This window comes from Hesperophylax consimilis, chromosome 26, assembly GCF_061612785.1.
Source record: "Hesperophylax consimilis isolate HC1 chromosome 26, BYU_Hcon_1.0, whole genome shotgun sequence".
Classification (NCBI taxonomy): Eukaryota; Metazoa; Arthropoda; class Insecta; order Trichoptera; family Limnephilidae; genus Hesperophylax; species Hesperophylax consimilis.
Window position 1 is genome coordinate 1,853,689 of NC_142861.1, and position 103,545 is coordinate 1,957,233.

The following is a 103,545-nucleotide window of genomic DNA, read 5'->3' on the forward strand; positions in this document are numbered from 1 at the left end:
GGATTAGTTTGTGTATTTAGGAAGTATGTTTACGAGAGATGGGAAGCCTGACAGAGATATTGAAAAAAGGGTAAATGCAGGTAATTCCGTTAATGGAGGACTGAACGCAGTTGGCAACAAAAAATTGTCCAAAGAAGCGAAGTGAGCAGTCCACAATGGAGTTCTGGTACCTACTCTGATGTACGGAAGTGAAGTATGGAACTGGCAGAGAAAAGATGAAAGTAGACTGAATGCTGTTGAAATGAGATCCATGACGCGTATGTGTGGTAAAACCATGTATGACCGTGTGAGAAATGTGGAGATCTGCAAAGAGTGCAAGGCTGATGTAAGCGTAATGCGTAATGATCAAGAAAGAAAGCGAAGAAAAGAGTTCTTTGGCGGTCCGTCCTCTCTGCCTACCCCTGCGGAGAAACGGTGTGTTGGTTAGTTAGTTGGTATGTTTTATCTTTGTAAACACAATTGTTTACGGTTAACATTCGTTACGCGAGAACGGTTAGTTTCTACTACTCGTTCTTGAGTATTAAGGTAGTAAAGAGATATAAGGTTACACGTGGGACAAACACACGTAGGTACACACCACTGCGTGCTAAAATCCGTAACATGCGAAAAAGGTCCAACTTTCTTGCGAAGCAATTAATAAACCTGGCAAGTCTTCCCGATGGTAAGTTAGTTCTGCACCTGGGAAGAATCAGAAATTATCCGGGACAGCATCCTATTTTAACCAGAACGTCTGGCATTGATAGTAAATCATTCAAAAGTTCATAAGCCATTAGCAATTGACCAATTCAGCATTCAGTTCCTTCTTCCATTCTTGTAGTACATGTGTATCTCTTGTTTATATTGTAAGCCTCAATTCAAAAGCTATAATGTTGAATTCGATTTAACAACTCTTGTCAACGGAAACTGTCAGATACGTATCTTTAATAATTTAGTCATTACCTTTCCATTGTTAATAAAGACCTTCCCAAATTAGCCTGACCTCTTGGACCATGAAGGATTTTATCGACATGATGAGAAATTCCATTGAAAGATATTTGACTGTATTTAGAATATCTAACCAACTCCGTTTCAACTCATTGTCTCATTCACATTCATACATACTCTTCTGTTATTCTGATTCACGACTTTACTACAGTATTGGTTTACTTGATCGTTCCATGTCTTCCTTGGACGTTCCTGACTTCTTCTATCGTTAAAGTTTGCGTCATATATTTTATTTAAACTTCTTTCTTTGTTCGTTCGCTCTACAAGTCCAAACCATGGATGGTTTTACTACACATGCGCCTAAAGGATATCATTGCTACAGCATTTAGTCAACTTTCATTCTTCCTCTGCGAGTTCCAGTTTCTCTGCTACTTCAGTCAATTGGCCGTCAAATGCATTTTGCATATAGTTTTGTATTAGTGATCAACGAACCGGTGGATGCAATCTGTTAGCCTAAAGTTGATAATGGTTTGCCCAGTCTATAGTTAGTATTGTAGAATTATATTGAAGTAATTGTTCACAAACGACGCTATGCAAATCATCAAAATATTATTATTATCGTTATTTGAAATTCTTGTGTGGTGTCGTATAAAAAAATAACAAAAATAAAAATAAAGTTGGTTGTTTCAGGTGAAAAAAAATGTAACAAGCAGTAATTGTTGAATGAAACACTAGTATATATTGAATTATTTCGCGCATAAGAGATAAGACGCCATAGCTCAGTGGTCAGAACTGTCGACCGGAAATTGAAAGGACACGGGTTCAAGTCCCGTTGGCGTCATGTATATTTTATCAGGAGATTTTTCAATGTGGATGAGTGTTTTAGGCTAATAATTATTGTTTATGCGATTTTAGTCCTAGATGTGACCGTATCCTTTTCTGATTTTTCTGTTTCAGATTTTCGTTTAGAAATCACTAATATTGTCTTCAATATTTAAATTTTGATAATTATTGCTTATAAAATAAAAAAATAACAATTTACTTTTTGTACTAAAAATAAAACAAATTTTTAAATATAAAACAGATTTTTATTGCAAAATAATAGAAACTAGATATAAGGGTAAGATTTTTGAATATATATACATATTTATTCCTCGTTGTTTGAGATTAGTCTATAGGAATAGTTTAAAAAATGACCTCTAGTCATCCCATTTAACATTGATGAATTGTTTCGGACCCATCGCTGTTATGATGTTTATAGAATTATTGTGATTAGATCTTAGATCAGTTGGGATTGAAATCATTATTTCGATAGCTGAGGCATAACGTCTAGTAATATTTGTTGTAGTAGTGAGGAGAAGAGTGTACAGTTGGTCCAATCTTCTTGACTTGAGCCTGGAAACCATGGACATCATCAGCTTTGTAGTCTACCACACGTATTGAACCGTCGGGTTCCACTAACGAGTATTGGCCTGGAAAAAAGACGTAAAATGTAGTTAGTTATATATAAAACAAACATAATTTAGGATAGGCCCTGAATCTGTTCCTTGGGGTACACCCGAGTTTAAGATAAAATTTCAGTCAATTGAAATAATATAATAATTTAGGCACGTTGAACTGAAAATGGGAGAAAATGAAAATGCGAAGTAATGCAAAATCATGTTCCCACTTTTCTTTTCTTCTTCCCACCAAGAAAATGAAAATGAATTTTAAAAAGGAGAGAGGGAATAAAAAATGTTTAATTCCTGTTCGAATAAATCATTCTATGCCAACATGTCCAGAAATCCAAACTAGGTTCACATTGTTTCCAGAGCTTTGAATAAAGGCTATCAGGACTCTAATTAAACATACAAAGAGTTACGATAGAGTGTAAAGTTAGAACTGTGCCATCAAAGATTTAATGGTGATAATTTAAAAGTTGTATCGATTCTTAAATTTATCAACAAATGGGTCAGTCTATAAAGACCAACTTGTGTGAACGGAGTGATTTATTATATTTTTGGTGTGAAGGGTTGATTATTGTTACCTTTGACAACATCCCCATCTCTGACTTCGTGTTGGGACTTGATGTCTCCAGTGTGGGGGTCGTTCACTCCGTAATCGAAGGCGTATTTAGGGTATGTCTGTAATTATATGAAACAAAAATTAGTTGTTTTGGTTGAGTCCAGTCGGACTCTGTCAACCTTGCACCGCAGTGGGTGGCATGGATTCATTTGTCTATCACTCCTGAAGATACTGACCTCCAGTTTCCTACGCAGCACTCACACCCTTTTCATTAGCAGAACCTCACCTCCTTCATTTCCTTAAAAAAAACTTTCACTCCCCACCCCCAAAGATGATGGAGAAGGCTGTGAGAGAAATTATTTATTTTCTATTTAGGCACAGAGTCTGGGACAAAGCTATTCAATTATTGTTGTACCACGGTTCTCTTCTGGTCCTGTCGGCTGGATTAAGTTACTTAGTCCCCAGGATTCTTTAGAAGTCTCTTATCCACCGTCCCACTGTCTTCATAGGGGTCTCGTGAAGGGTTCGTAGGACCACCTACCCAACTGCTCACTGTCTCTCGTCGGGAATGCATGTGGTGCGTCAGAACCTAAGGGTGTTATTGTGTTGCTTGCTTCCATGGGAACGTGTTTAAATTTGCTATTCCTGTATTTTTCCTATGTATGTTGTTCTTTATAAATGTTATCTCTCAACTAGCTTGAGAACACTTGAACGTAGATTCGTTTAAAAACAAAAGTATGGTCTAGACGTGAGAACCGATAAATGGAACCATCTGGTTCTTAAAACAGTTCGGAAAAGTGGTAGGTGCCCTCGACTGTACGAAGTTATTGGATCATATCATCATTCAATTGTTGAATCATATCATCATTCAATCATTGAATCATATCGTCATTCAATTATTGAATCATATCGTCATTCAATTATTGAATCATTTCAACATTCAATTATTGAATCAATCGTCATTCAATTATTGAATCATGTGAATCATCGTGAATTGTCATCCTTCGGTCCAAAAGTGACAAAATGGTTGTTGGATCTAGGCAGGACTGATTCCGAAATGATACTAAAAAATGTAATTTGAAATCACGATCGCCTCTATGTATCTTTATGTATCTTTTTTATGTATCTTTTTATGTATCTTCGTTTTAACATACTTATTTTAGCTAGTCTTAAATCCTGTATTCGTCTAGGATAACTTGAAACGTGTAAATTTGACTGTCCTGAAACGGGAATCCTTCCTAGTTGGACAGTCAAAATCATAAAATGTAATCAATATTATATTATAAAAAATAAATAAATGTCATCACTCAATTATTGAATAAAATCATCATTCAATTATTGAATCATTATTGTTCTACCCACACACATAAAATCATAGATTTCCTTCACTGGACTAATATTTTGTGTATTTTAAATTTCGACAAAATCATCACAATATAAGTAAACATTGTTCAATAAAAATTTAATTAAAATATCAATTACATTACAAAATTGTAACTTACATGACTGTCTCCTCCATAAGCGCCGTGTTTATCATATCCGCCATATCCGTGACCGCCATATCCCGCGCTGTTATATCCAAGTCCGCCATATCCCGCGCTGTTATATCCAAGTCCGCCATGCCCCGCGTTGCTATAGCCCAATCCCGCGCTGCCGTATCCAAATCCCGCGCCGCCATATCCCAGGCCGACATTGGTATATGCTTTGCCATATCCCAGACCGCCATATCTCGTGCTGCTATATCCGGGATATCCCTGACCGTAATATCCGTAGTCACCCAATGTCTGAACTATGTTGCTGTGAGATATAGCCGGATGGGCTACGCATGCTGATGCCAGGGCGAGAAACAACGAAATCTGCAAAAACAACCAATCAATCAACCTAACCTAACATAACTTAATACTTTTGAAATTACATTTTTTAATATTTTTATCGACAGCACACAAAAGTGTAGCATTATTCGTATGCAGTGGGACTATGTAACCCCTAAATAAATTCGGTTTTAATTTTTTTTTATCTATAAATAAAAATGTAAATGTTCGTTTGTTGAAAAATCTTAAATATCCGAAAGTTCTTCAATTATTGCTTTGAAATTTTGGCAGAACGTTGCATTCGAATACGCATGTGTTTTTATATACCTCACAACTGCTCCCGTCTGGAGCCAATGAGACTATGGCATCCCCAATTGGGGGATGTTGTGAGGCTGAAGGTAAGTGGGGAAGGGAAAGAGGAAGGTGGGGAAGTACCTGGCTATTCAGATCTAGTCACTAAACACGGCTAAAGCCATTTGGAGCAACGTTTCAATTCTGAATGGTGGTCTTACACCATGGCGATACTGGTAGTATCTTCCACTCTGGAACGTGCCGCAAATTTACTATATATTATTTTAATTAATTAATTGTGAAATAACACAAATCAATCTAATAAAATAAAATTAATAATAAAATTAATAAAATTAAAATAAAATAGATGTCACCTGTGACAGGTAAAAACATGTTTTTTTAAACAGCGCCATCTGTTGGACGTAAAATTAACACGCGCTATTGTTTCTCTATCTGCACAGACAGTCTCAGGCATAGCAATGCGTGGCGAGGTAAACCTAGTTATTATTAAATCACAAATATTTAACTACTGTATTGCTTATTTATTTATTTATTTATTTAATATCAACGGTATAAATATACCATAAACAATGATAACATGTCACAGTTAAAATATTTAAAAAAAAGAATTACAAATATATGTGGCATTTGATTGTGAAATGACATTAGAGAGTAAGTAGGTAAGTAAGTAAACAAGAGATACAAGTACATAAGTTTGTATAGTGCAAATAAGGTAGAATTAGATTAAATTAATAGCGATTGAAAAGATTTGATAGCATAGCCCTCTTGTACCTACCTTGCGTGCAGTTAAATAGATCTGCCACATCTGCGTATCTATTACTAACTTCATGCAACCTAGGTACAAGCGAGTGTTTGGAATACTCAGTCCTGATATTGTTGCATTTAAACAAAATTTAAAAAAAAAGGGTATATGAAATTCAATGAGGTTAATTAAATCAGGACTGTCTATACTACCATTTACAATTTTGAACATAAATATTAAGTCGGATATAATTCTTCGATCTGAGAGTTTTAATAAATTTAGATTTTTCATCAAGTAATTATAATTTATATTTTCAATGGGAATACCGAGTTTAAAATTAATGTGTCTTAGGAATAAACACGCTTAGATAAACACGCGTACATGAAGGAATCTAACTATATAATACATAAGTACATAATATATTAAAAAAGAGTTTCCTGGTGTGGGTTTGCTTTCTACACAACAGTTTTATTTTGAGATTTATGATATTTCGCACACTTGAAATTTAAAATAGAAGGATGGTCACTGTTTAGCTGAGATTTTGAAAAACCATACCAAACATCTTTTTCAACCTCAAAGAAAATTTTTGTTACTTTTTGGTGAAATTTCGCGCACTTGACTGTCAATATCTGATTTCGAAAAACTCAGTGTAAATCCCTATATAATATCTCAAAAGATTTATTTTGGTAGTATTATCCCGTGTAGCGCTACTACCTTCTTTAACCAATGGTTTGGACAGCATTACAGTGTCATCATCACACTTCGCTACAACCTTTACACATTTGCCCTGAAGATGGACACTGTAATGCTGTCCGGAACATTGGCTAAATGAGGAGGTAACGCATCGCGGCATAATACCCCAAGTATAAATAACTTTAATCTCAATGGCTGATTGCATTCACAATATTTCAGATGGCGAGTAAACGTCAGGGTAAATTAGTAAACTGAGAACTGGAATTAACGTTAAAATTAAATCCGAAACAGTTAATCGAAAGATGTATTAAATAAATTTACTTTGTTTAAAACCACTTTATTGAATTATATAGGTTGACCGGCATTAAACCACCTTATTTAACTCAATAAAGTGGTTTAAAACAAAATTATAAAAATTTTGTGTATATAATGTAAAGTCACAAAGTGATTGCTTTCTTCAAAAAGATGTATTAAAACCAAATTAAAATCACGATACTTTTTTGTACCAGTATAAAAATATGTATTATAAATACCGAAACATCTTATTTCGGTAAGTTGAGTTACGTTAGATATGTTAGGGGTGTTTTTCTTGCTTTTCACTTGGTTTATGGTTTACATTGAGCACTTATTTTTATATTCACTATAATTTTTGATCTTTCCATTTTGAATAGCAAGATTTATCTCACCTTAAAGAATGCCATTTTGATGTTTACAATCCCAATTGCACTTCCCGATGAGATGCGATCACTGACTGACTTCATCTCGCAGTTTTCCGTCCTTATATACAACTAAACACGCGTTGTCTTCAATCAGATTTATGTGCGTATTAAAATATCGTCCAAATTTGCAATATTTCTCGCTTTATTTAGTCATTTTAGTCGTTAAGATCAGCCAGGCGTTTCAGATATTCCAAGGTAACATAATTCTATGTTCTATTATTTAATTCATTCATTTTTTTCGTTTCGCTTTCGTTTATCGGCTGCCAAATACATAATAAAGTTATGTGTTATCGAAGTATTGTGTAAGGGGTTTCTAAAGAACGTTCTCACGTTGTCTTCTGGATGTCATGGTGCTTGCTTTGTAGGCTTTTGTGTCAAGTGTTAGCGGTCAATCGACCGATATTATTTTTGGGTAACTATGCAGTGTGTGCTTTTGTTCTTATTTGGTAGTCTGGGTTTCGTTTTGTTTCAAATATAAGATTAAAGGAGCAGAGAAAGGAGTTATAGGAGTTTAGAAGTATTGTAAATGACACTATCTCAAGGTGTTACCTTATATGATTGCGCCTTGCGTATAGGCAACTTTGATAGCATATTAGGTGTCACCATTAGCACAAAGGATAACAAAATTATTATAAGCAATAATTAGTCGCTTTAAATATCCATACAAATTTAAAATATCTCTTGAGTAAAACTAAATGCCGCCGACGGGAATTGAACCCGCGCCTTCTGATGTCCGGTCAGGTGCTCTGAGACCACTGAGCTACGTCGGCTGAGCTACTTAAGCTACTTGAGCTACGTGAGCTGGTCCCAGAGCGTCTGACCGGACAGCAGAAGGAGCGGGTTCAATTCCCGTTAGCGGCATTTATTTTTACTTGGGAGATATTTTCAATTTGTATGGATATTTCAAGCGACTAATTATTGCTTATAAAAATTGGTTATCCTTTGTGATACGCATAAAAAACCTTGTCTTATAAACATTTGCTTATCATTAAAAAAATTATTACACCATTGAGAGATGAGTCGTTCATGAACGAGCTGCAAAATTGATCTAGATCTTTCGTTCGTTCATTCGTTCCCGGTAAACTGGGTCAACTCTTTGAGCCGTACAAAAATATTCAGCTGGTACCGTGGCTCCCGCTCTAAAATTAGCCATAACACCATCGACATTCAAAGACAAAATTTTACAGCCTTACTAATAAAAAAGCAATTCCCAACCGTAAACGGTGTTTTAGTACAACAATGAATAAAGACTACAATTTTCGTTTCGAATTATTAGTAATAAATAATGTCTCTAACTGGTAGCGAAAGAACTGGCAACGCCGCATTTTGGTAGAATGACACATGGGGTTCCTTTTTTGAAAAGTTTGGTTATTTGACGGTTGGGAGCAGCTGGAACCATAAAAATATTATTTTTGAAGGGGGTGGCAGAATACTTATTTGGGGAGGGGAGGAGGGGTGTGGTCAAATATAATTATAAGTTCAATCACAGGTACCCTCGTATTTTTAAACATACTTGAATTTTAATTTTTGTTTTATTGAATGAATGTAAACCTTGGATGTGCGAATTAACCCACTTCCCGACATCCAATCGAGCTGAAACTCGGCAGACACGTTGTCGATGACAATGCATTCAGGTACACTCACGCGGATATTTACACATTTCTCCTAAATTCTATGACATTACAACAGCTCACATATGCAACAAATGTCGGTCTTATCAGGATTTGGCTTGATTGGTAGAGTTGTTAACCCTAGTTCCTGGGTAGGAAGTTTCAATCCTCATTCAAACCATTTTTTTGTTTTTAAATTTTAAAAGACATTTTTAATTATGGGATACGGTTGATGTAAGGTTCGTGTGAGCACTTAGTCCATAGGCCCATTGGGCTATCTCCCATTTTACCTTATTCTTTCAACAGTAAACCGGTCCCTTTTATAAAGTTCACCAGGGTTGTCATTGGATATGTGGCTATGTCTTCTGGTTCTACAATGTGTCTTCTCAGGTATCTGAGCCTTGTTCCCAGCAGAGCGGAACATTAGAACCAAAGATGAATTGGAGTCTCTTCATCCTCTTCACATTTCTTGCATCTGTTGGTATTTTCCACTCCCAACAACTGCATGTGTCTCCTGAGATGGCAGTGTCCCGTTAGTAGTGCTACCAGTTCTCTCAGTGAGTTTCTGTCCATATCGAGTAGTTGTCTGGTTTGCCTTGGATCTGGTCCATTTATGAGTACTTTGGATTGCCTCATTCCGGGTGCCCTCTCCCATTCCTCCAGTGCCGGGATTTAACCCACCTTCCCAAATGTAATTTGGTGTAGCAAGCTGCTATTCCTACAGCTGGCATGGATCACGCAAGTGGTGCTTTCGCCCCTTTCCTTGCTAGTCCATCAGCCCGCTCATTGTCCGCAATTCCTTTATGTTCTGGTACCCAGATCAGGGTTATTTTATTGATGGTAGCAAGTTCTTCATTCCACCACCTTTCACTTATGTGCCATTAAGACTACCTGGCTATCATAGCATATGCCTATGTCTTATTCCTGTACCTGATACGTATGTTAACTATAGCTTAAAGGTAAGATGGCCTCCATCTCAGCTTGAAATACTATGCAATGTATTCCTAGAGATAAACTAGGTTCCCTCTTGGAACCTTGTAAACAGACCCCGGCCCCTGTTCCAAAATAGATGTACAGGGTTTTCCAATAAGAGGTGTTATTTTGATATTCAATCGTAAAAGATCAATTGTTTCGTTGCTTGTGTGGCACATAGCGCCATTTTGTTGAAATTAAACGTTGTCCAGATCAATACCTTCCAATTCCAGCCATAAAAAATATTAATCATCTCTCGATAGCGCAATCCATTCACCGTAACTGTTGCTCCAGCCTCATTTTCGAAAAAGTAAGGTCCAATGACTCCGTCGGACCATAAACCGCATCACAAAGTAACATGTTAAAGATAGAGAGGCTTTTCAACAATAACTCTTGGGTTTTCCGAGCCCCAGATGCGACAATTTTGCTTGTTGACGAAGCCACCGAGGTGGAAATGGGCCTCATCACTCAAGTTGATTTGCATTTGATTCACTCAAGTGAATTTATAAAATTTCAATGCATTGTCGAAGCGTGTATTGTTCCATTTTCATTAATGACGTAGTTTCTACTTGTCAAATGTTAAAAAATGACAGCTTCAAAAGTAACATCTACCGAAATAGCGGGCTTTTCAAAATAACACCTCTTATTGGAAAACCCTGTATTATGGTAAAAAAAATCTTACTTTTTATAGGATGGTTTTTTTAACAGCCATTATTCCAGATATGCTAATAATGTTGGTATTGTCTTTTGGTTCAGCGATCACATTATTTGTCAGTTTCGAGTTCATGGTCTCACAGCAGACATGCATTACTAAGTAGGCATTAAAACTTTTTATTAAACATGCGCCAGTTACAGAAAGCAACTGACGCGTGAAGCCAATGACAAAATTGTGAAACTTTGCACAAAAAACCTCGCTGGTTTTTGATAACGATCGTGCGTCTCATTTCGTAACTTTGCCTATTCGTCACACTAGATTTAACAAAGGTTTTGTATTGAATTAATGAGATTTTAAGGTTTCAAATATAGATAATTAAAGACTGTTGTTTTGGAAATAAACTAGCCCATGAAAAATCAAGTGATATTATGTTACCGCGCGATTAGATGGCAATAATTAATAAAATTAATTTGTAAAATGCTAACTAATATTCTGTAAAGATAAGGTTTTTAATAATAATAAGAATTTATTCCGGAATGTATGTAGGGGTAGTGCAATGCAATACATTCCATATTTTGAAGTAATTTACATAATTAGAGTAAGAAAAATAATACATACATACATAGGCGATTCCGATATGCACAAATAAAACGGAATTTAAGTGAAAAAATATAAACACAAAAATGAGTGTAAGCAGCCGTTTACGGAGGATATTTGGACATCTTCCGTTTCCAGAAGGCCATCAGGGGGGATTCCATCCAGGCAACCATGGCAGTGATGATTTTGTTACTTGATTGGCCATAAGCTTCCCATGTGATGGCGGAGAAACGCTCTGAAAGAGTGTACGCGTCCTTCCAGGAACATTTCCGTGGCGCTGCAGTATCTCGGTAGGCGGAATAATTATGCTTTTAAGATTTAGATTCATAAAATTGCATCCTAAATCAAACTGTTCGCCAAAAATAGGGCTTAAAATTGCCTTATCAAAGCCCGTGAAAGTGAAGAATCCGATTATGTTTTTCGTTTACTCATCGTCTAAGGATAAAGACTCCAGCTGTTTAAAATTAATGCTGGCGAAATCGAGGGGATCAATCGGTCACCAGCCAAAAGGAATGGAAGGAATGAATCCTGCTTCGATTTGAACTTGACAGGTTTTGTGATTCGATCGCAGGTGTGGCAATCGATTTCTCCCAAAAAAAAAACAGGATTGGCAATATAACCAATGCACAATGGTTAATGCGTGAACTTTATATCCTTCCTAAGACTCGTATTAATTTTATAGTTATGAATGCCACAGTTATTTGCTATTTTATTAATTGTAGTAATTTGATTATGCTTGCATACTGTGACATGCAATTACTGTGCATGGTATATTTATTCCGTGTATATTAAATAAATAAATTCTTAAAAAATTATAATTGATAACTGATGCAAAGTTTTTTTTTCATTTAATCTTTTCTATTGCCTCCTTTAATATTTGGCATCAAGTTCATATCGGCTCATGCTTCAGTGCTCAGTCACGTTTGAGTGTTTTCAGAGATTATTAATTCATAACGCAGATTTCCTACGGAAAAAAACTACCTAGGTAATTATTAAACTACCTAATAAAGTATATTATTTTTAATCATTGTGTTAACCAATTGTTTAAACTATTTTCACTTCACATCTTATGAAATTCGTATTATTAAAATCGTATTTAAATTATGCCATTCTCACGTAATTCATAAAATTGTGTAAAAAGATTATTCTAAATTCTCATATATTTCACTGCGGTCAGCATCTCTATAGGTAGAGATGTAGACAGGTCCATCTCGGTCCCAGGGTGGGATTTGATCTTCTCCCATAGACATTCAAATTAATAGACTGCTCTAACATGAAATCTGGGTATCATAGTTTTGGCACCAGGAAGGTATATGAATGCTTTAAATAAACTATGACATCAGTTGTACTTTGACAACGAAAGAGTAGAGTAAGGCAAAGGATTGCAGCGCTGTCCATTGTGGCACTTTTATGTGCAGGAACTGAATATTAGAATCGCCTGGAATTGAGTGATGTGGGTAAATTATAACACATTTGTAAAAGTGACTAACTAAATAGTATAACAAAATATTCAATTTTGGAACCAAGCTTTTGTTAACCCGATTTGGAATATGTAGTTAGGTTTTTATGCAGCCAGCAATTTGCTTGTAAGAAGAATTTATGTTCGACGACCAAATGGTGATATTACAAAGTGAGTTGCCTGTATACTGATTCATTTATCGACAAATCACCGCAAGTGGGAATGTCATGCCGGATCTTTATTTTACTTCCTTTCCCTGATTGGCTCTTATATTAATTTGAGAATGTATATCCCTTCTCCTATGCAATATGCTGTATCTCCCAAAAGCTAGTTTTGAGATAAATTACTGTAAAACATTTTAAACATTTTGTTTCTTTCCACGCAAACCAAGAGCAGTAACAATTTCATATTTGGGGAAAGGTTAAATTGAATCTTCATTAAAATTGTAGTTAAATAAAATATACCAATATATCATGACCCAGGCGTAGTGTGTTCAATTCCTCGACTGGCTAAGTCCTCCATCACAACCCAAGCAACATTTTCCGATTACTGTTGTGGTAGTAGGAGATTTTAAAATATTGTCAAGTTATTCCTAACCCGGGAACGTTTGTATTTCTTTAAAAAATATTAAATAAAATAAAATATTTTAATGTTTATAAAATATTTTAATGTTTTTTCTTTCTTTTCAACATTGGTTTGCGAGGGAAATAACAAAATGTCCATAAAAATTAAAGTCGTTCATCTCAAAATAGCTTTGCGGAGATATAGCATATTGACACATCACGCGATGTGCACGGATAGCTAAAAATACGTGAGGCCCAGAACCGGCCCTATACAGGCGCAATTGGAGCAGTCAAATTGCCAAGGCGCCATGGCGCTGATATTACCTAACACCTAAAAACAGCGCTACACAAAAATACAAATCATCCGAATATTATTGATTACAGTTATCACCTATTTAGGAGTCGACTGGTTTTGAAAAGAGACAGGGTCGGCCCTTGTGATGCCAATACGCTGTAACTCAAAAATCTTGTCTACTGCATGGCAACGGCTTTGTAATGGCAAAATAGCGTATTTGTGAGGTTGTTATGTCAGAATGTTGTATTTTAAGTTGCAATGTTCTGCCATCAATCAACTTTTTTGCAGTGATCATGGTTCCATTGTCAATTCCTTGAGAAATAACCACAATAAAATAAAATAAAATTAAACTAAAATGATGTAACTCGACAAATGGAATTGATTGAGCCCTGTAAAATCAAAATGCTGCATATGCAGATACTCTCCCGGCCTCTTTCATACAAAACTCAAATTTGAATTAGAGGCTAACATGAAAAATTGGTAGAAGAGATCAATATTTTATCAGCGAATACGATATGGTCACAATCAGAGATGTGCTTTATTTCAAATAAATCCATTTCAAATGGAAATGCAAAATGCAAAATGGGTATTTTCCATTTTGCATTTTAAATGCTTTTCTAAAAACCATTTTCCATTTTAATTGCTTTTTTGCAACATTCTTCCTACTATCTCCACTCATCTTTTTTTCATAAGCCCCAAATATCAGTCGGTCCTCAACCTCGCTATGAGAGATAATTAACATATATGTCAAGTTGCTCCCTGGTAGGAGCCCTGGTAATTGAGTGATACCATTACAAAAAATACTGAACATGTGGCCATGACGCTGTAATATTAAATGTTAGATAGCAGTTTCTATGTTTCTACGTTGGCAACATTAGTCCCGCGAAATTTTTTTGTGGTTTCATAATCTGTAATCGTGGTGTTTTTGGATTTGCCATCATGTAATATGTTTGTTCTACATTGATGTCCATTATTAAATAACAAAATTGTTTAAAAATTCTATAATTATTTTAATTGTTTGACCTGATAAACCATTTTGCATTTTGAAAATAGGTATTTTGCATTTTGCATTTGAAATGCTTTTCTAAAAACCATTTTGCATTTTCAAATGGAAAAGTTTTGACCCATTTCCATTTTGCATTTCAAATGGTTTTGGGTACCCATTTTGCACATCTCTGGTCACAATCCATAGTATATTATTTACGGCACATTCCAGTTGTAGAGTGGAAGATGTTATCAGTATGGCTCTATGAAAGAAACGTTGCTTAAAATAGATTTACATGCTTTTGGCGACCAGTTCTGACTAGCCAGGTACTTCCAAACATTCCTCTTTCCCACTTTCTTCAGCCTCACAAAGTACCCAAAATTGGCATTAAAAACTTTAATTCACATCTTACCATAAAAATTAAAAAAATATTTTTTCATTCATTGTTTATAACTCCTTATGTAAAAAATGTTAACAGATAAAAAACTGCTTTTTAAAAACAGCAACATCTGTAGGACTTAAAAGTTTCTCTATCGGCACAGACAAACTGAACCACAGCAAAGCGTGGCGGGATACAGCTAGTAATTTATAAAAAAATAATAAATTTTTCTCAAATCGGGGTCGGAATATTCGGCTTCTTAGAGGTGAACATTTTGATTCTAGTGTAGTCAACTTCTAGATTTGAATATAAAGTGTAGTGTTTTCTCTTTCAAACACCGCTTAGATCATATTTCTCTTTGATAGTTGAAGGTCTTGTGGAAGTGTGTGTTGAAGGTCTTGTGTGAAGATGATGTTGAAATCAGCGAGGCTCAGCGCCGATAAGCACTGAAGGATATCGAAGCTAATGATCCGGAATTTACCAATGACCAACTATGTACCAATCAATAGTGTCCTAATAGATCATTGATTTATAAGCGTGGAAATATTAATCCCAGTGTCTACCTGTACGTTTATATTTTTATATTCACTCCACATTCCTCTGAGGAAAATATTTTCCCTCAGGGCCTATATCATCTCTAGGGATGCTGTATTTATGGTATTTTTAAGGAGAGGAAGGTTGATCTGTACTAGAGGTCTTGAAGCGACCTATGTTATAGGAGGGAGGAAACACAAAGGCCGGAAAATCGTCCCACAGCTAAGCTGTTGAACTCAAGAACGATTTGTAGAAGTGTCCCATTCTCATGTGACAATTGACAACCGTGTTGATATGTTTAGCGTATTACCCGACTATACACCGGTGCCGAAGGAAACAAACACGCTAGTTCCTCGGAGCATCTTCCATTGTAATACCGGTAGAATAAGGACAGCATACATACCTGACGCCTTTGCTCTAAGGATTGTAATCCTTTTGATTGAGATGAGGGAATCTATCAAATGGACCGCCCGTTTCTGCACAGAGTCAAGGATTTGTTTCATGTAGTTTGGATCTTCAGACCGGAGGTGGCTGCCACATTCAACAGTGGGGCGCACTTGCGAGATATACAGGGTCAGCAGTTATGTACTATTAAAGTGTCTTCGGGCCCTTTACAGTACGCCCAGTTACTGAGAGGATAACTTAACAATATAGACGAGTCATTTATTTAATTTAATTCCTTTTTCATTAGTATATTGATCATTTAAATTTATAAGGTTTTACAGTGTTATTGGAATGGCAGAATAATACTCAATTATTCTCCCTCAGGTCCTATATCATCTCTAGGGATGCTGTATTTATGGCATTTTGAGACGAGATATGATTATATTGGATCACATTTCTGAAACGTTAGACATATTTAGTTATTCTTAATATACATTTTTTAACATTAAATCCACTCAGGAGGCCCTGAAAAAATTCCCCTCAGGGCCTATATCATCTTTGGAGATGCTCTGTCTTTATAGGAAAGGAATGACAGGAAGTTCTGGGAAGGAAAAAGGAATGAAAGGTGAGTAGGAATCTAGGAGTTGGTGCGTCCCGAACAAAACTTACCCCACGAACCCGGGCAAAGTGAACCACTCGGGGTTATCCAATAAATGGTACCCAAACCTGCCCAAAATTAAATGTTAAGTACATCATTTACAGAAAATGTCTTACAAAGCATACAGTAATCATTTCACATATTATGTATAAGATCTACCATCATAATAAAGATTTGTGTGTATGGGGGATGTGTTATTATGTTCGTTATTTGTTATTTATGTGATGAAGTGTCTATGAAGTTTATATTTAAGTGGGTTTTTAAGATGAAATTTTCATTTTATGTAATCTTTTCTGTTTCCAAAATCCTAGGGCTAGAAAGAGACGATTACTCATACGATGAACTGGAAGTAAAAATAAAACTTTCTTATTTAGATAAACGAAGGAAAGAAATATTTTTTTCAATTATTTCGATGACAGTTCTTCATAATTTCATGAATCCTTTTTTTCGTTATTTCTAACATCTTCAGAACAGTTTGTTTTCAGCGGTTAGTTCGTCATAATTTCTCGAATATATTTTTTTATTATTTCTAACATCGTCAAAACAGTTTGTTTTCAGCGGTTACTTCATCATAATTTCATAAATCTTTCTTCATTATATCTAACATCGCCAAAACAGTTTGTTTTCAGCCGTTAGTAAGTCATTATTGCATGAATCCTTTTTTTCGTTATTTCTAACATCTTCAGAACAGATTGTTTTCAGCGGTTAGTTCGTCATAACTTCGTGAATCCTTTTTTTAATTATTTCAAACATCGTCAGGATAGATTGTTTTCAGCGGTTAGTTTGTCATAACTTCATGAATCTCTTTTCATTATTTCAAACATCGTCAGGACAGATTGTTTTCAGCGGTTAGTTTGTCATAACTTCATGAATCTCTTTTCATTATTTCAAACATCGTCAGGACAGATTGTTTTCAGCGGTTAGTTTGTCATAACTTCATGAATCCTTTTTATTTATTTCAAACATCGTCAGGACAGTTTGTTTTCAGCGGTTAGTTCGTCATAATTTCATCTGTTAATCTGTTTTCATTATTTCTAACATCGTCAGGACAGATTGTTTTCAGCGGTTAGTTCGTCATAATTTCATCTGTTAATCTGTTTTCATTATTTCTAACATCGTCAGGACAGTTTGTTTTCAGCGGTTAGTTCGTCATAATTTCATATTTTAATCTGTTTTCATTATTTTTAACATCGTTAGGACAGTTTGTTTTCAGCGGTTAGTTCGTCATAATTTCATCTGTTAATCTATTTTCATTATTTCTAACATCGTCAGGACAGTTTGTTTTCAGCGGTTAGTTCGTCATAATTTCATCTGTTAATCCCTTTTTTCATTATTTCTAACATCATGAGGACATTTTGTTTTCGGGAGTTAAATAATTAAATTAACGCTATTTATGAACGCGAAGACCAAAACGTATGTTTCATTTATTCTTAATATTTCGCCTCTGCACGTGTCTTAGGTTTGGCAACGTTTATTTGTGAGTGGGATTTTAATTAATCTCAGGTGGTGATTGTTTATGATTTCCTCGAAAACTGCGTTATTATTGAAAAAAACAGTATAATTATAATAGCACACGGATATCTTCAGAACCTTCCTTATAAACGAAAATGTCTAACTTCATTTGGTTTATTACACAAACCTATAATTATATTCCATAAATTAAATCAGGCCCTAATTAAATTTAATGGGAAATTCCGTGGTTCTCAGGTAAAGAGGTATATATTAAATTTTTGCTGTCACGTATACAGGTATACAGATCGAAAGCTGTAGTTATTAAAGCTATATAAAGGGGAATATCGAAATTACTTTTTACAATCAGAATGCAGATTGAGAAAAGGCAGTTAGAAAGAAAACTGTGAGTAAAGTGAAATACAGGGTTTTCCAATAAGAGTTGTTATTGTGAATAGCCCGCTATTTCGGTAGATGTTACTTTTGAAGCTGTCATTTTTTGACATTTGACAAGTAGATAATACGCCATTAATAAAAATGGAACGATAGACGCTTCAACAACGCAATGAAATTATCAAAATTCACTTGAGTGAATCAAATGCAAATCATCTTGAGTGATGAGGCCCATTTCCACCTCGGTGGCTTCGTCAACAAGCGAAATTGTCGCATCTGGGGCTTGGAAAACCCAATAGTTATTGTTGAAAAGCCTCTCTATTCTCAACGTGTGACTGTTTGGTGCGGTTTATGGTCCAGCGGAGTCATTGGACCTTACTTATACGAAAATGAGGCTGGAGCAATAGTTACGGTGAATGGATTGCGCTATCGAGAGATGATTAATGATTTTTTATGGCTGAAATTGGGTGGTATTGATCTGGACAACGTTTACTTTCAACAAGACGGCGCTACGTGCCACACAAGCAACAAAACCATTGATCTTTTACGATTGAATATCAAAATAACACCGCTTATTGGAAAACCCTGTATATCAAGAGGTGATTTTCTCATGAAAACGGCGCTATTCAAATAATTCAACCCAACTATAAATGTTTTTCAAGATTTCCCGGTTCCCCCACTTACAAAAATTTATGACAAAATTGCACTTCTACAAATACATAAAGATTTTTTTAGTAAATATAATTTACCACAATTGAATATTAGCAAAAGAATAATATCTGTTGGAGGACTAACCGTGCCACTAGCACGAACCACAACAGCACAGCATCACTATATATTCAAGGGTGTAAAATTATTTAATAAATTACCCCTTGATATACGATCGGAAGAAAACTACGAAAAATATATAAAAAAAAATTAAATTAAAATACTCTTGTACCACCTCATAACTTTACTTATTGTTTAGAAATATGTTTTTGCCCTTTCAATCCTTTGAATCATTTATTAACTAACCTATATTTTTATTACTTTTATTGTTATTTTTTGTTAAATTACTAATATTTTTTGTTTAATTTAAACAAATGTAAAAATATTTTGTTGTCCTCTCCTAAACACAAGCAGCTGCTTTATTAGGAGAGTGATTGAAATATTGGTGTTTATATTGTTATAATATTGTAACCTTGTTTATGTTTCAATAAAAAATAAATAAAAATAAAATCAATTATTATTATCATTATAATTCTTTTTACGCAAATCAACAGCCGCCGTGGTCCAGGGGTAAGGCTCTCGACTAGCAATCTGAAGGTCGGGGGTTCAAATCCCGGCGTGCACAAGTAAATTTCATTTGATTGATTTGTTTTATTTCACAATGTATTAATTTCAAATAATAAACAGCATATTTGGGCACGTTCCAGAGTTAAAGGTATTTAGTATTGCCCTGGTGTAAGAGCACAATTAAGAATTGATATTTTGTTTGAAATCGTTTCCCGATCTCCCTCTTCCCCATCTCATTCCCCTCTTCACTACCTTTAGCCATGTTGAGATACAATGGTCTCACTGGCTAACACTGCAGAGCTCATTTATAAACCTATAGTTGCTCCACATTTAGATTATTGCTCTACTATGTTATATTTGGCCAATGAAGGAAATTTGAACAAATTAGATGTTATACAGAATAGAGCTATGAGATGTATACTGGGAAAAGGCAAATACGCAAGCATTAATCAAATGAGAGAGCAGCTAAATTGGATTCCAATAAAAAAGAGACTGTTATTTAATGTGTTAATTTTTGTGCATAAAGTCATGAACAACCAAATAAAAAAATATTTTAAGGACGAAATTGTTTTTAATAGAGATGTTCATAATTACGAAACCAGAAATGCAAATAGAATTAGATTGCCACATATGAAGAAATCAAAATCACAGAACTGCCTAATGTACAACGGACTAAAGATATATGAAGAAATGCCTGAAAGTCTGAAGAATGAATGTATCTAAAAAGAAATGTTATGTTTATTGTAAAAATATTTCAAATTACAAAATGAAATATTAAATTGGTTTATATTCAAATGTTGTATAAACTAGCTCAATAAATAATAAAAAATAAATTAAAAAAAGACTGGGTGCATTTGGAACTCTTTGGGAAAAAGAACGATAAAGAAAATAGCCTATCAGCAACAGCATATTGATTATAGAAGTTTTAATTTTACATCCAAAGTAGCAATGTAAGTAGTATTGTGGTTCAACATTTGGTGAATGACTGCCCTAAACACAACTGACTGCCCTAAGGAAGATTTTTTTTATAATTTTCTATAACATCCAACACACTTGCAATATGCATTATCAGAAAGGTGATTCCTTCGATGTACATTAGTCGTTAACGTGGATAGAAACGTTTTTCTCAGAAAAATATCACACTTTGTTTTGTTGTTTTCTGAACAATTCACTTTTACTGACATATACCCTTTTATCCGAGAGCCACACAACTTATCTCGGCTCTTCAATGATAACTCTATTTTGGAGGAATTAACTTAATACTAATCACAACAATCTTTGTTTTATTTGTTTTGTACGGTAAAGTGGTTTTGAGGTTATGTCAAAAGTCAAATCTTTATGTTTATAATACAATCCATTGTTTTTTTTTATCTAACTATCGAGTCATTTCTCAGTAATGGTAGGCCAAGAGTGTGTACTCTGTCTTTGCACTATGCATATTGTTTCTTCTGGCGACAATCGCAATAATTCATCATCATCTACATATTATACAGTAACGTAAATAAACTGCCGCTCCGGGAACCATCTATTGGATAACCAACACTTCTCCCATGGGTATTGCTTTCGGTAGTTTGAATTAATTAAAATCACTTTCTCTTATTGTTATTATTGAAACGAGTATTTATGTTCAAATGTAAACCCAGTAGGTATAATAGTATTTCATAATTAAAATAAATATTTTTAATATTATTATCATTTCTTATTCTTCATTATGAATTTTTATTATTATTATTATTATTCTTCATTTAGTTAAGTTAATAAAGCACCCGCTAAACTGCCAAAGCAGTTAGTAGGGGGAACAATTCCACAATATTGATTATAACACTAAAGCACACTTATAACGAGAAACCATAATATAGAAAACAGATATGGAAAAATAACATTAAAACTGACTAGGTACAACACAGAGCCATAAAATATATAAATTGGTAGATATAATCTGGATACAATACTCGGCTCAAGTATTTGATGCATTTCTGCGGTGACACCATTTGTCTTCTTCCATTTAGCGTGTTATCAACATGCTAAAACATATGTAAAGGTAATAATATTATCCCCATAATATTCAAAGGGCCCAATGGATCCATTAGCTTAACCAAAAGTATACGCAAACAAGACAAAAGGCTGTTTATAAGTGACGTTTGGCAAGCCGTAAGGACATCAATGTTGGAAGTTTTAGACCAGCTTGCTAGTCGAGAGCCTTACGAACAGTGGCGGCGTAAAGGGGGGGCGGTCCGCCCCGGGTACCAAGGACCAAGGGGTGACAACGACAACACACTTGTGCAGCCAAATAAGACCTGCGTCACACACAGCTATAAAAGCGCAAGCAGATATCTTTTGAACCGCGAGCGCTTATCTTTTCTACCGTCACACGACGCTATAAAATATTTCTTCCTATGGTAGGGGAAGGAGTCAGACGAATTAGAGAGCTGCCACGAAATTCCATTTCTTTGTACTGAATTGACAGCTGTCATCCGCCCGTTTAGGCAGCTCCATAATTAAAATGCTCCGTAATATTCCTGGCACGCCAAAATCTATCTTTTAGAGGGCATAGAGGGGGAGTTACATCAGATAATAGAGGAAATTTCTTAGAAATAGTTAATCTACTGTCGAAATATGACCCAGTCCTAAAAGAACACATGCTGAGAATTGAACAATGAACATGCCACCTGTATAAACCGGAAACGGGTAGATTCATATTTGTCCAAAGACATTCAAAATGAGTTCATAAACCTTTTGGGGAAGGAGGTGAAAGATAACATTGTGAACGACATAAAAAAAGCCAAATATTTTGGAATTATTTTTGACAGCACTCCAGATATATCACATGTTGATCAGATGAGTTACGTGATCAGATATGTTCATATTCAAGGCGATCAAGTTGAAGTGAAGGAATCATTTCTAGGTTTTTTCCCTATAGCTGGAAAGACTGCAGTTGATCTTGCTGAAAATATCCTTACACAGCTGGGGAGTGATAATTTAGACATACATCTATGTCGAGCCCAAGGATATGATAATGCTGCAACCATGGCAGGAATTCATGGCGGTGTACAAGCAAAAATCAAAGAACGCAATCCGAAAGCGTTGTTTTCGCCTTGTGCAAATCATTCGCTTAATTTATGTGGAGTGCACTCGTTTGGTAGCGTTTCTTCAAGTTTAACGTTTTTCGGAACTGTAGAAAGAGTTTACACGTTCTTTTCATCATCCACACATCGGTGGGAAATATTAATGAAAAATGTAGGCGTGTCCGTTAAACAGCTATCAGAGACAAGATGGAGTGCTCATCACGACGCTGTTAAACCATTGAAGAATAATTTTGAGAAGCTTGTATCAACACTCGAAGATATGTGTGATCCCAACACCAGTAAAGAAAACGTTGAGACAAGGGAAGTAGCATCAACACTCATACCAGCTTTGTGTGACTTCAGTTTTCTATGCTATCTTTCCTTTTAGTGTGAAGTACTAGAAGAAGTTAATCAGATGCAAAAGTATATTCAAACAAAAGTGTGTAGTAAAGATTAAGGCCCTTCAAATTTTTCTTCAAAGTCAACGCAATCAAATAGTGGAAAAGGCTATTTGCTACGCAACAAAAATATGTGAGGACTTTGACATTCCGATTGAAGGAAAAAGAGGAAGGAGGAGATTTCGTAAACGTATGCCCGGAGAAATGGCCCGAGATGCTGGTCTTACATTACCAGACGAGCTGCAGAGAGCAATGTTAGAATGTCACGATAGATTTTACAAAGAATCTAGTTCTTTGTAAAATCTAACGATGGTCTACCATCGTTACAGGGCAATGGATTTTATTCTGGTTACATTTAGTGCTGTTCAGACAAAAACGTTGGTAACATCACCAGAAGGAGATCTTCGTGGAATGGTTCCAAATTTATAAAAAATTTACGATGAATTTTCAGCAGAGGATATTGTGTTGGAGATATTACGATTGAGGCGCCATTTAGAAGCCGCCAACATTTCTGCCCACGAAGCAGTTCAATGGACTACATTGGAGCTCCTCAGATTAATTGTAAATGGGGCTATTCTGAGTCAGTTCCAAGTTTAGCGCTGTGTCTAAGATTTTTTTTGACAATCTGTGTTTCGGTGGCTTCATGTGAAAGAAGCTTTTCAAAGTTAAAATTAATAAAATCTTATTTAAGATCCACAATGAGCCAAGAGCGACTAACCAATCTTTCGATTTTATCAATTGAAAGAGACAGGAAAATAAATTTTGATAATGTCATCGAATATTTCAGTAAAATAAAGTCTCGTAAGCATGTTTAGTATTCGGTGTTTTATTAGGGTGTTTAAGTTGGGGTGCTCAATACAAAACCGCCCCGGGTGCCAATCTACCCTACGCCGCCACTGCTTACGAAGTCCTTCTATGACACATACAACAATACTATTTTGACAGTACAAACATATTTTGATCTACTACTGTCAAAATTAAACATTTAAACTAATTACAGTGAATTATTACACATAAATATTATCGAATATTAACAAGCAGCACTTATTTACTAATATAGCAGTATTTAGCATTGGAAGAACTTGTGTACTGTGTTAACAAAAGCAAAAATAAATCATCGACTCCCAACAGTGATAAGCAGTGAATAGTGAATTTTTAAACGTTTCACAATGGATGTGCAAAATTTCATCTCCAAAGCAGAAATAGCTGTCAATGCCTTAAATAAAGTACTTTTTGATCCGGCCAACAAATTTAACAAGGATCAAATCTCTAAAATTTCTCCAATTGCATGTGAAATTTGAAGTGCCATAAGTACCATGTCTTCAGCTGTAGCATCCAAAACTGCTAATTTAGAAGGTGAACTGCGCATACAAGGATATTAGAGCAAATCCAAGCAAAACAACTTTAATATTTGCGAGGCAATTTCGGAAATGAATGAACAACAAGTGCGATCTAAAAATATTATTATTTGCAATGTGCCCGAAAGCATTAAAGCGACAGAAGCTGGCAGGATCTCGGATGACCAGGCAGCTGTCACCAGTATAATCGGTGTAATCGACAATTCAGCAAATGAAAATATTTCTAAATTTTATAGGGTTGGAAAATTATTAAATGACAAGCCTAGACAAATAAAAATAGAACTACAAAATTCAACACAATCCAGAAATATTCTAAGCAAACGAAGTCTTCTCAAGAACAATGTCAGAATTTACCCCGACTCAACACCGGCGCAACAAAAATTTCTGAGCGATCTGAGGGTTCAGCTGGAAAAAAGGAAAGAAAATGGTGAAGATGTCACCATAAAATACATTAACTCCACCCCCCGAATCGTGCCGAATCGACCAAAAAACTAGGAAGTTACAAAAATATTCAAGAAATCCCACCTAACCGAACCAGAACCATAAAAATCTATTATCAAAACATCCGCGGACTGCGATCAAAACTCGATGACCTACAAGCAGCTCTACCTTCTCATCATCATGACATCATCATACTTACGGAAACCTGGCTAAACTCGGAAATCAAATCGACTGAACTCGGTCTTACTAACTACAAAGTATTTCGTTGCGACAGAAACGTCAGATCAAGTTCCAAGTCAAGAGGTGGAGGAGTTTTAATTGCAATAAAACAGAAGTTGTCAGCAAGAAAATTAACCACGAAACACAATAACATCGAACATATTTTTGTGCAAATAACGACTCCTCTCGAGAAAATTATATTTGGAACGGCCTATCTACCACCACTTTCTGACCCTCAGTCATATAGAAACCACTGTCAAGACATCGAAACAATTTCATCAAAATATCCTCACTCGAAAATTGTTATTCTTGGGGATTATAACTTACCAAACTTAATATGGAAAGCAAATAACTGTGGTCTCATCATTAACGAAAGTGAAAACGATCGTGCACGTGAAATTTTGGACATGGTAAACTTTCTAAACTTTCATCAACATAATTTTGTATATAACAGTAACAATCGCTTATTAGACTTAGCTTTATCAAACTATCCTAAAATGTCTGTTGAACTCTCAAATGATCCACTTCTACCTATAGATAATCATCATCCTCCCCTATACATTAAATTAAATATGACATGTGATAATGAAAGGAAACCTTCACAAAGCGTCCTAAACTTTAAACGAGCCGACTTCGACTCAATTAACTCCCATTTCTCAAATACAGACTGGTCTTTTTTATCCGATGAAAGCGTTGATGAATCGTTAGATAAACTTTATTTATATTTTTCTAATACTATTGAATCCTATGTACCTTTTTACACACCAAGAAGCTATACCTACCCGGTTTGGTTTTCATCAGAGCTTACAGCCTCTCTTCAGCAAAAAAAGAGTCAACACAAAAAATTCAAACAAAGTAAATCCATAAATGATTATATAATCTTTAGCGAAATTAGGAAAAAATGTAAAGATCTTTCCAAACAATGTTACAAAATGTACATAACCTCTGTCGAGGACACTGTCTTTAAATCCAAAAACCTTTGGAAATTTCTTAAAAAAATGAACAATGAAAACACAGACTACCCGCCAATAATGCAAATGAATGGAATCAGTGCAAACAATACACAGGATATTGTAAACCTTTTTTCGGACTTCTTCAAAAATGTATATGATGAAGACACTCCAGATGATAAAATACCCGAATACAAATTTAATATGACCACAAACTTAACAAACTGCCAAATCACACAAAAGTGTTGCGAACAAAAATTACTTTCCTTAGACACTGACAAATCCGCTGGCCCAGACAACGTTCCACCAATATTCCTCAAAACATGCTCTAATACATTATCTAAACCACTTACATTACTATTTAACCGTCTCTTGTCCCTTGGACATTTTCCAGACTGCTGGAAATCTAGCTTCATTACACCGATCTACAAAAAAAGAGACGATACTGACATAGCTAATTATCGCCCCATTTGTATACAGTCAGTACTGCCAAAGCTTTTTGAAGCATTGGTCCTTGATGAAATCTATCCCAAATTAATAAAATTAATTAATCAAAAACAGCACGGTTTTATCAAAGGAAGATCCACCGCAACTAACTTAACGGTATTTCAAAACTTCATTATACAATCATTTGCAGAAAATAAACAAGTCGACTGTATATATACAGACTTTTCGAAGGCATTCGACAAAGTATCCCATAAACTACTAATCCAAAAACTATTTGCTCTAGGAATAAGGGATAACATGCTAAAATGGTTTAGTAGCTATTTGTCAAATCGTAAACTGTTCGTTAAAATAAAATCTTTGATGTCGAAAGCTTTCCGGGCTACCAGTGGCCTACCGCAAGGTAGTCACCTTGGCCTGGTTTTGTTCCTCATTTTCATCAATGATATAACCAATTGCTTCAACGATGTCGAGGTATTGCTCTTTGCAGATGACGTCAAACTATACAAGAAAATAACTGATATAAATCATTGCCATATACTACAGTCAAATATTAGTAAGTTTAGAGATTGGTGCGTTCAAAATAATTTATTTTTAAATGTAGTAAAGTGCAAAACCTTGACTTTCTTCAGAAACAAAAATCCTGTTTTATTCGAATATTCCATCAATAACATAGCTTTAGAAAGAGTCACGGAAATGAGAGATCTTGGAATTATTTTGGACGAAAAACTAAGGACGGGTTGTTTCGGAGAATCTGAACAATTCATCAAATTTCAACGTTCATTTTCAAGTTCTGTGAAAGATTTTTTCATGTTCTGTTTTTATTTCAGTTTTGTCAAGCAACTAACCCACAATGATATAAAAACAGAACTTGAATAAGTCTTTCACAGAACTTGAAAATGAACGTTGAAATTTGATAAATTGTTCAAATTCTCCGAAACAACCCGTCCTAAGTTTCACCAATCATATCCATCAAATTGTGAACAAAGGTATGAAAACACTAGGCTTCGTATTAAGAACAACTAAAAACTTTAATTCTTTACAAGCCATTAAACTATTATACGTATCTCTAGTAAGAAGTCTAATTGAATATAACTCAGTAGTTTGGTCTCCATCTTATAAAATTCACATTAACAACATTGAGCGAATACAAAAAAAAATTCTACGTTTTATAAATTTTAAATTAAATATCCCTGTCGAAGACTTAAAATACAATTTCTTATTAAATACTCTAAAAATACATACATTAGAAGATAGACGTAAAATAAACGATTTAACGTTCTCATTCAAAATACTTAACTCTAAATTCGACTGTTGTGAACTCCTGCAACTTATAAACATACATACACCCACAGTAACAACACGACAAAATACAATATTCTACAGCAGCACACATAAGCGTAACTACATTGCCCACTCTCCGATACAACGACTTCACACCATGGGAAATCATTACTTGGGTGAGGTTGACATATTCAATACCAACTTGGCAAGTTTTGTGGATCATTTAAAACATTTATTTCAACAATACTCCTAAACACATCATGTAAACCAACAAATAGCTGTAATTTTCTGTTTTTGTTTCTTGTGTTTGTATGACTTGTTGCATAGCTTTTATCAAATGTAATTTTATTCTTATTTTATATGTTTGAAAGTATTTGTCAAATTAAAATTATACTACCAACCATGTAAAAGCCCTCTGGGCGTTAAATAAAAAAATAAAAAATAAATGACACAACTATTAACAAAAATATATCTACGTAAATATGCACAATATGTTTTCATCAAAAAAACACATTTAAATTAGCCCGCCCAAAGCCTTCTCTTTTTCCCGCCAAATGATTATGTTATTATTATTGTAGATGCAGCACTACCTTTTGTCTATGGCCACTTTTTCTTCTTACCAGAGATATATTGTTGTTGATTTCCAACTGACAGTTCTATTTTCAATCGCAAAATGTCAAAACCCGAGGCTAAACCTGAACCCCCAAAAGCGCCTTCAAACCCCGGAGATGGCATCAGATCGATCAGGAGTACAAATGTTTTTAGGGTTATCAACTTTGAGCTATATGCCAAACCAGTAAGACAAGATTTTATTCATATTTTAGTTTTACATAACCTATAATTTTTTTTCGATGTTTTATCTAGAACTAGGGTTTTTACCATATTTTTTAAAGTTGTATTTAACTGAGAGCATAATTTTTTGTTGTAATATTTTTAAAAATTAACTGCTTCCTTGAGGCACATCTGTGCTGAACCAAGTGACTCCAACAAGTGCTTGGAACTCGGGGTGATACTACTCGGAATACAGGGGTATTCCGAGAAGATGGACTGCAGCCCAACTCTGTCTTGGCACACACTCCTAGCTTCATTCATATCCACACATGGTCTCTACATGATCTTCTGTTATTCTGACTCTTCACATAACCCGACCCATGACTTTGATTCACTCTATTTGCTTTTGCGTCAACTGTTCTACTTACACTCTTCTCTTCGTTCATTCGCTCTACACTTCCTAATCATCCAATCATTCTTTTGCTAATCTCTTTCATCATGCTTACATCCGACATTCATTTTTTCTGGATATCTTTTATTTGTAAAGCATTTAAAAACATGTCAACATTTAAAAATCTTACATTTTTCTTTAGTTCGAAGTCAAATCTAATATAATTCTTCTATCTGGTCCCTCACTTAAAATCCACTCCGATTCTATTGAAAAAGTTAGCCGGCCTCTCCCTCCTACAACATAGGTCTCTTTAAGACCAATTTTCACTCCTTCCTCTCCTCGAAAAGACTCTCCACAAACCATCCCCAAAGATGACATAGGCCCTGAGAGAAATTATTTTCCTCTGGGCCTCCTGTGTGGAGTTAATGTTAAAAAAAAAAAAACAGAGACTGAAGGTCTTCCATACTGTTAGAAATTAACCTGTTAACCTGATTACTGACCCATTTTCCAATCAGTCAAAAAGATAATTTTGCTGTAATTATTATTGTTTTTTTTTTCCAGAACATAGCAATAATGACGTTTGGCCTAACGTGCTTTGGCCTATGCTTAGGCTATATCGCCTACATGCGGTCCAAGTACGATTCCATGGGCTATTATCCAGCCATCAGTGAAGATGGTACAGAAGTCTTTGAGAAGAGGAAATCCAAGTGGGATTAACACTGGCCATCTCTTGACATATTTATTCATAAGTGTATATACAATGTTATTAATAAAGTAATAAATAATGTTATTTAAATGTAGGAATTTTGGGGTTTTATTTTACAAAGTAATAGCTGACGTGTACTTTCTTCGTATTTTATCACAAATAATTGTATGATTCATGTTTTCTGCGGGCGTCCAAGACTTTTTATACCTTTCACTTGATTAAGAATCATGAAATCAACATTGTTACTGATAAAAAATCGACTTTAATTCCACTAAGAAAATAATAATATTCGAAATGAGATCCTTGAGGCGTATGTGTGATAAACTATGTATGATCATGTGAGAAATGTTGAGATCCGCAAATAGTGGAAGGCTTATGTAAGCGTAATGAGTAATATCAAGAAAGGGATGCTTAGATGGTTTGGACATGTAGAGTGAATGAGCGAAGAGAGGATTGTGAATGGTAGCAGAAGTCGGGGACCCAAGATTGATTTCCCAAGAAAGATATGGCACGACCAAGTGAATCAGATACTTGAGTCGGGCCATGTCAAGAGTCAGAATAATAGAAGAGTATGAGTGAATGTGAATGAGGCAAGGAGTGTGTGCCAAGACCGAGTTGTTTGGTGGTGCGTCCGTCGTCCTACCCCTGCGGGGAAACGGCGTGATGGTTAGTTAGTTAGTAATTCCACTACGTATCTCAGCCCAGTGCAGAAATAATATATTAAGTCTTTCTCGGACGTCCACGACTTATTTTATCATTCAAACCACTCTCTAAGCACTCGTGGCAATAATAAAAACAAACTTTTAAATTTTGATCTCAATCGGATGAAAGGAATGCGTACGGGACAAATAAAAAAACATTAATTTTGATTAATATGGCTGAGTTGACATCGCGTTTGGGTCCCACCCAGGCGTAGTTTGTTCAATTCCTCGGCTGGCTAAGTCCTCCATCAAAACACGGAGGTAGGAGATAAGTAGGAGATTTTCAAGTATTGTCAGGTTATTCGTAACCAGGGAATGTTTCTTACTTTAAAAAAAAAATTACGCAATCAGCAATAGTAAAGTTCTTTCGAGCACCTTCCATTGAAATACTGGTAGGAGAGACACATTATTTCCACCTAACTTCCATGTTCTAAAGATTGTACTCCATCCTTTAAGACAGGAAAACTATCAAATGAATTGCCTGTTTTTGCACAGATTCATGTTTTTTTCATGTATCAAGGAGCTCCAGACCAGAGGTGGCTGCCAAACTGAACAGTAGATCTCACTTACGGTTATCAGTAACAGTCGTATAAATACTGTTTTAGTATCTACAAACTCGATACAATCTTCAATAGGTAGGTACACTAATTTCTGTAAGTAATAATCAGTGATATTTTTTTACCTTATAAATATTATCAAAAACAAACAATTATTGAACTTATTCAAGGTCAATCAGCTTTGTCCTAATTCCTAATACAATTAAATTATATGTTTCTTGAGTGGGAACAAGGAAGTGGGATTTCAGTAATGTGTGAAAAAAACTAATTTACCGTTTTTTACTGAAATGAACAGAGGCTAGTCTGGAAGAGGCTAGCAAGTAAGAATGATTTTAATAAAATCGTCATTTTATTTGTTAGGTTTATATTTAAAAAGCATCATTTTCCAATTAGCTTTCTACCTTAACCATAATTTTATCAGCCAATTATAGTTTTCTTGATGTGTTAATCCGGTACTCGTGCAATCTCAAAGGCGATTAGTGAATTTAATGTATTCTTAAAAAGTGCACACTGTTAAAGGCGAACTTCTGAAGGAAAAATGTTTTTTTTGTTGAAGTGCCATGTTACTAATCCATGGCCTGGCGGTCAAAGTACGAAGCTGTGGGACTATGAATACTATGGATAATACTGAGATTCGAAAGGTATGAAAATAGTATAGAAAGAAAAATATTTTTTACAATTATTATTTTAGAATATATATGTACACTCACTCAGATGAAGTTCTCGCATACAGCATATTTGGAAACTTGTTATTTGCAGTGGCGGTCCGTGACTTTTCAGTGAGTCAGTGTGGTAAGATTTAAAAACACGATTTTGTTATTTATAAAATATACCTATGTTGTTCTTGTAACTGAAATTTTTATTTTCAATATTGAAAATTAAAAAAAAATGTTACAACACCATCAATAATGTCGTATTTTTCAATTTTAACACTCTAGCTCACAATAAATCTAGAACCGCCCCTTCAGTAGCACTATTTGGGGGATATGTTCAAAGTGTATGGGTTCAATGTGTACCATTTTGGCTCTAGAAAATGTTTTTGAATATTTGTCAAAAAAGGTCCCCGGTTGGGGCACATTTATAGTGTAAGGATTTGTTTATTGCTTGAAAAAAAGAAGCAATTTAGTTATCTATATTGCTATCCAAAGTATACAGTGACAGTTTCAGTTTTCAGGAACAGTGAAAAACAGTGACATCTGCAGTCATCTCCGCCAACTAATATTTATTTTAGGATTACTTCCCACTTGTATTTTCTGGGAAAAAAGGTATACTTTTTTATTTAAAAATACAGCATACACTAATCTGCCGAGTGAATTGTCAGTATTGTCACAAGGGTCCTTTATCTCTTTATTTTCGGCTGCAGTTTCGCGCTCGTAATCATATCCGGGTTTTCTAAAAATATTGAATACAATAGCCAACCATCTGACAGCTAAAACCTTTCACATAACCTTTGGTAGCTTTGTAAATTAATACATTGATATTTGTTTCTAAGTGACTTCAAATGAATTATTTTAATTGTTAAAACAATAATCATTCATTATTAGTGCAGTTTTCATAATATTTTACTGTTTTAAAGTGGTGTCTACTTGATTATTTTGGTTTTAATCCGAATCATTGGAGTTAGTTTGTTTATTTATGTGTCCATTGATCTGTGATTCACAGTGACAAAGTGCATTAATTCTCTAGAATATGTTTTGAGAATTGTGACTAAGTTCTTTGAGAATATTTACATCTGTTTTTGGAAGTATGTATCATTCATTATAATTGATTTTTATATATTTTTCTTCGCTCCATATTGTAGTTTTGTCATTTGGGGGGAATGTCTCTTTGATCTATTAAATCTATTTTTGTATTTTCACATTTTCAAGATAGTTTGATGTTCAAGAAGTTGAAACCCTTTTTATTTTGGTAAATAATACCCTATTTATTCATATTATTATAAACCACAACAGTAATTTTAATAATATTATTGTTTTTATCTAATCTAAACAACATAAATTTGAAGATAACAACTACTGTCTATAAATATTTTAAATTTATTTGTTTTGACATTCTTCCTTTAATGTTTAATGTGATCCCCTATTGTGTATAGATATTTTGTGAGGCTTTTTAAGAAATAGAAGAAGTGGATTAGAAATAGGAAAGTTTTAATACACACTGCATATGATGAGATTAACTGCCCTGGGCCAGTGGAACTAAAGCATCCCTAATTTGTGAGGCTGAACAATGTAGTTAGGGGAATGATGTGGGAAAGATGAAGGTTGGGAAGTACCTGGCTATTTAGATCTGTTTGTTAAACACACTTAAAGCAATTTCAAGCATCGATTCTGAATGGTCATCTCTCAACGGGGTTTATAAAATTTAAAAACAATTACAGTAGAGGGAAAAATGATTGTGTAAATATTTCCTCAGCTGCCCCACTTTTAATAGGCACAGACCATGGATGATGGAAATTACACTTCATTTTAACTTAATAACTACAAGAAACAACTATTTATGTCGGGAGAGATGGTAAAAGATGCATTATAATTCCATTCTTATTCAAAGTTCAAAATTTATTTTATAAAACAATCCCTTTGCCGCCATTTTGAACTTTTTTTTTGCATGGAGTGACACAAAAGTTTCATTTCAATCTAAATGCCCTTAAATTGTTTAATTAATCCAAACTAAGATCCTAATAATCTATTTTGTGCATGCAATTAGTTGTTTCTTGTGGTAATTATTTAAACAAAGTGTAATTTCCATAATCTGTGCCTAAAAGTGCGGTGGTTAGGGAAATACTTACCAAATATAGGAAAAGGAATGTTTGGGATGTGTTCACTAAATACGGCTAAAGTCATTTCTAGCAGAATGGTGGTCTGTCACCGGGGCCATATTGAGAGAATCTAACACTGTTTTATGAATTAATGTAATGTTTATCTCCTTTAAAGCTATTGTTTATCTACCTCATCTTAACATTGACGTATTATTATTTTTTGCCACAAAATCGTGATGTTGTTTATTTGCTAACCCATCCGGCTAATTTGTTCGGTTTTGCGAACAAACTGCTACTACCCATAGCGTTAATTTGTTTGCTTTTGGAACAGCTTATATGATCTCATAGAAATCGTTGTGCCTCCTTTACTATCATGGTTAGAATTATGATCTAAATGATGTTAGAAAGAGAAAACACCACGCTTTATATTCAAATACAAGTTAACCACAGTAGAATTAAAATGTACATATCTATTAAACCAAAAGTTCCGACCGCAATATGAAAAAAAATTACAAAATTTTGTGAATTTTGTTACTAATTATTTTATACAAAATGATAAAAAATTGAGTTGGCAGTAATATTTATAATACATTTGTTTAATAAAATGCGTTTTTATATTTTTTTGCAATATCATATTCATAATTTTTTTCAAATTCCGACCGGAACCGCTGGTTTCATAAAGGAGCATATTTTAATTCTTCTGCGGTTAACTTCTAGATTTGAATATAAAGCGTGGTTTTTTCTTTTTCTCGCACCGTTTAGATCGTATTTCTAACCATGACAATAAGGGAGACAACGATTTCTATGAGACCTAATGAGCGGATGTATGGTAATAAGTTGAGTATTTAAGCGATAGATGGCGCTAGTCATAAAGCTTACTCCAGAGTCCGTCAGATGTCGCTAGAGTGTAACAGATGATTGTGAGGTTATAGTGACAGGGAACAAGCTTCTCAAACTAGAGAATTACCAACCCTCGGGTAATGAACAGTGTAGCTAAATCCAGACCTATTATTTAATGTGAATAAACACCATTATAAGTAGAACCTTTTACTTTTTAACAAAGAGTTCCCAACCCTTAAATTTGCAAAGTAAGACAGATATAACACTTGAGGGGTCAAAACAGGACTTGGCTACGCTGAATCATTTATTTGTTGACCTCTGTTTTTCAAATACTGTCAGCTTATTCGTAGGCAATCTGACAATATTTATATTTCTTTTAACTATATATTATAGACTTTATGCTTATGTCTAGCATTTAGAAAGTTTGGTGATCGCGCTTTCAGAGTATCTGGGCCGAAGGCTTGGAATAAACTCCCTCCGGAACTAAGATCCATTACAAGTCCAACAGAATTCAGGTCTAAACTAAAGACTTACCTTTTTAAGCTGTCGTATCCTTAAATTAAATATACCATTCCTAAGAAAAAGTCCAGTTATATTCAATTTTCCAATTATGTCCTAAATCCTGTATCTAAATTTCGCTAAAAACAATTAGACAATGTTAATTAAGTGTTAATCTCAAGTGACCTACCAGGTAAGTATTGTAGTGTATATTATCTCCATAAATAGTTAAGTTATAACATAGATCACTGTAGAAATGTATTATAAGTTTGTACAGCGCCCTTGGGGTGATTTTGCACAAAAACGGCGCTATACAAGTCATACAATTATTATTATTATTAGAAAGGTACTGAAACGTACATGGTCCGAATAGAATAAGAGGGAGTGGGAAGTTTGGATGTATGTCCCGACCACCTGATTAACGCAGCATTCATATTTATTTTTTCTTTTGGCAAGCAGTAATGACCTCCTGACTGCGCTATGTCGGACGGAGACCCGTCCCTGGAGGAGGTGAGCCCTCTGGAGGAGGAAGATATAGCGGAGGGCCGCGCCTTCCTGTCCGGCACGCCCTCGGCACTGGCCGCCTCGCTGTCTCTGTCGGGATCCCTGGCCAGCCCACTGCGGCTACGCGGGGCCCGAGAGAGCGCCCTGCTCATTGCCGAGGCAAGGGGGGCCCAAGTGTTTAAAGATGTACGGAGCGACTACACGCAGGTAATATATGTTTTTTAAGCCATAATATTTTTGCTCATTGCGATGGGCCACATTTTCCTTACTCTTTTATAAAGCCAGTTGTAAAGGGTTACTGGAAAATAGCATTTAAAAAATGTTTATAATATTTAAAATCTGTTTTGCTAAAAGTGGTTGTTTCTTCAATAAACGACTTCTTTGATTATGTAGATACGTTTCAAAAGTATAAAAAAAAAGTTTTCCTAGCAATTATCTCGCTCAGTGATTTCGACGCAGCTGTTCTATACGTAAGATAATCCAATTTTAAAACTTTTTTTTTCTTCATTCAAAATTATAATATTTTAAAAATCAAATATTTATTTCTAATAATCAGTTTTTATAGTTTTCGGATACGTTTAGAAACATAAAATTTATTTGTATTTTGTTGCATAGCGGAAATAGTCATAAATTCTCCGACCTTCTGACAGCGTCTTTAAGAAATATATCGGTCAATATGCCAGAGGCCTGAGGCAATAAATAATTATTTTTTAAATATTTTTATTTAGTTACGTTTTTTAACAATTGTTTTTTCTTAGGTTTTACAAAACTGAATAGTAGTTGGTTTTATTGTAAGATATCTCTCATTTATATAAATGAACTAGCTGACATGTATCCGGTGTTGCTCGAATTTTCTATACTTTCAATAAATATAATATCCATGTATTGTATATATAAACCTTCCGGAAGGAATCCTCTAAACCCTATCAAACTACGTTACATAGTTTAGAAGAACTACGCGCACAAACAGACAGACGCAGATAGTGAATTTGTTTTATACTATTTAGCAGTGTGTATTATCACTATGTTTGTTTTTCTATAACGTAGTTTAAAGCATTATTGATACATAATGCAGTGAATGAATGCAATAAAGGGTAGATAACTCTTCGATAATGGTACTTACCTAAACCTGTGTATTCTATTTTTGAATAAATTCCTAATCTATATAAATAAAATTGTTCTTTTGTTAAAAATCTAAAATCTCCGAAAGTTCTACATCGATTGTTTTTAAATTTTGATACAACGTTGCATTCGAATACGCATGTGTTTTTATATACCTATATTATATAGATGTCACCCGTAAAAACATGTTTTTTTTTAAACAGCGCCATCTGTAATATTGTTTATATATCTGCACAGACAGACTGAGTTACAGCAACGCGTGGCGAGGAACAGCTATTATTTTTATAAAATTATGAGGAAAAAGAGTTATTTTACTTTTTGTGGTTATGTTTTTGTTTTGGAAATTAGTAATGATTAATCTATTATTATTATTATCTGGTATTCTCATTGATTAAGTAAACAATTTTTGTTGTATTATATTGTTTTCTTTTTGCAGACCGACAATGAAACTAAGAGTTCAGCAGACCTGAAGGCTATGTCAGTTCTCAGTATGTACCAAGACACAATCTCTGTCGACATGAACACAGAAAGGTGAGTTAATCTTTATCTATACATGGTTAGTGACCAAATCTGAATAGCCAGGTACTTCCCAACCTCCTTTCCCCCCCCTCCTTCAGATCTTAATGCATATTAATCGCACAACAGTCCCAATTGCTCGGAGCCAGTGAAATTATAGGATCCTCAATTTTAGGTATTTTGTATGGAAGAAGAGAGCTTTTGCATTGAAATTTGCAAAGATTTTTCTGTCTGCAATTTATAAGTCAAAGCAAATATTTTTAGCTTGTGAAGTAGAGGTGGGTCCTATGAGTACTTTTCGTTACTGGGTACAATGAGTACAGGTACAAAGAAATACCTGGTAAAAAATACCGGTGACAAAATACTCAAAAGTATTTAATACCGACCTGAGGATTGATTCCGATTACTCTCATAAATTGTCCAACTGTCCACATATTCCCCTCAAATTTTCTATGTGAGCTTGATTCCCCATTTATTATTCGAAATCCATGGGGGGGGGGGTTATTAGAGAATTTCTGTAAAACATGATTCCCCACAAAAAAAATCAAAATGAGTACTTCCCCACAAAATTTTTGTAATAAATGTGGGGGGGGGTAGCTACGGGATTCCATACTATAAAATTCCCCACATTTTTCCGGTCGCTTAATATCATCAAATACAAGAAATACCAGTCACAAATACCCAACAGAAATAACCGTCGAAAATACCCATCAAAAATACCTGTCAAAAATACATACTAAAAATACCCATCGAAAATACCCATCAAAACTACCCATCAAAAATAACCATCAAAAATACCTATCAAAAATACCTACTAATACCCTAAAAAATACCCATCAAAAATACCTATCAAAAATACCTATCAAAAATACCTATCAAAAATACCTGGTAAAAGTACCTATTATAATATTTGGTCCCGATATCAAATACCGAGTATTTTGGAGATCTGTCACAAGTACAAAGTATCGCATGGAAATACCCGGTACTTTTACTGGGTACGATAAATACGCCTCACCTCTATTGTGAAGTCATTTCTATCATGTGCTACAGAGGTTTAAAATATTGAGCTGTTCAGAAATTAAATAAGACAAGACACCATTACTGTATCTCATATGTCTTGACTGTATAAGTAGGTACCTAATATTATGAGTGTTATTACAAAACAAAAACACAAATCAAACTAAGTAAGTTCTGAATATTTTACTGTCTTCTAAAGAGTAGTGTACCACCGTGAGTCTATTTCCGACGTTGGTACGGCCATTATTCATTCCGAGATGTACGATCAGACAGTTTTACCGCGTCGTGTGATCTCTCTACTGGATGCGAATGTTATTGCCGCGGTAGAAAAACTGGCAACCATCCCACACAGCTTATAACAGAACTGTGCACTCACTTTAATGGGTTGCAAAGATCCATTAAACGTTTACGTTTCATGTATCTTTTGGAATCGAAATAAACAAATAATTTTATGTGTTTGAAATCGATGACAGATTTTAACCATGAATCTGAATTAACGAAAAGTTGATATATATTGATATTTGATCGACAGTACATAATGTATTGTATTAATGATAATATTTTTTTGTTAATTCTTAGCTGTATATAACTAAAAGAGAAAGCTGTATCTTTTCAAGATGAAGTTGTATTTTTCGAGAAAAAGCCGTGTCTTTTTAAGATGAAGTTGTATCTCTTAAGAGGAAGCTACAAGCCGAAAATGTGTATATTCTTGGTATACTTTATATCGTAGGTAATAGGCATTAAAATCGCTTGACAAACGGAGTCTAGAAACGTTCGATTTCAAGCAAAAAACTGGTTTTTACTTATTTTGTAAATAATTTTATAAGGAAGCAAAAAAGTTAATCAAGTGAAACTGTCACAGATAATCTTAACTATAAAACTGTATTTTTTTAAAGTTGTTTTCTTTATGCGTTCATACATATCTATTGAAAAAATATTTTTTGTAGTAGTTTGCATTTATATTTTTTATTGAGTAATTTATTTTTTTTATTTGTATTCTACTCAAGCGAAGCGATGAAGCGGAAAACCTTCAATTTAAGTAAAGCATATTTTTTGGTTTTCATAATGTACACCAATTTGTTATAAAGATTAATCAAAATAGTGATTTGGTATTAAGCTTTGCCTTAAGAGAAAGTTGTATATTTTCTGAAATATTATTGTTTGGAAGACAATACTGTGACTTTTCAAGATATGTTTGGAAGACAATACTGTGTCTTTTCAAGACAAATTTTTGAAACAAATCGGTCTTTTAAAGACAACGCTATACAAAATATTTTCAAGATATCTAAATATGTGAATATCTTTTTTCCAATAAAATTTTTAAAGGTGACCATTCAATCAATACCCAATCATGCTTGAAGATATCTTTGATAACTTTCTTTTACTTGTATCGAGGTCACCTCCAAGTTCATTGGGCAAATAAATTCAGTTGACGGAAATGCCTCAATGCATTCAGACATTTGGGAAATTTAGTAGATTTTTCACAAGGTAATGATTTTCCTTTCATAACTATACAAATTGTAAAATGTTTTGTATGATCACCGTTGGAAACACATTTTCAAAGAAATAAGTCAATTCTGCCTTCAGTTTTTTTATCTCTAAATAGTATAAAACCAAGTCGCTATCCGCGTCTGTCTGTTTGTGCGCTTAGTTTTTCTAGTTCTCTTGGATACAAACACTACACAATAATAGTGTAGGAATAAATAATAATGTCACCTTCAATACTCGCAAATTGACTTTTTAAATACATTTATTTTACTTTCTCTATTGTTTTTGTGATTGAATGAATGCAAATCTTGAAAGCGGAAATTAACCCACTTCCTTACTTTCGATCGAGCTGAAACTCGACAGATATACTCACTGTCGATTACAATGCATTCTATCAACTTTTGGTGGCAATCACGCACACACGCGGACATAAGAAATAGTGCTCAACTATTATCATTTCACAAAATTTTAATCTCTCCAAGCAAAACGTACCTTAACCACTCAGAACATTAGAATCTCAAAAGACGTAAATATGATAATAGCGGTCAAGACATTAGAACGTCTTTTCACGTAAACGCGCGAGATTTTACAAAAGTTGAATTATTTCCATCATTAGTATACGGATTCCCATGATTTAAAAAACAGAGTATCGATAATGAATAACGCTACGCGTCTGTATTCAAGAATATCTATGGAACGTAGAGGTGCATTATCTAAGCCGATTGAAACTGTCAAGATGTTCGTTAATAATTTATTGCATTTCTAAATAATTTATTAAAAATATTTTAGTTTGGACAGTTAATATTTTGAGGTGACTAATAGTTTTTAAATATATTTCTTCAATATATAAAGTGTTATTCCTTTATGCTACTCAGAAAAAAGTACATTTTTCAAGGCTTTGAAATAATGTTAAGCGATTTTTACATATTTTTGACGTTTTCATAAAATGTATATTTAGAAACGCAAATATTTACGTATAACAACAGAATGCGATAGTGGATTTCATAATCTTTCCAAAACATTTTTTAGAATGAGGCTACGTTTCCCAAAACGTGAGTTATGAAGATTTTAGTAAAACTCGTAAATAACACAAAAATTATCACGTTCTGACAGTTCTCAAAGATACACATAATAAATAAAATTCTATGTCTGAGAGGTTAAGCTATGAAAGTTTAAAATTTAATATAGCCCTTGAGAAGTTATTGCACAAAAATAGCGATGGAAAATTATGAGTATTTAAAAATTTTAAACAGTTGTAAACTGGGGTTAGAATATCAGAAGAATGGAAGTCCAAAGCCAATATAGACTAACACACTTTATCCATTAGGCACACTGTCGGGGGTAAATTGTTAATGTGTATACAATACAGTCAACTCCCTGTTAACTGGCACGATGTCGTCAACCTTTCAAATTAACCCAACAGTGACAGAAGCAAATCTTTAAAAATCTTTGCAAATTTTTTTTATGTAAGCATCACAAACAAGTTTTTAGAAAGGGACGAAGAGATGGTTTTGGATGCACACGGGGTCCATAAACTTATAGTACAAGCGAGAAGCTGGGGAATCTACATCACACGGAGAACTCAAAAACACTTCATTTTTCATTTTAAAAAAGTTTTTTTCAATTACCGGTTATTCGCTTCGACACATTTTGATTTGATTCTTTTCAAATTTGATAAAAAATACTTTTTATTAAAAAACCCTAAGGACGGGTTGTTTCGGAGAATTTGAACAATTCATCAAATTTCAACGTTCATTTTCCAGTTCTGTGAAAGATTTTTTCAAGTTCTGTTTTAATTTCAGTTTTGTCAAGCAACTAGCCTATAATAATATAATAACAGAACTTGAACAGGACTTTCACAGAACCCGGAAATGAACGTTGAAATTTGATGAATTGTTCAAATTCTCCGAAACAACCCGTCCTAAGTGGTTAAATTCGCTTTAAAATGTTATTATTAGAAATAAACATAATTTTTGAGATAAAATTTTAAATGCAAAATCAAAAAAGTTTTAAAAGTGTACTTAAGTTTTTTGTAAATTACTGAACACATATTTTATTAGATACATGTATTTTAAACTTTACTTCCACTTCACTTTTTTTTCGTTTCATCTTAATAAATTATAAAAAATTTAATAAATTTTTCTACAATGTCGTGCGTAAGAGAGACTAAATGGAACATTTGTTTCCATCAAAATTTATAAGGACGGCACTTTTAGTTTTCTTATTTATTCTATGGGGATGAAATAGTCCCACTGTCCTGAGCAGTTTATAGTCACATAAATCAAATGAAAAATGGAAAAAATGTTTAGATTTGACATTTGGCAATTATTGCCACTTAAAAATAATTTATAAAAAATTCACAAAGTTTCATAAAGTTTTCTGAAATTGCGGTCGGAACCTTCGGTTTCACATTTTAATTCTTCTATAGTTAACTTCTAGATTTGAATATAAAGTGTATTGTTTTCTCTTTCTCACTACGACAGTAAGTGAGGCCCGACGATTTCTTTGAAACCATACGTAACAGCTGTTCCGAAAAGCGAACCAATTGACTTTACGGGTAATGCTCTTTGTTCGCAGAACAGAACAAATTAGACTGAGGAATTAATATAAATACAATGTCTTATTAATTAATTATGTCATAATATAATATATCACCATGTATTGCACGCCTTACACATCTTTATGTAAACATAAACATGATACATATATATTTTGTATCAACGGTTTCCAATCTCATTCCCTCTCTGTTTATCTCACAGAGTTACAGACAGGTTTTTAGTTCCATAAATGTGTTCAGAGAATCATGTTGTGTGACTTATAATTTATGACTCATCGTAATTAATAATCAATCGATTACTAAGAAAGTTAATTGTAACTATTTAGTCGATTGTTGTGATAGTTTGAAATCACGGCCGGCGTAATTGGTTCTAAAGTAAAATGGTTGAATATATAAATTGGTTTATTTTCGTGTTATCATTATGTGAACTGTCTCAAATGTTCTCGCAGGCAAGTCAATTGGAATAAATTAAATTAAATGACTGTGAATAGCGTTCTCATTTGAGACAAAATGCATTTTCTTTCTTATTGTTGATTGTTGAGTTTTTTTTATATTTTTGATTGATGTTATCACAAGACGTGAATTTTTATTGAATTGGTACATTATCAAAGTTATTTTAGCATATTAGAGAATACTTGTTTCTATGTATGTAATTTTACCCATTTTGTGTGCTGAATTATTTGTTGGCGACCCTCCATACTGGTGACCAATTTTTTGTTATATTATGTATGCTTTACTAATTTAGGATTCGGCCTCTATGGTCAAGGGGTAAGGATCTCGACCAGCAATCCAGTGGTCGCGGGTTCGAATCCTGGCGTGCGTAAGTAAATTTTATTTGATTAAGTTGTGTTATTTTACAATTTATTCTCAGTGGCACGTTACGGAGTGGAAGATACTCTCAGTATTGCCCTGGTGTAAGACCACCATTCAGATTTGAAACGTTGCTTGAAATGGCTTTAGCCGTGTTTAGTGACCAGATCTGAATAGACAGGTATTTCCTCACCTTCCTAAAACAGACCCTCCACACAGCATTCCAAAATGACATAGGCCCAGAGGAAAATTATTCTTCTTAGGGCCTTCTGTGATAGGAGTGTAAGAAGGATATATGACGCAAATGCGAATAGTAGCAGAAGTCGGGGACGCCCGAGGAAGACGTGGCACGATCAAGTGAATCAGATACTCGAGTCGGGCCATGTCAAGAGTCAGAATAATAGAAGAGTATGTATTAATATGAATGAGGCGAGAAGTGAGTGCCAAGACCGAGTTGTTTGGTGGTCCGTCCTCTCTGCCTACCCCAGCGGGGAAACTGCGTGATGGTTAGTTAGTTAGTTACTTAGTCTCCTGTGTGGAGTTAAGGCGATGCACTACGTCGTGTAATATTTTAAATTCAGCCGCTATCAATAACAACCCTTACGTAGATGGCGATAAGGTTTAAATTCCCGCTTAACACCATCCGCCTGTTTTGATTTACGCAAGAAAAAAACATGGCCAAAAAGTGCCTTTTATTTTATTTTGTGGATGTTCAGGCATAAATATTAAATTTTTTTCCGATCATTTTATAAATAACTTAATGTGCCACATTATACAATAAAATCATTACCGAAAATGGGTTCGTAAGTAGAAGATTTTGAACTTTAAAGAACTTTTCATAGGCCTTAAAATTTTTTTTTTTCTGGGCTGTAAAAAATACTCGATTGTTTCAAAGGCCAAGATGTATTCTACTCGCAGTATTTAATTAAAGCATCTGAAACATTTCTAGGCGACCAAATTTTCAAACCAAAAACACATGATTTTGCATTACTATGTATGGCATCACTTTAATGTAAAAAAAAAATTTGAGTCCCCAGTGGTTAAAAATAATGTAATTAGAAATACTTCAATATCATTGCAGCCATGCAGGTAATGCAATTAATTATTTTGCAGTTTTTATTTGAATTCATTATTGATACCCTCAGCGATAAAACGGCCATGAGTGAAAAATGTGGTAATAACAAATAAAAATTCCATTCTGATAAATAACATCCACGCTATGTGGGTAGCACTCGAAACTTCAGTCATTCCACAATCATTGTTTTTAATTATTCAATTACTATCTCTTTTATAAAATACTGAATGAAGTCTCTGTTTAAAATGTAGAAATTGTATTTCGTTACACAGATTGGCGATCAACACAAATATTTTTATTTGTACAGTTTGACATGGTTGATAGTATCAGGGCCGGCCCTGTGCCGGCGCAATTAGAGCAGTCCGTTTCGGGCGCCGAATTGCCAAGGCTCTGATAATACCTAATATATTTGATAATTCCGTCATTTTTTTACTGGGCAATAAATATTCTCACTCCGTCAGAGACCAGGCAAAATGGTAAACTCCATATTTTAAGAAAAGGTCCCAAGCGGGACTGTGTGGTCTGCTGGAAAAGGGCAGTAAAAGGTGGCAGACGAGAAACCAGTGAGCATTGTAACACACGTCCTGACGAGCCACATATGCATTTGGGCGACTGCTTTCTAAAATATGACACTTTAAAAAATTATAAAGATTAGAATACGCAATTCTTTTCTTTTATTAATCTTATGTGTTAGTAAATATATATTTCTTACTTCTTCAAATTTTGCAAATTCACTTTGTGGAACCATTTTATTAATGAAATAAATTAAAACACTTTGTTTTTACCACGATAATCTTTATTTTTTTTAAATCGACATGTTTCGAGAACATGTTCTCTTCATCAGGACATACATTGTACTAAAACTAATTATCAAGTATAGAAAAGGCGTGGGTAGAAATGAAAGTAAGGGGGGGAAGAGAGCTGGAAAGGGGAGGAGCTTAGAAGATCAAAGACAAAAAATTACAATGGAAATATGTTTAAGATAGGGTTATTCACAAAATTAATTTGATTATTAATAATATTTAAATTTCTATTGACATTTTTCATTGACAAAATTTTTCATTGACATTTTTAAAATTTTTTGACAAACATTTTTGACATCATTTGACAAACATTTTTCATTCAGATTATCGTGGTAAAACAAAGTGTTTTAATTTATTTAATTAATATATTTCTTAATATGACTATAAAGTATTTCTATCTTTTTTTTTATTATGCGGAAATAATTAATGTTTTTGACGTTAAAAAAAGAAATAATAATTCTTTCCAGTTTGCCTCTACTGGAATCCATTAGTAAAATCCTAAAAATTGCCAAAGTGAATAATTCATATTTCGCGCCGCTATCGTAACAATCGGTTTAACTTTAAAAATTTTATCTAATTTTTTATTACATGAACAAGATAAAAATGAAGGTACGGTTTTCTTACAAATTCCCCAAACAAAATGAAAGTGTTTTCGAAATATCGAGTTCTCTCAATTTTTCTAAGATTTGAGTAAAAATTTAACTAAAAATGTGGTTATCGTTTTTGACAACATTTTTCTCGTTTGATATTACAATTTTATTATTTAGAAATAGTAATGTTTATTTTAAATGCATACACCGGTAAGATAATTTTATCTAGTTTTTAAAACAGAATTTGTTTTTACGGAAAATTAAAAAATAAGTTGTATATAGCTCATTTGAAAACTGTACATTGCAAACTGTACACACCAATAATGCAAGTATTCAAATTCACTAATAAAATTTTTATGAACCAAATTTTTACTTTTGTAAATATTATGAATCTATTACCACAAAATTTCAAACAGTGTTTCATGGCAAAAAAATCTCGCCAACTTTTAATGGTTATTTTTAGCTCATTCAGCCGTGTGCTTGGACGTGTACACATATACTATGTCCATGCTAATTGAAAGAACCAATGTGTAAAATCTGTTACCGGCATGTCTGTTAGACATTTATCGACAGGCTATTAGTCCATTATTGATGTAGGACTGTTGATTACATATAAATAAGTGAATTTATTTTTTTAATAAAGTTGTTCACGTGTATATTTATTTAATATTTAATCATGTTTATTTGTGAGTTTAAATTACGGAGGAAATTTTTTTTTTTTTTTTTTTTTTTTTTTTTTTTTTTTTTTTTTTTTTTTTTTTTTTTTTTTTTTTTTTTTTTTTAAAGAAAGACAAACATTCCCGGGTTACGAATAACCCAACAATGTTTGAAAATCTCCTACTACCATCACAGAAAGCCGAAAATGTTGCTTGTGTTGTGATGGAGGACTTAGTTATACTTAGTTAATTATCCCAATATCAATTAGGACACGGGTATTTTGTTATATTCTCAAGTAATGAGGTTATCTCCTACGTTATTTACTACGTTTGTCATATTAATAGAGCACGCTGAGGACAAAACTTTTTGATAAGCCGTCAAAATATCGATATGATGAATCGCGTAAAATTTTGCGCACGGCAGTATGCAGTACTAATTTTATTTTCGTTAATTTATAATTAAATATAATATAATTTCATCAAAATAAAAATTAAATTAGGAGACAAACATTCCCAGATTACAAATAACCTGACAAAATTTGAAAAACTCCTATTACCATCATTATAATCTGTAAATGTTGGTTGGGCAATGGTGAATGATGTAGCCAGCAAAAGAATTGAACCCATGATGCCGTTGTGGGAACCCGACGCATATGTCGATTCAGCTACTAACTGGTTCGGTCAGATTACACAATTCTCATATTGGCGATGCACTACGTCGTGTAATATTTTGAATGGAGCCGCTATCAATAACACACCTTATGTAGATGGCGATAAGGCTTAAATTCCCGCTTAACATCATCCACCTGTTTTGATTTATGCAAGAAAAAAACATGGCCAAAAAGTGCCTTTTATTTTATTTTGTGGATGTTCAGGCACAAATATTTAAATGTTTTTCGATCATTTTATAAATAACTTAATTTTCCACATTATACAATAAAACCATAACCGAAAATGGGTTCGTAAGTAGGAGATTTTGAACATTAAAGCAGTTTTCATAGGCCTTATACATTATTTTTTTCTGGGCTTATAAAAAGACTTATCTAAAAAATACTCGATTATTTTAGAGGCCAAGATGTATTCTACTCGCAGTATTTAATTAAAGCATCTGAAACATTTCTAGGCGATCAAATTTTCAAACCAAAAACACATGATTTTGCATTACTACATAGTGCATCGCCTTAAACTCAATTCAATTCTGAAGTCTTATTGGTCCTAGTTATTGGTTGAAGTTTTTATTGGTTTTTTAACATATTTTATTTTTGGTGCTCCTCATTTTCTTATTTATCCAATCAGAAATTTACCCATCGAACGAACATCTTTAGTCAACTTGTAAATTTAGAACATCTGTCAAAGTACACATTTCAAATAAAAAATATTAATTATTAAGAGTCCTAACTGCTCCCAACCATCTGGAGCCAGTGAGACTATGGCATGCCCAATTGGGGAAAGAGGAAGGTTAGAAAGTACATGGCTATTCATATGTGGTCACCAAACACAGCCAAAGCCATTTCAAGCAACGTTTCAATTCTGAATCACCAGGGTGATACTGAGAGTACCTTCCACTCTGAAACATGCTGCAAATATACTATATATTATTTTTAAATGGGTAAATTGTGAAATAACACAAATCAATCAAATAAATTTTACTTGCACACGCCGGGATTTGAACTCGCGACCTCCTGCTTGCTAGTCGAGAGCCTCACCCTTCGACCACAATTGCTGTCAAACTTTTCTAAATTGTTCGCACAATCAGTTCCAATTTTGAAAATCTAAGGAAATCCAAGTTCTAATAGCATTTTTAAAGTTGTTTTATACCCACTGAAGAAATAAACTGCTAGAAGTGTGTTGTGGGCGTGTCTATTCGCCTAAAGTAAGGCCAATTTTATATTACTTCAGGTGAAATTGATCAAATATTTGAACAGGTAACTTCCTTGAACAGATAATCAATTTTATTGGCTTGTCCGGGGCCTGATGTCGAAAGGTCTCATGTCCAGTGAAACTCTCTTAAGAAGTTCTCACTTAAGAAGTTTTAACGCTTAATAAGTTTTGCTTTTCAGTTCCTTGAAAATTCCTACAGAAAACTGCAAAAAACACATTTTTTCCCACACAAAATGTTTTAGCTAAAACTGCTACCGCTTAAGAAGTTTTAAAAGTTCGGCGGTGAATCCGTCACTAAACTTGTGGCGATAAAATTTATCACTTTGTTATTATTGCCTGCACTGAGCCAAACGGCGCCTGACGCGAGTAAAGTTTTGAAACCAGTAGACGCCTAGGCCCTAGGCAGGTGATTACTGTAATCAATAATATTCGGATGATTTGTGTTTTTGTATAGGGTCGTTTTCATGAAAAATAATCTCAAGGGACTAGGACTGTTAGGTGTTAGGTATTATCAACGCCTTGGCAATTCGGCGCCCGGAGCGGACTGCTCCGATTGCGCCCGCATAGGGCCGGCCCTGTGCCTGCACCCCATTTCGGAGGTTTTAGAAGTTCGGCAGTAAAACCACCGTAAACCGGAACTAGTGTCACAACCGAGGCACCTGAAAATGACCCTTTTTAAACAGTCAGTGTACAAATTTGTTGAAGCAGATTACGCGAGTTGCACAGTGGCAGCTCGAGATTTTTGTGTTTGCTATGATTGAAAAAATATATAAATATTAATGTTGTTGTAGCCGCAAGCTTGAAATTTTAAAATACATTAAATTAATAACTATGTCTACAATACTAGAAAATAACATGCCAAATTTCCATCCCACTTAAAAAGTTTTTTTTGTCCGGTCCCTTGGAAAACTTCTTAACCCTTCAAGGCTCAGAAGGACATTACTAGCCATATATCATAGACATATGAATATTAGTAGACCTGCCCTAAGTGATTAAAAGCGTATTATCCCCACTCCCCATACCGGTTCCATTGGAGCCGGCTGTGCTCGCGTATGGCCTCAAGTGAAATTTGAAAACGTGACGTCATCATTCTTGTGCGAACTATGGTCGAGGCATCATCGGTTCATTTTACGAAATAACACGGCAAAATGTTGACTTGTGATATGAAAACTTGTAAAAATAGATGTGAAAAAGAGAATAAACCCAATTGTCGTATTACATTCCATAAGTAAGCATTATTTTACTTTATTTTAAGCTTATTCACACCGTATTATATGGATCAGTTTTAGAAACATATACTATCACATCACAATGTAGCGATTCTCAAGTGTGCTCATCGTTGTTTACTGGGGTAAGTAAATTATGAAACATTTGTAAAAGTGTCTTAACTAAATACTCTGAAACTAGCTACGACTCTGCAAACAGAAGAAATTTACTTTGCCGAATTTGGACTTCGCAAATTAGTTCATAACGTGGCGAGTAATTTGCGCTCCCATGTAAAAATGTCTATTCATTCAAAATCAGATTTTACTTTTAAGAACTAAATGGTGATATTATAATGCGAGATGCCTATTTACTGTCAGATTGATTTATTGACGAATCACAGTCAGCTTTACCCCCTTCGTTCTTCAACAGTTGATTTTACCCCTCGCCATTATCTTCTCGTCTATTAATTCCTATGTCTGTGCCATATATATTTTATTCCATTTGAAGCTCTGAAGAACAAATCTGACCGGGGAATCCATATATTATAAAAGTATTTCTATCATTATTTTTCTTTATCTATTTTTGCATTTTCACATATCTATTGTACAATAATTGTGTATATCTCTATGGGACGTGTGGGATTGCACTAACCTCCCCACATCCTGGAATAAAAATTATTATCTTTTTCTATAATGAGTAGATATGTCATTTGTTCGTTGTTGATAAGATAAATAATTATTCTTCTCAGTTTGTCTCAAATATTTATACATGATTACATAAATGGATAAAATTAAAAAAAAATGTCAAATTGAATGATTACAAATTCCCAGGTTTTATCATTGAAAGTTAAAAGATTATTTATATTTTTTTATTGTATAATATAATTAATTAATAATTCCTATCGAATTCTTTCAAAATTATGGACATTTCGAGTCAAAATGTACTGGTAAGTTTTTTGTTAACATTTTCATGTTCGATATTAAAATTTGACTATTTAGAAATATCAATGTTTATTTCAAAGATAATTTTGTGTAGTTTCTAAAATGGTGTTTATTTTTACGACAACTTAAAAAATAAGCAATATGCAGCACTTTTTAAATGCCTCGGGAGCTTTCACCGTCTCGTTGAAGTTTCATTGTAAATTGTTTCTTTCTAGAGATTATCTATTCATGCTTTTATCCCTATCGTTTACCTCAGATTAAGTCAACGAGTTAGGTGATCACCGAAGACCACACAAATATCTCCAAATTTCCTCACAATATTGTAAAAAAACATGTCTCGTTTACTCTAGGATTTCATTTAAGAAGAGTAAATATGTACTTTTACCCAACAAATGTACACAAATTCTGTTTGATGGATGTTTACATCAATCATTGACATGTCCCCCATCCTAATTCAGAGGCCGGTGAACTGTATTGAATATCTCCTCCCAATGACAACAATCAGTGGTGTCTCGTGATTTTTTAGTGTTAAATTCAGTTTGCTGTGTGCTGAAAAAATAAGATGTTTTCGGCTACAAAAAATCAATGTGACTTGCTATTGTCTCACAAACTCAAGATAGAATGTGGCAAGTAAGAAACACGTTTCCAGTAAAGTCTTAACCATTCAGTAGAGGCGGCTCTAGGTATCCAGGTGTGGTGGGTCATTTGAAAATAATGTGTGACTAATCTTTAATTGATATGTATTGTGAAAAATGCCCATATGTTATTATTATTTTTTTATATATATATATAAATTACAAACAATACAAAACAAAATTAACCTTTGTCTGTCCAACTGGGAAGGATTCCCGTTTCAGGACAGCCAAATTGTGTATTTAGTACATAATATTCTTACAATGGAATGGCGATGCTGTCAAAACAAATTTTGAGAACATTGTTGATTGCATTCGAAGTGACAGGATGGTTTCTTTATCCTTGAAAGAATCGCAAAGATGTAATTTATTACCAGGGTCAATTTGGATAACATTAGTAATTGCATTCAGAACAGATGAATGGTTTCTTTCGGGACATCACAAGTCTGAAATTCTTTTCAGGGCATTTTGGAGAACATTTACAATTGTATAGTTAGAATTTCCACATTTATAAATTATCTATATCAATATTAAGGTAGGTACGTCAAGAGTCTGCGACTTAAAATAGATTTAATATAGTAAATTGGAAATAACTACACAATCCATGTAGTTTTTGCAAATTATTTTAAAGAGGATACATTTTTAATGTAGTTGTGCACAACATAAAATAGTGAAAAAAAAAAGAGTTTGAAATACCCGTCCGCAGTATCCAAAGATAATTGATATGACGTTTATCAATTCCATTTAAATTTAAACTTACGATTCTATTTGACAATGATCTTTTATGTTTTTTGTTTCATTCGTTAGCTTAATTCTACATCAATAACAACATAAACGGCCGGCATAGTCCAGTGGTAACGCATTGGACTGCCACTCCGAAGGTCGCGGGTTCGAACCCGGCGTGCGCAAATAAATTTTATTTGATTAATTTGTGTTATTTCACAATTAATTAATTAAAATAATATATAGTATATTTGCGGCACGTTCCAGAGTGGAAGATACTACCAGTATCGCCCTGGTGTAATACCACCATTCAGAATTGAAACGTTGCTCCAAATGGCTTTAGCCGTGTTTAGTGACTAGATCCGAATAGCCAGGTACTTCCCCACCTTCCTCTTTCCCTTCCCCACTTACCTTCAGCCTCACAACATCCCCCAATTGGGGATGCCATAGTCTCACTGGCTCCAGACGGGAGCAGTTGGGACTCTTGTGAGGTATTCACTATAAAAAAAAAAAAAAAAATAAAGAATTATTCCAAACCTTTCCCGAACTGTCAATTGAAAAACAACCATTGTGCCACACATGAGAAGCGTGAAAAATGAAAAATCGACATACGTTTATGTCACCATCTCTTTAAACCATATAATATTCATCGTGTTGTCTCCCTCACGACCATAACCTAAACATCCCTAAGCTTTTTTCGGTACCTAATTTTTACTTAGACGAAAGCATTGTGTCATCTCGTTTATTCTATAGCGCGCATAGCGACAAAAGATGCCAAAGCCGTGGACATTCTTTAAATTGACCCATCAAATCGTGTGGACTTATGAATGAAAGCTTATATTAGAGACAATAGATGTCACTGCTTTCTATTTTTGGTAAGATGGCTTCCTGACAACAACGCGTTGCCGCCGACTTTGACAGCTGTCAGTTAGTAATATTTGATAAGGGATTTGTTTATTTACGGTTAGATCATGGATCCCCATATAATACCCATTTCCGCACACAACGGATTGCCGCTGCGATAATATGCACAATTTTGTCAAACAAAAACGTAAAGGCCCCCAGAATGTGTTGGATTAGGAGTTAGCTTCAAAGAAGAAGTACTGTTGGGATTTTCGTTCGTTTAGCGGCAGAATTAAGAATTGAGGATCAACAAAAATTCTTTAATTTTATCCAAATTATTGCAACTGACTTCTAATACATATTGGAAATGATTGGACCGCTAATTAAAAAAGAATGATACTCGTTTTCGGAATGCTATTTCACCAGCTGAAAAATTAATGAGATTCCTTAGGCATATGTGTGTAACACCATGTACGATCGTGTAAGAAATGCGGAGATCCGCAAAGAGTACAAGGCTGATGTAAGCGTAGTGAGTAAGATCAAGAAAGGGACGCTTAGATGGTTTGGGCATGTAGAGCGAATGAGCGAAGAAAGGAATTTAAGAAGAATATACGATGCAAATGTGAATGGTAGCAGAAGTTGGGGACGCCCGGGGAAGACATGGCACGACCAAGTGAATCAGATACTTGAGTCGGGCCATGTCAAGAGTCAGAATAATAGAAGAGTATGTATTAGACGATGTATGAATGTGAATGAGGCAAGGAGTGTGTGGTGTGACCGAGTTGTTTGGCGGTCCGTCCTCTCAGCCTACCCCTGCGGGGAAACGGTGTGATGGTTAGTTAGTTAGTTAGAAAACTAAATGGTGACTATTCGATTTTTGGCATCAGGTAATTTTTTCTATGTATTCTATGTATATTTTGGCTTAATTTGTGTACTTTATGAATTGGCTTCACAGCTCTTGTGGGGGACTTTAAAGCCCATAATTCAAATTAAAAGTGAAACACATGAAAACACTCCCCTAAAAAATAATTTTCATTGTCTTCAAAAGTGCTTTTCATCTAATTAATTACTCCCTCCCAAACATGTGAATTAATTAATGGTTTTCATATGTAGGAAGGTCCAAAGTGATGAAATGTTGCACTGCTATTATCAACCCTATTGATACAACAATTAGCTAGAAAAAACTGAAATTTCCTTAAAATTCCAAAGGGTTTGACATTTGGGCAAATTGAAAATGGTAATAAAATTAATTAAGTGTGTTTAAAAATTTAAGATTGATAAAGGATTCAGTGTAGCTATGAAAATGTTTCATATGTTGGCTGTTTTTCAAATTAAACACAGTGAAAGTCAATGTCCTTTAAAATGTGTCCTTTTTTTACCAATCCTTTTTCTCAAGTAGAGGTACCATTCATTTTTTGAAAACAAATAATTGAAGGTTACCGACTTTGCAAGTAGTACCACCATCATCAAAAATACCAATTTTGGTTGTCTGCATAACTCTTATTCAATGAACTCAAATTTGCTTTGAATTTAAGCATAATTTTCAAAACTGCAATTGTTTGTGTGAAAGTGACAAAGTACCTAACTACATATAATGTAATATTTTTAACAGAAAATTATTTTTGTAATTTTCAAAATTGGAATTGATTGTATGAAAGTGACAACCTACCTATAATGTAATATTTTCCACAGAAAATATTTTTTCTGATTTTCAAAATTGGAACTGATTTGTAATGGAATATTTTCAACAGAAAACATTTTTTCTGATTTTCAAAATTGGAACTGATTTGTCATGAATTCAGACTGAACCAGTGATTTTCAAATAATTAATCACTTTGTTCGTGACTTCATTTTGATTTTCAAAAAAAAAGTTTTCAGTTTTAGTACTTTTACAGTTCAATTTCTGACTTTTTTTTAAAGAAAAGCCATCTGCATTTACCATTTTCTATAAAGACAAATATTTTTAACTGTTAAAAATGTAACACATTCTCTTAATTTTTTTTTATCTTTACCAGTTGAATATTTCAATTTTTTTCAGTTTGCTTAAATATTTAGTTAGATTCGGTTCGTTATATCGAAGTAAAAATCTGTTTTGTCGCTGCCATTCTGTCACAAATGTCTGGCGCCCGGCCAGAAATGCCAACCAATCTGTCATCTTGACACATAACCACAAAGTCAAGCTATTAGCATTTCCATCTCATTTACCCGGCATTTCAATCATGTTTACAATAACCGAATACTGTGAATCGCTGAGGTTACTATTCAAAATTATTTTTGTTTGATTATCGCTTCTGTGAATTTGCGGCTTAAAAAGACTCTTGGAATAAACTTCCTAAAACTATCAATGAAATTAAAATTAGAATGAGGAAAGAAATCTGACTTACTCCTGATTCTCTGAAGCACTTGCAAATTGAAATTCTGGCCTGCACAGGGTCTCCGTGTCTCAGGGTCTCCGTAATATATTCAATTTCATTTCACACACACTGAGAACACATATAAAGTTTCCTAGTTTTCTTACCAGACTCGATATTATACACACCGAGGGTCACTTAACGTATACAATGCACATGTTGTCTTAATGGAGTGATGAGGTATCAATAAAATGTTGCAATCGTCACTCATGTAGGTATTACAAACTGTCAGACAGGAACAGGTAATTGGGTAAGGGAATGCACGGTGAGGTTGCAGGAACATATGAGGCCCCTAGAAACAAAGACGGAAGTGTCCACCAAACGTCAAAAATGAGTTGAATATGCAGTTTTATAGAGAAAGGTTCATTCTATCTCGAGAATATATCTGATTTTAATATAATTGTCATTAAACCATAGTATTTTGGCTTTAAAGTTTTGTTGTTGTAACAAATACGGCAGTGTCCACCTCCTTCCGAAACAAAAGCGGCAGTTTTTCAAATAGCCAATCAGGAGCCTTTATTCATAATGGCGGCCGTACTTGAATTCATACAAACTCGTGCGGAAGCGTGAGTGAATCGTGTAGTGAAAAGTTGTTATTTTTTGTGGAAATAACCATTTATTGTTAGTGGACGTCAAATATTCCAAGAATGGAAACTTTCCCCGATATATTGCCACCGGAATCAGTGAGAAAACGTGTCAAACAACCGCATAAATGGAAGGCAAACATCGCCAAGAAAAAAAGGTAAACCGTCATCATGTTGTAGGCAAATGTCAAAATATGACATTTTTAGATTTATCTGAATTTGTTCACAATTTTTTTTCACAATTAATCAAGTAAGGGGAGATGTCTACTAAATAATAGTAACTAATCGTTTTAATATTATTCACAGATATTCTCCAACGTGTTTACCATCTGCTCCCGCTTGCAACCACAAAACTTCAAAAAGTTTTCAATGCAGTAGCATTAAAATGACAGATTTGATACGTTTTCACAAGATTTTTTACTCACGTAAGGACAAAAAATATCAAGATGCACTAATTTTAAAATTTTGTAAACCAGTATCCATTAAACGTCAGCGACCTAGGAAAGGCACTTACAAAACAAAACAATTTCAAACAAAATTTTCATTTAGATTGTCCGACGGCTCCATAATTCCAGTGTGTCAACAAACATTTCTAAAGAGCATTAATATTTCAAAACAAAGGGTGCAACACATAATGGAATGTTTTTATAAAACTGGCAAAATTGCTACGGAAAATCGTGGTGGCGATCATCGGAGTCGTCATTTCGTGGAAAGGTTAGAATTCACCATGAATTTTATAAAGAAGTTCAAGTGCACTGAAGCACATTACTGTCGAAATGCTTCAAACCTTCGAAGATATTTACCTTCTAACCTCAGCATTCGGAAGATGTATTTAATGTGCAAGAAAAAAGCACAAGAAGATAAAGGAATTACCATCAGTCAATCATACTTCAGGAGTGTGTTCAATAAAAAATTTAATTTGGGGTTTGGAACTCCTCGCACTGATGTTTGTTCGACTTGTTTGCAATTGTCGGAAAAAATAAAACAAACTTCGGACGAACGTGAAAAAGTAGATCTGATGATAAAAAAACGAATACATAAAAAAAAATATGACGAGTTTTTCAAATATCTACAGGAAAGGAGAAGTGATTTGGTAACAGTTTCCTTCGACTGCGAAAAAAATCTGGTGTTACCAAAAGTGCCTGACCAGCAAGCCTACTATAGTCGGCAGTTATATTTTTATAACTTTACGACTGTAGTTGGTTCATCAAAAGAACCGTTAACTAAAGAAAATGTATTCAGTTACTGTTGGTTGGAAAATACTCATGTAAAGGGATCCAATGAGATAGCATCTGCAGTATACCATAGATTGAAGAATCTCCCCTTAGATGGGATCAAAACAGTAAGACTGATGGCTGACGGGTGTTCAGGCCAAAACAAAAATTCCATCATTATTGGCATGTGTATGCGATGGTTTTCTGAGGCTCCAGCTAGTCTTAAAAAAATTGAGTTGATTTTTCCGGTAACTGGACACTCTTTTATGCCAGCCGATAGAGTATTTGGTAATATAGAAAAAGAAATAAAAAAACACGAACAAATTATCCAACCGGAAGAATACTACAATATTGTATCCAATTTTGCTACAGTTATAAAGTTGGGTACCGAGGTAGAAGTAAGCGAATGGAAAAATGCTTCGCAACTTATTCTGAAGCCTACATCATCATGGGCATCTCGATTTTCGGAGACGAAAAGGTTCATTTTGAAAAGAAACAAGAATAAAACTACTATTCTTTTAAAAGGAGAAACAAATTATAGATGTGACCTATCAACTTTCCATAATATCTGCAAGAGGAATTTAACTGCAAATATGATAAATCCCAGTTTAATTGAGGCTAATCAAATTTCGGTTAATCCTTTAAAATTACGAGATGTTGCAAAACTGCTAAATATCCACTTTGGCGGTGACTGGAGAAATATTCCCAAATTGAATTTCTACTCGAAATTATGTCCAACTACTTCTCTTGTACCTCAAGAAGAAGAAGATGATTATGTTCACATAGAATGTAATGAGGAATCGACAGAAATCGTGTCAGACTTATTAATGATTTAGTTAATTTTTGTATTATTTTATAATTTAGTTAACTTTTCTTTAAATCTATTTTTACCTTTAATTAAATCTATTTTACCTTTTTTAAATCTATTTTCTATTATCCAGAATTTATGAAAATTTCTAAGATAGAAGTGACCTATCAACTTTCAATAATATCTTCAAGAGGAACTCAACTGCAACTTTTTCAATAAAAAAAATCTTCCTAAAAATATTGTTTTCTTACATTGACTGCAACATCTGTCTGTTGAAATTGTCATTTACATCAAAACCGGCAGTTTCCAACTGTTTGTGAAACAAAACAGCAAGTGTCCAAAATGGTCAAAATGATTGAAACAAAAACGGAAGTGTCCATCAAAAAAATTCATTTTTTAAAGAAACTGGGGCATTTAGATACATATATGATTTAAAATAGTATTCTTAAACCGGTTTACTATCATATTATTAAAATTTCCTTGCATATTGATGAATAACGGACTGATTAAACGTTTTTTTTAGATTGCCAACAATTTAACAAAGTGGACACTTCCGTCTTTGTTTCTAGGGGCCTCATATATTAGTGGGAGATACATAGTTGCGCCAACAATTGTCTAATACAGGGGTTCCCAACCTTTTTGTACTCTAGAGCACATTCTAAAATATCGGTAGGGTGGCGGGCACCACTTATTTTTAATCGACAAACTCAAGGCAGCAATCGCAATCAAAATGACAACAACGCGGTTCTAGGCAAGGAATGCTATTTGCACATCACTCCTTGTACAAACCCGAAGTGAGCCGATGATCACCCAACCGATAGGGTACTGTCAGTTTGGCTGTCGGGACCATGCTTATTGCTTTCACTGACAGACAGATCTGGCATATTCATGTGCCATGTGTTTTGGCGCCTTCGGCGTTCATCGTTCGTGGCGTTCGTTCACTTTGGGTTTTCTGCGTGTACAAGGAGTGATGTGCAAATAGAACTCTCCGTTCCAGGCTAGCGTGAAGAGTGCAGTCTGGCTCGCCGCTAGAGAGGTTGCGACAAATACTGTTAGCAAAGGAAACACTCATACATACAGTATCGCAAAAATACGAGCGTATTTAATAAACCTAGGCACTCAAAAAATTAAAACTCTTAACAAATAAATAAAAATAATTCACATTTTTAATTAATGTTTATGAATAAATTATTTCACTGTCGAATAGTGGCGGGCACATACGAATCGTTAATACATTCTCTTTTGTTATTCTAACTCTGTTATTCTATGGCGCTTGATTGTGCCATGTCTTTCTCGGGCGTCCTCGACTTAAACAGTACATAATTACAAAGATGACAATAGTTACGAAGTTATAAAAGTTAGTACAATAATTGGTACCAATGACATGTCGCTGACATATATGCATATGAGGTATATTATACATTTTATGGTTAAGTTACATTTTTAAGTTAAGTTAAATTAGTGTTCTGGGGAAGGAGAGAGGTGTGTGTGAGTGTTTGTGTGTGTGTACGTGTGCATGTGTGTCTGTGTGTGGTTGTATGTGTTATGTGGGCGAATTCAGTGTGCTAAAAAAGTTTTTCTTAAATAGGGGGAGAGAATCAAAAAATATATCGGTATTTGTGCTTGTTTGAATTGAGTTGAATGTTTGAAGGATGCGAGAAATAGGGGAATTGGCTGCAGCGTTTGTATTATTACTAGTTGTGTAAAAAAGGTTGGTGTGTCGAGTTCTTTTAGATGGTGTGTTAAAATTTATTTGGGATAGAAGTTCTGAGCAGTCTATTTCGTTGTGTATTATTTTATGGAGAAATGTCATATCAGCTACCGTTCGCCTGGATTTCAGGGATTGGAAAGTGCAGATATAATTATTGTTGTATTTATAACCTAGGTACTTAACGGCCCTCGCTACTAAATGTTTCTAGCGCGAATTCGAATATCTAACTCGCTGCACCTGGCCGGTGCGTTCCATTCAATACAAGACACGCACAGAGCAAAACAAATTATTATTAATTAAAGATATTGTGATTATGAAAATTATGTTAAAATATATTTTAGAATGTAATGCAATATTACAATAGCTTGATTCATGGAGGAGGTTCTCAGTAACAACATTTAATATAACTTTTTATTTGGATTTTTTTTTTGATAAATACAATTATAAAGAGTTACAAAAGGCTTCCCTTTGTTCCAGCCTGGTTTCGCAGTGCGGCGGGGCACTGTTAATACTAAATTGTATAGTTTAATTTGAGGTCACGGGTTCAAAAGCCGACGAGGACAAAACAAATTTAATTTAATTTATATAAGTATGTCATATTATAGAATTAAAATAAATTTTATATAGTTACATATAATGAATCTGTACCTCGTTCAAAAGTGGAAGATACGTTCAGTATCACCCTGGTGAGAGACCATAATTCAGGATTGAAAGTTGCTTGAGAACGGCGTAGATATGTTTAGTGACTAGATCTGAATAGCCTGGAACTTTCCAACCCCCCATCTTCCCTATCTCTAAAAATGTAGACCACATACATAAGGAATATAAATGAAATTTCTTTTCAGGACACTTCAATGAAAATGTTATTGATCTTCTTAAAAATTCTTACATGTTTTGGTTTTAACTGAAACCAATTTTACTTTACTTCTTTTCGGTATTATGCACTTTGAATTACTCAGGATTTATAATAGGCATGCAGCGATTATGTCCAGGATCAATTAATTCGGGTAGCATGCAAAAATTGTAAAAGCGATTCAGCTGTTCAACCATATTAGTCTGCCGAAATTCGTCATCCCGTAAAATTTTTTCGATTTTTATCCGAGTTCAGTCCATACAACAAACATACAAATAGCTTTTTTTGTTACATGTAATTGGCCCTGAACCTGGTGAAACCAATCGTGAGATGTATTTACCAGAATTTCTCCATTTTTGCTAACATAATTTTTTTGGATTTTACTGCTTCTTATATGAGCATGCTGCGTGCTGCGAAAGGACATTTAATTTCAATCAAGGTGTATTCAGAAGAAATTCCATCTGGTGTCGCACCCATATACGGATACTCTTCATGTATGAAAAGACCACACTTTTCTATGGTAATGCTTTCTAGTTCTGCAAGCTCCTTCAGGACATTGTATTCATGTTTGACTTTGACTTTGGACAATACCCTCAACACTACATCACTTGTTCCTGTATTCTCTCTGAAACCAAACTGATTGCTAGAGAGTATATTATATGTTTCTAAGAATGATACCAATCTCGACATAGCTAATCTCTCTATTACTTTTGAAAGAGTATTGAGTAAGAATATAGGTCTGTAATTATTAACATCTAGACGATCTCCATATTTAAAAAGGGGAATTACTTTAGCTTTCTTACAATGAGAAGGGAACATCCCACTCTCGAAGCTAATACAGTGTTTTCCAATAAGAGGTGTTATTTTGAATAGCCCGCTATTTCGGTAGATGTTACTTTTGAAGCTGTCATTTTTTTACATTTGACAAGTAGAAACAACGCCATTAATAAAATGGAACGATACACGCTTCAACAACGCATTGAACTTATTAAAATTCACTTGAGTGAATCAAATGCAAATCATTTTGAGTGATGAGGCCCATTTCCACCTCGGTGGCTTCGTCAACACGCAAAATCGTCGCATCTGAGGCTCGAAAAACCCAAGAGTTATTGTTAAAAAGCCTCTTTACACTCAACGTGTGACTGTTTGGTGCGGTTTATGGTCCGGCGGAGTCATTGGACCTTACTTTTTTGAAAATGAGGCTGGAGCAACAGAATGGACAACAGTGAATGGACTGCGCTACTGAAAAAAAATGAATGATGTTTTATGGCCGGAATCGGATGGTATTAATCTGGACAACGTTTACTTTCAACAAGACGGCGCTACGTGCCACACAAGCAACGAAACCATTGATATTTTACGATTAAATATCAAAATTACACCTCTTATTGGAAAACTCCTGTATTTACAAGGTGAGATATGTGACAAGCTAATTCGGATACATGCATTTTATACACCATAACACTTAAAGAATCAATACCGCATGAGAAAGACATTTTTAAATCATTTATCACATTTGTGACTTCAGAAATGCTAGTTGGTTTAAAATAAAAATTGTCCCCTGTAACGTGAAGTTCAGATTTAAAATCATTCACCAGACACATCTCAATAGTTTTATTAGCACTGCACAAATTACTAGCGAAGCTTGGACCAATGTCACTGAAGAAGTAATTTATATGATTAGTAATTATATTTGGACTCTCTTCTATTGAAGTAATAATACTATTAATTTTCATTTTTTTAAGGTAGTTTGTTTCTTTAGTTGTTTAGTGACTAGATCTGAATAGCCAGGAACTTTCCAACCCTCCTTTTCCCTATTTCTAAAAATGTGGACTACATACATTAGGAATATAAATGAAATTTCTTCTGAAGACACTTCAATGAAATAAAATGTTATTGATTTCTTCGAAACAATTCCTTTTTACATGTTTTGGTTTTAGCTTTTTTTTTTTTTTTTTTTTTTTCTTTATTCATGAAATATTAATGTGTACAGTTTTTACATGCTTTTCGACTACCACACTAGACACACGCCCGTATTATGGTAGTCGAAGAAACCAATTTTACTAAAAAGCTGAAACCAATTTTACTTTGTTTCTTTTCGCTATTATGCACTTTTCTAAATACTCAGGATTTCTAATAGGCATGCAGCGATTGTGTCGAGGATCAATTAATTCGGGTAGCATGCAAAAATTGTAAAAGCGTTTCTTGACATTATCAAGCTCGAAGTCATATTGGGTACGTAATTAGTGTCGCCAGTATCCCGTTTGCAAAAGTATGCCCGTTCCTTGCATAGTGAGTGGTCTCCAAATACATGTTTTGGACCATTCAATATATCCAAATAAAACTGTTTTATTTTTCCTAATTCAAAGTCTTCCGGTACGTTATTGCACAACGTACAGCCGTTCTCAGGCGTAAAATACGGCTTGACACAATCTTCCTCAATGCTAAGGGATACTTCTAACAGTGATTTAAGTTTTTTGCAATAATTTCGAAGTAAGTGATTTCGGCATTCGATCTTTTCGACTGAAACATTTTTATACGATGTGCTTCTTTTATTTTATTGTAAGTGCTGGAATATTTTATATACTTTTATATTTTAAAAACATCAAATTGTTTATTACTATATTTATTAGAAACCCGAAAAAAAGTTAACAATAAATTAATTCTTAATAATATTAAATTGTTTATTACCTAGAAACCCAAAAAAATGTTAACAATAAATTGATTCTTAATAATACTATTTGACACTACACAGCTTCGACGGAAACGCACAGATGAAACATAAAAAAAGGCGACACACTATTATAGTCCCTACGCGCAACGCATAGAGTGGAATATTGTTGAAACGTCTCATGGAAGTGTAATAATTACGCGGAATTTCGAACTTTGAAAAAATATTGACACGACGGACCGTAGAAAGCGTGCATTCACGGCCACCTCATAGAGCCGAATGAGTAGGAGAATTCTTCGATGTTCATTATACAGGGTGTCCGGAAACTCGTAGTACAAGCGGGAAACTGGTGAATCTACATCACATTTGGAGTCGATTTTGTAGTATATTTTTTTTTATTTGAGCTTTCGTTATCGAGTAAATCGAGTTTGAAGTTGATATTTTTTTTTTTTTTAATCAAATTCTTATAAATTATTACTGAAGATCAAAGTACCCAACTAATTAAAACTATTTGAAAGTAAAACAAATGAAGAAACTCGGATTTGAAGCATTATTTTGAAATCACCCTTCATTTAACCCGGTGTAATCATAAAATATTTCTGCTCTGCAGGGTTAAAACATCTGTTATTCAACCCTAAACACCAGAAAAAACTTTAACCCTAAAATAGCCGAAAAATATTTTTTTTTGGTTTTTTTTTTTTTTTTTGAAAATGCTCAAATCAAAAAACTTTATGTTTTTTTGGGTTTCCCATGTGGTGTAGATTCTCCAGTTTCCCGCTTGTACTACGAGTTTCCGGACACCGTGTATAGTATTTAACGAAAATAAATTGTTAGTAAAAACATATATCTCGACAGAAAAATGTATTTATGATAGCCTAGCGTAGCTACATTATCGATATTTTGACGATTAATAACTTAGATTGTCGTTTGAATCTGACAATTCATGATTCTTCATACAACGATTGAGATCGCTAGTAAGGAAGGCCCTTAATAAATTTATTTTGTATGCGCTCTATATTATTGACATAGTAAGTGTATTTGGGATTCCAGACAGGCGATGCATATTCCAGTGTACTTCTGAATAGTAAAGAATAAAGCATTACTAGCGTGCGTGGATTTTTAAATAATTTACTCAGACGCAGTATGAAACCTAACATTTTGTAAGATCTAGCAGTGATTGAAGAAATGTGCGTATTAAATATAAGTTTACTGTCTACGTAGACTCCAAGGTCCTTACATTCGCTTTTTGAGATCACGGGTTCATCGCGGAGTGAATAGGGAAAGTTAATTATATGCTTGTTTCTGGTGAAGGACATGGTGTGGCATTTTGAAACATTGAGGTCCAAATAATTAGCTGTGCAATAGTTGCAGAGCCTGTCTAAGTCACTTTGTAGCTCTCTACAGTCCGATAGAGAGATGACCGTTTTATAAATTTTCATATCATCTGCAAACATTAAAAATTTTGAGTGTTGGAAACATGAGCCTATGTCGTTTAAGTATATGTTAAAGTTCTTCTACCATTTACTTTCGTTCTTCGTTCATCTGCATCACATGTTCATACTATCAAAGCGTCCCTTTCCCAATCTTATTCATTACCCTTATCAGCATTACATTCTTTCCGCATCTCCACATTTGTAATATGGTCGTACATGGTTTTACCGCAGATATGCCTCAGGGATCTCATTACTATAGCATTCAGTCTATTTTCATCCTTCCTCTGCCAGTTCCAAATCTCACTGCCATACATCAGGGTAGGTTTTAGCACTCCATTGTGGACTGCTAGTTCCTTTCTTTGGACAATTTTTTGTTAACGTCAACCACGTTCAGTTCTCCATTAATGGAGATTCCTGCGTTTACCCTTCTTTCAATATCTCTATCAGACTTTACATCTCTCGTAAACATACTTTACAAATACGCAAACTCATCCACCTGCTCCAAGTATTCGTCTTTCATAACTATATTGCACACTGTTTTCGTACTCTGTCTTTCAAACCCAATAACTTTAGACTCATTTTTCATACATACTTCGTTCATCCTAGACACGAGAGACTGAAGATCTTCTATACTTTAATATGACTGATATCGTCTATGGTGTGTTATTCCAGAGACAATGAGTCTAGCCTCCTCCTGATTGACGTAACTTTATGGATTGATTTAGTTGTCTATGGTGTGTTATTACAGAGAAAATGACAGTATGGCCTCCTGCAGATTTATATTATTTTATGTAATTGATGTTATCTATGGTGTGTTATTTCAGAGACAATGAGAGTGTGGCCTCTACCCGACTGGCGGACGAGATCCCGTGCTCCGCCATGCTCGCCGAGCCCGAGAACACTCCCGCCTTCTCTCGGAGGAGTCAGGTCAACATTGAGATGACTCATCAGAAGTAAGAATTTATTTTTGTAAATATTCAGATGAAATTTTTTATAATAATGATTGGTTCATTTCTATAGATTGATTTCGATTTACTACTAGTGGCTTATAACTATGGTTAATAGATAGTGACATAATTAAGTTGGGGGTCGATAAATATGATCTTAAAAACGCTTTAATTCCATTTTTATCAGCCCAGAGTAAGCGACATATATGGGCAGGCCATGGACAAACGATCTATTTTATTTCACACAACTTTGTACACAATCGTCATTATCTTTTTGTTTCTACATAGTTCAGTGTCGCAACCCTCGGCAGCGCGAAACCCATCTCTCTTCTTTCGCGACGGCCTTCGCTCTGTGGACTTTGTGCTCGTTTGGCAGTCGGACCCCAAGTCGTGCCAGCGAGTGGACGGGGTGCGGCGCGACGTGTTCGAGCGGGGCCTGCGCCAGGAGGGACTGCACATCGAGAGGGAGCCGGCTCACGGGCAGCTCAACTTCGTCAAGGTATTTATAGGTTATGTCAGATCTCTAGAAACACTAATGTTGATCTGGCAGTCATGTCGGGGCCTGAATGCTGTGCCGTACGACCTATCCATATCACTTAACCTGGGATACCACTAACTTTAGAATTGTAAAAAGTATTCTGACAGCCATCATTCAAAGCTCTGGAAAAATCGTAACTCTGATTTGGATTCCTGGTTATTTTAGCATTGTGGGTAACAATATTGAGGATCAGTGGCGAAATGTCCAATCCTATTGTTACCCTTGTAAACCGCATTCCCCTATCTGACAGTTAATATAGATCCCGAAATGTTTCTGCAGAGTATTGGCACATTTCTAGTCAATCCAAGGGAGCCTGCCATGTCTCGATAGAAAGGGCTATCCCATCAAAACCGTGGTTTAAACAATTCCCCATTTATACAAAAAAAAGATACTCACTTTTTCAAATGAGATTTGGACATTTGGATTCTGTTCTACGAGATTGTGCATTCTGTGGTCTAGAAGTGGGAACTTTAGATCACATATTATTCGGTTGTCTCTATCTAAACTAATATCTTCTCTTCTATCAAGCCTTATCTAAAATTCCCTCCCATCCATTTAACATCTCATCTCTTCTAAGTCTAAACTCAACTCCAATCTTCTATATATGCGCTTTTGAAATTTGCAAATTTAAACAAAATCTCTAAATAGTATATAACAAAGTCGCTATCCGCGTCTGTCTGTTTGTGCGCCGAGTTCTTCTAAACTACGCAACGAATTTTTATAGGGTTTTCACCCATCATATAAAGATCATTTAGAAAATTTCTTCCGGAATGTTTATATATATAATACTTGTATATTATATTTATAGAAAGTAGAGAAAAGTCGATGTTTTGTAATCCAGTTGTAAAAAAATATTTTCAAGCGCTTACATTGTTAACGCTGGCTAAACCTTATGAGATACATCAAAATAATGTACTACGGAATTGTATATCTTGAAAAAACCTACAGAAAAGTCAACCATGGTATTTGTCTATCTCCTAAGGATAACCCTCAGCTACGCCAGGTACACGTCAGCTAATTAATATATAAATTCACCTTCCCTCTCTCCATATTTGAATGATGACTTAGAACACCCTTGACGGGTGAAAGCCAGAAACATTGAAAAAATAAAAACTTGTCCAACTAAGTTTTGAAATTTTTTACCCATCAAATAATTGTTTTATTATTTTGTTCCAATAGATTCACGCACCGCATAGTGTTTTGAAGAGATACAGCGAGATATTGAAGCTGCGCATGCCAATGAAAGAGGTAAGTGCATATTTCTTTTCATTATCAAAGGTGCCGGAGAGAAAAGTGTGTTGTCACCTGTCTATTTAAAATAAACCGAAATCCAAAGTTGTATTAAAATGACAAAACAACCTTACCTCAAAAATTTGTCCCTAAAAAGCAAACATATCTCATGGAAACATGGCATTATTTTATAGTATGTAATTTTTTAAAAGAATATTAGATTAGTCAAGAAGAAACTACTGTTTTTGGGTGACAACACACAACTTTCCTTCGTACCAAGCAAAAAGTGTTATGGGTTAAAGATTTTTGGATTCATATATCGCATACTTCTTGGAATTGTGCGAGTATGCTGCCCTGCAGTGGCCGTTGCATGCAAACCAAACTTTCCGGTGTTGTTCTTGGAATATCTTAGTACGCAAGTCGAATTTTTATTCGGTTATTTGCTTGGAATTCGTATACACGATAATCTGCCGGCAGTGGAATAAATTCAAGTTGTGCGACCTATGGACACTTGACGGGAACCACTTTGGACGCTTACCCCTTGGGTCTTTTGAGTTTTTGTCGTCTTTCAGATTATAATATTACAAACGGACATATTGTGCAATTGACAATAATAAATTTTGATTTGAAAAAATAGAGGAATTTTTTTTACAAATGTTTTGTCGCTTACCGATCGTTTTTTTTCTTGTAAACTGTAAAAATGCCATTTTATACGAAACTAAAAAACATATTAAATTACATTAACGTATTACAAAGATTATCGTCATTTAATTTTTTTTTGTTTCATTTAAAAATAATTCATAAACTTTTACAAATTTTTCATGATTTGAAAGTAATGCCGGTCGATGACTTTTTGGAATATGTTTTAATTATGTGGTAAATTTTTTAAATGCGTATACAAAGCGTAGTTTTTCAACTTTCTAACACTGCTTATATCTTACGGTAATAAAAAAGGAGAACGATTTTTATGAGTCCGTATCAGCTTGTGCCAAAATACAAAAGGACACAAAAGATCTAACGGGTTAATGTCGTATCTATATACAGGGTTTTCCAATAAGAGGTGTTATTTTGAATAGCCCGCTATTTCGGTAGATGTTACTTTTGAAGCTGTCATTTTTTGACATTTGACAAGTAGAAACTATGCCATTAATAAAAATGGAACAATACACGCTTCAACAACGCATTGAAATTATTAAAATTCACTTGAGTGAATCAAATGCAAATCATCTTGAGTGATGAGGCCCAGTTCCACCTCGGTGGCTTCGTCAACAAGCAAAATTGTCGCATCTGGGGCTCGGAAAACCCAAGAGTTATTGTTGAAAAGCCCCTCTATCCTCAACGTGTGACTGTTTGGTGCAGTTTATGGTCCGGCGGAGTCATTGGACCTTACTTTTTCGAAAATGAGGCTGGAGCAACAGTTACAGTGAATGGATTGCGCTATCGAGAGATGATTAATGATTTTTTATGGCCGGAATTGGATGGTATTGATCTTTTACGATTGAATATCAAAATGACACCTCTTATTGGAAAACCCTGGATATTTGAATTTCAGTTTTGTTTTTGTGAATGAAGTGAAATCTTGGAAGTGGAAATTAACCCACTTCCCGACATGCGATCGAGCTGAAACTCGACAGATAGACTCGTTGTCGTTGATAATCCATTCTATCAACTTTTGGTGGCATTCACACATGCATTTCTCAAAAATTTTATGAAATAATGGCGCATCTAGGTTGTGCCGTTCTATGCGTAAGACCGTGGCGGAGAATTGAATCTTTTACATTCTCTTATCGACATTGTCCATTGTGATTAATTCAAAACATCAATAATAATTAATAAAATGTTTTTGAAATGAAAATTTCGATTGTGCCGACATAACCTAACTTTAGGCACCTTTTTTCAGTAATCTGCATCATTTCCCGAAATGGACTTATAAAATACTTAGGTATCTACATATGGTAACATTGCATGCCATATAAATTGTTGTTCAATTGCATTATTCTTGTACTGTGTCTATTATTGTAAATATCTATGAACTTATACCTCATAAGCAACCATTTCACATGAAGTTCATCTCCTTCACTCACTGTTATCTCCCATCTCAGGAACTGTGTAGGATAGAGAAGAATTCAAGGAATAGCGCACTGCTGAACGCAACTCTGTTCCTCTCACAAAAGGTATTGTGGATGATCGTGCATGGAATGACCGTGTGAGCTTTCATAATTAATAATACGGTGGTGGTTTTTTTTACTAACGGATCTTTATGATCTTTGTCTATGTGTATTGACTTTGTTGATTTACCTGTAGGCTATAATAATACATGTATATTTTATCTGGTAAAGATTTTTCTCTGCTTTTATAACGATGTTTTTTTAAAAATGACAATTTTTTTAATTTAATTCTCAGGCCTCCGATATTCTGTCTGACGGTCGGAATATTTCCGCTTTGCAATAAAATCCAAATAAATGTAATATTTCTGAATGTATCCGAAAACTAAAAACTGTTTTTGAAAAGTGATGAAACACGCTTTGCAATTTTATTATCAGAAATAAACATATCATTTTTGAAATATTAAAATTTTGAATGCAAACATAAAAAGTTTTAAAAATGGCTGCTCACCTTACGTTTTTTGTAACTAAAATCGTTGAAAACGAAAAAAAAGATAAACACAACATTTTATTACAATAATGTATTACATATTAACAATGTTGTCACCACACTTTTTTGTTTTTATATTATTTAAAAATAATTAATTATAAATTCACGAAAATTTTCATAATTTTTCTATGGTTAACTTCTAGATTTGAATATAAAACATGGTGTTTTCTCTTTCTAACACCGTTTAGAACATATTTCTCACTATGACAGTAAGGGAGACGCAACAATATATTTGAGACCTAAGCCATTTCGAAAATCGAACACATTGACTCTACGTGTAATATCTGTTTGTTCTCAAAACCGAACAAATTTGCCTGGAAATCTTTAATAATTGAAGCATCAGATATTTTGACTTTAGCTTGAGTTGTATGCAAAAAATTGTTTGGCTATTTACAAAGTACATAAATTATATTGTATATGGTTTATTTTTGGCTTCAAATTATACAGGGTGTTCCAAAAAAATGTATTCACACTTTGCGTGATTAAAAAACAGTACATATTTAAATGCATTACAGATGGTTCCATGATAACTCAACACAGTGACAATTCAACACACTTTTAAAAAGTGATATAAAGTCATCAGAAACGATGAAAATTTTTTTATTTTAACCTAACCTAACCTAACCTACATAACCCAGTTAAAAAAGTTTTTATTTCATCACTTCCCATGACTTTATATATTTTTTTAAAGATGTGATGAATTATCATTGTGATGATTTATCCGGTTACCATTACAGATTAACCCTTCAGTACTTTCATCACCTTTGTAATGTTTTCTGTGTATATCAAATGCGCTATATACATCTTAATTTTTAATTTTCCGTAAAAACAAATACTGTTGTAGAATCTAGATAAAATTACCTTTCCGGTGTAAGCATTTATAATAAACATTTCTATTTCTAAATAATAAAATTTTAATATCAAACATGAAAAATGTTGCCAAAAACGCTAACCACATTTTTACTTAAATTTTTACCCCAATCATAGAAAAATTAAGAGAACTTGATATTTCGAAAACACGTTTGTTTTATTTGGGGAATTTGTAAGAAAACTATATCTTCACTTTTATCTCGTTCATGTAATAAAAAATGAGAAATAATTTTTAAAGTTAAATCGATTGTTACGATAGCGACGCGAAATATGAATTATTAATTTTGGCCATTTTTAGGATTTTATTAATGAATTCCAGTATAAATATTTGAGGCGAACTAGAAAAAATAATTTCTCTTTCTAACGTAAAAAAAATTACGTATTTCCGCATGATATAAAAAAAGATAAAAATACTTTTATAAAATATGAACGCCTGGTCCTGTTGGAGTACAAATTAAAGAAGTTAGATGTAAAAAGAATTGTACTCGTGTTCAAATTGTTGCCCATTTTAATCCAAACATTGCTGTACCTACCTATGATAAATAACAGCCCAGTTTTTTCATAGAAATTCAAATGTAAAGTTGTCAACAAATGGCAACACCATTTTTTGACATTTGAAAGGTCCACATTAAATGCCTATTTTAGGTGCGTTTCAGCTTTTTATCAAATTATAATAAGCGGAAAAGCTTAACAATTTTATATTTGTCCTTTTCTGCTGAACACAATTTGTTCAAAAGCTGAAATGGGCATTTAACAGGGAACCTTTCAACTGTCAAAAAAAATTTGTTCTGAATTTTTTGGCCATTTTGTGACTTTGTTACACGCGTAAATTTCTGCGAAACAATATTATTTTTAATTGTAATTTTAAAAATCGTAACTGATCTGTCAACAATTCAGATTATCCCTAATATAATTATAATTTATGTAGTACAGTAAATAGCTGTCAAAACTTGCATATCCAATATTAAAGTATGTTTGATTCCAGCTTCCAGGATTGAGAAAGGTGCACACTAAGACCAACTCTCTGCTGGACAATGTGCACGGCTGCTGGGACCGCCTCGTCAAAGAGGTGAAGGTGGACACTCGAGTGTTCCCGGAGAAGAGTCATCGCTTCACGGCCATCTACTCTCGGGACAAGGAATACCTGTAAGCATCGCTTTACGTTTATTTCATCTAAATTACAAACCTTTCAATGCAATCTATCCCATCACGCGGCATGCGTAACGTGCACGTAGCGCGCTATGTGTTGATATGTATGGCAGCTCATATTGAACGAAGCTAAAGCCACGAGTGAAACATAGCCGTGCGCAGCTTTCTGTGGCTCGCTTATCACAAACAAATCAACCCGTGAATGAGCATCGCAAACTTCGACAAAAGACAACATTTCAATATTATCATATGTGTCACTTTGCGTTCTTAGTTCCTGCCTTTGATTCCCTACGGCAGTGCAGTCGGTACAACGTGCTTATTTTTGAAAGCGTAGGTTGATTTTGTGCAGTAATTTAATGAATATTATTTGTTTTTTTATGCGGATAAGGTAGGGTAGGCTGTGCTTATGTGCCTGTATAAACGGCAAGCCAATGCATATACGACATCTGCAAATGATGTGAACTGCCAATCACATATATGCAACAGCCGGGTAAGGTTAATCGGCATTGATATATTGTATTGTCTTTGTCTTGTCACATAAAATAAAACTTTAATTAATTAATAATTATTTTTGTGTCTTGTAGCTTCGACTTCCAAGCGCCGAGGTTCTGGTCTGGAGCCATCTGTTCCCGTATCGTTCAGTTTGTGCTGGACCGACAGCGCTTCTCCGTTGACCGGACGGACGACTTTGCCTTTGGAGTGGAGCGGCTTATAGCAGAAGGGGTCTATACCGATGCATACCCTCTGCATGATGTAAGATTACATTGGCACTTTTCTACTTACGGGTGTTTTATTTTATTTTGCTTCTTTGAAAGCCTTGTGATGTCCAGTTTTAGCCCCTTACTAATAAACGTGTTTTTAATTTTACACAACTGATGAACAACCATTAACCATACATTAATGATTATTTTTATCAGTTCTGTAAAATTAAAATTTAAAACACGTTTATTAGTAAGTTTGTTTTTTAACCCCTTCAGTAATCATTTAAAAATTAAAAAAGGAAATCTCTTTTTTTTAAAACACCTTTTTTTTATCAATGAATTTTATTTACTAAAAATATATATCCTCATATAAAAGCCATTTCGGGCCCAAAATGGGACTGAATATTGATTTTGTGGTGCATAGTGTGAAAAAATAATTCAAAATTTTCTTTAGTATGAATTCCGAATTCTGGACGCCCGAGTATACTTGGGGGTGGTCCTTAAGAGGTTAAACAAATCTACAGTTTTATTCCGAGATTGATGAAATTTTGCACACTTAACCTTCAAAACAGGGAAGATAGTGGTCTACATGAGAATTCTAAAATCCATCCCACACCCACTTTCCCACTCCTTAAAGTAGAATTTTAATAATTATTGATGAAATTTTGCACGCTTGACATTTCGAACATCTGATTTGGATAAACTGTGTATGTATCTTCCAGAATGCGACTATTACATATTGCTCAATAAAATTTAGCCTTCAAGCCAGTTCCCACAGTTCGTATTTTTAAAGTTAGTGCAGTTTCCCACATTTGCACATTCGACCCTACAATAAAACAATTCATTGGCCTGGTATTTTTATAAAGATATTGTCTTGTTTGTGTATCATTTATGATTTAAGAATTAGTGACATTTTACTTCAAGCAGCGGCAGCTTTCAAATAGGGCTGTTCGCTTTATATTTTATGATCACCCTAGTTAAACCATTATGCCTAAAAATATTTGCCAATACCTTTCCCACCCCTGTCCCATAGTAATAAAAACCCCAAATAAAGTTTCATCTCCCTTAAAATAATTCCTTTAAAATATTTGTATTGTTTAAGTCACGTTTGTATCATTAAGAATAGTTAAGTGCATTTTATTTTATGTTAAGAATGTTGTTTGCCAACGAGCGGGAGGAACATCTTTATTTTGGTAAAATGTCCTTCAGAATTTAGTTTAAATACAGATACCTCCCAGAAAAAGGACAGTATTAGAGTGTTGCTATAACTGGTAGGTACAGACGTACCTAGGCAGTCAGTCGTGAGATAATTACTAGGTTTATGTAAACCTAGGGAAAACTGAAGAATAGAGGAAACTAGACCTTTATTTCTTTCAGTTTAAGTTTTAGCAGAGGAAAATAAGATCCTCTGCAAATATATTGTGAATTAATAAATTTATATGTCAAAAAGAAGAAGTGTTTTCCTGCATTCCATCTGACGGCGTGTTCTCGTACCACGATAGCAGAAACAGTGTATAACCCGGGCAACGCGTCTGTGTGTGATAAAACCATGTATGACCGTAAAAATGTGGGCATCTAAAATGAATGCAAAGCTCATGTAAGTAGAATAGATAAGATTAAGAAAGGTACGCTTATGATGGTTTGAGCATATAGAGCAGATGAAAGAAGAAAGGCATTTGGGGATAATATGCGATGCGAAAGTGAATGGAATAAGAAGACAAAATAACCTAATAATGTGTTTTTTATTGCAGGGCGATCTCAAGACCTCTGGTTCCACCAGACATCTCCTGTACACCGAGTGGGCCTCCATCACCAAGTGTTTCCGATATCAGCCTCTGGATTACATCAAGGACTACTTTGGCGTCAAAATTGGTGAGCATCACTCTTTAGAGCATGTGCATTATTAGGTGGGACTGCTGTCCTTGTTTTTTTCAATAGAAAATGCCTCGGGGGAATTAGCGTTATTGATTCAAAACACGCCAAACGCGCGACCAACATTTGTCACATCAGAATGGGTCGTTTCTATGATTCGTTCTCGAGTTCAATAGGTTGGCTGTGGAACGATTTGCCGGTCTCTGTGTTTCTTCCGTCCCCCTCCTTGTTTCTTCAAGACCCACGTTCGCTCGTTCCTCTCCTCAAAAAGATCCTTGAGACAGCATCCTTAAATGAAGGCCTATGTCATCCTTGCGACAGCATTCTCAAATGAAGGCCTATGTCATCCTTGAGACAGCATACTCAAATGAAGGCCTCTGTCATCCTTGAGACAGCATACTCAAATGAAGGCCTATGACATCCTTGAGACAGCATCCTCAAATGAAGGCCTATGTCATCCTTGAGACAGCATACTCAAATGAAGGCCTCTGTCATCCTTGAGACAGCATACTCAAATGAAGGCCTATGTCATCCTTGCGACAGCATCCTCAAATGAAGTCCTATGTCATCTTTGAGACAGCGTCCTCAAATGAAGGCCTATGTCATCTTTGAGACAGCGTCCTCAAATGAAGGCCTATGTCATCCTTGCGACAGCATCCTCAAATGAAGGTCTATGACATCCTTGAGACAGCATCCTCAAATGAAGGCCTATGACATCCTTGAGACAGCATCCTCAAATGAAAGCCTACATCATCCTCGAGACAGCATCCTCAAATGAAGGCCTATGTCATCCTTGAGACAGCATCCTCAAATGAAGGCCTGAGTCATCCTTGAGACAGCATCCTCAATTGAAGGTTTATGTCATATTTGAGGTTAAGACAATAAGGATTTGTCCCATGTGTATGCACCAGATAAGGACATTCATTCTGCAAGCTTTAGACTGAAATGTTTCACATTGATATTATCCTCGCGGACATTGTTTCAATACTACCTTTATCTGAAAGCGAAGATTCTTCGATAAAGAGTGTTAAGTGTTCTGTCGAGTGTTTTCATAACGTTAATTCAATAATTAATGTGTAGCAAGAACAAATAAATTTTTTCCAAGACAATTGTGATTTAGATATCAATATTTTGAAAAAATCAGTTAGTGAAGAATATTATTTAAACGAGATTATGGAAACATCAAAAACAATAATTGGCTCATAATAATTCCTGTCGCTTGCTAAATAAGCCATCAGAGCTCATTGTTATCCATCACAATACAGTCCAAAGTGTTTTGTTGACCCAGGAGTTTTATTCAAAGACTTGTGAGACAAACCCGGAGTTACAACAAACTGGTGCTTCGAGGTTGTTACCACCTGGTTACCCATTTGTTCTAAATTTCTCCTATCATCCTGCATTCTTTTCACAAGTTCAGCCCATTGTAGACTTTGGGACCCACAGAACCTTGACCCTGAGGCCACTGGCATATTCTGTCAAAGGGTCAGAATATGTCCACTTTGCAAAAAAATCCAAATAAATAGAGTATGTATTTCTGAAAGTTTCCGAAAACTAAAAACTGGTTTGAAGTACGCTTTCTAATTTTAGTACTAGAAATAAACATGTCGACATCCAAAGTACTCATAAAAGGACCAGACCCTAGACGAACCAAGAAACTACTCGATATGGACAGAACACGCTGAGGGAACTGGTAGGACTACTAACGGGACACTGTCATCTCAGGAGACACATGCAGATATTGGGAGTGGAAAACACCAATAGATGCACGAAATGTGAAGAGGATGAAGAGACTCCAATTCACTTATGTTGCCAATGTCCTGCCCTGGTGGGAACTAGGCTCAGATCCCTGGGGAGACATACAGTAGAACCAAAAGACATAGCCACATACATGTCGACGGTTGGAAGAATAATGTCGGATGTACAAATATGTAGTTTTGCAGTAGAGCTGTTTGAAGTTTGATTTCTGCATTTTTACTGTTTTTGAGATCAAGAAATAAACGAGAAAGTGGTTAAAATGATCGCAAGCTATAAATTATCTTTTGAGTTTACAATTCATCTTTATCCTGTAAGACCCATTTTCTAATGTACATACATAATGGTAATGATTCACAGTTTTACAATTCCCACACAGTTTCTTGTAGTTGCGAAACTGTTCTCTGATGCACCTGTTTTGAATGTTGTTTTGCCATAATTGTAAAGCCCACACAAAATTATGAAATTATTAGTATTCAACCCATTCAACGCTAAATGCATTAATTACATTGTCACAAATAAATAAATAAAAATCACAAAATTATTTTTTTCACATTTTTTTTTTTGCTTCTGAGGAGATGATATATGATTAACTATGAATAATAATTTTATCATTTTTCCTAAAGCAAAAAGGGCATTTTTGTGTTATTTTATGCAGTTTGAAGTTCAATTTTATCTGTTCAGGCTAATTTGTTGGCTTTTGGGAACAACTCATATGGTTTCATAGAAATCGTTGTATCTCCCTTGTTGTTGTGGTAAAAAATATGATATAAACTGCGTTAGAAAGAGAAAACACCATGCTATATATTTAAATACAGAAGTTAACCATAGAAGAATTAAATTGTGCACATTTTCGAAACCAAAGGTTCCGAATGCAATTTGAAAAAGATTATGAAACTTTGTAAATTTTTTATTAATTATTCTTATATGAAACGAAAAAAAAATGAGGTGACAGTAACGTTTGTAATACATTTTTCTAATAAAATTGTGTTTTTTTTATCATATTAGTTTTATATTAATTTTCGGATATGTTTAATTTATTTGGATTTTATTGAATACTCCGACCGTCTCTCAAAATATGGCTGAGGCCCGGGGAGTTGAACTGGTGGACAAACGCAATAAGGCACTGCTGAAGATCAGCCGCATCCCGGGAGAAATCAGGATTGTAAAACTGAACAGTGACCCGTTTGTTAATAGCATCAATGTAATAAATAAGATGTGTAAATATGTAACAATCTCCCTTGAGGTGATTTTCTCACGAAAACGGCGCTATATAAATAATCCAATCATTATTAATCTATTGTCAAATAAATGTTTTTATTATTATCATTATTAATTCGTCAGATTTGGTTCAATTCCTCTGCTATCTAAGTCCTCCATCATCGCATAAGCAACAGTTTCAAATAATATTGTCAGATTATTCAAAGCCTGTGAATGTTTGAAGATAAATCAAAAAAAATATCATGTCGATCTCTATTCTTGTTACTCTCTGTCAAGGGGTTAAATAAAAAAACACATTACTGACTCACAATTGCTTCCAAATGTAGTGAGAAGGATAAAGTCTAGTGTCATTTTACGTCGATAATATTTGCAATTCTCTTTGGAGATATTTAATTTAATTATTACATAATATCTGTTGAGATGAGTTAGTGGTGCAGCGGCCATTATGTTGCTTTTCAATCCGGAGTTTGGAGGTTAGTTTCTGGTTTATTGTTGTTGCTTTTATTTGAATAGAGTCAATATTGTTTTTTTTTTGTTGTGTAACAAACAGAATGTTCGAAAAACGAACAGGGGTTGGAATAGCCGCCCTTTACAGGGCTATTCCACACAGATAAAGTATAAATTAATTATATAGCTTGTGACAGGCGATGCGAGAACACAATGCATAACGTTAATTCACAATCAACTTACCGGGAGGAGATGGTGAAATCTGCATAGTGAGCATCATCTGTCAGCACTGGAACGTTTAGCGTGGTTGGTAGCACTCGTTATTTTAGATTAAATTGCGATAAAAAATACGTAAGATAATTATTTCGATAAGGAACCGGCAATGTTGTTATGACGGGACGAACGGTTTTTGTGCGACTGCTCGGCCCACGGCCTCCGTGGATCCAGCTGACATGTGCGAAATTTAAACTATACAGTTCAAATTCTGACGATACGATTGGTTAGTACACGGCCTGTCAAAAGCAATTGGCGTTACGGAACATTCCGCCCACCAAAATACAACAACGTGTATTTTAAAGAAAATTTAGAAACAAAACGGGCAATGCTGTGGAACGTTGCGTGAACGAAGAAATAGTGAAAAGAGAGAAGAAAAAGAAAAAAAATATATATTAATAATAATAATGAAAATGATAAGAAAGAATGCGCCGCGGAAGCGAAGATGATTAGTCACATTGACTAGGCAATGGACATAATTTGGTTAATGTAGAGCGATGTAGAGCGTCTATCACAAGAGAAGTAAGCTTAGATTCGCGAGGAAGTAGGGCAGGATGTTTATACTCGAATTCGAGCCCAGATCGAGATAACCTGCCACCCACCCTGAGCACACCGTGGTCGTCAATGAAGGGATTAAGCTTCCGCATTTGTTTCGACATAAGGTTGCCCTCTTTCAAGCGCGTGATATCATCATTAAAATGTACATGTTGAGTGCGTTTAACTACTGTCAAAAGTGAAGTGTGAATTTCGGCACGGTTTAATGAAAGATACAAACGACGAGATTCTTTATTCTGTAGGTTGTAGATGAATCTAAGACAGTAACCGAGTAGTAGTAATAGGTCCACCAGATTTTCGTCCTGTTGGACAAATAACGATCGAACTCGTTCCTCAGAGTGAAGTTCAATTTCGTCGACATTGCCATCGAAAGACGGCCAAGAATCGAATGACTGGATCCGCCACGAAGGCCCCGCCCACCATAACGTGTGATCGATCAGATCGGCTGGGGATTGACCACAAGAAGCGACATCCGCTGGATTATCTCCAGATGACACGTGATGCCAGGAAGTCCTGTCGAGAGCATCTTGAATGTGACTGACACGGTTAGCCACGAAAGTCTTCCAGCGACACGAAAGAGAACGTAACCAGGCGAGCACGATGGTTGAATCCGACCACGCAAAGGTATTGGAGATCGGAAGTAATGGTACGTATAAATCTTTGACGAATTTTAATAGATCTGCTAGAAGAACTGCCGCACACAGTTCAAGGCGAGGCAATGAAATCTTTTTTGTGGGGGCGACTCGAGACTTGGCGCAAACCAAATATATTTGGACTTTATCGTCAACATCCATGATTCGCAAGTAAACTACCGCGCCATATCCAAATTCCGAACTATCTGAGAAGCCATGAAGTTGACATGACTCCATGTGAGGGAATGACACCCATCGAGGGATTTTGAACGACTTCAAGAGCGGTAATTGTTTAGTATAACGATCCCATTGACGAACAATGTCAACAGAGGGGGTGTCATCCCACCCAACCTTTAAAACCCACAACTTTGGTACTAGAGATTTGGCGAAAAACGTCAAAGGGCATAGAAAAACGAGAGGGTCAAAAACCCGAGCGACTTCACTGAGGATAGTGCGTTTAGTAAACTCGCGATCGAGGCATAAGACTTCGAATGAAAATGTATCATGTCGTGGCTCCCACTTTAATCCCAATACCTTGAAAATGTGAGAGTTATCAACATCCATGGACACCAAGTCATTGAGGCAGTATTCCGGAGGCAGATCGGCGAGTAATTCTGGTTTGTTACTAGCCCACTTCAGCAATTCGAATTGACCTCGTTTGAACAGCTCGATAACTTCGGTTTTCGTTTGTTGAGCTTGTTCCAAGCTGTTACAACCGGTGACGATGTCATCTATGTAAATATCCGAAGTTAGCACACGACGCGCTAGCAGTAAATCATAACCTTCATATTTGGTCAACTGTTTGACAGTACGACAGGCTAAAAATGGGGCGGAGGAGATACCATAGGTTACAGTGTTTAGTTGGTACTCTTGGCTGGGTTCCGACGAATGAAAACGCCAAAATATTCTTTGGAAAGCACGATCTGGTTCTTGAACCAATATTTGGCGATACATTTGTCGTACATCAACAGTAAACACCACCGATGGTATACGAAATTTTAGCAAAAGCTCCAGCAGGTTCTTTTGAAGCTTTGGACCGATAAGCAAGGTATCATTTAACGAGGATCCGTTCACATCCGTCGCTGAGGCGTCGAAAACCACTCTTAACTTAGTGCTAGCGCTGCTTGGACGAAGAGTGCAATGATGAGGTATGTGATAATTTCCCTTGTGCAAATCTTTTCCAGGAACACGAGTCATGGGACCACTGTGTAAATAATCAGTCATGAAAGCAGAATATTGTTCACGTAAGGTTGGATTTGCTATGAGTTTGCGCTCGAGGGAATGGAATCTACGTAAAGCGATCTCACGCGACCCTGGAAAAGAGATATCCCTTCCCCTTTCTCGGAAAGGCAAGGATACGATGTATCTTCCCGAAGTGTCCCGTGAGTGGTCAGTGTAGTACATTTGTTCACAAAGTTGTTCCTCAGGAGTGAGGTGTGAAGACTGGGGAATGGTGTCTAACTCCCACAGTGGCTGGACCTCTTCGTGGAGCCGGTCTTCGTTAGTAACGATGAAAGAATTCGTTTCATGAGCAGTGTTCGAACCAACTGAACCTAGAAGAAGCCAACCAAATGCAGAATTGAAAGCTGATGGCTGACGTGGACCACCATTCAAATTACCAGGTCTCAGAAGAGAAGAGAAAACCTCAGCACCCAAAAGAAGATCAATCGGTCCCGGTTTGTGACAGTCAGGATCGGCAAGAGGCAAGTCTCTCAACTGATGCCACGATGACTTATCTAGACGAACAGTTGGCATGTTGCCACAGATACTAGGCAGCGTAAGTGCCTTGATGTTGAAGAGAACCCGTCCCTTAACACCGATCTCTAATTGAATGATTCCTGACGTGGTTGCGGAAGATTGGCCTAAGCCGCTAACTCTCTGAGAACTGGCTTGACGAGGGATGCCTACAAGCTCCGCAGCACGATCGGTGATGAAGTGAGCTTGACTGCCCGAATCGATCAATGCGCGAAAGGTTTGGAAACGGCCGGACGAATCGCGAATGCCAACATTGGCGGTTGACAATAGTACTATGGACTTGTCTCCTAAGTTGGTCAGGACCTGAATTTTAGAGTCGGAAGAAGGCTCCTGGTCCGTAGACGTCGTGGAGTGTTGATACTGATCTTCCAAAGAAGCGTTTTCGTCTCGATGGAGCAAAGTATGATGTTTTTGCTGACATTTTTGACATGTAAACAAAGATTTACAATCTTTAAGATAATGAGAAGAATGAAGACAATTGAAACACCAACGGTGTGATTGAACAAACTGTAGGCGATCCTGAACTGACTTGAGGGCAAATACCTTGCACTTGGAAATGGAGTGGTCTTCCCCGCAACAGGAGCATTTCAGGTAAGTGGTGGAGTTCGAGGACCTATTTGTTTTAGGCTGTCCTTTCTTAAGATCGCAAAGAAGCGCTGAAGTGCGTTTTTTGGCAGCCTGATTAAAGTTCCGTGCAAGAGGTTTGTCAATAGTACTGCTATCGCGAGTCGAAAAATGTAAGTCTCGTACAAGAGCTTCGCATTTGTTATAAAGAAACTCTTTGAGTTTCAAATATGAAGGCAGGTCGGTAGGAGACTGCAGTTGTTCGAATGCGCATCTTGTAGGTGAATCTAATTTCGACAGAATTAAATAACAAAGCACGAAGTCCCAATTATCTATTGGGAGATCCAATTCTTTTAAAATTGTTAAATCCTCATTAAATACATCGAACACGCGACGAAATTCAAAAGGATCGGTAGACGGAAAATTTAAATTTAGCATTTCCCGCCAACACGTAAATGCGAGTTCACGCGCGTTACGATAGCGCGCGATTAATCTTTGATATGCTTCAACGTAGTGAGCTCCTTGTACTGGAAATGTCCGAATTAACCCTAAAGCTTCTCCAGATAAACATGAGAACAAATACTGCATGCGTTCGATGTTGGATAAAGATTTGTTTTCATGAATGAGAGCGTTAAACATGTCGTAAAATTCGGGCCATTGCTTGACATTTCCAGAAAATATTGGAATGTTTATTTTTGGTAATTTAACGTTTGTGCACGCATTCGCGGTTTTACAATCGAGAGACTGACTGGTTAACTCCTGGTAAATTTCCACAATTTGATAATACATCTCGTCAAAGGTTTCGCGAATTTTATCTTCATCAATTTCGTTTGTGTCATCTAAAGCTAATATTTCCGCGTGAGACGTTTCAAATTCAAGAACTATCTTTTCCAGAGTAGTATAATGCGCTAACAATAAGTTGCACTTAGTTGCATCGTGCAAAGCGCTTTTTGCTATTTCATGTGTCTTGACTAACCTATTATTCGCTAATGTCCGTTTCCGGCGCAATGTTTGAATGGCTGGGGCCATGTTGAATAAACGCGATTGGAAACGTACCTAAAAACGAAACGAAATAAATGATAATAATTTAATCTATTATAATTATATACGCGGTAGGTCGTAAATACTATGAAATCGTAAATACTATGGTCGTAAATAAACGAAATAAATGATAATAATTTAATCTATTATAATTATATGCGCGGTAGGTCGTAAATACTCAAGAGCTAGGTACCTACCTAATTACTGTTCGAATTGATTATTATTCAAAATTTAAGAAACATTCCACAGCACTATCCGTTTTGGCATAGATAGATTATAATCTTAAAGTTCCCTAGTTTCGGCACCAAAAATGTTCGAAAAACGAACAGGGGTTGGAATAGCCGCCCTTTACAGGGCTATTCCACACAGATAAAGTATAAATTAATTATATAGCTTGTGACAGGCGATGCGAGAACACAATGCATAACGTTAATTCACAATCAACTTACCGGGAGGAGATGGTGAAATCTGCATAGTGAGCATCATCTGTCAGCACTGGAACGTTTAGCGTGGTTGGTAGCACTCGTTATTTTAGATTAAATTGCGATAAAAAATACGTAAGATAATTATTTCGATAAGGAACCGGCAATGTTGTTATGACGGGACGAACGGTTTTTGTGCGACTGCTCGGCCCACGGCCTCCGTGGATCCAGCTGACATGTGCGAAATTTAAACTATACAGTTCAAATTCTGACGATACGATTGGTTAGTACACGGCCTGTCAAAAGCAATTGGCGTTACGGAACACAGAATGTATGTATATATTTGAAACTGTGTAAAAATTCCTACACACCTGTCATTTAAGATTAAGTATACAAAATGTGATTCAATTAGAGTTTCCTATATTGCAAAACTGTGAATTAGACAGCTGTCATTAATGACGTTTAACACATTAAATGTTAGTTTGTTAAAACTCATTTACTAAATGGATCATTTGACCACCGATCAACACGTTAAAATTGTTCAATTATTGTACGGCAATAATAACACTGTTAAAACTGTGTATCAACGTTTACTGGAAGATTATGGTCCTATTGAGTGAACAATTGGCCGCCAAGATCCTGCTATATAACATCATTTAATTTTCTGAAGAGACACATCTACGCCAACAAACCTGCAGCGTTGGAGCATCTTAAAGCTAACATCCACCGAGATTACGAGCTTACGAAAAAATCATCGAAAATTATCTCAAACGAATCGACTGCTGCATCCTTATGCAGAGGGGCCTATTTGATTGACACCATTTTCCATAATTCATTAATGATACCAAATATTCAATTCATAAAAAAAAATATATAATAATGTTACATTTTGTGTGTTTTTTCATATATAGAAGTTATGAAACTGGAATTGGACCACTCTTTTCTAGGGCAGACCTGTGAAAAATCACAAGATATTCTCAATTCTTGAAATTTGTAATCATTGATTTTGATTCTTCCAGCTCTGTACTTTGCATGGCTGGGTTTTTACACCCACATGCTGCTTCCTGCTGCCCTGGTCGGGTTGGCGTGCTTCATCTATTCGGTGGCCACTTTGTATGACAACCAACCCAGGTCAGTAATAGTGTCTACTTTGTGTCTTAAATCCTTTCCCAAGATGAGTTTTTTTTAAATACATCTATTTGAATTCCACTTTTTTTTTTCGCTAATGAATGAATGCAAATCTCGAAGTGGAAATTAACCCACTTCCCGACATCCGATCGAGCTCAAACTCAGCAGATAGACTTGTTGTCGATGATCAAATTTTGATATCAAATTTTGGTGTCAATCACATACACACACATGGACATATATGCATTTCTCTAAAATCAGATGAAATTAGAGCGATTATACAAAATAAATATCAATTCTAAACGATCTGCATCTGGCAAGGTTGACTCCTGTCCCTGGGGAGGAAGGTTAAATCCTCAGTCAAACCAATTTTCTTTTTTTTATGTTTAAGACATTTTAAAATAGATGTTAACCACTCGGAACATTAGAACGTCAAAAGACGTAAATATGATAATAGCGGTCAAGACATTAGAACGTCTTTTCACGTAAACGCGCGAGATTTTACAAAAATCGATTTATTTCCATCACTAGTATACGGATTGCCATGATTTAAAAAACAGAGTATCGATAATGAATAACGCTACGCGTCTGCATTCAAGAAAATCTATGGAATGTAGAGGTGCATTATCTGAGTCGATTGAATCTGTCATCTTGTATGTTCATAATTTATTGCGTTTTTAAATAATTTATTAAAAATATTTTAGTTTGGACGGTTAATATTTTGAGGTGACTAATAGTTTTAAATTATATTTCTTCAATATATAAAGTGTTATTTCTTTATGATACTCAGAAAAAAGTACATTTTTCACAGCTTTGAAATAATGGTCAGCGATTTTTACATATTTTTGACGTTTTCAGAAAATGTGTATTTAGACACGCAAATATTTACGTATAACAAAACAATACGATAGTGAATTTCATAATCTTTCCAAAACATTTTTTAGAATGAGGCTACGTTTCCCAAAACGTGAGTTATGAAGCTTTTAACAAAACTCGTGAATAACACAAAAATTTTCGCGTTTTGACAGTTCGCAAAGGAACACAAAGTAAATAAAAGTCCTTTTCTGAGAGGTTAATGTGCTTTCGGAAATGTTTAAATTTTCTGAACTCAAGTTATTTTTAGCAAAATTCCATTCTGCAAATGACTATATGACTGTATTTAAAATTTAAAACAGTATCAACTGCCCTGATGATGGACACTACAAGTGTATCTGAAATGTTGGCTAAAGGAGGAGAAAGCGCAACACGACATAATACCCCAAATATCAACTACAATAATACTTTTGGCCTCGAAAACTCAAATCAAATCTATATGGCTGTACCTAAAACCACTGACTGTACATTGTATTGTCGTGAATGTCATCAAATCAGTAACTTATGCAAGTGGGAATTGTATTAATATTTGTCTGTGTTGTTTCCAGTGAGGATGTGTGCAATGACGACTCTGAGGTCATGATGTGCCCGCTGTGCGACTACTGGTGCGACTACTGGCATCTGAAGGAGACGTGCCTCCACTCCCGCGTCACCTATCTCTTCGACAACCCTACCACCGTCTTCTTCGCCATCTTTATGAGTTTCTGGGGTAGAACCATTCATTGGAATATCATCAATATGATTGTCATCATCGATATCGTCGTCATAATCCAAATCGTTGTCGTAATCAATATACTTGCCATCATCAATATCATTGTCATCATTAATATCATTGTCACCATCGATATCGTTGTCATCATTAATATCATTGTTATCGATATCGCTGTCATCATCAATATCACTGTCATCATCGATATCGTTGTCATCATTAATATCATTGTTATCGATATCGTTGTCATCATCAATATCATTGTCATCGTCAATATCATTGTCATCATCGATTTCGTTATCATCATCGACACATCGTTGTCGTTTATTGTCATCATCAATATCATTGTCCACGTCAGTTCCATTATCATCAACGATATCATTGTCATTATTGATTTCATTTTCATGATCAATATCGTTGACATCATCAATATCGGTGTCACCATCGATATCATTGATTTCACTATCATGATTGACATCGTTAATATATTGTCATTTTCGAAATCATTATCATCATTGATATCATTTTCGATTTCCATACCATGATCGATATCTTTATCATCATCAAAATTGTTGCCATCATCAATATCGTTGTCATCATCAATATTATTTTCATCTTCGATATCATTTTCGTCATTCATATCATGATCATCATCATTATTATCACTGTGCACCCTAAAGTTTAAGTTTAGACTTACGGAATTCAAAACTTCGTTTGTGTGAAAGCACTATGAAACAATACATGATTATTATCGTTGTCATTATTGATATTGTTGTGATCATCGATATCATTCAGAACATAGGGTTTTACCAGTATGACTAGTAGTTAAGTTTACAGTAGACCTCACGTTCAACGAAGTATATTTCTGATTTACTCCTGTTTAATAAATCAAAACCAAAATTTCGTCTAAAATAATAATCATCAGCGTAAGTATGTTTTATTAATTGTTTTCTCTTCCCCGCAGCTGCCCTGTTCCTGGAGCTATGGAAGAGATACTCAGCAGAGATCACCCACCGTTGGGACTTGACAGGGTTTGATGTACACGAGGAGCACCCCAGGCCCCAGTACCTGGCCCGCCTGTCTCACGTCAAGAAGAAACAGGTGATTTTATTTACAATTTAAAATTATTAATTACAGCGATATCAATTCATTCAAACGATTTTTGAACATATGATTATTATTCATTTGTAGGTTAATGTGGTGACCAATACTCTAGAGCCGCACGTCCCTTTTTGGAGGATGCGATTACCGGCCACCATTCTCAGCTTCTCCATCGTTTTACTGCTGGTGAGTACCATTCATACCGTAATAGGATATTTCTTTTTACCATGCTTCATTAACCTTTACTTACCTGAAAGGGGTCTCTAGGGTCCCCCATATACAACTTTTTTTAAAACCTATCGTTTTAACCGGACATCGCCCATCTTTGCCGAGCAGTCAAGTATTATGTAATTGAATATGGTAAAAGAGTCGGCAAAAAATAAATGGCTTGTTTGCGGCGAGAATTAACAAGAGTAATGGGTATCAGCGGGGGAAGAAGTGAGTGATTTTGTCAGAATTAGACAGATATTATTTAATATCTTAAAAACCAGTAACGGGAATTTTTTTTTTAAATCCACATTGATTGCCTAATAGTTTTTCTATAATTACCTAAATTATATAGTTTGTGATAATAAAATCAATTATTATAGATTTCTTCCTTTATTATTTTATGTTCAGTTTGGAAGTAAAAAAACATCTGGCCGTCCAAGCTACCTAAATAAATGGCATCCTTTTTAGTGGCTGACATTGGCTAGAATAACACTCCCACATTATTTATTATAACTCTCTAATTGCGTCTGATTTTTTAAAATGGATTATAATATAAATAGTATAAAATAAAGTCGCTATCCGCGTCTGTCTGTTTGTGCGCATAGTTCTTCTAAACTACGCAACGGAATTCAAGAGGGTTTTCACTATTGTAATGTACTGTTGTTTGCCACTGTGATGTTCTATGATGGGCACTTGATAATATTGATAACTCTCTTGGTTCGTTACAGTATTTATTTACGATAATGATAGTTACAACAAAGCTTGTACAATAGAGGATATGATAACGTCAGATCTCTAGTAGGGTGATTTCTCGTCTGGCGAGCGCGGACCCGAGCCGCGCTCGCTGCCTCATGTAAAACCGATCGGCAATGCTCGGCGATCCCGAGCAGTCCCGAGCGTTTCTTCAGTTTTACCAACACTACAACTATCATTTAGAGAATTTCTTCCGGAAGGTTTATGTATGTAATACATTCATATTATATTTATAGAAAGTAGAGAAAAGTCGATGTTCAGTAATGAAGTCGTAAAAAATATATTTTGGGGAGCTTACATTGCTGACGTTGGCTAAACCTTATGAGATAGATAACAATAATGTACTACGGAATTGTATATCTTAAAAAGGCTTACAGAAAAGTCTCCGATGGTATATGTCTATCTCCTAAGGATAAACTCCAGTAACGTCGGCTAGTAATATAAATAAGTGGTTGTTATTTTTACCAGGTGAGCCTGGCGCTTGCTGCAGTTCTGGCGGTGGTGTTGTACCGCATGTCTCTGCTGGCCGCCCTCTCCGTCCAGGGCTCGGAGTCAGTCATCACGAGCTACGCAATCCTGTTCACCACGGCCACAGCCGCCTCCATTAATCTGTGTCTCATCTGCCTCTTTAACTGGGTAAGTTCATCTTTTACTTTTTACACCTGGCCTTTTCAACGCAATCTCTTCCATCATGCGACACGTTTTGACGCAATGTATGTTTTGGTGAAACTACGTGGATCATATACGGGGATAGCCGTCGATGGATCACATATGCAACATGCCCCTTAAATCAGGTTAATATGCTTTAAGATTTTCACGGCCAAAAGTATTTTTGTTATTTGTTTTTGGGGTATTATGCCGTGTTGCGCTAACTCCTTCTTTAGCCAACGTTTCGGACAGCATTGCAGTGTCCATCATCAGGGCAGATGTCTTATTTGAGACATCTGATTGATTGATTCAATAAGACATCTGCCCTGATGATGGACACTGCAATGCTGTCCGAAACGTTGGCTAAAGAAGGAGTTAGCGCAACACGGCATAATACCCCAAAAACAAATAACAAAAAAAGGTTAATATGCTCTTAAAAGCATAGCACAGCATCCCCCTGCTGTGTGTGAGATATCTAAGATATCTCATCGAATTTTCACTAAAGTGTTTTTTTGTTTTTCTGTTTATTTATGTTTTTTTCTGTATGTAACATGAATTTTATGTAAAAACTTCACTGGTAATGCAACATGTAAAATTTAATTATTTGTATGAAATTGGAAAACAGTTTGTTTCCCCAATACAATTAAATGAAAAAAAAATTAAAAAGCGGCATTCAGATATTACAGCTACAGTAGAATTCTATGATTTGAAGAAGTGCTCTTATCTCGAATTTGATCGCTCCTCTCTTTCTAATATTAAGTGTATTAACCTGTTGAACGTCGCTGTAGAAAAAAGTCAAAATACCCCAATACTGTCAGGCGAGAATTTGCAGAACTGCGCGACAATTACCTTGAAGAGTTTTGATCAAATGTCGGAATAAAAACTACAATTTATGTTTACCTGTTTAACTGTTTATCCTTTTACCAGGTAAATTATCTTATTATTCTATATATTTCACACATGAGCGCAAGCGCCGAGCATAGTCATAAAAATTGGCACAAAAATACATATTTAACCGTCATATTTTGCCTATTTTAGAAGTCAAATTGAGTACAAGTCTCTCATCTGTAACCTACATTACCAATATTCTTGTACAAACTGTTGAATGAATACAATTTCAATTCTTACGCTTTCTAAGTTTTAAAATGGGTATTCAAGCAAATTTTTTGAACTATAACAATGATCTGAATATGAGGTAAGTTTTTAGATTCTCACGGCCAAAAGCATTTTTGTTGTTTGTTTTTGGGGTGTTATGCCGTGTTGCGCTAACTCCTTCTTTAGCCGACGTTTCGGACAGCGTTGCAGTGTCCATCATCAGGGCAGATCCGGTAGATCCGAAGATGTGATCCCTACCGGATCTGCCCTGATGATGGACACTGCAACGCTGTCCGAAACGTCGGCTAAAGAAGGAGTTAGCGCAACACGGCATAACACCCCAAAAACAAACAACAAAAATGATCTGAATATGCTTAAATTGTCAGATAGAATCATTTTCACTGACGAAATTCTAAGGACGGGTTGTTTCGGAGAATTTGAACAATTCTTCAAATTTAAAAGTTAATTTTCAAGTTCTGTGAAAGATTATTGCAAGTTCTGTTGTTACTTCAATTTTTTCAAGCAACTAGCCTATAATAATATAATAACAGAACTTGAAAAGGACTTTCACAGAACCCGAAAATGAACGTTGAAATTTGATGAATTGTTCAAATTTTCTGAAACAACCCGTCCTTAATGATGCATTTGATAGTTCAGAATTGCTAGCATTGGTAAGCTTGCAGATTTCACTATGCAATACTATAAGTCGGGATTTATTTTGTTGCAGAATTTTAGTACTAAGAATACCTACCATGAATACTCCTAAGTGCCAAGAATACTAATGAAGGGAAATATTTATGCCGAGCCAGTCGTCATCTTTCATTTATCACTAAATAAATACAATAGATCGTTACTGTAGATATATGTAATACATACTGCATAATTTTTACTATGTAAAATCCCTTAACTCTTGACAGGCCAAGATGCCAAACAAAATGTCTGTAACCAAGTGGGTCTTCCAATGACCCCATGCATTTTTCTGTCTTATGGGCTTTTAAACTATAGAAATCCCAATTATTCATGTTTCATGTGATCTTTTGGTCTTTATATCAAACACTTGGCACTGTTTAATTAATTTATTTAGACTTATTGTACAGGAGACATTTTAGAGATGCGAGCTTGCTCGCTGACAATATACATCCAGAGATTCGCTATAGACACTTGACAATAATAATAGTGAAGGCATTAACATAGTGTTGTTACAATTCAGTCAATTATTAATGGTAACTTATGTATTTACTCAGGAATATACTAAAATGATATGTCAAGTATTTATAAGGAGGATAGTAATTTTGGGTGCTACCTACTCCCCCACTTGGCTGTGGGATAGTTAAAAAGGGACATTAGTAAATAAATACAAAAACATAATATTTTCAGATGTACACGTGGTTAGCAGAAAAACTCACCGAACAAGAATTACTCCGAACGCAGACGGAGTTTGACGACTCGCTGACCCTGAAGATTTATCTGCTGCAGTTTGTCAACTATTACGCTTCCATCTTCTACATTGCCTTCTTCAAGGGCAAGTTCGTTGGACGCCCTGGCGACTATAGCCGATTCTTTGGCTACCGGCAAGAGGAAGTATGAAATAATTTAATTTGTTTTACTTAGGATTTAAATTGTTTATTGTTTCTTTTTTTTAATTTTTATTTTTTATATATTCAATAATATTGTTATTGGGATTATAAAAACAGTTTATTTTTAAACAAGTTCTGCTGTGTAATTATTATTACGCGTGACAGCTGTTTCGCCTTCTGAAGGCATTATCAAACTGTCTTTTTACATTAGAATTTTCTTGAATTTCTTAGTTCAAATAATTGGACGGCTTCCGTAGCTTGGTCACTCACTTGATTCTAAGTCAGGAGGTTTCGTGTTCAAATTCTGTTCTGTAACAAAGTGAGGTTACGTATATGCATAATGAGAATATGTATGACACACAATATGCATAAAAGAAGTCGGGATCACCCCGTGAAGACTTGACACGGTCAAATGGCCTTGTCGGAATATGAATGAAGACAGAACCGTGTGTCAGTGAGTTAATTAATTTTATGTTATTCAATATTTTTATAGTGGAATAACTTATTGAGTAAAACCTCCAATTGTAATATTTAATTGTTAAAAGACAAATGAAAAATGTGAAACAGACAAGAACCAGAATTAAACCCAAGGCCTCTGCCTTGCCGGGGCATAGCTCTGACCACTAGGCTAATTCGACCATATCAACTTCCATGTAAGAGCTACCAACATTAACCCAAATAGTCTTTTCTCTTTTACATTTTTCGTTTGAGAGTGGAATATTAACCACTTCAACAATTAATCTTACGTTAGTTGATTTTGGGGTGCTGATAAAAATAACACCTTCATAGTCAATCATAACATAGAACTTTTTTTTATATTAGCCCCACATAGGAGGCCCTGAGGAAAATATTTCCCCTCAGGGCCTATGTCATCTTTGGGGATGCTGTGTGGAGGGTCTTTTTAAGAAAGGAAAATGGTATGAAGGGTGTGTAAGAATCTGGGGATCAGTTTGGATGTACAAATCCATCCCTCCCGCTGAGGAGAGGGTTTATTGTTTATTGCGGTATTTTAAGTAGGTACATAGTTATCTATGTCCTAATACAATCCTTATATCATATACATATAATTATAGTAACACATTTAAAATGAATCAATCATATATTTTCGTAATTTAATTTTAAATGTTTTTATGTTTTCTTCTGATTTTATTTCTTCTGGTAGCTTTCCAAATATCTTCAACGCTCTGTACATCAATGACTTTTGACTCCGTTTTTTTGCTGAAGGGGAGTCTCAATTCATTTCTTTTCCTCGTCTCATGTGTGTGTTTGTTCTGTAGTTTATCAATTTTTCTTAGGAATTCATTAGACGTATGGCCATTGATTATCTTGTAGATTAAAAATATGGTATTAAAGTAAATAATTTGTTTAAATGACAAGATATTTAACTCCTTCAACATGTTCGTAATTTTTGTGTATCTATTTTTCTTCAATATGGTTCTCATTGCTCTATTTTGTAGAATTTTCATTTGTTTCATTAAACCGTCGTTGGATAAGAATAGTATGCTGCTACAGTAATTTATGTGTGGTACAATAATTAGGGTAAAAGGCCTCCCTCAGGCGGCCTCTCAATATGCGGTCGGTAGGCAAACGCATCAAACGCACTATCTGCATCCGTCCCCAAGACCCGGAAAAACCTCACCCCATGAACCCAGCCACCCCTGCTAAGTCACCGAGCTTAGCAAACCATTTGAGGTGACCTGTTGCAGAGGTGTTGGTTATTCAATAAATGGTTCCCGGGGTGGCGGTGCCCATATTTGCCTCCCAAATTGATAAACTTTCTTTCAATCTGTTCATCACATCTGCCCTGATGATGGAAATTAAATGCTGGCAAACTACTCCTTATAACACTGCTTTTATTCCAGTGTGGTCCAGGCGGCTGCCTCATGGAGCTGTGCATCCAACTCAGCATCATCATGATCGGCAAACAGGCTGTCAACACGGTTCTGGAGATCGCCTTACCGGCCATGTACCGCTGGTATAACTCCATGAAGACGTGGAAGCACACAGCGCAGGCTAGGTAAACATTTATTCACAACATACCCCAGTTGGAGATGCTGTAATCTCACTGGCTCCAGATTGTTGGGAGCAATTGGGACTTTAATTATGCTTATAAATCATCGAGGGATGGACTCCTGGACAAATGGACCTCCAGATTCCTACCCACTCCTCATACTTTTCTCCTTGCCAGAATTTCTCTCCTTCCTTTCTCTAAAAAGACCCTCCACGCTGCATCCACCCAAAGATGACACAGATCCTGAGGGAATTTTTTCCCTCAGGGCCTCCTGTGTGGATTTAATCTAAAAAAATATATTAAAGACCGATCAATTGCAAGGTCATGTAAGTAATACGAATCTATTATATTAATCTACAATGTAATATGTGTGAACAGTTTCTGTCTAAAAATGAATAAGTGTATTATCTTTTGTTACAGTTTCAAAAGTCCTCTCCAGTGGGTGAAAGATTACAAACTGGTGGAGTGGGGCTCTCGTGGACTGTTCGGCGAATACCTGGAGATGGGTAAATAATTGAATTAATATAATTAATATATACAAAAGAGGTCTCATTTCGAATCCTTGTGGAAACCCTTCAAATAATGTATTTTGGATGATTTTTTGTTTACATCTACGGATCTCTTCTATTTTTCTTCTGCTGATCACACTCACAATGTCTGAGTGTACCCTACTGTTGAGCTTGACATCCATCTCTGTTCTGGAGTCCCAAGATGGTTCAACTTAACGCATTTGCCTTTGGTATTTTCCAGGACAAGTTGCTGTATATCTGCCAAAACGCAAATCACAAATAAGTGTTGCTATCTCATGAAATTAACAATATGTTGCTATCTTATAGTTAACACTGAATTAAATGTAGCAAGTCTCACAAGTCACACAAGTCTCACAAACCATCATTAGATAAAGGGTTAAAAAAAACCTTATGCATAAATGGTAAATCTGTCTGATTTAAACCATTACCTGTTGTGGGTGACAATTGTTAGAATATTGATGAAAGGTTCCCATTTGTATTGTTGTACCTGCATATCAATGTAAGGTGCTCTGAAGAACTAAGACTAGCTAATGTTGTGTCATATCTCTTCCAGTGCTGCAGTACGGCTTCGTCACCATCTTCGTGGCGGCCTTTCCGCTGGCCCCGCTGTTCGCCCTCCTCAACAACATCCTGGAGATGCGGCTGGACGCCATGAAGCTGTTGCGCTTGCACCGCCGCCCAGTGCCCATGAGAGTTCGGGACATCGGCGTCTGGTATCGCATCCTTGACTCCATCGGGAAGCTGAGCGTCATCACCAATGTGAGTACACTGCCTTAACACACTGCAATGGGTGAAAGTTTACAAGCTGACTATCGAAAACTGTAAATTAGTTATTCTAATTCTTATTTTGTTATTTATTGCATACTTCATTTCTTATTCTGGTGCCCTCTCTTATTGCAGTTTGACTATCTTCAGGGCAATATTCACCCGAAGGCTGCATCCATGAACAACTAAAAACTGTGAAACTGTAGAATGCCTTCACTAATAATCATATTATATATAAAAGAGGTCCCATTTCGCTTCCTTGTGGAACCCCTACAAAAATTTATTTTGATAAATTTCTGAATCTTGCCACTGAATAGATCTCTTTCACTTCATCATTCTCAAAACTACATATATATCATGTTTTTCACCATCTTCAATATTTCAAGCATTATTTCTTTGTTCAGGGTTTCATAATAGCCTTCACGTCGGAGTTCATACCGCGCCTGGTATACCGCTTCATCCACTCGCCTGATGGCAGCCTCAAGGGCTACCTCAACCACTCGCTGGCCCTCTTCAACATCACCCAGCTGGAGCCCGGCTCTGCCCCTCACTTCACCACCTACAACCTCACTCTGTGCCGGTAAGACTATTATTATAGTTGTGAACTTGCAGACAATTTGACTGAATTAGTGAATCCTTGGATACAAATGGTAATTTTTTTCCCATGTTATACTTTGTCATTACAACTCCTTTAATCAAATTCAATTCATGTTATCAATATTTTTTTAGGTATCCAGATTATCGCTCGGGACCGTTGGAGAGTGGCAGGTATGAACACACGTCGACATACTGGCATATTCTCGCCGCTAGATTGGCATTCATAGTCGTCTTTGAAGTAAGTTAATAAGTGTTCATTTTTGTAATCAGCTCCATCCTAGTTTAACATTGCATTGTAATTTTGCAGGTTCAATTCCTGCCTATTTTTAAAAGAAGTTCTGATTTCTAAAACACAAATCGAAAATAATGTACTGTTTTTATTTTCCCCCACAGTTTATTGGCTGACTTTGTATTTTGTTTCGCTATACTTACGCTTTGACAGCATAAGTATCACTCACTGACTTAACGCTGTTTACTTTAAACTTAATAAGCTTAAAGTTTTGTAAAATAATTGGAATGTAATGCGATATTAGTGATATTTGTATTTACCATTTATATTTTGAATGCATAGGAAACCATAATTTATTGCCGAGTTATTCTGCAAAATGTTCCGATGTGCTATTTTTTCTGATGTCAGTGCATATCTCCTTTTATTTCTATTACCTTTGTAGCAGTAGCTAATAGAAGGTTCTGGAATGTTGATACATGCAATGTGCATCGTATTGGAACCTACTAGTAAAACAACAAATGTACGCTGCATCTACCTCCTCGCGACTGCTGGAATAATCTCGAATGCATGTGCTCTATGTAAAGCCTCACCATCAAGGTACCTAAGTCAGTCAGTCTTGCAAATCAGTACCATACGAACGGCAAGCGGAAACTGACCCGTCCCGGGCGCCGTCCCCTGCGCCGCCTCATACTCTTACCTCACCGCGCCGCCATTGGCCACGAACCTACTGCGCTTGGCGTTGCACGACCTTAACCTTTCCGGGAGTATGGACGCTAATGGACGACGGTACACACTTTCGCCAATGGAGTATGGACGGCTATGGACGACAGGGGTTGCATATTCATATTCGATGCATATTCTGTAAATATGCATCGTATTGCCATCTATGGGCATATTACTTTTACTTTATACCAATTTTAAACATTTTACATCATTATCAACACAGATATTAGCTGTTATTTATTTTGCATTCTATCATAAAATTTAATCAAAAAATATATTTTTTTATTTTTGTAAAAAAAACTCACTCCCCAGAGCATGGCCAGCATTACATAACTTACTCCCGGAAAGGTTAAAGGAGAGACTACAAATAATCAACGACTCACACTGGAGCACCAGGAAGAAGAAGTTCCACACGTCTTCACATCAACTGACGACATTGTCGTTCGTCGCCAGCAAGTCCGGTCTCCACCGACGCAGTGTCGAGCCATCGACTTCATCGCCTTGACTACTCCACTAATGTCATCTCCGCTTTCATCTGATTTTGACCACCGGCCTGGGGGATTCGCCGCTGACTACATCCACCAACGCGGTGTCGATCTTCAGGCCGGGGAATGCGTCACCGATTGAGTCAACCAACTGCGTGAGCATCGGTCCCGAGTCATCTCTCGCTACTACACTGACTCAATAAACGCAGTCACCTCAGAACCTCTTTCATTCGTCTCCCTACCAGATCTCGAAACCTTTGTATGTTTTTAATTCTCTTTTCTAACTATCCCGACTGTTTCAGAATTTTGTCGCTTTGGTCATGATAATGGTCCGCTGGATGATACCGGACATGTCCTCAGAACTACGAGACCGCATCCGCCGCGAGACGTACGTCATCAACGAGATAATCATCAACCGGGAGCGCCACCGCGCCGGCCTGCTATGTAAGTCACAACAATAAACCGACGTCAAATTACCGTTACCAGTCACATCGCAGGTCAGTTGGCAGTCAAACGCAGAGGGTTTGGTGTAAATAACTTCCCCGTGTATTTACATCCAACGTACTTCATATTTGGCCCTTGCTATTGGATTTGTTTAGTGCTGCGTTCGGCATGTTATGTATGTATAAAGTGTATTATACAGGGTGGTATTATGTTCTCTGTTCACTCAGAAGGAAGCATTTTTAAAAACATACTGTAATACGGGGTTACTTTTGAATTGGGGGGTGACTTTGATCATCGCGGATATCTCTATAATTCTCGCTACCACTTTTTTTTCTAGTTATATTCAAACATTATAACATTAGTTAATTATTGTCAAACTTTTTTTTTTTTTTTTTGATATTTTAAGACGTAGAAAAATGTAAATACGTTTTATAAATTCCTCAACACTTATAATAGTTTTGTGTAAATCATAATGCGAAGCATATCAGCGAATATTGATATATTATAAACTTGAATATACAAACTTCTGTTATTTTTTTACAATTTTTTTAGGATTGGCAAAACATTGTAATAACCATTTGAAAAAATAATATATCATAGTCGCCCCATTTCCAAAATGTTACTCCACGTTTTTTTTTTGACTCCCAGAACGCATATACAATTATCTTAACATATATTTCGATAATAAATATATGCAATAAATATGACACAAAATTTTCCAACACAAATGATTAGTTTAAAAGTTGAAAATTATTCAAAATCACCCCATTTCACGGTGCTACTTAATACTTTATACATATAAAATGAAAATAAATTTTTTATTTTATTTTCAAGATTTATTGGCTTATTTTTGAAAATGCTTTCATTGGTGAACAGATTACAGTTTGTTTTTCCATTTTTCTAAATTTTCCTTGTCATTTTATTTGTTTTTTTGCTTGTTTTATTTTCTCCGATTTCTACATTTTTTTTTTATCTACACGATTGTTCATAATAGTGTTTTCCTATTCTGTAACTACTGTCTTGCGTGTAAAGACCAGTAATTATTGATTAAAACCATTTGCAAAATGAAATTTTTTCCGATTTTCCGTAATGAAAAGTTTAAATAAAAGCTTACCAATTGTAAAAATTGTAACCAAAACTATGTTATGGAAATCTGACAAAAATTCAAAAGGCATCTTCTTCCGTTTGTATAACGTTTTTCTACATCCCATTTAGATATTTTTGTTGTACTTAGTTAAAATTTTTGATGTTTAGGATAGGTTGTTTCACAGAATTTGAACAATTCATCAAATTTGAACAATTCATCAAATTTGAACAATTCATCAAATTTGAACAATTCATTAATTTTCAAGTTTTGTTATTACATCGTTCATTATTGGCCAGTTGTTACACACAACTGAAATGATAACAGAACTTGAAAACTAACTTTGAAATTAGTTGAATTGTTCAAATTCTGTTAAAAACCGTCCTTAGTGTCTACATGTGTCACAATTTTCTAAAGAACCAATGTTAATAATCTCTTTTATAATTTTATTAAATTCATTGAATTTCGCTGCGTTCCTGATGTACATAATCTTTACAGTAAAGCAATACCGCTGTAAATTTATTTAGTCTGATGTACTATTTGAGTTATCATAGATGTATTAAACGAATTGAACACAATACTTTATCAAATGACAATATAAAAGTACACAAAATTTCCATATGTGAAAGTCTTCTACCATCGTTCTTCTTACTTTCTTGTTGAAGTTCTTTTTGTTCATATTCCTTGTTCTAGTTTGTTTGTTAACTCTTCCAGCGCCCACCACCCACAATGCTGGAGACCTCGCTGGCACAGAGGCCGATTGGGATCACTTACTCTCGCGCTCCCTATCTGGCTCCGAGTTCGACCTCATGCGCCACGGCTCCGGGGACCACAGCACCGCCAACCACAAGCCTGTGGAGGTCTGAGGGACCCGCCACCAACACCAACTGACTACCATTGCAGTCTCACGAACTGGCCACAATGCTGGAAACCTGGTATATATTATATATCCAAATATTTCTGTGGGACCTCTGATGGTTTGAGGGAATTCAACTGACTACCATTGCAGTCTCTTTCTCCAGCCACAATGCAGGAGACCTGATATAAATAGCCAAACATGTCTGTGTGACCCCTGATGTTCTGTAGGACTATGACCAATTGATTACCATTGCAGTCTCACTCACCAGGCACAACACAGGAAACAAGCAAAACATGTCTGTGGGTTATTTGATGGTCTGAGGAACCCAGATGACCAGTTGACTACCTTTGCAGTCTCACGCACCAGGCACAACACTGAAATCCTGACACATATAGCAAAATATGTCTGTGGGACCTTTGATCGTCTGAGGGACCCAGATGACCAGTTGACTACCATTGCAGTCTCATGCACCAGCCACAATGATGGCGACCTGACATAATTCAGTTAAATACATATTCGTCGCACCTTGGGGATATGTCTGAGGGACAATTTAACTACCATTGCAGTACCACAACTATGGACTCCTCGCAGATACAGAAGAAACGGGGGCCATATACAACCAATCACAAACATGCCCTTCGGACCACCTAATATTTAAGATTTGAGAAACATACTATCAAATTCTTAAGGTGTTTCGTACCTTTATATGTATTATTGAACCATCAATTTAGGTCTGTGGGACCTTTCCATCCGTAATCCGACCGCTGCTTATGACTATGGACAACCAACAAATTTGATTGAGGTCTAAATCACCGGCAAAATTACGATGGTCGAGGTGTAGCTGTTGATGTCTGAGAGACAACACACATTATAATTGAAGGTTAGATTGACCTCTTCATACAGCTGTTGGAATGGGTTGGAATCAAAACACAATTTATGAGTTCTTATAATAAAGTATGTACCAGATTTATACAATTAAATGTACAGTAAATAACATTATATTGCCTGATTTTTGTGCTTGGTCTGAGAGACATCTTTTAATTCAATGTAAAATTGATGATTTGTCTATGCCAAATTATGTGGTACAAAATGCTCTTGATAGCCAAAAACAATTTAAAATACATTTTCACATACCCGTCAAAATAATGCGTTCGTTTTTTGTGCAAAAAATTTTTTTTTTAATACGCGATAAATAATTTTGTGGCCTTGTAAACGAATAACGCGACTTCATTTCGAAGTAAAATGAATTAAATAGATGTCATATTTTTAAAATAATATGAATGCTTTCGATTTTAGATTTCGGCAGTTGGAATTAAATTATTGTGGCTTATATTAGTCAATTTAGATTGTATTTATTGTGAAAGACAAGCTGAGATTTTTTGATGCATGACTGCGGATGAAGCAAGATTATTGTCAAGACAGTGGTGTATGGCATCCTGTCCTCTCTGCCTACCCCAGAACGTGGCTTGATAGTATGTGCGTGTGTATATTTAATTCGTTGTTGTAAATCGAGATACATATATATATAATGTTAAGTCAATTTTGAATTTTAAAGAAACGGTCTGATATTACTGATTTTGATTTTGAAATCGTAAAGATATCTCAGTTAGTATTTTATTAATGTACTTATGAAAACTGATGTTGTATTAGAGTGAAAGAAGTTTACAAGACGATAATGATTAATATATTTTTTAATTTATTTATTTATTAATACCCTTGAAATGCCAGCTTATCGTATCAGATTTGCTAGGAACTTGCCTCGATTTAATGTTATTTTGAACCTTAAAAAATGCTCCTAGCATACTAAAACATAATTTATTCGCAATATAATTTTCTAATCGGTTATATATATCATAGGCTAGGCGCGCGGCAGACTTTGAAATGGGAATACCGGCGAATTATAGAGCTTGATTTTGTGCTTTTAACTATATGGTAAAATTAATGGCAGATTATAGTAGTTGTCTGATAATCGAATGACGAATTACTGTTTAGTTAATTATTTATACAATATGCAATAAGTTATAACTGAAACCTAAAATAAATGTAACAAAGTTAAGTTTTCTCATATATTATATACAGTGAATTCTGGAGAAAAGGTCATAAGTTATGACTCAGTTTCACTTCTCCTTAATGTCAACTTTAAATTAATGTTCCTAGAATGATATGTTGTTCCTTACAGCAAGCTATTAAATCGCATATTTATTATATTATGACGAATAAATAAATTGTTAACAACATTTATTAATTGATTTAACCGCTCAGGCCTCATATTGACCAGTATATTTATCAAAAACTCTGTTGGAAGGTCGAAGGATTCGTGTGTATTTCCGCTTTGTGATAAATGGAATATTTCTGAATTTGATAACTAAAAACTGTTTTTGAAAGGTGATCAAACACACTTAATTTTTTTTAAATAAAATTATTTTAAAAATGGCTCATCTTAGAATTATTCGTCAAAACACTGAACCAAAATTACGAATAATTAATTAAAAAAATTACATATGTTATTACACAAATGTATTATTGTCAACTCACTTTTTTGTTATTTCATGTAAAAAATAATTTATAAAAAAATCACAAAGTTTCATATTGTTTTCTCAAATTGTGATCAGAAACTTTGTTTTCAAAGAGGTGTATGTTTGAATTCTTCTGTGGTTAACTTTAAGATTTTAGTATAAAGCGTGGTGTTTTCTCTTTCTAACACCATTTAAATCATATTTCTCACCATGACAAAGGGAGAGACAACGGTTTCTAAGAGTTGCTCCCAAAAGCGAACAAATTAGCCTGGGTGGTTAACAATAAGTGGTGCAATATATTTCAAAATAAGCTTTATTTACTGTGATTGATTAAAAAGAAAAGATATATTATTTATTTGAATCTCTTATGCTGCAAAACAAACAATTTATTAGTAATTTATAATATTCTGAAATTAACCATAAAGATAATCTGCATTTTTCGCATTATGTATTATAAGCAATCTTGTGAATTTTAACCAAAAATGGTTCTTATAATGGAATCTCTGATTTATCTCTTATAATTTAAGCTTAAAGTGTTATTAAATTATTGGTTTTTATATGTATTTTTTTTATTATTGCAGTGGATTAATACAGTGGATTAATACAGTAGATTAATACAGTGGATTGCGGTTAATTGAAACACATTGATAGCTAGTATACATGTATTTCAAATATACAAAAAAAATTGCAATTATATCTCTTAGACAGCATAGAAAATAACAAGTTCAAATGTTAAATTATCTTACAATCACCTCCGTTCGGGAAGGACTGCAAATTTCTGAACACCGTGTATACTTTATGTGAAAAATATGCACTTGGATCATAGTGCTCTATTAAATTTACGTCTTTTTACCTTTACCATCTTAGTGTTGCCTTTTAAAGAGATTAAACACTTACAGGCATCTTTTTTATAGATGTGACTATTTAAATTGCACTTTTTTTTCGTGAATGAATGCAAATCTTAGAAGTGAAAAAATTAACCCACTTCCCGACATCCGATCGAGCTGAAACTCGCCAGATAGATTCGTTGTCTATATCAATGCATTCTATCAACTTTTGATAGTAATCACGCATACACATGCGGATATATATGCATTTATCTGAAATTGGACCACATTACAGCAGTTAAAATATGAAATAAATTTCGGTCCTACTCAATTGTGATTTGGCGCAGTTGTTAGCGTGTTTCACTCTCGTCCCTGGGACGAAGGTTCAATCCTCAGTCAAATAAAAAAAATTAAAAGTTCACAGCAGTTTAAGAGCCAGTCCCTGGGGAAGAGGGTTCAATAAAAAAAAAAAACAAATCAAAATAGTCAAACAAAAAAAACTTTATTTTTATGAGTGGATTTTTTTCACATTTATTTTCAGACTAAATAGAATATTTCATCTACCGTCAAAATCATGATAACATAGTACCGAGGGTGTCCCAAAAAATTCAAGGAAATTTTGATTTTGTAATTTGTGTACTTCAATATGTGTACCAATTTACCACAATTTTCTGTACATGTCAAAATATATACTAATATGTTATTATTAATCATAAACTGAAATCCTATTCACTGTAATAAATAAATTCAGAAAGATAGTATAAGATTATGAATTAAACTATTTCTTTAATTGAATTGGCTTCCTTCAACATGTGATTGTATTTGATCTAAAACTTTTGCACATATTAATATTTTTTTCTAGTCTCTGAGTCTCAAATAGTTTTATTGTTTAGATGCATATAACTGATTTACAAATGTCGAATCATCTTAGATTCTTTTAAACCACAGTTACATGTCATACGTTCATACAACTCCGGATCTGCTGTTGGCGGTCTACATTTCCCAATATTTTGCTCAAATTTTTATTAATTATTGTTGTAAGTTTAATTATATTAATTTAACAACTTATTAATTATTTATAATTAGTCTTGCCGTATTTACTAGGCATAAAATATTATTATAAAATGACATGCTTTTGTGAATAAACGGTTTTACATTTGCATGCGGTAATCAATATTTTTACCCCATTGGACATTGTATTAAATACTTCATTAAATCTACCATTAATACAATGTAACATTATGTACATATATTTATATTGAAAGGGTTCCTATTTCACCTTACATAATATATTAACGCCTCAGGCCTCTTGCATATTCTGTCAGATGGTGAGATTATTTCCGCTTTGCAATAAAATCCAAATAAATGCAATATTTCTGAATGTATCCGAAAAATAAAAAACTGATTTTGAATGCAAACATAAAAAAGTATTTAAAATGGCTCACATTAACATTTTTCTGACTAAAATTACTGACGACTAAAAAAAATACACATTTTATTAGATAAACGTTTTTGTCATTTCATGTAAAAATAATTAATAAAAAAATTACAGTTTCATAAGTTTTTCTCAAATTGCATTTGAAAACTTAGAGGTGAATTTTTTAATTATTTTGTGGTTAACTTAAATTTGAATATAAAGCGTGGTGTTTTCTCTTTCTAACATTGATTGATTGATCATATTTCTTACCATGACAGTGAGGGCGATACAACGATTTCTATCAGACCATCTGAGCCGTTCCCATAAGTGAACAAATTATCCTGAGGGGTTGAGTATTTAAATTTTTTTCTTGGGGCGACTACAGTTGTCAAGCAATTACAAAAATTACGTAATATTTATACAATTCAACGCTTGGATAGGTGACCGCTGTAATTAAATGTGCATGTATAAAGAAGACGCTCTCAGTATTGCCCTGGCGA

General features: G+C 35.0%; 3 protein-coding genes across 3 annotated transcripts; 2 read left to right on the forward strand and 1 right to left on the reverse strand.

Moving 5' to 3' along the window:
• Positions 1-2,026: 2,026 nt before the first annotated feature.
• On the reverse strand, positions 2,027-7,303 carry LOC149410968 (uncharacterized). Its single transcript, XM_089647454.1, has 4 exons — positions 7,173-7,303; positions 4,431-4,784; positions 2,951-3,047; positions 2,027-2,396 (listed from the first exon to the last, which is right to left on the reverse strand). Exons 1-4 carry the CDS (start codon positions 7,245-7,247, stop codon positions 2,254-2,256), a joined length of 669 nt encoding a protein of 222 aa, XP_089503580.1. The 5' UTR covers positions 7,248-7,303; the 3' UTR covers positions 2,027-2,253.
• A 20,910-nt stretch (positions 7,304-28,213) lies between these two features.
• Positions 28,214-29,534, forward strand: LOC149410969 (small integral membrane protein 8). Its single transcript, XM_089647320.1, has 2 exons — positions 28,214-28,368; positions 29,296-29,534. The coding sequence occupies exons 1-2, from the start codon at positions 28,246-28,248 to the stop codon at positions 29,449-29,451; spliced, it is 279 nt and encodes a 92-aa protein (XP_089503446.1). The 5' UTR covers positions 28,214-28,245; the 3' UTR covers positions 29,452-29,534.
• A 2,276-nt stretch (positions 29,535-31,810) lies between these two features.
• On the forward strand, positions 31,811-100,557 carry subdued (anoctamin 1). Its single transcript, XM_089647290.1, has 23 exons — positions 31,811-32,442; positions 35,251-35,502; positions 36,854-36,948; positions 64,665-64,793; positions 65,076-65,286; positions 66,505-66,573; positions 68,658-68,729; positions 71,066-71,226; positions 71,814-71,982; positions 73,682-73,802; positions 83,484-83,595; positions 85,014-85,174; positions 86,139-86,275; positions 86,366-86,461; positions 87,707-87,874; positions 90,359-90,562; positions 92,421-92,575; positions 92,990-93,075; positions 93,653-93,858; positions 94,269-94,444; positions 94,594-94,699; positions 96,201-96,342; positions 98,141-100,557. Exons 2-23 carry the CDS (start codon positions 35,272-35,274, stop codon positions 98,290-98,292), a joined length of 3,159 nt encoding a protein of 1,052 aa, XP_089503416.1. The 5' UTR covers positions 31,811-32,442; positions 35,251-35,271; the 3' UTR covers positions 98,293-100,557.
• Positions 100,558-103,545: the final 2,988 nt, after the last annotated feature.

Bases quoted from the DNA above. Each gene is read 5' to 3' on its own strand.
- LOC149410969 (XM_089647320.1), top strand. From the start codon at position 28,246: ATGTCAAAACCCGAGGCTAAACCTGAACCCCCAAAAGCGCCTTCAAAC. The intron at 28,369-29,295 runs GTAAGACAAGAT...TTTTTTTTCCAG, and splicing joins TTGAGCTATATGCCAAACCA to AACATAGCAATAATGACGTT.
- LOC149410968 (XM_089647454.1), bottom strand. From the start codon at position 7,247: ATGAAGTCAGTCAGTGATCGCATCTCATCGGGAAGTGCAATTGGGATT. The intron at 3,048-4,430 runs GTAAGTTACAAT...ATATAATTACAG, and splicing joins CTTATGGAGGAGACAGTCAT to ACATACCCTAAATACGCCTT. The intron at 2,397-2,950 runs GTAACAATAATC...TCTTTTTTCCAG, and splicing joins AGATGGGGATGTTGTCAAAG to GCCAATACTCGTTAGTGGAA.
- subdued (XM_089647290.1), top strand. From the start codon at position 35,272: ATGTCGGACGGAGACCCGTCCCTGGAGGAGGTGAGCCCTCTGGAGGAG. The intron at 73,803-83,483 runs GTGAGCATCACT...TGATTCTTCCAG, and splicing joins CTACTTTGGCGTCAAAATTG to CTCTGTACTTTGCATGGCTG. The intron at 83,596-85,013 runs GTCAGTAATAGT...TGTTGTTTCCAG, and splicing joins TTGTATGACAACCAACCCAG to TGAGGATGTGTGCAATGACG.